This window comes from Gymnoscopelus braueri (assembly GCF_963280865.1).
Source record: "Gymnoscopelus braueri genome assembly, chromosome: 22".
Taxonomy (NCBI): domain Eukaryota; kingdom Metazoa; phylum Chordata; class Actinopteri; order Myctophiformes; family Myctophidae; genus Gymnoscopelus; species Gymnoscopelus braueri.
In genome coordinates this window covers 14,034,804-14,178,982 of record NC_137624.1, presented here as the reverse complement: position 1 = coordinate 14,178,982, position 144,179 = coordinate 14,034,804, and the positions used below count along the sequence as shown (strand labels likewise).

The 144,179-nt window shown below is 41.1% G+C and overlaps 6 protein-coding genes across 7 annotated transcripts; 4 read left to right on the top strand and 2 right to left on the bottom strand.

Moving 5' to 3' along the window:
• The first annotated feature begins 37 nt into the window (after window positions 1–37).
• Window positions 38–19,784, top strand: taf1c (TATA-box binding protein associated factor, RNA polymerase I subunit C). 2 transcript variants are annotated; one of them, XM_080418738.1, is made up of 15 exons: window positions 38–532; window positions 1,653–1,764; window positions 2,140–2,189; window positions 3,238–3,327; window positions 5,004–5,092; window positions 5,622–5,875; window positions 6,943–7,074; window positions 7,708–7,825; window positions 8,070–8,141; window positions 8,536–8,671; window positions 10,331–10,459; window positions 10,898–11,093; window positions 15,356–15,493; window positions 15,638–17,154; window positions 18,181–19,784. In XM_080418738.1, the coding sequence occupies exons 1-15, from the start codon at window positions 407–409 to the stop codon at window positions 18,691–18,693; spliced, it is 3,672 nt and encodes a 1,223-aa protein (XP_080274864.1). In that variant the 5' UTR covers window positions 38–406; the 3' UTR covers window positions 18,694–19,784. The 2 variants fall into 2 exon arrangements, with proteins under 2 accessions (XP_080274864.1, XP_080274865.1); XM_080418739.1 differs by lacking the exons at window positions 38–532; window positions 1,653–1,764; window positions 2,140–2,189 and adding an exon at window positions 2,534–2,611.
• A 1,112-nt stretch (window positions 19,785–20,896) lies between these two features.
• On the bottom strand, window positions 20,897–29,876 carry ccng2 (cyclin G2). The gene is made up of 8 exons (XM_080418740.1): window positions 29,763–29,876; window positions 27,203–27,377; window positions 26,694–26,837; window positions 26,183–26,433; window positions 25,287–25,365; window positions 24,740–24,838; window positions 23,437–23,639; window positions 20,897–21,377 (listed from the first exon to the last, which is right to left on the bottom strand). The coding sequence occupies exons 2-8, from the start codon at window positions 27,305–27,307 to the stop codon at window positions 21,248–21,250; spliced, it is 1,011 nt and encodes a 336-aa protein (XP_080274866.1). The 5' UTR covers window positions 27,308–27,377; window positions 29,763–29,876; the 3' UTR covers window positions 20,897–21,247.
• A 1,696-nt stretch (window positions 29,877–31,572) lies between these two features.
• Window positions 31,573–55,984, top strand: ccni (cyclin I). Its single transcript, XM_080418698.1, has 10 exons — window positions 31,573–31,795; window positions 36,017–36,176; window positions 38,746–38,880; window positions 42,326–42,400; window positions 42,929–43,069; window positions 44,571–44,699; window positions 46,369–46,470; window positions 49,889–50,075; window positions 51,326–51,570; window positions 53,243–55,984. The coding sequence occupies exons 2-10, from the start codon at window positions 36,063–36,065 to the stop codon at window positions 53,483–53,485; spliced, it is 1,371 nt and encodes a 456-aa protein (XP_080274824.1). The 5' UTR covers window positions 31,573–31,795; window positions 36,017–36,062; the 3' UTR covers window positions 53,486–55,984.
• Window positions 55,985–60,649: 4,665 nt separating this feature from the next.
• Window positions 60,650–67,847, top strand: sowahb (sosondowah ankyrin repeat domain family member B). Its single transcript, XM_080420464.1, has 6 exons — window positions 60,650–62,619; window positions 63,362–63,541; window positions 65,130–65,330; window positions 66,514–66,779; window positions 67,018–67,205; window positions 67,299–67,847. The coding sequence occupies exons 1-6, from the start codon at window positions 60,732–60,734 to the stop codon at window positions 67,765–67,767; spliced, it is 3,192 nt and encodes a 1,063-aa protein (XP_080276590.1). The 5' UTR covers window positions 60,650–60,731; the 3' UTR covers window positions 67,768–67,847.
• Window positions 67,848–73,977: 6,130 nt separating this feature from the next.
• Window positions 73,978–82,999, bottom strand: taf1a (TATA box binding protein (TBP)-associated factor, RNA polymerase I, A). The gene is made up of 11 exons (XM_080418967.1): window positions 82,782–82,999; window positions 82,121–82,272; window positions 81,825–81,991; window positions 81,217–81,330; window positions 79,776–79,968; window positions 78,485–78,615; window positions 77,960–78,118; window positions 77,580–77,646; window positions 77,147–77,270; window positions 76,053–76,213; window positions 73,978–75,313 (listed from the first exon to the last, which is right to left on the bottom strand). The coding sequence occupies exons 2-11, from the start codon at window positions 82,254–82,256 to the stop codon at window positions 75,216–75,218; spliced, it is 1,350 nt and encodes a 449-aa protein (XP_080275093.1). The 5' UTR covers window positions 82,257–82,272; window positions 82,782–82,999; the 3' UTR covers window positions 73,978–75,215.
• A 2,672-nt stretch (window positions 83,000–85,671) lies between these two features.
• On the top strand, window positions 85,672–126,825 carry atp8b1 (ATPase phospholipid transporting 8B1). Its single transcript, XM_080419778.1, has 31 exons — window positions 85,672–85,811; window positions 97,981–98,152; window positions 98,734–98,831; window positions 101,946–102,059; window positions 102,835–102,933; window positions 103,310–103,371; window positions 104,106–104,178; window positions 104,573–104,643; window positions 105,274–105,356; window positions 109,925–110,083; window positions 110,216–110,304; window positions 110,563–110,753; window positions 110,895–110,979; window positions 111,336–111,459; window positions 111,803–111,846; window positions 112,250–112,406; window positions 113,354–113,542; window positions 113,962–114,074; window positions 114,438–114,602; window positions 114,748–114,859; window positions 115,671–115,746; window positions 116,706–116,838; window positions 118,086–118,211; window positions 118,964–119,120; window positions 119,557–119,780; window positions 120,457–120,540; window positions 122,083–122,328; window positions 122,883–123,021; window positions 123,628–123,758; window positions 123,933–124,200; window positions 124,304–126,825. Exons 2-30 carry the CDS (start codon window positions 97,999–98,001, stop codon window positions 124,167–124,169), a joined length of 3,735 nt encoding a protein of 1,244 aa, XP_080275904.1. The 5' UTR covers window positions 85,672–85,811; window positions 97,981–97,998; the 3' UTR covers window positions 124,170–124,200; window positions 124,304–126,825.
• The last annotated feature ends 17,354 nt before the right edge of the window (window positions 126,826–144,179 follow it).

The window sequence follows — 144,179 nt, the reverse complement described above, 5'->3', positions numbered from 1 at the left end:
CAAGACGTCATACTCCTCTTCCGGCCCTTCATGGCGGGGCGCTGCATGATGTCCACACGTGTTGTCATCTGTGAGTGAGACGCAACGAGGATTTATATACCAAAACATTCTAAAGGAGTAACTTCGGGACTAACGGATATATACCTACAGTCAATGGATTATTGGAGCTTTTTATTTTTTTTTGTCACAAGCAAGCGTGTCAAAAATGAACTCGTATGAGAAACGTGTTCCTGTATGAAGCAGGACGGGGTGGGGGCATGTTGTTGTGACATGTCCTGACTAGAAGAAGTCCAGTGGAAGTTATAAGAGGATGTAATATGTCTCCGTAATTCAAATATAATATAACGTCATATCATGTCACCGTAATAAACCCGGTTTTTGGATACTTAAACATCAACTAATCAAGATGGATTGTACATTCCCACATCAACTTTTCCCGACCTACTGTAACTCCGGGCCGCCGAACGGAGTGTTCAGACACACCGTGGATGGATGGGGACGATACGACCAGGCTGCTGCTGTGTCCACTAAGGTAACTATAACGAATCACACTGAACAGAAACGCGCACACCGGCCAACAATAAACACACCATGCACCACTCACTCACTCACTCACTCACTCACTGTAAAGTAAATCAGTTGAACTCAAAGTCAGATCCGGGGACCCAAAGGCAAGCAATGGTTCCAACTTCCAGGGTTCCCTATCCTTGGATCACAAGACTGTCATCGTGACACTGAACACATGTCATGTATCAGGGCTAAGGGGTCCCAAGTTAACATTTTGGCAGTTGGGAACCAAACTTGTCTGCAAATATGTAGCCCTGAAACATGACTGTCATGACAGTCATGGCGGAACTTGAACCTGGTTTTGGCACTTTCTTCATTCTACAACCCGTACATCTACATAAACGTTCAGATTTCAAATATAAAGTGCTTACCCCATGGCCATTGATGTAACAAGTTGAAACGGGTGGGTCTTAAGGTACCCGTATCGTCCGTATTGTTCAATAAAAAGCATTTTAATCCGATCGTTGGCCATTTTCTCCGAATTTCCTTCATATGCTTTCATTTACGCGACCATATCGGTTGGAAGGTGTATTGCACTCTGATACATTATAACTACATGAGAAAATGGCCACCGGTCGGATTAAAATGCATTTTATTGAACAATACGGAAGATACGGCTACTTTGGGGGTCCCCAGCAAAATGAGAAATAGTTCCCCATTTTATTTTTTGTCTCTTCAAAAATAGCAGATCTGCCAAATTGTGACCGTACCGTTTCAACTTGAAATTAAAAGGTTTGAGAACTACTCCTGTAACCAGACACACTATTCATCCAGATAACAATAAACACCCTCAATCAGCCCATGTAATGACAATCACAACCTTTAACTGGGAGAGTAGACAATTTGATTCTACAAATATATACAGGTCCAGACAGTGGATACATGGTTACAAACTGTGTATCAAATATCAATGTGTTAATTTTATTTTAGACTTAAGGACCTAATGTTGAGACATTGAGATAAACGTTAATTCAATAGACCCTCACTTCATGTCGTTATGCAATATTTATTATTTTAGTACTGTAAAGAACAACAGGGTCTTTGGTGTATTGTCAGTATTTCAGGGTTTGCTCTTGTCTTTGCAGGATGGGTCCAGTCAACTTGCTGACTGGAAATTCACAACCAGCCATCAGTTCAGAGGAGAAACATGGCTCCCAACAGAGCCTGTACCAGTGCCTCTAATGTCTCCTAAAACCGGTAAGGTTTTTTTTGTTTTGTTTTTATGACAGGAATGTAGAAATGGGTTATGATATAGGGCAGGGCAATTAACCGAAAATATATCCGAACCGATATTTAGAACCAATAACTGACTTAATCTTGCGCATGTAGGTTAATTGATTAATCAAAGAGCAGATTTTTTGATATAAATGTTGTTTTTATTCCTTTATATATCAACAAATCGATACAACAAAATACAAATAGATTTTTCATAATAGACTTAATCGATTAGTCTGATTAACCACTTAACCCGATATTATACTTTGTTTTTTGTGGCAAGATTGTTATCTTAGAGGCCAGCACTATGGCTTCTTCTTGTTGCATGACTGCTCTCTCATATCTATTTTCCCACAGGTTTGACATGCCCTTCAGTTTCCCCAGGAGACATGGACTTCATACACCACGTGAGTTCATTCATTCATTCATTCAGTACTTGTGAAAGAAACGCAGGGCAGGGCAGGAAACCTCCTTTTTATCCATTTAATCCATTTTCCATCCATAACAAACATATTATGTCCGAATTCTACAGGCAAAGCACTTGAAGCTACATTCTGTGTTAGGAAGAAGCTGTTAAACTAGTAGACAAGTTTATTATTTATTAGAGGCTCTGCATAACCTGTATCAGCGCTGCTCTCCAAAAGTTGCATAGAATGTATCTTTGGTCCGTGACTTGCCCTGTATTGGTAGTGATCATATACTGTACATACAGTATGAGCGACTATATCTGATCAGATATAAATGCTTGTAGGTACAGACATACAGGGCAAGATGACCTACAAAACCAACTGGCTGCATTCCATCAGAAAAAGCATCATCAGCACTCTGCGTAAGTGAGCCACGACATAATGTTAACCCATTTAAACCGGGAAAGCATCTGTGTCCTTTTTAGATTTTTAGCAATATAGCAACAGATTTGTTTCAGATTTTTTTGGGGGGGAAATTTCTGAACAAGTTACTCTATTCAACTGACATTTTGTGAATTTGGTCACAGCAGCACCAGCGTGTTTGTGTTTGATAAAACAAGTGAGCACAATGTGTGCTTACCAGACGCAGATAATTCTCCCTCTCACTAGTTAATTCGCAAGTGTTGTATCATGCGCAGTAGCTCTGGATATCCACACACGGCAATAACATACTACTACTCCAACTGGGTCCTGCGTTGGATGTCACTCTGTTATGTAGGCTGTATATTGCTATGACAATAATATTGTGCTGCCAGCGTACAGTTGTCAAGTGACCGATGAGCTGGCGTCAAAGGGGGAACAAGCTAAGTCGGTTGACCGGTAGGTTAGGACAAAAGGGCTTTGGATGAATGGGTTTCTATTGGATGTACACATTTCTCACATGTTGAACCCCTTGGGTTTAATTTGAAATCAGAGATGTTGTGTGTCACCCTGGCTGATGTTTCTGACCTGTCAAGAGTTGTAAGTTTATTATTTCATTATTTTCTAGATGCAGAACTTTTACTTGGAAAACTATGAGGATGCTTTTTACTCCACAAGCCAATTGTTGGGAGAGCACTTATTCTTCCGTGACAAAGAGGTAAGAAACGGCAACAACATTTTTAGCTAAGAGAACATTAAAATAGTATTTGTGTAGTTGAGGGGGCAGGGAATCAGTACTACCCCCCGCCTCTCTGGAAGTTTTTCAAGACACACCAAAACCTGTTCTTAAGAGTACATAAAAAATGCATGTAACAGTCCCAGTAAACAACATATGATTATCAGAGAACTTATATTCAATGCTGTATGTTTAAAAGTGAGCATTTTAAAGGGCGACGTCCCCCATTTTCAACCTATATTCATGTAATTGGTCCTCACTAATGCTCACTAATATGGTACCATTTTTGTGTACTCAGTCTGTGTCTCAGAGGAGGGCTGTGGACAGTTCAGAAATAAAAACTGCAGGCTTTCTATTCCTGGAAAGGTAGCATGCTATAATGGAAGCCATTGTTCTCAATAAAAAAATAAAAAAGTGAAATCTTGTTTGAAAAAAAAATACGAAAAACCTGCTTAACTATGATGTCACTGGTAGGCGGGGTTATTAACGGTCCACATCCCCCCTCTGAGACACAGGCTGAGTGGAAACAAATTGTACCATATTATCATGAGCATTAGTGAGGATCAATTATATGAAGATAGGTTGAAAATGGGTGAAGTCGTCCTTTAACTAAAAGTATTTTTTCATTACTTGGCTGTTGACTCAATTCTGTGACAGTAGACAGATCGATGACAACCATTTGTCTCTCCCAGAGAATGAAAAGCCTGAGGAAAGCTGTTGTAGAACATTTAACCTCTCATTTCTTTCTTAAAGAAGCACTTCACCGATTTTCAAACTTATCTCTAACTGCGTTTGGGAAAACTGTGAAATTGTCTGAAAGATCAGTTTTTCTTCTATCCGCCAAACATATATTGACGATTGTGGTGGACAGGAAAACTGTAGGTTGTAGTTTAGCTTAAATCTCTATTCTCCACCTGTCTCAGTCTGTACTGTAGTAGTCAGTGGGCAGATTTTGTGCACACATATAAAGTAGTCAAGTCAACCATGGTTGGGAGTGCAGGCAGTATTGCCTTCGTGTTTGAAGGTGCTTATTCGAGTCAATTGCATGCACTCGGAACTAGGTACACTGGACTGCTGACATGCATTTGAACTCTGTACTGCACTTCTCACATACACTTGATCTGAGTGCACTGCACTGCAGGCAAGATGTGTGTGTATGGTGATATTGGAGACACAGATACAAGTTCAAAGGGAATACAAATAGTAAAAGAGCAAAAACATATGCAGTAGAATCTGTACAGACCATAAAACTGTGATTCTGTACAATGTGCCACCATTTTAAAGTCTTATGGCCTGAGGATAGAATGTGTCCGGTTCCATTTACCAGACAGTAACAAATTCTATTGACCAGAAATAGCTGCACTCCAGCATTAGAAACATACTAGACTACATTCATGTTGGCCAGCTAGTCTAACAGAAAACAGCTGACTGCAGTGTTGAGTTACTGCACAGTAAAATCCTCAGTGTTAACCACTTAAACCCTATATACTTGGTTGGATATACTTAGTGGAGCTTATTTGGCCAGTGTGCAGGCCTTACTTTTATTCTATTGGCCTATGGTGCCATGATGATTTTATACTGTATGATACCTAATGCAATGAGTGATGTCATTCTGGAGTGTGACCTGAATATTTCTATCTATATGTTTTCACTTTAAGGACACAAAACATGCTTCCAGACATGATGCAAAAAAGCAAGCAAACATGTGGAGGACCAACCGTTTCATGGAAAGACTGCCATATAAGATGTAATAAGCATTATTATCATTTTTAGATAGAATGAATGTCATTATGAATGAAAGAGTGTGCCATGTTAACAGATCTTTTATTATATGAATGTCTTCTCGTGATTATTGTATCCAAGAAAGGCGTGACTTTGTGGTCTGGATGCGCTGGGGGGGCCCATTGCTGAGGATATTGCAATGGGCCCCCAAATTATTGGCAAAACACCAAGATTTTAATAATTATAACATAAATATAATGAAAACAATTCATGTAAAAAAAAATGTCATGGTATTTTTTCTTTGAAATATTGAAAAACGAGTATTCATTGTGGTGCCGATAGATGGGAACTTAAAAGCATACTATGTTAGTTCCACTGATCGATCATTAAAATATGCTCTGGAAATGCACACGGCCCACTTAACATGTTAACTGGTCAGATGGGTGGGCCCTGATCCGGAAAAGGATTGGAAACACTGCTTTTGTAGCTCAACTTTCTATTTCTATTTCTGCATTTTAAACTTGTATTTGTCAATCCCTTGTCCCTCCTTCCAGATGTGAGTACAGTTACTTTAACGACTCTATGATCTCCTACGGCAACATGCTGTACGACGTCGTCCCCGACGTCCCCGTTGATCTGCTCGCCAACCTAGTTGAAGAGGAGCTCAATCAGCACAGGGACAAACTGCAGTTGAATGAGCAAACCATAGGGGGCGCCCTAGCGTACATCCCCTTCACACAGGGCAGCACAGGAGGCTCCCAACATGGCTGTCTCCTCTACCCCGGGAAAGAATCCTTCAGCCTGCTCAGTATCCTTTTGATTCATTTTTGACACTCAAGGAGCCACAAACAGATGCATGTTATATCTGTATTTATATTTCCTGGCTCCTAGAGCCGCTCCTCATACGTATCTATTAACACATTCCATGCCAGAGTTTAATCTCATAATGTACTCACCAGTGCCAGCGTTTTATTGTTGTTTTTTTGTTTTTATCATGTCGCCACAGACCTCGCTAAATAAGTTAAAAGTGCGCGTTCATTTGGTTCTAAACACACAGCGGATCCGTGAGAAACGTCCAGCGAAAACAGTTTCCAAATGCGAGCCGCCATCTTGAAGCTACAGCCGATACACGCTAAACAGTGATCAGCGAGGAGAAAAACAACAAACCGAGAAAATCGAGTTTTAAACAGGATCCCAGACAGGAAGCGGATACGATCGAAAAAACCGGAACCCGAATAATTCCGTTTCCGACCGAAAACCGGAAACGGAAATGGATCAAAAAAATTCGGAAAGTGCACCTTGGGCGATTAACATGGGAATCGGCGGTTCGCGTAGATCTACGCGACTGGCACGCTGCGGCTTTAAATAGGTTCGCGTAGATCTACGCGATTGGCATTCAATGTGTTAAAGCAGTGGTTCTCAAAATGATTTCATGTCGGGTACCCCCAAATGTATATGACGCGTCGCGTTGTGAGCTTGTAGATGGGCTGTTTTTGAATAGGGCTCAAATGGTTAAAACCTATGATCTGAATAGTGAATCTTAGACATTCTCTAAATTGTAATTGTGAAATGAAGCTCTTAAAATGTTCCTTATTTTGCTGGGGACCTCCCGTAACCTCCTCAAGGATCCCTGGGGGTCGCCGGACCCCAATTTCAGAGCCATCGTGTTAAATTGGTGCTTTTTAAATTTTGGTTCATACATCATCATGAAAATTATGAGCGCTACGAGCATACAAAACTATACTTAATAATGGCTAGTCGGATAAAAGTCACGCAACAAGTAGACATACTAATGTGTTGTCAGACTAGTGTCACTTTTGTGACTAGTGTCAGTTTGCACAATAGCTGGTCTAGCTCCTTGACGCAGTACCACAGAGTTCCACAAGGTGGTGATGGAGGTCCAGGAAGGGAAGCCTGCCCATCTGGACACAACCAGCAACAAACCACTCTGTTTCCAACTCAAAGGACCCATCAGACAGATCTCCTCTGCCTCCCTGCTGAACCAACGTGAGTGTAACCCGACTCATATCGCATTGGCACAGCCTCTTGGTTTAAACTCTCTCCTTAGTTATCTCATGTATCTCATATTGTCTCGGAAAGATGGCAGCATTTTCATTTCTTAAAAAAAAAAAAAGAAGATGTTTCCACAATCAATGAGTAATCGTGTTAAATTATCGTGATCTCAATATTGACTAAAATCCTCGTGATTATAATTTTTGCCATACACGAGCAGCTCAGAAGAGAAGATATGTTAAAATACTGTACATCCTCCGGGCCAACTTACTGTAAAATGTTTCTGTATTGAACTTTAAAAACATTCACAATCACATTCATTACCTGCCTCCACATCAACAGTTTAGAAATGAATGTGATGTTGCCTTACTAGCCTATAATTTTGATTATTGAAACAGATGAGAGGTTACTCAGTTCTAAGCTACTAGTTTTTTCACTAAATATTTTGTTAAACTTACTCTAGTACTAGTAAGTATTTGGATGACTTATTTTTACTTCTACTTGAGTCTTATTATTCTAAAGTAACAATACTACCTGAGTGTGGTTTTCGGCTACTTTACCTACCTCTGGTTGCGGTTCCTAGTTGAAATAACGGCATGCCTGGTTTGGGTTTTGTCTTTCATGCAGATTGTGTTGGTGTGCGGTCAGACTACCTGTGTGGGGTCTGGAGGCTGGATGAGACGATGACACCAAGTCTACTGAAGGTGGTGGAGACCAGAGAGCCAGCTTCCTGCATCAACGTCAGGTAGGACTGGTTGGACTGTATAGAGGTGGATTGATGGGTAGATATATGGATAGATTGATTGTTTTATGATAGATATATAGATTGATAGAAACACTGTAAAATAGATGGAAGTTTGGATTGATATAAAGATTAATCAATGAATGGATTGCTGATTGAATGAAGGCAGATGACACAGATCAGTTGATTGGTGTTAATGAATGAATATATCAGTTAATTAACCATTGTGGCGTGTTTATTTTGTCAGTCCCCATGTCCTGGGTGAGGTTCTGGTGGCAAGTTACAGTGGAGCAGCTCATCTCTGGACTGTTGGCAAAGGGTGAGGAGGGCTAATAACTTCATAGAAGTATTTATGGCTATAGTTTCCACATTTTGCATACATTACATCGTTGCTTAAAAAGCTTGCACAGTGCAGCTTTAAAATCTGTTCTCCATTGTGAAACTTTGTGTGAAGTTACAGGGATGAAAATGTGAATACGTGGGGTGATGCTAGTCTAGACATAAATTGTGATATGCATCAACAAATATGTAGACGAGACGTTGAGAAGTCAAAATTGATATTGGAATATATTAAAAAAACAGGCTAAAGGGTTCTTTTTTTTCATTTCCTGAAAAGTAATGGTGTTGGAAATACAAGGCTTCCTCCCGACAGCGACGTTATGCCATGGCTAACTTGCCCAAAGTGATCAAAAGACGATGCTCTCTCCTGTCAGGATGCAGAAAGTCAGAGAGGAGGACAGTAACCTGTACTTCAACGCCCAGTCAACGTGGCGATGGTGTGATTTCTCGGGCCACCCCAGAGTGATGGTGTACGCAGACAGGACAGGAGCGGAGCTCACAGACATCAGGGTAAGGCAACATGGGGGCAGCTGTGGAGTGCGCTTGTGGCCAGAAGGTTCCCGGGTCGATCCCCTGGAATTGGCAGGAGAAATTGTGGATGGGAAAATGAATGAGCAACACACACCCCTCCCTCAATTCCAATGTTTCGGTTAGCCGGCATTTAGTAGCCATTACAGTTTCAGGTACAGAATTTCAATTGGCTGAAAAAGTATTTAATTATTATTTGTATTATTATTAGGCTATTAATCACTGAAACCCTGTCATACTCATAACCCAGCCAAAACAATAATTAAAAATAATTACTGTGATTACAAACATAAGACACGTTACAGGGTTAAATGTTTTAGTCAAAAGTCAGGTTACTTGTTGTGGATATGATGGCTACATATTCAGACACGCACTAGACACACATTAGAAAAACTCAAAAAATGCTTTTCTTAACCTCATTAAGACCATACTCCTTTGGAAATCACAGAGAGAGCATTGGGTAAGTTCAGCATATTGCAAACTGGTTCTTTACTGATACTTGTAGTCCATACCCAGGGATGTGCGCACCCAATGTATTTGCAGACTTTGGGTTATGTGTACTCAGTATATGCTTAGTTGACACTTTGGGAGAGGAGGTGGCCACTGTCATGTGCATGGAATGCATTGCATTGTTATTGCTGACCATCCCTAAACAACGTCGTAGTAGTCATTCATTGTAGCCTACCTTTTCATATTGAAATTGAAAGAGAGATAGAGAGCAATGTGCACGGCAGTGCATGCCATTGACACGTTGCAACTCGTGTTTGTTCTCTCTCTATCCATGATCTGTTCACGTCATGTGACACTGCTGTGCGGTTTCCTTTATTTCCAAAATCCCTATTAAAAGGTTAAATGTTACAGCAAAATTCCATACCAACTTTGTTGCGGTCTTGCATGTTAATGGCATTGATTTAGCACAGCTGGTGACACACACACACACACACACACACACGGTGCAGCTCCACTCTTTGTCATGTCATAGAGAAGTTTTTGTCCGCATCCCGCTCGCCTCATTCTCAGCGTGAAATAGTTTAAATAATGTAGGTTCTGACCCGCGTATCTCGGCTCCTAAATGAAAGTCCTCGACTCCTTTACAACGTTGTAGCTGTGAGGCAGGTCTGCCTCAGCCTGTGCTACCGTTGTCACAGGCTACTGAGCCCAATCCCATCGCCTGCGGGTACACCGTAACCATGATAACACAGCCAATGAGCGTAACAGTGACAACAGATCCCATAGGCCGAACTGTGGGACCGTATCCGTGACAACAGACCCTGTGGCCACGCAAGGGCAGTAACGGCGAAAACTGAGGCCGTAGCGTTACACAGTTTCCAAAAAAGGCTAATAAACTGCTTGAATTTGGGAAAAGTGAAAAACAGGATTCGTCACGGTCTGCATAATGCTAATGGTCAATGCCCGTGTGCAAGTTTAGATCAATTGCTCAACCCACTGAGGAGAACCATGCAGGACAGAGAGTGTGACTGACTTTCCTTAATTATATGTAGGATAACAAGGCTAGTTGTTATTCGTTTTGTCTAGGACCCTGTGTGATTTATTTGGATTTTTTTTTTTTTCCAAGTTAGTTTAAATGAAAACACTCAGTGCACTTTCTCTGCTCATTTTCTCTCTCTGTCCTCCCTGCAGACTAGCCCCTGGTCCAGTCACACTCTGTTCCGTGTGGGTCAGGGTCCAGACTGTAAGAGTGGGGAGAGGGTCATCAACACCAAATACCTGGGAGACACGCATACCTTCCATCACCTCGTTACCACACAGGTACACACACACACACACACACACACACACACACACACACACACACACACACACACCTTCCACCACCATCTCTCTGCCACCACCTGTCTCGTGGTTTCTCCTCTACCACTGTCTTCTACTCACTCCAATTCACCTCCTACGACCCCCATCTTTCTCCTTCTCATATATCACTCCTCGTCTGCTCTCAACCTTCTTGCTCTCTCTCGCTCCGTCTTCCCCTCTCTTTTCCTTCTCCCTGTGTCCCCTCTCTGAATACCTCCCTCTTTCCATCTCCCTGCTTTCACACTCCCCTTTTACTCTCTGTACTATTTCACCCTTTTTGCCTCACTTCTCTCTTCCCTCTCTCTCCCGTCATTCCCCTCCTTCTCCTGTACGTATCTTCCCCCCTTCACCTTTCCTTTTTGACCCCCCGCTCTCTCTGTCTTTCTCTCTCTCTAGTTCTCAGCTTACATCCTGGATGAGCGTGTCCCTGGCGTGCCCATGTTGAAGTGGGAACACATGATGGAGTACCCGCCCGTGTTTGGTCATGTCCTCCCTGGCTCCTCCTCTTCCTCTGTGCTGGGAGGAGCCAGCACCACCAAGGTTGTGCTGGGTTCTCAGACCTCGCAGGACCTCACCCTGCTCCAGTATTCAGGTAGATGTTACTGTAGATGTGTTCAACATCTACCACGCCAGTGGCCCTAGTGAATTAATGAATACGTTTTTCAGAGGCGGAGTGACTGTCCGTGTGTGTGTGTGTGTGTATGTTTTGGAAATCACAAGTAGTCAGGGATATGCGTATTTTTAAAGGGACGTTGTGTAATTCTTGTTCAGATGGTGCTTGTTTTGACTTGTCAATTGACTGGAACCAATGCTATAATATTTCTACATGTTACTAGCATAAGATAACATGATGGAAATATCTAGAGCAAATGTTAGAAATGTGTGTTTAACCCATTTAGGGCAGGAACCCCTATTTGTAACTATACCTTTTAAGACGGGAACCCCTTTTGTGGTTGTTGTTGCTATGTACAGTATATAGCAACATAACGTTTTTGTAATTTCTGAATAAATATTTGACGTTTTTTCTGAAAACTTGGGTCAGGATTTAGAAGGTGTTATTAGAGTCGGCCTCAGGTCTAAATGGGTTAAGATAATTTCCTCAACACATTGTACCATGTACTAGACCTTTTGACATTTTTAAGATTCCAGAGATGTCAAGGGTGAATCCTGGGTAAGCAGTTAGCAATATTGTGGCCCAAAAATAACACTCTACTTAAAAAAGAAATGCAGTGAAATAAAACAAAATGCAAATGGGGAGGCCTGTTATTGGCAGTGGATGAAGTTGGATGCCAACTTGCCTGTAATCACAAGCAAGGATAGAAAGACATATTTCCCACATAAATACATGCATGTATATTGACCGTTTTTAAGAAGTCATTCCCCACATCGTTATTGAGGTATGTTGTTTGGGATGGGAATCACTTGGGTTTCCACAGGTTTAGAACAACCATCGGTTGTGTTTTTTTCAGTTTGTTTTCATATAATATAAAAAGAACACTTCCTATGCAAAGGAAGTGTGAAAATGGATTGCAAAAGTACGCACGGAAACTACTATGCAGCTTAAGAATGAATAAAATTCAATAGTGTCACACAAAAGTAGTGAAAATAGCAGATCTGCAAGCTCACAATGCGTCGCATCGAGCTTGTAGGTCAGCTACTTTCACTATTTTATATTCTTTTTTGGACATGCATGGTTTCTACCCAACAGCGACAATATATTATATAACAAAAAGCATAAATTATAATAGAGATGATGGTGCTTGCTCAAATGGTTCATCTCCTAACTAGTTAGACTGAATTCTCCTTTCCTTATGTAATTATCAATCGTTCAACGTGTGACCCTGAAAGTCACATATTGACATAATGTCACTAAGCTCAGACTGAAGCACAGAAATAGGTGTGACTGCATTCTTAACCCGATTTAAGAATATTGTGAAGTGACATTTATTTAAGATTATTTCTGTTTGCAATAGGGAAAGGGTGTGGGGAGGGAGGGATGGATGGATAGTCAGAGAGATGGATAGATACATGAAATTGAAATAAATAGATATAAGTGGATTGATTGACTAACTGGGGACACAGTCATCTTTATGTCCCCAGTATGTTCCCAAATTTCCCATTATAACCCAGTACGGCTCGTCTACCTCCCCAGTACTTTCCCATTATATCCACAGCATGTCCCCGTTATATCACCTAGTATACATTCTCATAACGTCCCCAGTGCTTCCAGCACTGTACAGACAAAATGACATGCAAGAAGAACATGTTCACACATTCGTGACACATTGACATATATCACGGCACTGGGTCGACTTCCCAGTCTGTTTCATAACCACTGAAACTGATCTGAGTTCAGGCCGTCTTTCATTGCCTGGGATTGTTAGTATGGTATTTAAACATGTTTTACATGCTTGAAATGCTAATGGGGAGAGGAGAGAACGAGTGGTGAAGAGACGAGTAGAAGGCATAGTGTATGTGCACGGTCTGGACAATTAACACACGCTGAATTTGGTGTTGTAAAAATGTATTCTACAATTCATTATTATTATTGGTATAAACCACTTGAATTGGGGGGAACACAAGCCAAACATAGCAGATTTTTACACGGTCGCTTGTAGATTGGCTATTTTGTGTAGATGGAAAAAGGTTGTACATTTGTAACTCAAGTCTGTTTTACTACGACTAGAGGCTTCAAGTGGTTAATAATAATTCACTTTTTAGACATAATACATCATAGTTATGTTGCCCCACCTCGTACCAGGTGTTTTGTATTAATTAATTCACTGTAAAAGAGTTAAAACCAGTCATTTTCTAACTTTTTGTACCCTAAGCACATCAAAGTGAAAGTCAAATTCATATCCATGCAACATAGCCCTAACACATGTTTTCACTCTGTAAATGTTTATTCGTTTATTTATTAATGATAAATAAAAGGTGAAATAATGTTCTTTTTTTAATTCTAGAAAAATAACCGGAGAGGGTACATTTCTGAGATGCTGGCACCACCATGTAAAACACGTTTCAAAACACGATTACAATTTGCTTTACAATTTACAACACAAGATAGAAATGACAGTAACATGATGTGGAATAAATAAAACATAGAAAATGTAAATATTTATTAAACAATACATCAAATAAAAACAAATAAATGGCATAAGAAGAAAAAACAATGGACAAATGTGAATCATGAGACCGTCAAAATTGCATAACCATTCTACCGTTTAATCAGGTCAGGTCAGGTTTTAAAACAGAAGTTGACCCCAAGTGCTTTGCATTCAAAACAACATTATGTAGACCTCAAAATTGGAGACCACAGTTTAGTCAATCAGTAACAGAACCTCTTGACCTTTGACCATAGACTGATTTGCTGACCAGGGCTACATAAGCCACTTGCCACAGAGTATATAATGCAGTGTACTAGTTCAAGTATATTAAGTAATAGCTCCTCAGAGCCCGACCGATATATCAGTGTTGCCAATATATTGGCCATTAGGTCACCTTTTTTTTCTCTTTGAATTGTTTTTTACAAGCTCTGCAAGATCTAAGCTCATAATATGACAAAATGTGACATGTGTGTTTGTAGATCGTTTGTTTGTATTTTATATTTACTTATTTGCTTGTTCATTGTATATTTAAAGTTATTTATTTTTCTTAAATTGAAGTTTAATACATACACTTTATTTTTAGCTATCAAAAGGTTATTGTGTTTTTCTTTCCTATTTATTTCTTCTCTTAAGTTCTCAAATAGAAACGTTTCCAAATAGATTTCAAGATATAGCTTCTTTTTTGTGTGTGCGCAAAATGTCGGTCAAAACGTCAGTAATCGGTCGTCTTGGACTCCAAAATCGTGATAGCCATCTGACCCAAATGTCTGGCATCGGTCGGGCCCTATAGCTCTTCCATAAGAAGAACAAGTAATAACCTCTTGGCACGCCAGAGCCTCAAGCCGCCTGAGGTGTACCATTAACAACCTATCAATCATCCATAAGTCTACCCCCTCCCTCCTCCCCTCCTCTTCTTTCTGATATAACTTATGATTATTTTAAGGTAAGGTGTTGTCTAGACAGGACAGTGGAGAGAGCGAATACTGATTTGTGACAGGCACCTACAGTAGGCCGGAATAAAAACCAGGACATCCTTCATATTTGGGTTTAGGTGGTTGGTGCACATCGACACTTTGGTAGAGGTTTGGGTTGTGTAGTTATGTTGCCGTGATGCAACTCCAAACATTGGTAAGATATCTCCGTTTCTCCATTGATCAGAAATTGATCATCCAAAATAGTCTTCTCATTGGCACTCTTTTAGCACATAAATAAATGCAAACAAAGCAGATTCTGCCATTATATAATATCACAAAACCTAGTACAGCATTTTGCCATTTGTATCAGGAAGAAGACCTGGATCCAGATATGGGTCTTCAAATGGTAGAAACGGAGCCATAGTACTGGGTTTTGTGATATTATATATTGCATTCGTTTAGGAGCTAAAACAGTGACTTTGAGAGTTGTTTCAGTGTGCAATGTAAGTCGGTGAGGAGGCTACTTTTGGTATATCAATTTCTAATCAATGGAGAAATGAAGCAAGATTATTTTGAGTTACATCATGGCAAGGTAATTACACAACCCAAACCTCTACCAAAGTGTCACTACGCTTAAACTGGGTGCCCATTTCTCTCTAACCCTTCTCCTAACCTAACCACTGTATATATAGTTAGTTTTCAAATATTGATAGGAATGTTGATGAATGTTTGTGTGTGCGTGAGAAAGACTATTTGTTATTTTCTGTATCTGTCTCTAAATTCTGAGGATTAAAACGCAATAAAATGAATGACAAAATGTGTGTGTGTTGTAGGTGGCAGAGCTGAGGCCTGTGTTAGTGTTGGTCCTCCCCAGACGTTACTCAGACCCCGGGACAGTCTAAAACATCTGCCTGTTCAAATCCCTCATCGCCTGCAGGCAGCCCGCACCAGACTATCCCAGCCTGCTGCAGGTATGGATAGTTGTTTGGTTATTGTTGTTTATGAATGCTGTCATTAAGCCATTAAGCCAAGACATCTGAGCAGGTGCATGAATGTCCATTGCTTTTTCCTCTGGTTGTAATGTATACTAACCCAGAAAGGTTATCTATTGCTAGGTCTGACATGTATCCAGAAGAATGGTGGTGGTGGAGGTGGTGGTGTGGATTGCATCTGGGTTCTTCAGCTGACCGAGGCGGGAGACATTTTCTACCAAATCCTTGAACAACAACATGAGAACGACATGCCACGGCCATTACAGGAAGAGTCAGTACAGCCTCAATCAGGAGGAATAAACCAGTCTCCAAAAAAGCAACACCCACAGCCAGCAGCTCAGACAGACACCTCCGCGTTTCAGAGAAAACAAACCGTCAAAGAAAGAACACTACTGTTGCAGGACGGGAAGCCTAATTCTGAAATGCAGCAGTTTGTAGCGGACACATCTAGCGATGAGGATATAATTGGGCCAACTCAGTTTGAGAGTTTTGTGCCTGAAACTCAAGAGTGGGAACACCCGCAGTTACCATCACTTGTAATGGACATGAGCAGACAAGTGAGGGGAATGAGGAGATTGTCGGGGTCTTCCTCTGAGGGTTCACAGGGTGACGGCCCTCGACGCCGCCTCCTGGCGAGCTGGGGCCTAGAGGTGGTCGTCAATGAAGAACGTGACGACTGCGACGAGAATCTTTTGCCAGCTTCGCAATCGACTGCTAAAGACATTGATGTCGGAACACAGGAAACTGTCCTTTCCGTTCACCCTGAGGAGGAAAACACAGATGGTTGCATTGATGTTGAACGCACCGACCCACCAAGTCCGTCGGTACAACTCAGCGAAGGTGCCCTTGCCGCGTGGAAACGGTGGCTACAAAAACTGATGATGAAGCCTCGCGTGAAAAGGCAGCTGAAAACGCAACCCCTGAACAAACGTCCCCAGACCTACCGCACGGTCCCAACCAGAAAACTTCCTCGGCACCTCCACGGCAACCAGAGCAGAGATGCCACTGAGGAGCAGCGTGTGGCGAGCGTGAGGCAAGACATGAGGGAGTGCATGGCGAAGGGGTCGGTCTTGGTTAACGGCAGCACTGCTGAGCTGGTACCCCTGCCCAACCCGGTGGACACAGACGTGTGGATGGATGATCTCAGCGAGCGACTGACCGTCTCCTGGAAGGGGGAGGAGGAGTATGACAAGTGGTGGCAAGAGAACCTGGGCATGAACAAGGAGGCAAAAATGGATACGCTGAGGAATAAAAGAAGGAGGCAGAAGGAGGAGAGGAGAAGGAGGAGGGCAGCCTCCGGTACATCGGAATTGTCCGCAAGCTTCTCAAGTGCTTCCGGCTGGTCCTCCTCCGCGACTGGGGTTGACGGGTGGTGCGACATTGACCTTGACAGCAGCACTGGTGGATTCTTGTCCGAGCAGGACTTTATATCCCAGCAGGAGTTTATGTCACAGTCCAGCACGTTGGCAACACATCTTGCCAACACATTGGCAGAAATGTCAGAAAGGCAGGAAGATGGAAAACAAGGTCGACAGCAGCAGCTGGATGCAAGGACTGTCCACGATCGCTCTCCTGACCGGCCCGTGGAACAGTCAAAGCTTTCGTATCAGGAGAATTTGGACTCTTTGGCTCCATCCCAGGTAAGATGGAACGCATAGACACACAAATTCTTATCCCACTTCATTGCCACAAGTAGTATACTCACCTGCTGGCTACTTGATATTGCTAATCCACGATCAATCGGTGATATACGATTCAATCAGCAGAAGCCTATCACCTGCGAGTGCTTCTTTTACCATGTACTATATACAGGACATATACATGTACACATACATGCACGTGATAATTATTGATTTACACTGGCACTGAAATATCTCAGGTGATCAGATGGATTGGTGATGAGCAATTCAGTCATCCTTATTTGAATGACAGTCCAGGTGTATATACTGTACATCCAAGATGCGCTGGGGACAGATTGAAATCTGATTGCTAAAACCACCTCAGGAAGTGGATACATTTGACCACATTGATAATAAAATGTAAAGTCAGTGCATCTCACATGCAATAAATACACTACAGCTACTACGTGAAAGGAAATAACACTGTAAATAAAGAGATGACTAAACCTGTCATTTAAACTAGCAGGGACTTTTTTTTTATTACTGGGATCAGTGACTCAACCTTTTCATCTTCAAGGACCCCAGGTTGATATGCATTAAGCCACGGAATCCCATTTAATACGATCTATCTCTGGAACCCCAATCTACACTTAACTATAACATCCTCAGTGCTCTTTTAAAGTTACAGACCTATAAATGTCCATTTGGTTCCTAACTATCAATCATTTAGCTGGGGACCCCCTGGAAACCCCTCAAGGACCCGACATTGAGAACCACTGACTTAGATGATAGTTGGTACTGTATGGAACACAATGTGGCTTACCTTCTTCCAAAAGGATGTAGAGTATGTACAGTTGAGTACAGACATCTACATTTTGAGTAGGAAACACATCTGATAGCAGTGCATTCACGTGTGTATGTACCCAGAATGCACTGCGTAAATGTGTAAATATAAACTGGCTAAATAATATCTGGACACTACTTAAATGAGATGCGTGTTATTGTCGGGTATAAATAGGGCTAATGTTCCATTTTGTTTGTACCCAGGAGGAATCCAGAGAGCCACAGAATGTTACTGTGGATAACGTTACGACTACTAACATCGATTCAGCGATCCCCGACCGTTCCGCCACCCCCGCCCTGCAGCCCTCCACTCCCTCCACCCCCGCCCTGCGACCCTCCACTCCCTCCACCCCCGCCCTGCGGCCCTCCACTCCCTCCACCCCCGCCCTGCGACCCTCCACTCCCTCCACCCCCGCCCTGCGGCCCTCCACCCCCGCCCTGCGGCCCTCCACCCCCGCCACCCCCGCCCTGCGGCCCTCCACCCCCGCCACCCCTACCCTGCGGCCCTCCACCCCCGCCACCCCTTCCCTGCGGCCCTCCTCTTCCCTTGACTCCAGAAACACACTGCCGTCGACGCTGCAGACTCCCATAGCCAGAATGGGATTCTCTCAGCCCTCTGTTCTCCCATCTTTTTCTTTGCAATCTCCCAAGGGGGTTAGGGTGAGTCTATCACAGTTACAGACACCCAAGAGGAAGAAGTCACGCATGGGATTTTGAATTTTCTCTCCTTTTTTTCCCCCACTTTTGGAGGGAGTTATTTTGTGGCATCAATCAATGGTTGCGGAATTACAAAAGGTGAAGGTGGGGTATAGACGGTGGGGTTGATGTGACATACTAGCATGGGACGACACCTCAGGACGGTGTGGGTGCACCTGACCGTGGTATTCAAATGGTAAGAACAGAACATGGGAATTAACCATTTGCATCCTGGAGTCCCTCTTTTGGGAAGATTTTCCACATCTTCCCAAACGTTCTAAAATGGTTCTTCTCGTCTTAACGGGTTACAAAGGGACTGTGTCCCTGTGAAGAACTTCAGACAAATTGGATTGATTGTGATTCTGAATGGATTTCTTCATAACATTTTGGACGCATTACTCTACTGGAAATGGACACAGAAAACAGTGGTGAGACAAATTGTTCTCATTGAATGAGAAGTGAGAAAAGGAATTACCTCAGGACAAATAACAGGAGCTATTTTTCCATTTTTTATGGGTTTTTTATTTGACTAATTCCAGAACTTTTCAAGACCTTGAAATTTCAAGACTCTTACAAACTTTACTATTTGTAATATTGACCTGCAATTCAGGATTTTTTTTTACAGCAGTTGGAATTGGAATTTTCCTGTGCCTTTGTCTCCCTAAGAGGACTTTTCTCAAATGTTAATGACTGAGGTTATACTGATTGGAGCTGCTTGGAAATCTTGGGCCATAATGTTATTCTGGACCCCCAATATGAAATGATAAGATGTGACGTCTATCAGGGCCTTTGTCAGCACGAGGGCTCCTGGATTCAACTCTTATCGTCACTCCTGATGCTAACCTACCAGGCGTGGGTCTTCCTCATCTCCCTTTGTGAAGCTTGTTCTTCTCCAGCCAAACTTGGTGTCTCGCCCTCATAAAAAGATGTGTTGTTGAAGAATGGTAAGAACACACTGTCTGATGGCGGCACATTTATTACCATGTTTGTTTTGCTGTTTACATTCTGTGTTTGTGTGAGTTAACTTATTTGTGTATGCATTTATGAAGTGTTGAATGTTCTGGCTTTTGTGACATTGGGTGTGGACTGAATTATCTTATGATCCATTGATCATAAGATGTATTTTTTCCTCCCATTGATTGATTTTGATTTGCTGGCCTAAATAGGAGTTTGTTGTCTCACACAAACTTAACAAGAAAAGGCATTCACCAAAATAACTCTTCCAGATACTAAATTGTTTAAAACAAAGACAGGGAAGCTGTTTAAAAATAGGTTTTTTTTATAAGATTTTTTTTTCATACAGTTGACAAAAATGAATAAATACGTTATCTACAAAGAGCTATTCACAGTATTTTTTTTACATTATGTACAGTTTTACATATTTTTATATAAACATTTTTTACATTTTGTAAAGTTTTTTAGCTTTTTTTGTGACTCACGGTCAACATGTTATTCCATACAACATTCCCGCTTAAGAGCTCTAAACACCAAAAGGTTAACGCTACATCCTAAATTGGCATTTTGTTAAACGTTTTTACAAGACTCATACATACATCCACACACTTAACTTTTCTGATCAGAACACCATGCAAACAATCAGAGATTTGCTCCTTAAGTTTTAATCATAGGGCTTAAGCCTCATTTATACTTTGTCATACAACAGTGTCGCTCACCGAAAATAGCCCATCTAGCAGGTTGCAACACTTGCGAGCTTGTAGATTGGCTATGTTTGGCGAGTGACTCCGTCATACAACGGGGTATAAATTAAACGCTATACTTGAAAGGGATACCTGGACGTTTAACATTTTAAATGTTTAGAAAATGTGCCTCCATGTTCCAGAATACATACTGAATATTCCAACAGGGCAGAGCTCATTATCAAACACAAATTTCAAATTACATTGAGGAAACAAGCAAAAATCAAAATACTGTAACGTCAAAGAAGCTCTTCTCTTAACAGGCACCAACTACCGTCCTTTCAGCCATCCAATGATATAACACTTAATATGAAACAAAACAAACCTGTGCAAATTACAGTCGGGAAGAAGAAAAACCCTGACATGATTTAAAAAAAAACAACAGTCTTGTTTTACAACAGTCAAAACGACAGCGTTCTGTTAAAGAAATTATATCGATCTTTTGTCAATAAAAGCACTATGATCAAAAGAACTTGGCAAAAACGTTGACATGTTCCTTTGTCTCCAGTGGCCTGGAATGTGACATATCCCAACATGCACCACCAGCTATCAAAATATTTAACTAAAATAAGTCCTAACACAACTACTAGAAAGTACAGGCTTTTTTTTTGTCGTTTTCAGCTGCCATCATTGTGCAATTTACTTTTTTTTTTCCCCCAACCACAGAACAATTCCTGAACTGGGTCCTTATGTTTGAAGACTACAGTATGATTGCTTTCAATATAGTTGTAGCCATGTGGGCCCAGCCAAACGGTGGCCCAGACTCTTAATAATAATATTAAATAATAAATAAAGATATTGGCTAAATAAGTATTTGTTGCGTTAGAAAGGTGGCGTTTTCTTCTTCAAAACGAGGCACTGTTGGTGGAGGTTGTGGTCTAGGGGGTGAGGTGTTTGCGGTGATTTTGGCTACGGAGGTGGAGAGGGAAGTAGAGTCCCTCTGCGTCACTGCCCGGAGAGCTGCTCAGACTTTCCTCCCCTGAACTCATTTCTTCACAGGAGTCCTCGCTGGAAGGAGAGAAAGATTATTATTTAGCATTTTAATATCACTGGAAGAACGCACAGTTCTCAGTACAGCTGCCGTTTTTTTTCAGAGAATCACTCACTAAAAGAGGAGGCTCAGAAGTGTTCTCTTCCCAGTGCAGTTAATAGTTCCTGCCTTTGCTTCTGTTGACTGATCAATGTAGGGCTACAACTACCAATTATTTACTTGCCGATTATTCTATCGATGAAACGAATAACCGAGGCGTGATTTTTTAAAATATATCAACGAATCAATTAACCACTTAACCCTTATTTTATACTGTACTTTATCGCACAAATGGTATTTGGTGGTGATGATTTCCACCCATACGACATAATACGACCAAAATATGGATGAATTATAACTTATTAACTTATCGATTTATCAATTTAATTGATTAGCTGTTGCATCCCTAGATCAATGGTAACTTTGTTCTGTAGTTCACGGTCAGTCTGTCACCTGTTCTTGCATCAGTGGGTGTGTCTGTGAGTCAGTCACATGTCACTCACCAGCCTTGTGACACATCCACTGACTACAACACTGCTACAAAACATAACTGCTGGAGGCCTTCCCTAACCCGGTCTCTGACGTCATGGAAACTAAGTTACAGTGGTTGCTAGGACGTTACCAACGACACGCACTCATTATCTCAGCCATGGCTGGAGGTACGAGAGAGTCCAGACAGCATAGCGTTGCTGTCAGTTTGGAAACCTCATATGTCCAAAACTGTTACTTTACAGGATTAAATTAGAAAATAGCAGATCCACAAGCTCAAAATGTGACGCAATGCTACTTTTGTGTGACACAAATGTAGAAGTATTGTCATACTATATTGTGTAGTATGACAAAGTAGGACACCCCCCCCCCCCCCCCTCCTCCAAAACAAAATGGACATGAGGGTTTTTCCCGACCGCAATGATATGAGAGTTCACAGGAGGTGCAGTCAGTGGGTATTATGAAACCAGGGGCAAAAGGGAGAGCGAGAGATAGATACTGTGTTGTCAGAATGTAGTGGGAAAGAGGAGACAGACAGACAGAGGGTTGTCTTGGGGGTAATACAACCAGCCGTGACGTGGAGTTACAATAGACAAGAAACTCCCTGTCTTGTTCCCCAGCTAGTTGCATAAGCAGAGCAGTACAGAGAGTCTGTGAAAACTGTCAGCAAGTAACTGACCTGGATATTATCCAGTAGCAAAAAAGTAAACAAAATGTTTTTTTTTCTTTTTTTTTGTGAAACAAAATTATTTGTTTAGTCCCATTTCATTGGGACAAGTTATCCCCCAATAAGCTATTGTTTTACCAAATTGTCTAGAAGTTGAATGTCTCGTTCAATTAGCAGATCAAGTTTCAAAGAATTAACACCCGATTTCATAACTGACAACTTTTTACAGTGCTGTCGTAAGAGTAGAGGAACTGTTATGATGTCAAGTCTAGTGACACATACAGAGGGCGTGTCTGGACGGTTCCTTTTAAATGGATGTTTGTTGTATTAGTGAACTGCTGGGTTATTTCCATTGAATTTCCCGTGCCAAGCACGCTCTGACGTAGGCCTAGTACCCCTTCTGCTATTTGTTGGATCCAGCTCATGATAGCTGGGTTGGTTTTAGTTTTGTTTTTAAAACTGAGCTGTGTGCGTGTGGAACTTACAAAACTTTCCCATGAACCCTCAGGCATTTTTAGTATGCCTAGAATCAGTAGGGAACTGAAACCTTAAACTCTGGTACTGTAGGTGCCTTGCTCTTGCCACCGAGTTACACAGAGAATGGAACCCTCAACTCTGGCCGTGTAAAGGCCTGAGGATTTATACTTGGTTGTATGACAGTGTCGGCAGCCAAATTTATCATCTTATAGATCAGCAATTTTCATCATGGGGCACCATCATACAACAGAGTATAAAGACATAAGTGCCTTGCTCTACATGTTATTCAACCTTTTATTCAATGATGAAAATCATTAGCTGCAACCCTAGAATGAAGTTGAGGGAAAGAAGGAAGAAACCAGGTAGAGAGGCAGAAAAGTGAATAATACATCAGTATGATTTACCTCTCGCTCTCGTCCCAGCCCCCCTCGGGGATGGTGGGCAGTTCCGGCACACTGCAGTAGCTGCTCTGCAGGTTCTGGGCAGTACGGCGGGACACAATCCACACCAGCTTCTTGTGGTTTGGCTTGCTGCACTCAGGAGAGGCGTAGTCCGAGAGACACTTCGCTACCAGGTCACACCAGTACAGCAGCTCACTGTCTGAGATCTGGAAAAACAACAACAACACACGTGTTCATGCTTTTATACAAAAAAGTGCTTTAAGGATTAGAATTCTCTCATTACAGTCGCAACAATTGGTAATAGTAACCTTTTAGGTTCCAGGTAGGGACCTTGCATGTTTAGCTGACCCCAACAATTTGGATGTTAATACTGTCCAAAAGTTATTAGTGTTTTAGTAATTATCATTGATGCTCTTGTAGAAAAAGTACTCAAAATGTGTCCAACAGAATAAAAACAACCAATGCTACCAAAACATGTGAACCACAAAGGCCTGAACCACAGTGGCATGGCAAGAGTAGATAACGGACTTCTCGATAACCGTTTTTTCCTATTTCTGTTTTGAGCACAGAAACCCTTGCCCCTTCCCTGGGGTTATGGAGAGAGGCTCAGGCGACACAACACCAGTTTACATAATGGTCTCCGTCAGCAGAAACAAGTTTTGGGCAGGATATCAAACTGCCAGTGGTCGGTAGTATCAACTAGACGGTGACTGCCAAGGCATTCTAAACCTCCAGACCTCTACAGACACGGCCATGGCCATGTCACTAAACTAAGAATAACCCCATGCTATTCTAAATACAGTACCGCTGTGCATGGCACAGGGTCAACTGGAATGTGAATTCAAACAACTCATAGGAAAGAGATGATTCTTAAAATGACATGCCCTGTCATTAATAATGACCTGCAGCTTTGTGTTAAATTACAGACCAAATGTAATTTGACTCCTGCATTCATGAACTATGACTGTTTCTCAACAAGTAGGTCAGGTCTCAAAAGTGGGTCATGATTTCTGATTCCATAACAACTTGAATACAGGGATATTTAACATGTTTGATGTTGTAGTCAGTGTACTTTGCAATGAAATCTAGTACCCAGTAAAGAAAAGAAAACATCTACAAAGATGCTATACTTATAAAATCACTCCGGAAAGTCACAATCTGTCGAAACCCTGTCTTTTCTGTTTGTTTTGTGGGTGTGTGTAAATGTGATAATGTCTGGCCCAGGGTGTCCTTGTACTGGAGATAAGGCCCTGGGGGGCGGATAAGGCCCTGGGGGCAGTTAAGGGACTTATTCAGTTGTGTTTACCTTGAGGTGTCTCTGGACGTGATGTGCTATTTCCAACGTGTCTGCCAGCTGACCAGCTTCTATCTCCTGCATCAGGAGAGACAGGGCCAGCACGGACGGCTGGAGAGGGAGAGAAACGGCAGGACAGACAGGAAAGCGGGAGAGACAAACCCAGAGAAAAGAGAGAAACACAGAAAGTTACCCAGATGGGATACAAATAAAAGTCAGAGGAGCAGAAGAAAGAGAAAATTGAGGTGGAAAGGAGAACAAACAAAAAGGAGAGATTAGATTTGCTTCAACACCAACTCAAAATGCACCACAAAAACATCAATAACCTAATTTACTACCATGCATGAGGCTTTTTACTGCCATAGGTCTAAACTGACCCGTAAGCTCCATTTATAGTTTGTCATACGACTGTGTCGCATGCCGGAAATAGCCAATCTATAAGATAACGTGTGGCATTCGTGACACATAGTGAGCTTGTAGATCTGAAATTTTCGGTCTGCAACACTGACGTACGATGGAGCATAAATTAAGCATTAGGCTTCATAAGACTAAAGCCTACCTTTGCTTTGGAGAATGAGATCCGACACAGGCAGGCTTTGAGCTGAGCCTCCAGTTTATCCAGACTCAGTGTCTCCTTCCTGCCAAAACATAAGGGAAAAATTAGATCAAAAGACACTTTTATATGAATTGCATTAGCATGCACTTGAGTCACACTTGTTATAATGCAAAGCCGGTCATTTTCTATGGTGTTCATGTCGCTGACAACGGCATTTTAAGCGTTTTTTATCAAGAATATTACAACCGAGTTGGTTATTTTAAGTTGCTGAAGCTGGACTTTCATCTTATTAACAGTAGATTAACATACTCTCACAAAATGTTCTCTTCTTGAAGTATGAGTCTATTTAACAAGTTGTTTCACCTTTGTCCTTTAGACATAGAACAAAAACAGCCAGCTCATTGTAATCTGTGATTACCAACCAAAATATTTGCACTTGAGAGCACTTTGAAAATAAGGCAAATCTATCAGGGTTATGTAAGTGTGAGGTGTTTGTTATTGCAGCAAATCTTATCAGTGCAGTTCAGTGTGACACTGGGGTTGATTGATAATAATTCACTGCTGCTCAACCTACAATGATAAAAAAAAATGTATACTGCCGAGATGTCATGTGGGAACCCCTTTTCACCTTTCAGTAGTTATCACCCATGCCTTTTTATTAGCATGCCAAAATTTGGCAGTTGGCACGTACGGTATAAAACATTTGCACTCCATATACATATTCTGGGTTTGTTCTGTACATTTTTGCATGCAGAACATGTAGAAACCCTCGCTCTACATCATGCACACAATGTTCCACAGGTCAGGGATTGAGAATATCTTTTTCCATTCTGTACCAATTTGTTTTGAATACCCCCCCCCCCCCTCCACACACACACTTCAACACACACACCACTCACCTGTCTGTGCAGTGTGAAAGTGCTATCTGGTGATACAAGTGCAGAAACGTTAAGGCAGTGATCGCTTTGGACTTGAAGTTGAGCTTCTCGGACACAATCTTTTCCATGCGGCTGAGGTCGGACACAGTGAATTTGCACTGGCCAATACGGATGAGCTCGTCCGTGGAGGAGAGGTCGCACTCTTCCTCCGTCACCTTGGCAGCCATATGGAGACAGCTGACGCTGACACAGGACAGGTGTTTGGGCTGAATCTGAGGAGAATGTACAAGTTGTATTAAAACATACAATTTGACAATAAAAAGGTCTAAAATGACAAACATAAAGACACATGGGGAGAGGCTATATACCAATGACTATATAAGTGGTTAATGTTGACATGTATCGGGTTCATTGTGTGCCTACTATTTACATGTTCAGAGTACACTGCCAGAATCAGACCCCAATTCATTGCAGCTGGACAGATCTATCTGTGAATTCATAATTTATAATAATGACAATAAACAGTCTTTACCCTTATCATGGATAGGAATCTGTCCAGTAGATTAACGGCCAGGACAAAAGTCTGGGTGCTGTAGCCAAAGAAACTGGTCAGACTCCACAGGTCTTCCACCTTGGCATCTCGACACTTAGCCGAAATCCGACATTTCATGTCAATCTGGAAAGCAGAGACACAGCCGTGATGAGTTTCAACATGATATGAGTTAAGTTGACTATGACAAAACAGGGACACTTGAGACATAAAAGTCACAAAAGTAGACAAACAAAAAAAAATATATATATATATATAAGTTGAATTACACTAAGCCACGTGTCTGGCTAATATATCAAACTGATGACAACGTAGGATTGCCTTCAAAACACCTAAACCATGACATAACATGCAGTAGGTACAGTCATTGTTCAGTAAAGTGGGTCACTGTGAGCACTCATTAACATAATTCCTCTCTACACCAGAAAAACAATATATATCATGTCCTAATTTTGTTGTATCAATGACATGAAATGAGCCTATCAGGTTACCTGTGTTGTGGATTCAATGTAGTCCAGCCCTGTCTCCTTGGGAAGGTAATAAACTTCTTGTTCATAATTCGCCCTCAGCTCTTTCATCAGTTTGAAGGCGTCCATCTCTCTTGACACTTGGCACTGGGATGCAGTAATCTCTTGTGGGTTATTTCTTTTTATCACAGTATTTTAACTGAAAAATAAGGAAATGTGTTGTTGTTATTAAAGGGTGACATAGGAACTGCTGTTATAGCCTGCATTTACCCAGCCAAACGACAGGGTTAAAGATTTGCACCAGGCAATTTTTGCCTCAAACACAATGTCTACAAGGCTGATCTTCCTGCTAGGCTCAGTGGTGGAAAGTAAAAAATCATTTTTGTCATAGTCAACCAAATCAGTTCAAAGACAAGATCAGAAGAAGGGGAATACAAATCTCTTCCATAATTAAATCATTGTAAATGTACTAGATGCCATTAAACTAACAATGTTAAGTCAGCACCTGAAAAGGTCTAGTGACTTCTGCCCTCAGTGCATCCTTTTCACAGACATGTCATAGCCAGGTAAAGACAGACAGCTGCAGCTAATGACATTTACCACTAATAATTTCATCAGCTGCAGCTGTGTTTTACCCTCTTATGACTGTGAAAAGCATCCATCTGTGTTTATCAAATAGCCCTAGATTATAAAACATTCCAAAACTATAATTTGCATTTAATCATCATTGTTCATTGTATTTTTTTTAAGTGTTCTGCAATATCCTTCCCCCAAAATATTGTGTACATGAGCTCTTAAGAGTGCGTGCGTGTGTGTGTGAGGGCTAAAGACCTTGAGGGGATAAAGCTTCACTCATGGCAACAAAGTACCTTACTAGTGAGAGAAATAAGCAACCAGGTCTAGGAAAACAAGCCCAAAAGAAGCAACTAGGGCACTAGGTCATTATGAGCACTTTAAAACCTATAGGCCTATACTGTATACATTGAAAATCTGGTATGTGGGTCTCCCTGGAACAAAACATTTTCAGATGTGGTGTTAGGGACACATCTCAGAGGTAGATAATTATTATACTTTACCTCCACTACAATTATTTGAAAACTTTATAGTTACTGGTTGATTGTAGATTTTGATTATTATTGCAAAACATACACATTAACCAACTTCAGCCCTATTATACATTTTGGCCATTTGAAAATAGCCGCTCTACAAGCTCATAATGCATTGTGAGCTTGTAGATCTGCTATTTTCAATTGATGTTTTTGAAAACTTGTAACAACTTGTGAATTGGGACATTCTGCATAATGAGTACTTTTACTTTTGGTACTTTAAGTACATTTAGATACCGATACGTTTACTCAAGTACATTTTTTATTTCCGGACTTTTACTTAATATTGATAGTTTTATTCAAATAAAAAAATGTGAGTACTTTTACCACCACTGGCTAAGAGCTTGAGAGGGGAGAAAGCTTCACTGACTCATGGCAACAAAAGTACCTTATACCACCACCGCTCTACCCAACCCCCCTCTACTCTGCTCTCTGGCTCTCAGCTGGGACTCAGTGTCAGATTTCGTCGGTTAACGCCTTCTTTATACTTCGACTCGAAAACAAAGATTTGTTTTTTCCACCCCAAGCATTCATCACTTTAATAAATAACCCCAAAGTCCACCAAAAAAACAAACCATGCCCGAGGGATGTGTGTATTTTGATGCATATATAGCATACAAAAAACCTGCCCATGTATCCAACTGTAATAACATGATAGTATTTTCAAAAGCTGGGGGAGGGGTCGGATTTTTTTCATTCTCCCCGATCAGCTGGTTTTACGTTCGGGGCCAAAACAACACATCTCCAACACAAATCACAAAGTATTTACATTATATTATCACACACACACCCCGAGTACAATAATACGACTGAGCTTAGATGCGTACATGAGCTATTAAGGGGTTATTATCGCAGTAAATACCGTGTTTACGTTTATAACAATGTCGTACACAATTATACGCACATAAACACATTTACACAAATATATGATATTCATTCGGATACGTAAAGCCTATTAATAGCACGATTCGGATTACATTTAAGATATAAGCAATGAATGTTGTATTGTTGTAATAGACTCCAGCCAGCGGTTCTGACAACATATTACGAAAAACATCGATGATGTATTCATGCAACTGCATATACATTTAATGCTGTAAACAGCCATGAAACAAAATGAACCCTAAATGCCATGAAATGATCTTGATTTCGTAGTGTTGTTGTTGCAGACTAAACCAGTGAAGAATAAGGGAAGGGGAAAATCCATTTCGATGTCCCTTTAATTCGAGCATTATGCACGGAAAAACACGCATATAGAACCACATAATCGACACAAACGATGTTAAATACATGTGAGATGTGATCAATAGTCTTAACACTGGCTTTAAGAGTGATAAATATCGAGATACTTTGAGGTTGTTGTGTTCACCTACATTTCCTTTCTCCTCATTACAGTCAACATTCCCCTTACTCAAAAACAAATAGAATGAAACTATGGGGTGTTTTGAATAAGATCTTGAGATATCTAGATTATTTACCTGTAATGTTTCGTTAAATCAACATCGTATAGTCTTTCTTTCTTTCTTCTACTGCTCCGTCCTTCCTTCCTTCCTTTCCTTCGTTCCTTTCTTTCTTTCTTCTCTCTAGACACTACTGTATCTCTCTCTCTCTCTCTCTCTTTCTCTTTTTTCTTCTTTTGTTGATGTTGAAAACGGCCACGCCTACTCGGTGACGCTGATTCGGTGGCAGCCAATCAGAGAGCGGAGCGAGCGTCAAGGACCGGCCCTCTTTGGCTATTTAAAAAATCTTTGTATTGTATTTGTATCGTGTGTTCTTCGAACGTTTTATCCTAACTGTGTTCCATTGTAGTTTAATACGGTTTTGTTTGGTGTGGTTGTGTATTTTGATAAGAGTGATTTACGACATCATTCAGGAATTGTTATCATTAGTATCATTCGAGACGAGCCCCTCCTCTAATATTTGATATATCCAGCAGCCAATCATTAGGCGGCATTTTGGTCCGTTCAAATAGTCCGCCCAAAATGAGAGATTTTAATTGGCTTTCTGCCATGTTCAGAGAAATCATATCATATTATAATCACCTAGTGCTTTTTCATTGTGTCGTTTGTGTTGTGTTGTGTTGTGTTGTGTTGTGTTGTGCTCGTGTGTTCATGTAATTGTATTGTGTTGTCTGTTGTGTTGACTAACTAGTGTTGTGTTGTGTTGTGTTGTGTTGATAGATAGATAGATAGATAGATAGATAGATAGATAGATAGATAGATAGATAGATAGATAGATAGATAGATAGATATTTCTGATTATATTATAATTAATAATAGCACATACATCCTATGTTGTCATGTTTTGTAAGGCTAGGAGGACTATTTCGTCATCCAGAAGAAGACGGATAAAAAGTGACACAACATTTTCTACTAAAGTGCTGTGTCACACGTCACTTCTTGTAATAAAATAATTTAAAAATCCTCCTTGAGAGAGACTATTGAAAGCCACAAGACGGTATTTCTCTCACGGTATTTCTCTTCACTTTAAATGAATGAATAAATAAATAATGTAAGTTTTCTTTCTTTTTTTTACTGAATAAAAAAATGAACAGGATTAAGGACGCCAAGTATGTATAGATCCCATTGCCTGGCGGGATAGTCACGGTGTGATTGGCTTGTTCGTTGTCAAGCAACTGCCGACTGCAGACGATAAACTAGTGTAGTACAGAAAATAATAATAATAATCTGAAATCCTAAATATGAATGACAGATATTTTTGTTTCATGGTTCAAGTTTCTTCTTCTTTAACTCTTCTCTGTTTCACACACACACACACACACACACACACACACACACACACACACACACACACACACACACACACACACACACACACACTCACAGCAGTCAATATACAAATTTACCACAACGTTCGTTTTATTCCAATGTAGCCTACATTACAGCAGTGGTTCTCAAACTTGTTCATGTCTAGGACCCCCAAAATGATTATGTATTTGGCAACGGACCCCCATCTCAAAAATATTTTGTGCCAGGGACCTCCAGAAGCAAAGATTTGAGTTAAAAAATCTACAAGCTCATAAGTGACGCGCTGTGGGCTTCTGTCTGCTATTTTTAAGTGGCCAAAGTATAAAATATGGTCAAAGTGGTTAAAATGATTGTGATGCTATTAACTAATTTAGCTGGGGACCCCCTGGTACCCGTCCCGTCCCGTCCCCGGACCCCACTTTGAGAACCAATGCACTACAGCGAATCGAGACCTAGATTGTCTACCTGGCAACCAGCTAGCCAATCACATCACTAACGCCGTCTCTTTGGGCCATGGGACCTTGTCTGTGTCACTCTTCCTTCCTGGTCCCTTCCTCGGAACTATAGACGGTATCTGTCTATATTCCGTTTTTATTTTTTATACCCCCTTTCCCCCAAAAAGGAGCAACATGGACGGCAAGATGGAGGAATAAATACAAAGGACGGGAGTGAGGATTTTGCCCCCTTTGTTTTTTTCCATGAATCTAGTGGACCGGATGAAATCCAACTGCTTCGCAGGGGAGGTGAGTGGCTCCGTCTACTGTCTGGAGCGAACCAGGGCCAGTGTTGCCAGGTTCTGCGAGAGAAACAAGCAACTAGGCCTTTGAAAACAAGCCCAAAAGAATCCACTAGGCTACGGCTATTTAGGTCTGCTATTTACAAAATAAGACAAAGATAATATTATTGTTATTATTATTATTTTTGACATTTTTAACAACACAAATCTTGTATGGGGATCCCTGGCTCAAAATATTTTCTGATGGGGGGGGGGTCTGTGGACAAATACATATTCATTTGGGGGTCTTTGATATGGAAATGTTTAAGATCCAACATTAAGCAACCCCAAATAAGCAACTACATTTAAGAAACGAGGCTAAAAAACCGCAACCACCAATATTTACGAGCGACTTTACAGAAAAACAAGCTTATTATAAGCGGACATGGCAACCCTGGCCAGGGCTATGTAAAGAAGGAGAGGTTAAAAACGTCAAGTTCAACCGGTATGGCCGAAAGTAAGATTGAAGAAGTCTGTGAGAGCATGAATGAACAGTGGTGGAAGAAGTGCTCACATATTTTACTTACGTAAAAGTACTACTTTTAAAGTAGCAATACTGCAATGTCGAAATACTCTGTTACAAGTAAGAGTCCGGAATTCAGAAAAAGTTCCAAAGTATTGGTATCAATACTTAAAGTAGTAAGTACTCATTATGCATAATGTCCCATTTCCCAAGTAAATGTATAAAATGTGTAAAAAATATTTTGGAAATAGCTGATACACAGTGAGCTTGTAGATTGGCTGAAACAAATGGCCGAAATGTATATAGGGCTGAAGTGGTAGCCATGGTTCACATGACGCTTGTATACAAGCGTCATGGTGTCGAGTCCCCCTGGTTTATAGCAGTGTTCGATTTTTGTTACATTGCCGACTCTCACATGTACATAAACGTTCAGATTTCAAATATAAAGTGCTTACCCCCAAGCCACGGATGTTACAAGGCGACCCGGTTCGCGATAAGTACCCGTATCTCCCGTATTGTTCAATAAAAAGCATTTTAATCCGATCGCCGGCCATTTTCTCCAAATTGTCTCCTATATTTTCAACCATGCGACACTAATGGTTGGGAGGTGTATTGCACTCTGATACATTACCCCCCAAAAAAAGTAAATGGCCGGCGATGGGATTAAAATGCTTTTTATTGAACAATACGGGAGATACGGGTACTTATCGTGGTCCGGATCGCCTTGTAACATCCGTGGCTCGGGGGTAAGTACTTTATATTTGAAATCTGAACGTTTATGTACATGTGAGAGTTGGCAATGTAAAAAAATTGAACACCGCTATAAACCGGGGGGACTCGGCACCATGACTGTCATGGTATGACACGGTATGACAGTCATGTTTCAGGGCTAGCTGAAGTGGGTAATGTATCAGTATCAATCATGTTTTGTAATAATAATCAAAATCTACAAAGTAACTAGTATCTAAAGTTTTCAAATAATTGTAGTGGTGGAGTAAAAGTGCAGTATTTACCACTGAGGTGTAATGCAGTAGAAGTAAAAGTATTGTAAATTGGAAAGACTCCAGTAAAGGAAAAATACCGCAAAATTGTACTTCAGTACAGTACTTGAGTAAATGTACGTAGTTACTTTACACCACTGGTTTAAATGTTGTGGAAGGGCTTATAACGCTTACAGTGACCTCTCCTTCTTTAATATACTCCTTGGAACGAACACCGACTAATTTCTGGAGAAAAAACGACGGCCCTTTAAATGTCCCCGCTGCTGTTGTAGCACAACTGACACACACATTATGAATCAACACTTTTTGTTGATATTATTTATGAATCAACACTTATGATTATTTATGACACGAACAGTAATGGCTATTGGATTTATGTTTATAAATGTAATTTATAAATGTTCCAAATGAACAAATCGATCAAGAATGGGACATTGCATGGTGTTTAGTAACTTTAGTTTGATGTTTCAACATCAAACGAATACCAGGGTGGCTACTGACACCGACAGAGTACAAATATAACCAAACCAGAGGAACCCACGGGTTAATTTGGTTACATGTGTACACCAGTGGTGGGAAAAGTACTCACATTTTTTACTTGAGTAAAAGTAGCAATACCACAATGCAGAAATACTCTGTTACAAGTAAAAGTACCAGTATTCAAAATCTACTTGAGTAAAAGTACACAAGTATTGGCATCACTATATACTTAAGTACTACAAGTAAAAGTACTCATTATGCACAAATGTCCCATTTCACAAGTTTCCAAATGTATAAAATCCCTTGAAAATAGCTGCTCTACATGCTCACAAGCGTTGCAGATCAACGATTTTCAAATAGCCAAAGTAGGTCTGAAGTGGTTAATGTATGTTTTACAAAATAACTTGTAACTAAAGTTTTCAAATAATTGTAGTGGAGTAAAAAGTACAATATTTGCCTCTGAGATGTAGTGGAATAGAAGTAAAAGTATTGAAAACTGGAAATACTCCAGTAAAGTAAAAAATACCGTACAGTACTTAATTACTTTCCACTACTGGATGAATGAAGACTGAACGATTTTACTGTGTCATGTTGAAGCAGCAACTGTAGCTGTTAATGTACCAGTGGATAGTCTGAGCCAGGCTGCTTCATTCAGCACCTGCTAGTTTGCTTAAATAAACCATGCATCTGCAGCTGTCCTGTTTGTTTGTAGGCTATGTCCAAATCCAAGGGCGTCTTTTTAATCATTTGTTTGCTGTGACGCATTATAAACACAGTGTCTATAGCTTATCTACATGTGTACGTGCTAAATGTCATGTCATGTAAGGGCAGGGATGTAGCGATGCAACAATGTTTTCCAATCGGGTCAAAACCCACACAGTGGCTGCAGGTGGTACACTGTGATATTAACTACTGAGTGTTCATTTAACTTGAATAATGTTAAACAAATGTATCCAAGTCGACCCATTTGGTTACTTTTGTAACACTCTGAGTTACAAATGGATTAATTAATCCTGATGATTTTACTGTATACATGCCAAAGGTGATGAAATAAATGACAGTAGCAAACCATTTTAGGTGGTTGTATCTACCAGTGCCTGTTTTCTTTTTTTTCTTTTCTTTTTTGCAGCCATGTTGTCAGGTAATCAACCATGATCTTTTCAACTCTGACTCCTTATCAGTTTGGTCAACTAACCTGACTGAGTTTAGGGATTTACTACTGCTATCTACATAGCTACATAGCTATGTACGCAGTCATAAAACAAACCAGGGTCAGTGTTACAATGCAGTAAAGGCAAGGCACGTTTATTTGTATAGCACATTTCAACAACAGGGCAATTAAAAGTTCTTCAGAGAGTGCAAAAGAAACGCATAATAAAGGGACATTTGAAGTCGGGTTAATGCTCTGCAGTTAGTTGCAGTGCACTGCTTTGTGCAGCTTGATTTAAATGTCAAATGTATATTTAGCTTGCAGTTAACCATAAGTCTTAAACCATAAATCTGCTCTGTACATCAAGCCATGCTGTGCTTGAATAATGTTTTGACACGAAATGTAATACCTTGGTGTCTGACTCTTTGTAAGTTGAGTCTTGTTAGGAAATCAACCGAAAGAAAGATGCATGCAGATCGCCTTTGAACTGAATTGAAAATGCGATATTATTGTCTACGTTTTGCATGCAAAAGGTAGACATGTTTTTGTTTTTTGCAATATATTACATCCAGGAAGGACACATTGAAATACAATACAAGCAAATTGAAACATTAGAGCAGGTGCACTTTATAGTGTCATACAGTAATATCGGTGCAACTTGACTGAACCTTCTGTTTTCTACCGATTGCTGTAACAATTGTGAATGTTGCAGTAGAACAGTGGTTCTCAACCTTTTCCGGCCGCGACCCCCCAAAATAATCACATTTGAACTGGGGACCCCCCACCCTGACAGGCACTTGGAATTGTAGGAGTTGACTCGCTTCCACAGATAAATATTGTGAAAATGGCCGATCTACAAGCTCACACAACGCGAAGCGTCGTACTGGCTATTTTCACAATTTCTGCCTCTTTCTTATATTATTTGACAATTTGGCCAAAGTTTGACCAGTTTTTATAGTATAGTATAGAAGTATTTTTCTTTTTATTAAAAAGGTCTTAAAGGTCCTTACATTGTCACTTTACTGTCATCTGGGGACCCCCCCCCCCCACTGCACTGGAGGTGATCGTGTTGATGTTGTAATGTGTCCTTTCCAGGTTGCTGTATCCAGTGGGGAGGTAGGCTCAACCAGGGGTGATCGTAATGAAGTACACCGAACCCTGGGAGCACCAGAGGCTGTCTTTTCTTCTGGAAAAGGCAGCCTCTAGGGAAGCCAAGATGTGGAAGGTCTATGTGCCAAAGAAGCCCTCCTCACAGGTCAGTATGTGTCCTTGTGACTGCCCTCTACAAATGAACTCTATTCTCTTCATATGGGATCTTACTTTCTTCAATCAAATATTCAATATGGCCCCGGTTGGTATTAATATTATGTGATATCTTAAGTAATGCCAGCTACCCTACCATCTAGTATTAGCTATTCATAATAGTCTCCTCATCTCAGTTCAAAACAAAACTTTCCGAGGGTGAGTTATGATTATTGCATTCCAGAACTTTGTCCTTCTGATGGAATTTTAATGGCTGTCAATGTTCAGTTAGAATCAGTGTTGCAATGCTGAATTGGAACGTGGTTGCAATGCACTCTATTTTAATGTTGTGATGCGCACGTTGCTTAACATCTACACTACAGGTCACACAATGGACAATTGATATGCATCTATAGGCTCATTCCTATGTTAATCCATCTGGTGTGAGTCGGGAGCCTTTGTAAACTTTGTTGAGGTGTGAATTTAATGTTGTTTTAAATCTATGTGTGTGACTGTACGTGCTCCTGGTCAAATAGGTTCCTGCACGGCGTGCAAGGCCGTCCCATGAGCAATGCAACCCTGGTTAGAATGATTTTTAAAACGACATATTTATAGTAATAGTTATCTTGCTCTGTGTGAACGGCACTTTAGTCCCTATAGGACCAGAGTTGAGAACTAATTATGGTTATGGTTTCGTGTTCCCACTTCCCTCTACTCATCATCCACGGTTGTGTCAATAGATCAATGGCCTGGCTTCTCTGTAATTGTATTGTGTTTTGTTTTGTTGTTCTGTTCTCTTCCCTTCTCTTTTGTCTTCTCTTCTGGTGCCACCAGTATGTTTTAATCTATACGGGTATACACCAATGTGTTATTTTCTAAATAGTAAATGGTACAATTATACAGCGCCTATCTCCAAAGCACTTTACAATTAGCACCAACCTGCTTATCGGGAGCAGTTGGAGGTTAAGTGTCTTAGTTAAGGACACTTTGACACCAAGCCAGGAGGAGATTGGGATCAAACGGGGAAACTTCAGATTCCAAGAGGAAGACGGCCACTCTACCTCCAGTGTTCACACACAAACACGCACACATATTCCCCCCCCCCTATTCTACTATGCTCAGTTCTACTCTGTTGGTCTATTTCTTTCTATTCTGGTATCTGACCTGGTTCCAACTCCACACATAGTGTTTCTCTACCCATGGGCTTAGCCGAGGTGTATCTAATGAAGTTAGAGGACTCAGCAGAAGGGAATCCCTGACAGTTAATCTGTAGGGCCTGCTGACTTGCTGAGTCATTGCAGCATACTCTTAGCTCTACTAGCCTAATATGGACACTTGGACAGTCAACTACTGTTGACTCTTGTTGTTGTTGTTGTTTATGAGCATATCACTTTAGTTTTATTTATTTACTTAACCTTTTATTTATACAGGTAATAAACTCATTGAGACCTGAAGTCTCATTCTCAAGAGAGAAATGGTTCGGAAAGTAGCACCAATTAATAAAGTTACATAGAGACAGTACATTCAATACAGAGGAAAGGATCATAAGAAGTATAAGCGCTAACAAAATTAAAACAGTTAAGTGCAAACCTCATTTGCAAAATAAGTTTATATTGTTCAAGAGGAATCAAGCTGGACAGCTTCGGTTCCTGCTGTAGCATGTGTAGCCTGTAAGGCTTTCGTTTGACCTAAATACATATAGCCTGCTTAAAGGGGCACTACCATGATTCACAACATTATCTCTATATCATTGTTGTCAGGCAGAAACCTTGCATGTCCAAAACCGTTACTTCATCACATCCCTACGTGTTGTGAGCTTGTAGAGCAGTTACTTCTGCTCAACACTCATACGATGAAGTATAAAATAGGCCAGGGCTTAAGTGGTTAAAGCATGACCAGATAATGCATTTAGGGTTGGGATACCAATTTAATCCAATTAGGAGAGAGTACTCACAGGATACAGGGTACAGTAAGGACACGTTAAATTGGAAGTGATACAACCAAAAAATTAGCAGGCAAAATTTTTATTGGATCACTATGAAATTGAAGCTGATAAATAGTTCCATCTCCCGATTGGATTAAATTGGTGACCCACCTGAAAATGCATTTTTTGTTTCTTAAAGAGATCGGGAAACCGCTGAACAAACACTCTATAATGCAGTGATTACTATCAGAATATCAGAAACTTGAAACAATAACACTTAAAGCACCCTCAGAGGCCATCTGAAACTCTTTGCAGGGGCATGTACACTGCAAATGACAAAGTACACTGTAAAGTGTACACTTTACAGTTTATACACAGTGTATAAGTGCTAGCATTCACTATATCGTTTTATTGGGCACTAAAAAGCTCTGGTGGATTTGAGCCTAGTTGTCAAATAGCCACTGTACCCTTGAAAAGGTGGCAAAAAAAAACATTCGGTTGAGGGTAATGGCGTCTGATATTGTTGTATGTTTAATCTGCGGTTGCCAAAACACAGAACCCCCCACTCACCCCACTCCATTAGTACCTCATTACATACAGCATGAATGTTGTTAGTAATTTGTTATTAAGCTGCCATGTTGTTTTTGATTGTTTTTAGGTTACAGACATCTCCCCAGCCGAGCGGGATGAGGTAGTGCGCTGGTTGACAGAGCTCCACAGTCGACTGCAGCTGTACCCAGAGACACTGGTGCTAGCTGTCAGTATACTGGACCGCTTCCTAGCTTCTATCAAGGTAAATAATACTAACAGCAACTACTACTACAAGGAGGCAGTATCATTTTTTGAAACCATTAAAAAGTTCCCAGATTTGACCACAGTACACCGCTTCACTGTTTGAAAACTAACGGCCGGAGGACACAACATCATCTGAGTAACGTTTGTATTGTGCTCTTTGTGTAGTAATTCGATGGCTTGGAGCACCGTAGCTTTGGTGGCTGCAGCTTCCCATTGGGGATTAGTTCCGCAGGAAAAACCGAGGCTTCAGTTGTGATTTGGGATTTCTTCCCCATTGGAGTTCTCTCCTGTAATGTAAGACGAATCTCTGGGTGAAAATGTCACGATACTGAAGACAGAAATAATCAGGAATGTATAAGGAATTGAATTAAATATTGCCATGGATCACTGAACCGGAGGTCCCCAATGTCAGTTATTTAACAACACTATTTATCTCCAAGTTCTGTTAAGCTAACATAAATAAAGCTGCGGTCCAGACAGACAGTCAACCTGCACATTCATGAGGCAGAGCTCATAGGCTCAGTAGGGAGACAGACAGTAGCAAAGCTCAGATTGAAGACGGGCATTAGAAAAGATGAGAGGGAGATGGGCAGTAGGACATCTCGAGGTGCATTCGATGCACCCTGAGATTTCCAACGCAATCCAAGTCAATATAATATTGTTCATCCGGTGTGAATACAACAGAGTGACACATTTACCCCGATTTGCGCGACATGATTATTATTGTGTCCGGTGTGAATGCACTTTTAGAGATGTTTAGGGATGCAGACCGTAGGAAAACTGAAAAGGAACCAATGTAGCAGAGTGACACAGTAGAGAAGATTGTTGTGGGGTTTGATTGTAGGCCAGAAAATGTGTATGTGGTTCTGGTGTCAATTGTCTCAGCCACTACAGCCTCAGTGGGCACGGGAACGTGGACATTACTGTTGGATTGTCCAGGCTCTTTTTTATTCTTAAGCATCAGGGCTGGATAGTCATTTGTTGGGGGCTATTGAGCCAGTGTTGCTGGATTAGTGGGAAGTTCCTGATAGCTTTGTTTGTGTGATCTACAATAGCTTTACAGCCTTTGCAGCAGACTGGCCCATTCTAGTGTTGTACGGTCATACGGCTTACGGGCAGCTCACCTCACAACTCTGAGGCTTTGTTTTGTGTTTATACAGGAACAGGAAATACATTTAACACAGCAGGGAAATAATGTTAGAATTTAAATTAAGACTGGGCAAGTACAAGTATACTGCATTGTGAGAATGCATGCTTTGTGCGTCTGTGTACATAACAGTACGAACTGGAAGCACTGTTGTGTTTTCCCTCTTTGTGGAAGCTTCCCGTCTCTTCTCATCTTGTCTCTTCTTGTCTCATCTCACCTATTTATTCTCTTTTCTGACATCTTGTCTTCTCATGTCATCTATTGTTGTCTACTTTTGTCTCTCCTCTCTTGGGTGAGGAATCTCCCTTCCTCCCTCCCTTCCTTCCCTTCTGATGAGAGTGTGTGTGTACGTTTCGGTCTCTGTTTGCGCATCATCTCTTCTCTCTCTCTCTCCATCAAGCCGGAAACGCATGCAGAGTGTGAAAACCGCTGTACCCTAGTGGTGTCATTGTTGTCCTATTGAGACCCCCACCTGAGCGCTGATGCTACCTTGGGCGATACGTAGCGTTTGGATTTCCCACATTGACCTTTTGCGTCCATCAGAGTACAGTTCACAATTGCCCTTTTTTAATCTTACCTGCTCGCTATGATGTCTGAACGAAGCCTAGAGACATGTTCGTATTAGATCAGTGTTTTTAATTTCCTGTAACGGTCCATTTAACTTCCCCAGGGAACCCTGAGGGTCCCTGAATCTCACTTTGAGAACCACTGTATTAGATTGTCAGTTTTCTCATATTCGTTTTTTTGTATTTGTGAAGGTAGGAACTGTAGACACACATCCAAAACAAAACATCTGTGAGGCGCAATTTAGGACTTCTTTTTCGATTAATCAAATCAAACCGAGAAGTAGTTTTTCTTACCCCGAAAATAAAACGTGTTGTTAGTCTGTGTGAACGGCAGATTTAGTTAATTTCATAATTTTTTTGGGCTCCTGCACACAGCCAAGCGGCGAGCCACTCATTGTGCCTGCTTCACCTTCTTATCAGCCACCCCCTCTCTCTCTACCTGCATGTACAGTATGTGAAACTAAACACTGTGTGTAACAGAAAGTAGGTCCCTATGTGTGGGAGTCCAGATAGTCTGTTTGTTTTGGATACAAGTAGTGTGTGTATTGTATTCTAAATTATATGATCAGTTCATTTATGCCATAGCGCCGCAGAGAAACCGCTGACTCATTTGAATCTCACCCCCTAGAGACTGACTGCTCAGTGTTGACAAAATGCTGATTTGTGTTTTGGAACTTCTGCAAAACTTATTGCATTTTAAGCATATATGAACTGTGCTATGGAAGCAAAAAAGTTTTCAGTTGGATTTCATGTGTTAAAAGCGGTTTGCAGACTGTTATTCTATACATCTAAATCCTAAAATAAAATTAAAAAAGCTATTTACTAATTACTACAATTTAATGACCACAATCCCCTGCATGGTGGAATCCTGCTTATTACACAGAAAGTGAATGACTGTTCCAGGATTTATTGCTGTGCAAAGGAGCACAAAGCCCCCATTGCTTCTCATTATGGTGGATTTTCCAGATGACTTCTAAACAGCCTTTTGACTTAACACTGCAGCCCAGAACAATCACTGTCCATGCATAAAGTAATAACCAATTTAATTGCTAGATGCATTTAATATAACTTGACTGTTCCCTTGACCATAATAACACAATTAAAACAGCTTGCCGGTAGTAGCTATGTTTGTCTAACTTTGAGAGCCTAGTGCTATATGGGAGGGGGAAGGCTGGCTTACATTTGTTTATCAGTAGGGGCTGAATATAGAACATTGCATCTTTAAGATAATGTCTTGGACATTTCTCCTTCATGTAGACAGTATATTCTAGACTAGAGAGACTGGAGACCAGGGTAGAGACCAGTAGCGTCCCCAGGAATTACATTTAGGGCAGGCGAGACTTTTTTGCCCCCCCCCCCCCCCCCCCCCCTTTTCGATCAGTGATCGAAAACCGGCGAAAGTGGCCGTTTTCAAGATGTTTTGGCCATTATCTCTGGAACGGAATGTTCAATCTGCTCAGATCAAAGCTTGTTGGATGCGTGACGTTGAGGACATTAAGCACGCAATGACACCTTTTCGGGTTATTTGGTTTTCTAGGGGAGGCGAGATGTTGGTTGGGCAGGCGACCGCCTGTCCTGCCTCTACAGTGGGTACGCCACTGGTAGAGACAGGAGGGATTATATGCAATACATGTCCTGTGGATTTGAATCCAGGATGTTTTCTTTTCTTCTCTCGACTCAATAACTGGTGGTTGAGCATTGATTGATTGATTGATTATCTGGTTCCACAGGCCCGCCCAAAGTACCTGCGCTGCATTGCCATTGCCTGCTTCTTCCTGGCTGCCAAAACCTGTGAGGAGGACGAGGTGAGCATATACAGTTAAACACACAAAGGAAAGCAGGCAGATATATAGGGCACCGGCAAGCACACACACAGGCACATACAGTAGGCTGACACCCACACACACAGATATGATTGTAGGTATGGGGAAATCATACAAGGAAGTCACTAGGGAAAGATGTTATTTGCAATAATAGTGTACCAGTTAAATTATATTAAACACAAACATGGGGAGTTGCTTTTGAGCAAGAGGTCTAGCTAATAGAGAGCATCATACACAGCTAAATCGATGTTAATTTAACTCATGAGAACATGAGTTCTCCATTATACTGTAGGTCAATTTTTTTTTTTGTAAGTTAAATTGACATTGACAGTCAACCCTGTGTGTGTGTGTGTGTGTGTGTGTGTGTGTGTGTGTGTGTGTGTGTGTGTGTGTGTGTGTGTGTGTGTGTGTGTGTGTGTGTGTGTGTGTGTGTGTGTGTGTGTGTGTGTGTGTGTGTGTGTGTGTGTGTGTGTGTGTGTGTGTGTGTGTGTGTGTGTGTGTGTGTTGCAGCATGTGCCGCCTCTGCGGGAGCTGGTCAGTACCAGTGACTGTGGCTGTTCGTCATCAGAGATCCTCCGCATGGAGAGAATCATCCTGGACAAACTCAACTGGGACCTGCACACTGCAACACCACTAGACTTCCTACACATAGTATGTACACACACACACACCTCTAGACTTTTAAATTTGTGTCTACATGACCAGGTGCATTAATAATAAACAATAGTAATATAATACACTTTGTACATTGGTTTTTGAAAACAAGATACCCAGTGATATTAATTCAATAAATAGGAAATGTTTAGAAACCCATACATTTTACACTTGTAAAATATCTATTGTATTCATGCACGTATGAGAACCCATACCTGCTTTGTGCAGAGCATTGATGGAACAACTAAGGAATTCCAGACAACCAAAAATTGTATGAACTGAGAAATCTACCATAATTTACTAAACGTATATCACGCCTGAGTAGACGATGTCTGACGAGTTACTGGACACTTGTGTACTAAAGGTCTCTGATTAAATAAAGATGGGAAGGAGACGGGTAAGAAACAAGCAGGTGCGCTTCCTCTGGATGTCTTTTTGTTTAGGCAGTGGGTGCTCAGCTAAAGATACAACTAAGTTTGCCCCGGATCGCTGGCCTTGCGGTCCGGGCACTCTCTCTCTCTCTCCCCATTTCCTGTCAGTCTACTATACTATCAATAAAGGTAGAAAAAGCCAAAACAATATATTTAAAAAAAAAGGATACAACTAAGTTCAAATACCACCAAAGTGGAAAAAGCGGCACTCCAAAATAAAGGATTCAAGACAGGCTCAGATGCACATTTCTTCTATTTATTGAGAACGCTAACGCATTTCGGACTCAGCCTTCCTCAGAGCAGATTAAGTGACAATGGGGGTGTACGCTCCTCGTCTTAAAGCATACATATCATCATCCCCACCTGTGTAGGTGGGAGGTCCTTGCTTGACAATCAGTTCACCATATCACAAACAATAAAGCAGTACACAATAACAATACACAAAATCACAGATCCTGAACATATCACAGACACTATTTTTCTCTGTTTAGACATCACAGAGTACATCATGATTGAAATAATCTAAAACGGCAATCTCAAGCAAGGACCTCCCCCCTACACAGGTGGCGCTTGCTTAGATTAGACATAGAACTAATGTTGTAAATTGTACTTCGTGAACATGCAGACTGGTCTGTCATCTTTGCTCAAAGTTCTCATTTCCTCAAGAAAACCTTCCAAATGTTCTGAGCAGGGATACAGGTGAAGTGACAGTGAATGAACTTGGTGTGGCAATGAGTAACAGAGACAAGTGGAAGCAGCTTGTTTCTCGGATCTCGAAGGCACTCGAAGGATGATTATGATTCACAAATAAAATAACATCATAATTTACACACTTAGAACAGATCTCTGCACCAAAAATAGCCGATCTACAAGCTCACAACACGTGTTCTGAGCTTGTAGATCTGCTATTTTCACCAAATGTGTGCCACAGAAAAGAGAGGGACTGTGTTTATGTGGTTAAAGCAACTACATACTTTTATTGGGGGTACTTTGCGTCCCTCTAGCCCTCCCTGAGATGTTCTGTTTGTCATCATGGTAACTGTTTTGTCCGTATTTGTGTCCTGTAGTTCCACGCCATGGTGTTGACGTGTCGATCATGGTTCCTGGAGTCTGTCCTGGGAATGAACCGCTCCCAGCATCTGTCACTGCTCACACAGAGACTGTACCACTGTCTGGCTGACCACACGCTCATACAGGTACACACACACACTCACACTCACACAGGAACAGAATTGGTACTGAGTGTGTGAGGTGTTGGAAAACTGTAAAACTTAACAGTTCTTGAGATGGATAGATAGACCTCCTCTATTTATTCCAGGAGGGAAATTCAGTTGTCATGGCAGTACCACAATTAAGCCCTTGTTCTCATATAAACACTGGAAAATGTCAGGGGAATCGGGTCGGGATATTGTCCTGTGTTGGCCTTTCACACATGTAGCATGCAACAGGAGAATGTCCGTTTCAGATGCGTTCACACATGAAGGTAAATAGCCCGTTTGATAAGGTGAGGGGCGGTGTCTGGGTTGTAGACACACACATTAGCTACTCCCACTTAAATATAACTGTGTGAGGGAGATGCGAGGATCAATTGCAATCTTTTTTTTTTACTTCCTTCCACAGAACATGACGGATGCATTGAATTGCTTGACATGCGGTCTCCCATTGATGCACCCATACAAAACACAAAAGAAACATCTTTCCTACCAAATAGTTGGCCTAATGTAGAGTAGACAATGAGCTACAACCTAATTTCATCGTCCTCCGAGCTGTGAAAATAACATTGGTCTCTATGTACAGGTGAGTGCACAGTGCACACTGCGCAGGGAAGCGCAGATGTAGCCTGTTGTCTACAATTACTGAAGAGACGTTTATTGTTTCGCTTATGAGCCAATGAGCCATTTATCATGGAAGTACGATCGGTGAATATTTCCAACTCAAACGCTAATAAAAAGCAGAATAAAACTAGATTTCAGTTAAAGGTAGGGTGAGTGATTTACTTTGGTTAAAATAAGTGTTAAATAGCTCTATGTTCTGATAGTACTCATTGCTATAGAGTGTTTGTTCAGTAAAAGGAGTCTCCCATGTCTCTCCAGCTCTTTATTAAACAGAAAATGCATTTTCAGGGCTCTCTCCTGATTGGCTTAAATGTTTTCACCTACTGTACCCGAAAATGTACTATATTCTGTTTACTAAAGAACTGGAGAGACCCCTGTGACCGAACAAACGCTCTCTAGAAATGAGTACTATAGTAGTCGATAGTAATAGATAGTATTTTAACCTTTTTAACAAAAAAAAACAAAAGAATATCACTTACCCTACCTTTAACTGTATCTCTCTCTCCAAACACCTTGGGAGGAGGGGAGGCTCCTCACTCGTCATCAATATTAGTGTCATCAACACGTCCACTCGCTGAATGTAAATTCACCGGACAATCACCGCATCCATTCACACACTCAGCCGTTTTGGGCTCAATTGGACATTACCCTGACTTAACTCAAGGGTCCTGCCAGCATAAAGTCTGTTGCATGTCCGATCCTACTGAGCCGGAATGTTGTTGTTCATACAGTACGTACTCTGTTTAAAGTCTAGAAAACGTCCATAATACTTCCATAATAGTGCATGTGTGAAAGTGACTTTAGAAACACAGGACAGATACAGGGGAAAGCAAGAGATACAACTAAGAATAAAACAAATAGTAAAAAATAAGAGGTGATTAACGGTGCCTAGAATTTGACTTCTGTCTGTACAGTTTACAGAAAGCAGTTGCATTTACAGAATTTTCTCTTAGGGATAATTATTTAATACATGCGTATATAAATGTATGTATGATGTATGTATGTTTTTTATCCTTTCATGTTCATGTAGGTACATGGATCCATGCTGGCTTTGGCTCTGATCACCTTAGAACTGGAAACCTGCTGCCCTGACTGGCTGGCTCTAACCATTGACCTGCTCAGGAAGGCACAGGTACAGTAGCCGTCTGTCGACACATTGACACCAATAGGCTATCTGACCAGACCGGTGGGTCTGACACAGCTTGGCTGTGGTATGAAAAGGGGGAACACAGGATACCCTCCTGTGTCTGCAAGTTTGAATTAAGAACACTTATTGGTTACAATCAGAGGCGCATTAGTATCTCTGTTTGGAAAATGTTTACTGCAATATTGTAATGATAATAATCTCATATTGACAAGTAAATCACTATTACCTGAGAAAAGCTATACATATATTAGTGAAGCATGGCATACAGTGTCATGGCTCGACCATTGTATATGCACAGCTGATGCACATGCTTCTGTTGATAACATAACTATCTGCTATGATCTGGCCACCACAGATCATATCCCGATTATAATGACCCTAAATGTTGAAAATATCCCAGCTATAGCTGTGGATAACAGTAAAACATACACAGGGAGGCTGGATTGGACTAAGCTAAGTGAGAAGGATATTAATCACTATACCTCACTCACAGACAAATCATTAGACTCTGTTAGACTTCCTAGAGAAGCCATGCAGTGCAGTGACATCAACTGTAAAAATGTGCATCATTGTAGAGATTATGTTCTACTTATGATGTTATCATTAGCATTTTAAATGCCTCAAGTAAGGGTCTTTACAAAGATAAGAAAAAGGAGTTCAGTATAAAACCAGGTTGGAATGAATATGTGACTGAGCTACACACTGCTGCTAGAGATGCTTTTAAAGTATGGTCAGAATCAGGTAGGCCAAGACAGGGGTCTGTGTTTGAACAGAAACAGGCCACTAACGCCAAATACAAGTATGCTGTCCGATTCATCAAAAAAAATGAGGACACAATGAGGGCTGACTCACTTGCCAAAAAGCTGCGCAACAACAGCTGTTTTGATTTCTGGCAAGAGGTGAAAACCTTAAACAGTAGTAAAACTCCCTTACCGTCATCCATTGAAGGTGTGTGTGGGTCTGGCAACATTGCAGAACTGTGGCGGCAACACTATTATGAGCTGTTCAACTGTGTTAAGAGTGACTCTTTTCTGGTGGAGAAGGTTGACCCCACTGAAAATGTGACAGTTAGAGCTGAGGAAGTCTATAACACTATAATGAAGCTAGAAAATAACAAAGCTTGTGGCCCGGATCACATCTCAGCTGAACACTTAAAAAATGCCAGTCTGAAGCTTGCTCCTATGCTTGCTCTATGTATTACTGGTTTCCTTAACCATGGTATCTTACCAGATTCCATGTTAGCGGTACTACTTGTGCCAGTTATTAAGGACAAAGCTGGGAAAATAAATAGCATTGATAATTACAGACCCATTGCTTTAGCTAGTATACTCTCCAAAGTATTGGAGAAAATCCTGTTGGACAGACTGGATAGGTATATTACCACAGCTGACAACCAGTTTGGATTTAAAAGGAAACATGGCACTGATATGTGTATTTTTGCTTTAAAGGACATTATTGCAAAATATAGAAGCCAGAATTCCACCATGTTTCTGTGTTTTATTGATGCTTCTAGGGCATTTGACCGGTTGAATCATTTCAAGTTATTTGACAAAATGTGCCAAAGAGGGGTACCCAAGTACATTATAAGGATACTAGCCTTTTGGTATGCACATCAGACTATGCAGGTGAAGTGGGGAAATACTGTGTCCGAACATTTCTATGTTGGTAATGGTGTTAAGCAAGGGGGGATTTTATCTCCTCTATTATTTAATTTATACATGGATGGGCTGTCTAGGAAACTGAACCAGTGTAAAACTGGATGTGTCATAGGTGACTCTGTAGTCAACCACCTTATGTATGCAGATGATTTGATTATCTTTTCCCCGTACAGTGCAGGCTTACAACAGCTTCTCAGGGTTTGCTCCCAGTATGGCATTGATTTTAATATTAAATATAATGCCAAGAAGAGTAGCATCATGATTGTGCGAAGTAAAGATGATAAAAAGGCAGTATTTCCTAATTTTATTCTCAGTAGCAACATACTACTTGAGTGCAGTGAGATTAAGTACCTAGGACACTGTATATCCGATGATCTCTCTGATGACAAAGACATCCATAGACAAAGATGCAAATTGTATGCCCAGGCAAACATACTAATGCGGAAATTTCACAAATGCTCTGTACATGTCAAGGTATCACTCTTTAAAGCATTCTGTACACCATTGTATACGGCTCACTTATGGAGTAACTACAAAGCTAGCAGCATGCGAAAACTAAAAGTAGCATATAATGATGCTCTACGGTTGCTGGTGAGGGTACCAAGATGGCACAGTGCCAGCCAGCTGTTTGTAAACCTGGGGGTACCTACCTGTCAAGCCCTGTTAAGAAATTTAATGTACAAATTCATATGTCGTCTTGAAAAGTCTGACAATCATGTTATTAAGATTTTAATTAACCCTGTCAAAAGTTCTACTCGGTACTCTTCCACGATATGGAGACATTGGCGTAACAGCCTCTACGGACTTTGAAAAGCTGTAGTTGGACTGTTTTTTTAAATTTCTTTTTATTATTTTATTGCTTTTACTGTGTGATTGTCATGTTTTGCTATATGGACCCTGAGTCTGAAATAAAGATTGAATTGAATATGACCATGCAAGTAATTGTGCGCTATCGTCCACCACAACACAACAGCTGGTATCTGACACAGCTCGATAGGTGTTCGATAGTTTGTTGTGTATTTTAATCGAGATTGGGGTGATGAGTTAAACCAAACCAAACTGCCATGTTTATGCAAACAGACTTATAAAGTCTGTTTGCACAAACTTTTGCAAACATACTTTGAAAAATACACGTTTAAAGCTACATTGTGCACTGCAATATCTTTCATAGTTACAACAAGGCCTGAAAATAATATGTGTTTAGCTGAGACATAATGTTACCGACCAATATGTGCTTATGGTGGCTGTCCATGTCTTCATCCTCCTTTCTATGTGGTTTATCAGAAGGGGCCTCGTTTTCACACAATGCAGATTTAATGACATTGAAACAGCGTGTGTGTGTGTGTGTGTGTGTGTGTGTGTGTGTGTGTGTGTGTGTGTGTGTGTGTGTGTGTGTGTGTGTGTGTGTGTGTGTGTGTGTGTGTGTGTGTGTGTGTGTGTGTGTGTGTGTGTGTGTGTGTGTGTGTGTGTGTGTGTGTGTGTGTCTTGACTGTCTGTCTGTCTGAATGTCTCATTCTTACTTTTTAGTGTTTCTGTTTAAAGATGTATAAATGTTTCTGTTTCCTCTCCTGTCCTCTGCTTTTCACTCCTCCTTTCTCAATCTTCTCTCTTCTCCTCCCCGCTGCTCTCCTCACTGCTCCACCCTTCTCCCCTCTTCTCCTTTCCTCACCTCTGCTCCTCTCTCCACTCGTCTCCTCTGCTTTTCTACCTCTCTGCTCTTTGCTCCTCTCTTACCCTCCTCCCAGATTGACAGCTCTGAGTTGATTCGATGTAGAGAGCTTGTGGCTCGTAGCCTATCCACACAGAGAGCTTCCCTGCCTCCCAACACTGTTTACATCTACCAGCCTCCTCTCCTGCCTGGTCAACTAGCCTCCTCCACCACTCAGCCCCATGGCACACGGGACCGCCCAGGACCCTGCAACAACACACAAGGTACCGGTGGAGACCTTTTAAAATTTTTAACGTTTTGTGTGCATATACAAAGCATCCGTCCCTTTTAGGCATGTAACGATTCACTCAACTCAACTCAACGATTCGAATCACGATACTAGGTTCACGATACGATTTTTTTAACACAAATTAATGTGAATGTAATGTAATGATCTACAAGCTCATAATGTGTTGATTGCATGAACTAATTTGTATAGAAATTCAGCATTAATAGTGTGAACTACTGAAGTATAACAGTGTAGTCTAAGTAGCGAGTACCTCAATGTCAGAGTCCAGTGTAACTGGAGTAGGCATGATAAATGATCAATAATATACAGGTAGCAGTCACAAGATAGACTAACTACAGACAGGATATTGAGTGACAGTGCTTAGGTGTGCTACAGCTGCAGTACGCAGAGCTGTATAGGTATACCATTTGACAGACAGGTTTAGGGGTGTGACGATTCACAGTCAAACTGATGCATTAGGCTTAGTGTTTAATAAACGAGAGCTAGTGTCAGGCAGATTTCACTGAATATGAGCATCTATTAATTGCGTAAATTTTATCAAATCATGTTGATCTATTGGCAGCTTAAAATGTATCTAGATGTATGTTGAATCTTGATACATCTAGATACATCTAGAAAAATTATCTAGAAAAATAATCTAGAAAAAGAAAGTTGCATCATTTTTAAGATGAAAAAGTTGAGTTAATTTGTACAGGAAGGGTAGATACATTTATGTATTGATTGTGATGTTGATCTGGCTTATGGTATTACAGTGCCACCATGTGGCCATTCAGGGTTATGTTCCTTGTGACGCTGATGCACATGAATATTACCAAAATGCCATTTCTCTTACCAAATTGCTGTGCCTAATGAGGAAAGTAATGACACATGAGATTTGAGCTTTAACTTGTATACATGGGAACAACAACTAAGATAGGCGTCATATTATCTGGTACAAAATTAACAATTTAAGAGTGAAATTATTGGTAATGATGAGTAAAAAATAAAAAAAAAACACATTCAGCCATTGGGGTCAGGTTAATTCAAGATATCAGTATCAGAGATGAAAAATGTGCTTTGTGTTTGTCTTTACGTTGGTAAATACAGACAGGTCCAACTAGAGTGACTAGACGTACACCAATCATATATATTACAGACCCTAATCTCAGCATTCTGTATGTATGAGTATAGGTGCCTGTAGCAGATAAAATAACTGTTTGATCTTTATTCTCTTGAACTACACAGGGACCACCAATGCTGCCGTCATCACTGAGTCCTCCAGAGACCAGGGTGTCTATGCCGCAGCCTCTGCCCAGCCTCAGGCACCTGTGACTGGGGAGGGAAGCCAGCAGCCCTGGGACCCAACCTCTCCCACCTCCAACCCCAGCCCTGCACTTCTGTCTCCACCCAAACGCTACCAACAACACCATCATCCACTCAACCACCTGCAGAACGTCATAGTGCGATGCAAGGCCTCTGCCAAGCGCAAGGTAGTAACCATTATCTATAGATGGGCAGTCAGAGAGATAGACAGATGGACAAAGAGATGGGTAGGCAGACAAATAAATAGAAATCAGAAGCACTTTGCTTAGAATTCATATAAATAACTACTTGTTATAAGTACTTACTGTACTCGCTCCATAAAAAATACAAAAACGTATTACACAAACTCATGGCATTGGGGCCAAGTGGGCCGAAACAAGTTTGCAAGATGTTTTTATAAATGTATTTGTGTGGTGCCGAAGGGGCCAGGCGTCTAGAACAGGGTAGGTCTGTACAGTATCTCTGTCCCTATCTGTGTCCCCACAAACGTAGACCACACCACCAGGTGCTTACAGCACCAATGACAGCGCACAGTTGATAATATGGTGCTTTGCGCCACATTATCAAAGACAGACATGTCAGCCTGCCTGTCGTTACCGGGGTTATTGTGTTGACAAAGTGTCGTAAATGTCCAGTCCATGTATGGGCATATGTGCGCTCGTGCCCCAGCCAAACGCCGGCTGCCCGCCTGCCACAACTTGAACTTTATATAGTAGATTTACACACACACATTTTAACCATTTATTTATGTCCACATAAAGGAGAATACATACAGGGACACAAATATTATAGGTGCAGTAGGGTTACATTCACAAAATCATGGCATATGTTTTCATGATACAATAGGCATGTCACTCAGTACTCTGAGTGACATATAGATGACTGCCAATTATAGCAGAGACAGCACAATACTTTGCCAGCCTTTTTGCCTCCTTTTTGGGCATCTTAAGTTGTTGAAGCCCTCTAACAACTATTCTGTGGGTATGTCCCAGGCTGCCGAATATAAAAACAAATAGTCTGCACCTATAACCCAGCTCTGAGATGGTATGTAGGAGTAACCTGACTCAGCCAGATGGGGGCGGTATTGAGTTTCACAATATACCCTGCATCTGGGATCGCTCAGGGACTAAAGCTACCCGGTCGCTGCGTTTACGAACCAATCAGCGGCTTCTAGGGGCGGGATCATCCAATCACCTGCGAAGTAGCTTGAAAAAATGAAACGGCGTCTTGCATCGATTCTGCTACCGGAGTCTCGGATGGAAGTAGGCTGTGAAACAAAATGTGTGTCGCAAGCTTCTTCCATTTGGCGGAGTCAGGTTAATGTAGGAGTGGTTGGTATTTAATGACCTTGGTCATAAAGGCCTCCTCTAGGTTAAGGTCAAAGGTGCGCACACACACACACACACACGCACACGCGCGCGCGCACGCACGCACGCACGCACGCGCGCGCGCACACACACACACACACACACACACACACACACACACACACATTTGGGAACAAACAGCTGACCGGTTTCCACCAAAAGAGGGCTTCCTCAGGGCGTAGCTGGAAAGACTGACATCTTCCTGTTAAAGTAGTGGTTAATAAAGGCTGTGTAATTGATCTAAATTATAATTAACTAACTTACTGGATAGACAGGTAGCCAACACCAACCACTCATCTTAATTGTGTGTGTGTGTGTGTGTGTGTGTGTGTGTGTGTGTGTGTGTGTGTGTGTGTGTGTGTGTGTGTGTGTGTGTGTGTGTGTGTGTGTGTGTGTGTGTGTGTGTGTGTGTGTGTGTGTGTGTGTGTGTGTGTGTGTGTGTGTGTGTGTGTGTGTGTGTGACTGTCCATAGGTGGAAGAGATGGAAGTAGATGACTTCTTTGATGGGATCAAACGCCTCTACAACGAAGACCCTGCCAACACTACCGCCCCTGTCCAGCAGGGGGGGACACCAGCTCTGGTGGCGGGTTCTCTAATGGGAGGTGGTGGCGGAGAAGGTGCTGGAGGTGGTGCAAGCTTCCTGTTGCCCCGGCAACAGGAAGGTAGCTCCTCCCCCTGCCCGCCTCTGCAGCCCGTCAACGATGCCACGATGTAGAAGCAACGAAGGAAGAAACCCATGGCCTTTTCTGTCTTTGTTGGCGAACCCCCGTTTTCACTGAAAGCCATGTTTCAGCACTGAAGCCGCCTTTACCTGTTCGGCTGACGAATTAACAGGGAGTTATTTGTAAAGTAGTAATTTCACACAAAATCAGTGGGTGACAACGAGACAACTAGTCCAGTTACGGGTGACTGACATACCAGGTAGTTTATTTGTCACTGAAGATTGGGGAAGAATCACTAGCAGCAAGCTTACTTTAGTGTTTATGTTTAATTTACACCAGCTCATCAGCCAAATCTGATGTACTCCTCCAACAGCCCCTTTGTCAGATAACCGGCCAAGTGCTCTTCTATTCTTTGGTGTGGTTGGTGCAGTGGCTCAGGAGGTACTGTAGAGCGGCCGCTTGGGAATCATAAGGTTCCGGCCGGGTTTGATCTCCGGCTCCTCCTGGCTAAGTGTCCTTGAGCAAGACACTTAACCCCAACTGCTCCATGGGCGCTGTTCAGTAGTTTGCCCACTGCTCCATGCCGAGGTTGAATTCCAGGTATGTGCAAAAGTTCTTGGCAAATACCCCAACAATCCCTGTGGGATTAGAGCAAAGATTTTCTGGCAGGTAGCGTTGTTCATTACACTGCCAAAATGTTGACCTGTTTACCACTATATTCATAAAATACAATGGTACAATATTAACATATTATGTCCTACACATTAAATCTATATGGGACCATACACTGTGGTTACAACCAGGCAAACATAACTGCAGTGTGCTGGGTTTGACAAGTCACCCCTCCTCTCTGCTGTCAGACTTTCCTATCATTCCTCCCTGTCTGTTGTTTAAATCAATTGAAGATGCCACTAAATATAAGCTATGCCTTTGCAAAACACTTTGACGTACAGTACAACAGTTCAGTCAAAACTAAGATGATTTCAGTGCTGAATACATGTTTTTTAGAAAAAGTGGGGAAACAGCCCCAGAGCAGGGAAACAACCTCAGAAATGTTCCAAGTGTTCATCGTTCTAGAAGCCAGTTATTTTGACCTCACAGCTTCAAAAACGGAGCCCCCAAAAAAAATCATACATAAAAAAAATACCTGCTGCTATATGATCTCATTATTAATATGTGTTGAACACAAATACAAAAGTTAAAAAAAAAATAAGATAACTATAAAAGGGCAAAAATGTACCTTCAAAAAAAGTAGAACTTTCTTCTCCATGTGTCTCGCTCACTCTTTTCTCTCCTCTCTCTTTCTCTCTTTGTGGATTATTCTCTCTTTTTTTGGTCATTAATGTAACTTAACATGGTGTTTGTCAAATTATATATGTTGTTCACACTGTAACCATGCTGTCCTCCTGTGTTTCATTTATTTATGTTTGGTTTTTGAACACTATCAGTTTTTCCCTCTTTCACTCTATTCCTTTAATTTCCCCTCCTTTTTGTTACACACACACACCTGTCATTCTCTATACAATCTCCCTTCAAAATAAGCTAACAATAGTATTTGTATTATTTGTAGTATTTATACTCCGTTGTATGATGGGGTTGAGTCGCGTGCCGAAAACAGCCGATCTACAAGCTCACAACGTGTGAATGAGTCTGTACTGTATACATCATACAGGATACAGAGAGTGTAATGTTTCTCTCTTTTCTTCTCTTCTGTCTAATTTCAACATCAATCATGTTTCCATCTGAGAATAAGAGTTAAGAAATTGAATGTACAGTAAGACTGTTTTGTTTGTAGAGGATTATAAATGTACTAACTCGCCCAAGTAGAAGAAAACGGTGATTTCCTTGTGCAATTTGATTGTTAGTAGAAGATGCTTATATAAAGAAATGAATCCCCTACACAGTCAAATCTGGATTCTCAGTTTAACCCTTTGACGTCCCATAAGGATCAATTTTTACACTCAAGACTTTACTGTGAATTTACAATGAATACATTTCGCTCTCCTCTCCCTCTCTCTTTTCATCACACCAGTCCCTTTTCTTTCAGCTTGTTTGTACTAGCAGAAGAATAAATTAAATAATCCCGTTTCTGAGACCGTATCTACACGGGAATATTATGATTTAATTTTAACTGTTGTGTAAGTCAGACCGTGTCAAGCCCTGACCTGACCTGACCTGGCTCATGTCTAAAGTGCAAGATTTTAAGAACCTATGTTAACAGTCTTGAGACAAATGCATTAACAGGTATGCCAAAAAAAAACATTTTTAATATATTTGCTTATTGAACTTGCCCAAACCAGTTTGTGCAATGATGTTTGACTGGGGTTCACTGTATTGAGCTCCTAAAAGTAGTATTGACTACCTTAACTCTTCAGTTCAAAAGACACTATAATTAAAACAACTGTGTTTTATCTTTTTAATTTTTTTTTGTTTTTGTTTTCTATATTTCTACTTCAAAAAGGCACTGTTTTTCCTGTCTGGCAGGGTTTTTTAACTGGCTCTGGATGGGTGAACTCCTTGTGGCACCAATAAAGAAAAAGTGTCCAAACTGACACTGTTGTTTGGTCTTCATTTTAAACCAATATACAGTTTTCACTACTTATGATTGTGCTCACTTCTGCAATACGTTTTACAAAAGTTACTTTGTAATGATACATATCCATTGAAGAGGCAAGCAAAACAGCCTTGTTTTGGCCAATAATGGATGTTTTGAGTAATAGAATTAAACCACATTAAAATGTACACATTTTGCCATTACACATTAACTGACCAAACTATCTCCTATTATGTGTTTTTTTTACAGTCAGACAAATTCTAATAGGAAAATAACTGTGTGCAAACTTACCAAATGTCTCAAACACTAGGGTGGTTGCCAAGTTACAATAGTCACACAAACTACTGTTTACCAGTATTACATGATCAGGTTATTTCTAACACTGACAATGACACAAATGATACGATATACCATCCCATAAGTGCTGTCAAACAAGTCTGAGCACATACATAGAAACCGGGCTTGGATGGTAGGGGAAAGAGCGGTTGGTGAGAGTGGAATGTCATTCAAGTCACCCACAGTAGACAGATGCTGTCATGTTCAGGCATGTGCACAGCTACAGAGCCCAAGTGGGACTTGAGCACATGTCCTTTTACCCTCAGAGTCAAAAAGTGCCCTTTTTTGGGTGGTGTTAATTTAATTCACTTAGAGTGTGAGTGTGTGTGTGTGTGTGTGTGTGTGTGTTCCCCTCACTGTAGCCTCGATCTCCAAGCTTTTATTTCCCTTCGCGCTTTGCTCAACTCTCACTGTCATGCTCAACATTTTCTTACTCAGTTGTCCCAATTATAAACTGAATGCAGTGTAATGAAATAATACTGAACATGAAAACAATTTTGAAACCCCAAATTCAGAGTACTTGTGTATCAGGCATGTTAGAGAACTGCTAGAATCTTATAATTACTTGTACTATATATGTAAGCATTTTGTGAGGGGAAAAAGGGAATGAAACTTAACTCACACAAATTGCAACAGAACATAAGACAAATGTTTTTTTATTAATCATAAAAGTCTCCAATAGGTTATAATAAGTCCTAAGAGACCCACGTGGTGGGAAATATGTTTCCAAGGTCTTTCCTAACCATACCCTGGTACTGTACAGTACCACTTTTTTGCTTCCTAAAATATTTGAAAGCAACATCACTATTATTATATTTACAGTATACAAGGCAACATACATGGGCACTAATACATTATAAATGTTGCCATTGATTAACATAAATTTAAAACATGATTTAAAGATAACTTGTGAAAGTGCAAGTGTATGTGTGTGAGTGGATTTGTGTAATGTGTAATTGTATGCTAAGAGAAAAATCACAATACAATTATTGGGATTTTCTTTTTTTTACATTGCTCGTCATCCTCAATGTAAATTGTCTGGTTGATCTTCCTCATCATCACATGCAACCTGAGATTCATTTGCACACCCTGATCTTTCACAGTTGCAAAAGAACACTATGCTTATTGCATGTGCATGTGCAGTGCAGGCTGCTGCAGTGTTTCTTGCAGGTGCAGCTGATGACCTGTAAGAGTCGCTGTGGAGCTGGTGGTCAGTCAGATTGGACAGGGACAGTCCAATCTGTCTTGTGGCAGTAGATAATCTACGGTTCCCTTACAGATGTCATAGACATTTGAGTCCTATGGACCGAGGCATCCTGCATCAAGCATCCTTAATAAAATATTGAGAGCTTATTTTTCCAGCGTTTGGATATTTCTTAATTTCTCTACCCTGCACCTAAATCCATTTTGGTTGGATGAGCACACCAGCACTATTTTATATCAGCCATTCCTCTGTACCAATGAAGATTGGCTAATACATGCTCTGTGCTCATCGACAGTGGCCAAGGAAAGAGGAAAGAGGAACCTCGATATTATGTTGTTTGCACGAAGTACAGATGATTGTGTGCGCTGCATATTCACACAGTTACAGTTTATTTACTGTGAAATCGATGTGACATTTTCTCAATAATTTATGTAATTATGATTTCGTAATTTTCATAATTTTGTCTTTTTATATTTCAACAAACACTCTTCAGATTAAATAAGCCAGAAATATTGACAGTCTGTTCTTCACACTCAAACACACAATTCCCATTCAGGGCCGCATCCTGAGTCCATGGGCCCCTGGGCCTTGCCCTTGACTCAATCCTGAAGGGCTTTTTGGTCAAACAGAGCTATTTAAAAACCCAGACAAAAACATCCATTCATATCAACCACCGTCCAATCATGCTCAGGTTTGCTGGTTTGAATGTGAACCCCAACAAATCAGTGTGGGCCGTGCAGGTGAAAGCAATCCAGCCTAACTGCACAAAGGTGTTTTAAATGGAACTTGTTTTATTTTCCCACCACTTCCTTCTTCACCTGTGCCTTCACCATCTGCATTTGAAAAGGCCACTGTCCATTGCACCAGTTTGTTTCAATCCTGCATTTACAAGCGATAAGAGTGATGAAGGCCCCTGCCAGAGGAACAAGGGAAATGAAACAATCAAAGAAGCTGAGAACAAGGGCTCACTCCACCTTCATCTACAGAGCTCAAAAAGAGGTACAGCCGAGTGCAACAAAGATTTGAAAGTTGTTTCAAATCTATTGCATTGCATTGTAGATGGGCTGTTTTAGAATTATAGCTGAAAATGTTTGAAAATTGGGTATTTTTCTGTGTTGTGTAGTACATGAAAATGATATAATTTGAATCCCACTATAAAACAAGTGTATTTATCACTGTACATTTACATTGTGAAATGTCTCTTCTACAGGGCGGTTCTGTTGGGACTGGAAGAGTCTCCCTGGCAGGCCAACGTGGCTGTCCAAAAAGGTTTCTGCTTCAACTAGTGAGTCTGGAAGCTTCCCGGCTGTCTAAGACCAACAGGCATGGAATCATCACTCCACAAGAGCTCCATATGGCTGTGACACTGGTAAAACGGAGGCTAACATCTAGGCCTGCAGCATGAAGAATCCAAAACCTGAACATTTTAACATTTTATATTATTAAAGATGTATATTTATGTAAATGCTATGTGTATTAAAAACATATTTTAATTAACAATCCATTTACTCATTACTCCATTCATGGCTAACTAGGGCTCTTAAAACACTGAAGGTATGTAGTTTGTTTGGCAGGTGCCAAAGTTGACAATATACTGTAGAACCATGTACTGTACGCACTAGTGTTTTTTAAAGATATATATTTTTGGGGCTTTTTCTGCCTTTATTGATAGGTATACAGTAGTAGACTGACAGGAAATGGGGAGAGAGATTTGGGGGTGAGGTGACACGCAGCAATGGTCGTCGGGACTGGATTACCAGCCTAGGTGCCCAGACGCCTGGGCCAACACTAGTGTTTTTAGTTGTTCCTCAAGAGTCTCCCTTTAAGGGTGGTGAGTGATGGTTCAGTTGAGTGATGAGTTCTGAGAACGAGATGACAACCTGCAGTATCACACGACAAGTTCTGAAGTTTATTATACACAAATGGAGAATATATATACATGCAGTGCTGGACACATGATGTGACCAGAATATATGAGACATGGAAAAGAACAGACTGAGTAGGAAACCTGTATCATTCTGCACACAGATGTCAGTATCTGATAAAGTAGTAGTTGATGGTCATGGTATCAAGCGTCAGTGTGCTTACACAGATGAGCGATTCAACACATGTATGTACTGGGTCAAGCAGATGAATGTCAGTCCTATACTCATAACGCACAGAAATAGTGGATGGGGATGCTTGAGGTGCAGCATGGCATCGCTGCTGCACAAAGATGTTGGAGGATCCATCAGTTTCAATGGGCACCTCTAATGGCTCTGTAGAGCACCATTGACAAGGGTGCTAAACTGCACCAAAATGGCAACACATTTGTATTTTATATCCAGGTGAGAACCTGACTTGCCACCCCAGTGGTTCTCAACGTGGGATCATGTCTTGAGAATAGTATCAAATGGGGTCCATAGTGTGGCCTAATGTCAAATTAATTCATGTATTAATTAATAGCTGGAGAGACAGGGAGACCCCTGTTACTAAATACACACTCTATAGCAATAAATTGCTATCATAATGGGGTTATTTAATACCAAAAAGTATCACTTTACACCAGTACAGAAGTACTCACATGTGTTGCTTAAGTACAAGTATCAATACTGCAATGTAGATATACTCTGTTACAATTAGAAGTCCAGTCCCGTATTTAAAATGTACTTGAGTAAAAGTACAAAAGTATTGGTATCAAAAGATACTTAAAGTACTCATTATGCAGAATGTCCCATTTCAAGTTTTCAAATAGCCTAAGTATATAGGGATAAAGTGGTTAATGCATGTTTTGTAATAATACAAATCTACAAAGTAAATAAGTTTTCAAATAATTGTAGTGGAGTAAAAGTATAACCTTTGCCTCTGAGATGTAGTGGAGTAGAAGTAAAAGTACTGAAATTGGAAATACTCCAGTAAAGTAAAGAAATACCTGAAAACTGTACTTGAGTAACTTACTTGAGTTACTTTTCCCACCACTGTCTGTGAGTCAGACAGTAATGGCATGCAGGCACTCCAGGTATGCAGCCTGCAGGTGCAACCATGCAGTATTAAATCTCTTGCTGAGGTGGGAGGTGGAGTATCTGTCAGTGTGGGTGGAGTTATATTTCCACACACACACTGACGGACATAATGAAACCCACAACAACGACCTTTGCCTTGAAACTTTGAGCGTAAAGAAGTGCAGCAGAACTCCCACTGTCTCCCAGCCCAGGAGAAAGAAAGAATGGCCACAGAGTTCACGCAGGACGCGGTCCTGTTCTTTCTCCAGAGCAACGGCGGCAAGGTGAGGAACGCCGAGCTGCTGGCTCACTTCACCGCCTTCCTGCGGGAGGGGGACAACCAGAAGAGCCACAGGGAACTGTTCAAACAGTTCGTCAACTCCGTGGCCGCCGTCGTCCGACAGGAGGACGGGGTGAGTTATGTGGCGCTGAGGAGGAAGTTTAGAGGCGCCACCACCACCACCGGCGGCGTCCCCCCCGGGTATCTCCCCCACGGGTGTCGCCTCCCCCCCGGTGTCTCCTCCGGTCACCCTGAGCCTTCCAAGAAGCACCACCACCCCGGGGGGAGACAGAGCGACCGGACGCAGAGCGCCGGGCGGAGGGACCGCTCCCCGCGCGACGTGAACCGAAACCCGGCGGAGAGGAGGCCGTCGTCGCGGGAGAAACAACCGCCCCCGGCGCCGAGGGAGACGACTGGAGGAGTCCTGAGGCTCCTCCTGACCGAAACCAACGGGGGAACCATCCTTCCGTCGGCCGGGATCGTCGTGAACAACAACAATAACGCGGGGGAGACCGATCTTAATTTGGGAATATCTCCTCTGAGAGGAGATGTACCCAAATTAAGATTGGTGGAGCCCTCCTACCCATATGACAGCAGTGAGGACGCACCACCACAGCTACAAGTGCCCCTGGTCAGCAGCAGCACAGAGCAGCTGGTCCCATGTTATAGCACCAAGCCCACCTCGCCACCAGGTAACAATAATAGTCATGGTTTTGACAGAACAGAACATGTTACTCTTGGTTTACTTGACCAGTCTGCTGAATTGGGACAGCCTAGAGAACAAATTGACACCCAGAGAGATCAGGCTTCCTGCACTCCTCCTCCTCCTCACCTACTACCTCCCACAAAAGCTCAGGAAAAGCATGAAGAAACCCCCCAACAGAACACAGAGAAAAGGAGAGAAGCATGTCTCAAGTTTATTGAAGCTGAACGACAACAAACGGCAGGTGTGCCTCTTCTTCTTCATCATCACAGCGACCAGCTCCCAATAATTCGCCTTGCCAGGCACAGAAAAAGCTACAAAACAGCTGTTTCTTATGATGATGAACAGGAGGAAGAAGAATTGGAGATCCCAAGGAGGAGGCCATGTTCAGAAGCAGTTGAAAGGGGTGCGTGGCCGCTGAACGTTCCGCTTGAACAGATGAACAGAGCCATCTCCTCGTCCTCGCCATGCATATCTACCTCCCCTGCTCCTTCGTCATCGCTGGACTCCTCTTCCTCGCTGACCTCCGGTTTTGTGTCTCTGACTGCCTCAGGACTGAGTTCTGAGAGAAACGGGAGCACCCTGGGCTCCCAGCTGCAGGACATTCCAGCCATTCACGTCGAGGGCTCAGAAAGGGAATGGGCGCCCTCCCAAACCCCAGGATGGAGCTCGGGGTCTGGGCAGGTTGCTGGCCCGGGGACGCGGCTGGCATCGGCTCCAGTGGGCTCGAACCCACCCAGACGCAGCCTGCCCTTAGAAGCAGAAAACTACATGCTCTCATCACTGGATAGAGCTCATTGCATCGGACCTCCTGGTCATCGCCATCTAAGCACCCACCTTAACCACCCCGACTCCCAGTGTGACCCTGCAAACTCGACACAATTTGGGCCTAATCCAGAAGAACAGTTAAAGCCAGGAGCAAGGCCAGGCCTGAGGCTTGATCCAGACCCAGGAATATCAGGGCCAAGCGGGCTCGAACCAGGAGAGAGTCCGCCTTCCAGCCACAGCAGTCCCATATTCGCCTCTCCAGCCGAGTACCCCAGTAGTGATTGGCCCCAGTCTGGCTCCGCTAGAGCATCGGATTGGAGCAACAGTGATGATTCACTAAACGATACACTAATCGAAGAAGGTAGCTACTTCATGGTATTGGAGAATGGACAGTTCACCTCCATTTGTCATGTATTTATTCATTTATGCCATTTATTTATGTATGTATTTTACATTTATTATTTATTTAGTTGGCATGCAATACTATCTTATCAAGTGTGTTTTTAATACTACACATCCCAGAGTTCCCTTAGAAGAAAAGCACCCAAACAAGCCAGAACAGGAGCACACTGAGGAAAAGTAAAATAAATTAAATCAAACAAAAGCAAAAATAGAAGGGAATAAGGGGCTCAGCTGCATGCAGAGATGTGACATGAGCATTGGGGGTCTTCGTCACCACATCTTTGGACTCAATCACTCTTATTTTGACGTTTGGGATGGCTCAGGGTAGAAGACATGGTTAAGCAAATAAAGACGGAGGGACAGTGCCCTTATACCTGAGTGACACCCACAGCCAGAACACCAGAGGGATCATCTATGATCTTGTATCCCACAAATTTAGCACAAACATGGGAAAATATTCATTCTACTACTCTTTTTTTCGCCCCTTTTCTCCTCTGTAAATATAGCTATATTTGTTGATAATATGTATGAATGTGTTAATATTCTATGCTCTGTTGATGAATTAAATACATAGGTCCACAACGGAAACAAGTCCCCAGGGCTTTTTTGTGCTATGCTTTCAGAGCAAGTGTTTTACCGTACCTCTGTGCTGTTTACAATTTTTTGACTAATAAAGTATTCAATCAATCAACCAATCCTAGGTGAGGCTCCAGCTGGGACCAAAGTCCAGCAAGTGCTACAGCGAGCTGAAGAGACCAGACTTCTGTCTCTGATGCACCGCTCTGAGAGGAAAATAACAGCGCCGTGGCATCATTCCACTGGCCATCTCCTGGACAACGAAGATGCTCCTGCCAGCGTAGCGTCATGGCAGCACTCCACAGGTATGGAATTAATTGGAACTGGTCCCTGCCCGAATCACTGGTTTGGCTTGGTTGGACATTTAAGTAACTCATTGGTTAAGTGATTTATTAAGACTGTGGTTCCCCCCCCCCCCCCCCAGGGGGTCCCAGACGCATCCCTCCTTTTGCTCGTACAGTTTCCCTTCCCACCCCCCGCCCTCTTTCCCAGACATTGAAAAACATCAACATCCCCACATGGAGTTGTGCTCTCTGAAATGGTGCTGTGAAGACAGACGAGAGACACTTCTAAAAAGTTACATTTAACAGAAAAGTGTCGCTGTCTCCCATTTGTTAAAGAGAGACATATTCTCATAAGGCTGAACTATAGAGCTTCAGCTGAAGTACATTTAACTAAAGAGATTGCACATAGTCATATAGCGTACATGTGAAAGGACCGCAAACAAAAGCCGCTGGCTTTATTGCGTTGCATGATATAAACATAATAAACATAATACAATATATGGCCTTATATAGCCTACATTGGATACCACCAATGTTGTGTTTATTATCAATAAAGAGGTCAAAGTGAAAGCTTGCTGTCAGAGTTTTGTTTATATAATGCTGAGTTACACAGCTTCAGCTAAAGAGGGATGGGAACGGGAACTGCAAAAGGAGGGACACGTCCCAGACGGTCCCCAGCTAAATGATTAATGGGTAATCTTCATAATTATTAAAGGCACAAGTAAATGCAACTAGAGGACGCACAATAATGGCTACTTTGATCATTTTCACAGTTTATTAAGTTTCTCTCTATGCCTACAGTATACAGTAAAGGAATTTTGGACTGAATGACAAACCATGTCACACCAAATCAAATCAAACCAAATCATGTCAACAATAAAAATGTTCTTAGATTGTGGTCCGAAAGATTTAAAGTAGTAATTAGCGATTTCTGCTCTCTTTCTCTCTGTCTCTCTTCTTTGTTTCTCTTCCTTTGTCTTTTCTTTCACTATGTTTTGAGTTCTCTTTCTATGTAACTATTGCTCTATCAGTCTTCATCTTACCTCTCCCTCGCTCTCATTCTTCTTCTCTCCCTCTCTCCGCCTCCGTCTACCTCTTCCTCTCTCTCTGTACCCATCTTTCACTCTTTTTCACTCTCCCCTGGATTAAAGGTTCAAGGTGGTCTTTATTGTTGCATCTCCTCATTGAGTCTCAGACATGTAGCAGCATTAAGTAATGGTAATTTATTAAGTGAGAGAGAGAGAGAAAAAAAACAGTAATAATAATAAATAAATCATTTATATAACATATATACTGCACAAAACATATTAAGGTTAAGGTGCTTGAAGATCCTAGTGCGCCTAGTTCCTACTCCTAGGTTATCAACATCTAATGTAAACATAATTAATGAGCATGCAGAAGCATGCCAAAGCTGTTAAGTGACCTGTGCCACATACTGCCAGGATGCCAACATCTAATGTAAACATACTGTGAGCAGCATGTGCCACATTGTGCCAGGGTCCTTGGCTCGATGGAAACCTACAAACGAGGCTGCACACACACAACCCCTGCCCGCTCCTTTTGGTGGTACATTTCAGCCCACTCGTAACCCATTGCCACATTCCCACAGGTCATCTCCGTGACAGCCAGGAGGAGGCGGAGTCCAGTGAGGGTTCCACCTCCTCGCTGACGGTGCGAAAGCGTCCGGCGGTCGCCAGGCGCATCAGCAGCAGGTTGAGGAGCAGGCTGTGTCGCAGTCTCGGCGCCGGCCTCGACGACTCCTTGTCCGGAGCAGAGGAAGAAGAGAGAAGAGAGAGGCGGGGAAGGAAAGGTGAAGGAGCTTTCACCTTTTAAGTCGCATGTGGAAAACACCTTTACAAAACTTTAAAAAATATACCGTCTCTGTCGGGTGGAAACCTCATATGTCCAAAACTGTTACCTTTCAAGTTTAAAATTTCTAAAATGGCTAATGCAGCAGATCTACAAGCTAAAAACGGGTCGCTTCGCGCCGCGTTTCGAGCTTGCAGATCTGCTACGTTTGATGCTTTTGTGTGACACTGTAGTATGATTAAGTAGGGCATTAATTTATGAATTTGGCGATAAGAGGTTTCTGCCAGACGGCAGCGATATATTTGCCAGACTCTGAGGTCCTCCTAGAATAGTCAACGTTCTTTACTGACTGACTGAAAACCCGCTGTTGAAACACACACTGTAAATTTAGGCCAGTCCAGACCAAAGATTCGCAACGCAACGACTTGCAACCTCTTGCAACAGAATCCTAAAACTGTGGTTTGCAATTGGATAGTCCACACACACACACACACAGGCACAGAGCTGCCACCGACTGCCGTTTCCACAGCAATAATTCCTTTGTACAAACAACAGACTTCCCTAAACTAGACAGTGACAGACGGGACAGACACATCAAGGCAGAGAGTTTACCATTTCCATAGCACTAACCTGTTATATCATCTTGTATACATTACAAATATGAACTAGCTTTCCTTTCTCCCATTCACTCCCTCTATTTTTCTCTCTCGACAGAAAAAAAAAGGCAGACTCGCGCTTGTGTGTGTCGCACACACACAAACACACAATATTGATTTAGGTATTTATTACCGCCTGCATCCATAGCCAATGTAAACAGAGGCAGAATATCGGTCCATTATTCAGAAATGGCAGACCGCATAATAATTCAGTGGTTCTCAAACATTTTCACGTCAAAGACCCCCACATTGTTATGTATTTGGCTGCGGACCCCCAAAGGAAAAGATTTGTCAAGATTTGTCTACATTTTCCAAAAATCGCCTACAAGCTCACACCGCATACAGCTGATAAAATAGGGTTTAAGTGTTTAAACTGTTCCTCATTCTGGTGACGATGGACCCCCTGGAACCCCCTCAAGGACTGCTGGGGGTCCGAGTACGGCACTTTGAGAACCACTGCCTTAACTGACCAATCAGAACTGAATACTATCAAATAATATATCAAAGGTCAACACTGTATATTTTCAGGAGTGAAATCGTCCCGTCAGGATCGTCTCTGCCTCCTCTCCTCCTCCCTCAGCATGAACTACCATTTCTCCAACTCGTCCCTGTCCTCCTGCTCCACTCCCCCTCGCTGCCACAGCTACATGGACCTGGCAGAGGCCGAGGAAGAGGAGGGCGAATGTGATGGGAGTGGAACGGTAGTAGGAGGAAAGCAGGGACTCCCCGCTACCGCCATCACCTCCTCCTCTGCTCGTTCCACTGCTCACGACACCTCAGACTTCGATCGAGAGGTTAGTCCAGTCACAATTATCATATAATCACTATTACTATAACATAGTAGCTAAAATAGCCCATCTACAAGCTCACGACGCGTCGCATCGAGCTTGTAAAATGTTATTTTTTGCTATTTTTGCGATAGGGCATTCATTTATGAAAAAACAACAAATTAAAACGGTGATGATATTTCGGCACAGATGCCTGACCTAAATTACTGCATTCGTTCATTCATTCATGCATGTGTGTTTCCAGTCGTCGGTTCCTCTGGATCGTAAGGAACATGACTGGCTGGTGAAAAGTGCGACGGGGTCTTGGACAGACATCTACTCTCTGTTCAGAGAAGACCCTTCCCTTCTCAACAGACGAGACTTCATCTCAGGAAACACTGTCCTGCACTGGATCGCCAAACACGGAGACCACCGTGTCCTCAATACCTTATGGTAATACTGTACACACATACACACGCTGCTGAATGAATAATTAATAACAAAAGACCAAAAATCAATCCTCTCTTCCCTGCTCTCTTGCTCTAGGTACGGCGTCAGTAAAGCTGGTTTGACGCTGGATGTCGACGCCCGGTCTGCATGTGGGTACACACCCCTCCATCTCTCTGCCATCCATGGACACAAGAAAATGATGCGCCTTCTGGTCCAAAAGTTTAACGCCAACGTGGGACTGAGGGACACCTCCGGGAAGAGGCCGTGGCAGTATCTGGAACAGCCCCGTCCCATTGACATGCTCCAGCTCCTGAATGCTCCTGAGGGGGTCGGTGAAGGACGAGGAGGACGAAGAGGAGGAGGAGGTGGCAGGAGGAGTGAGGGAGGAGGAAGTGGAGGGGAGGGTCACCACCCGTCACGCTTGTGGGACAAGGACCATCGCAACGGGGTGCCAAGCGTTTCAAGTCCTGCGTCGAGAGTCAAGAGGTCGTCATCTATCGCCGCGTTTCTGAAACATAAAACGCTGCTTCTGTTCCCTGGACAACAGTCAGACACCTTTGTCTGAATAGGCATAAAGCCTGATTTATATTTATAGCTAATCTACAAGCTGACAACGCGTTGCAGCGCAATCATGGTGACTGTAAAGTTTCCATATACAAGATAATGAGACAGAGAACAGAGAAACTAATTGTTTCTTTTATTTTTTTTTATTATTTCTCAGATAATGTGGTTTCTATGCTTTAGTATCTGTGATTTGTCATTGTGATCCTGAATTAGAATTAATGATCATTGTGAGCTCGTGAGATCGGCCCTTTTTGATACAGTATGTGACGCCATGCAAACCCAAGTACATGTGTAGCTCACTGACTCAATGGCCGACTGACTTGCTCACTGGCTGATCAGCTGATTTGTTTCATTTAGTTGGCTAGCTGGCTGACGGCTTGACTTTAGAGACTTGACTGGCTGGCTGGTGAGCTGGATTGCTGACTGACATCTGATGGGACTCACTGACTGGCGGATTGGTTTCCTGACCAACTGGCTGACTGAACGACTGGATGGCTGACTGGCTGTCAAACCTGTGTTGCATGATGCCTGTGTGACCGAATGACAAACCGCTGTAGGGCAGCCAGTGTGGGAATTGGGCTGTTCTTCTGCATTACTGAAAGTCTGTTTTGAGGACACAGCTTGTTGTACGGCGTGTTTGGATGGCAGCAGTGTAATTAGTTGTGTTTTGCTGTGATCTACAGTACAGAGACGCATCCTCTTATCTGGCACCCAGATTATTGTTCAAACCTTGTTTGACTCAGGCCTGAGTATGTGTACTCTGTGTGTTTGCACAGGCATCCACGCTGACAGGAACTCTTGACATCTGACTCTCACATTCATGCACTCTCAGAGTTAAATTAACACTCAGGACTTTACTTTGTATGTCTGACGTAATCTCTCAATCTTTTTTACCGAATGGGTTCCCAGATTGTCAGACGTTGAATCAACATTTAATAACAAAGGATCTTTTCTCGGCTGAAAACTGAACTTTACACACACGCACGCGCACACACGCACTCACGCACGCACTCACGCACTCACTCACGCACTCACTCACTCACTCACTCACTCACGCACTCACTCACTCACTCACTCACTCACTCACTCACTCACTCACTCACTCACTCACTCACTCACTCACTCACTCACTCACTCACTCTGAATGGAGGGATACTAATTCTGTGACTGAGCTTTGGATTTCACTGGATAATGATCTGCAAAAAAAGAACACTAGTTTTATTAAAAGGCATTGTTGTACAAAGTCCGTTTTCTCACCTGAAGCATTATAGTCGGAATAAAAAGAAGAAACTGTTTGCAAGCACTTACCTGCAGAGTGGGTTGGGTTTCATTGACATTGCTGGTGGCTTTTGTTGTTCAGCCTAGCTTTAACAGCCCTCGGGCGGCCTACATTGTATGTTAGTGTGCATGCCTGGACCTGTGCGTGTTTTCTTTCATTCCTTTTATTTTTCTTTCTTCTAAGAAGATAAGCAGTCCACTCCCCGTTGAGACGGTGTATGACAGTAAAGTAGAGACAGACGGTATAGGAGAGACCGACGGTAGGAAAGCTAAGAGACTATACAACAAAGTGCAATGGTGGAAGCTAACGTCTTGATTATGTCTGATCAATTGTTATGTATTTAAACCCTAAATACATCATTGACTGTGGTCCCCCAGGGCTCTATACTTGATCCCTGTGCTTTGTGAGCTTGTAGATCAGCTATTTTCACTGAATGTTTGCCTATTTCTGCTGAATGTTCTTCTATTACGACATGCCTAGAATAGGGATACTTGTGTTCGAGTGATTAAACTCTTATCTTCTCATGCAATTCAAATGGATTGCAATTAATCAGGCTCTATTTCATGTGCCTTCAGCTCTGATGCATTGAGGTAGGACCTGTTTGGAACAGCCTCACGTGTATATAGTTGTGAAATAGTGAAAATAGCGGAGCTACAAGCTCACAATGCTTCTCAATTTAGTGTTGAGCTTGTAGATTGGCTTATAAATAGGGCTTAAGTTATTAATTCATAATGTATTTTTGTACTTTTGGGTCCCGAGGAGACACCAAGTGGATCTTTTGGGTCTTGATCTTAAGTTTGGGAGTCACTAATTACCAACTGTCACCAATTATTTGTTTACCAACATTGAGACTGGACGCACAGATGATTGTTTCATGCAATCAATTCCCAACAAATAGTTTCGGGGTGCGCTGGTTTCAGTACATTCAACCTCGTCTTGTGTGTTGGCTAGTGAGGCGCGTCCTAGCGAGACATGACAGAATGGGTTTCTTTTGATGCCGGCCTGTGCACGCATACTGGTTCTTATCAGTGTGGCGTCGTCTGTTAAGGGGTCTATTGGAAGATGCTACCAGAAACTTCCATCTCGGAAAGTTAAACACCTTTTCAGTGCCTGCAGCCATTCCATCGTCATCTGTCTCCTACTGATGTTCTCAGTGGTATTTGTGTGTGTAGTGACGTATCCTGTCTGGAATGTTGACACGCTGTAGAATTTAACTACTTAATTGACCCGAGTCCCTCATGGGTCTATAAATAGGCCCCCTCCTAGTTTGAGTATTTCCCCTCTACACCAAATATCGCTAATGGAAATAGACGAGCAACAAGTTCACAAAGCGTTGTGAAGCAATATGAGCTTGTAGTTTGGCTATATTCAATTAATGTTCACCACTTTACCTATTACTTTTATGACATTCCCAGAAAAGGGATTCTAGGGTTCATGTGGTTAAAGGAGTAGTTCACCAACTTCAACCACAAAATGACTTATTTTCTATCAAATACCACCTGATTCATGAAGCCTTGAATTCATGGAGATTTTTTTTATTTTTATCGCATTCCTAAGCCAATAATTTGATGACCGGGTCATCGGGCAATAGGAGATTCTTGGAGTCTCCGCCGGTCATCAAATGATTGGCTTAGGAATGCGACAAACTATAAAATATCCATGAATTCAAGACTTCATGGGGTGTGTAATTGATAGAACATTTTGGGGGGTGAACTACTCCTTTAAGTGACATTCAAGAGTATATAAGAGGATAAATTAACACTTATTTTACTGTGCATTTAGTTTATTGTATGGTAATCTCTTATTTAGTAAAATGGTATGGTACCTTGACAATTACCATGGAAATAACAAACAAGGACTGTTTGTATCATAACATTGGAATGTTCCACTGAAATGTCCAACTCCATGCCAGTATCTTTCAGAGCAATGTGCCAAATGTTACAATGTTTAGTTTTTACAGTAGGCCTGTGGAAGCCATGTTGATACACCAGGCAACCTTTAATGTACTGTACTTTGTGCTCATCCAAGTTCTATGGAGCCATGTGTCTACTCTCTAGACTAGCATACCTGCCAACTCTGCTGTTTTCACAAGGAGACTCCATTCACAGTTCAAAAATTCCACCTTACTGTGGACATGCAACCTTGAGATGTTTTACTTTGAAATGATTTGTAGTTTTTGAAATATTTAACTTTAAGCGCCCAATGCATTGGCAATGGATATTTAGAGGGGGAAAAGTACAAGGTTTATGAGGCTAAGTCAATAGAGTAAGTAAGAACCTCTGTGGTGCAGTGGTTTAGATACAGGACTTGGATCCCGAAGGTTACCAGTTCAAATCCAACCAGGACAGTTTTCCAACTTTTACCTGACTCTTGCACCTTTATCTGATCTTTCAATGAAGAGCGTGCAAGAGACCAGAGAAAGCATGAACAATGGTGGAGCAGTGGTTACAATTCAGGCCTTGGATACAGAAGGTCCTGAGTTCAAATCTCGCAAGGACATCTTTCTAACTTTTACCTGGGGCTTTTACCTTTATCTAATCTTTCAGAGAATACCACGTAAATTAACAGATTAAGTAAGAACCTCTGTGGTACAGTGGGTTAGATGCAGGACTTGCAACCAGAAGCTTCCCGGTTCTAATCCAACCAGGGGCCTATGACACGAAAGGAGAATTAAATAAGCTTGGATTTAAGTCAAATCTAGGTTTGACAAAGTCTGGTCTGTACAGCCTGGTTTATTCCGTTCCATGAACGCCAAGCCAGGCTGAAAAGGAGCGACTTTGTCGAACTAGACCTTGTAAAGCCAGGCTGTGTCGAGCCAGGATGGTAAAGCCAGATGTATTCCTATGAAAGTCGATAGCAGAATCATTGAACTCGACCAATAATGGAGCCCAAAACCAGAGCGGCGTTCTTCTCTGTGGCTGAACAGCAGCACTGCAGCAGCTCATGGAACAGTGGCGTTCCATGAGCTCAAGGCTCAAGCTGCTCTCAGAGCCCCTTTTATGCCAGGTGAGTACAGGTGATGGCCCAGACCCCCACCCCTGGCACTCCTGGTACCCCATGAATAAAGCGTCATGTCTCTCATTTTCTACAATGTATTTGATATTACCTTTATATTATTTAATAAATTATGCATTTCATCCTCTATATATTGTCCAGCAACCTTTATGATAAAGGCGAAAAAAGATAGTAGTCCCGGAGGAGCCAGATTGCTCAGATGCCAAGGATCCTGTGCTGGGATTTGATCCCATGACCTTGTGGTCTGAAGTCAAGAGCTCTTCCAACAGAGCTAACCAAGCACATTGACCATTGTACATTGACATTACATGAACGTGATGGGTCATTCCACCAAATTAATTAAAGGCATTTGGCTCATGCACTTTACAAGTGGGCTTATTGTCAGCAACAGCCAAGAACATATTACAGCACTAGACCCCAGGGAGACAGACACATGCTGATTTGCCATTTCCAGGATTTGAGTCTTGAGTCCCAAGACTCAAGACCCTTGACCCTTGAAACAGAGTCTTGAGTCGAACCAATAGACCGCCGAAGTCTGACGTCATTTACACATCCTTTGTTTGTCTACCTGGTTCGCAGTTTTCCACCCCCGTTCTGAATCCCATAGACGTATTTAATATCGCGTCAAATAAGAACTGTGTTCCAAAAATAAACAAATGACCCCGGCGGGTTGACTCTTATGGATATGAAGCATCAACTGACGGTGAGAAAACGCTAATGTTACTTCCGCCGAATTAGTTACATTTTCGCCAGAAACAGACTGTATCAAATATAAGTGACTGACTATGATAAACGATACAGAACCTCCTCCCTGACAATAACGCCGACACGCAGTGTTTATTTTTGGACCACAATGCTTATATGAGACGATTCTAAGATGACCCAATGTTATTCTCCATAGAGAAATTACTTCCGCAAACCTGGGGATGAACGAGTGACGTCAGGACTTCGGTGCTCTATTACTCCCGCGGAGACATAAAATGTCTCTTTTGGGCCTTGAGTGGGACTCAAGGCCCAAAAGAGAAATTTGATGTCTCCGCGGGAGTAATTGGTTCGACTCAAGACCTTGAGTCTTGGGACTCAAGGCCCAAAAGAGAAATTTGATGTCTCCCCGGAATCATACGAGGAAGTAAAATGTATAATAAGCAAGAAAGGAAACATGGCCGCAATAAATGGATCCAGGGAGAAAGCGTGGCAAAGTATTGCCGACAAATTAAATGCACAAGTCGTCCAAAAATATATACAATTTATATGCAAGTTCATAAATATATAATTCAGTTAGGCTTAAACATGAGGAATGTATAGTGAATATTGGAATTATCGCCTACTAATCTACAATGCGATAGCCTATTATATGCGCCATGCATCCAACTAATATGTCTGAGTCTGTGCTCAGGAATGTGTCAAAAACAAAAAAATCTCCATGAATTGAAGGCTTCATGGAGTGTGTTATTGATAGAAAATAAGTATTTTTTGGGTGTACAATTATTTTAAGTGTTTTGTTCAGGGACACTGACACATTGCTGAGGCCTAGGATCGAACATGGGATTTATGGCTTGCCAGGCAGGCTCTCTAACCATTCAGCTATGGCCACAGCATCAGCAGAGATTCCAAGGCAGTTCTACTCTGTAACAGTAAAGGGGTTTCAGGGGAAACCAGCAAAATGAGGAATAATATAATAAAAGACTGTCTTGCTAATAAAGCGTCATGTCTCTCATTTTTTACAATGTATTTGATATTACCTTTATATGATTTAATAAATTATGCATTTCATCCTCTATATATTGTCCAGCAACCTTTATGATAAAGGCGATAAAAGATAGTAGACCCGTGGGAGCCAGATTGCTTAGATGCCGAGTCCTTGTGATGTCAGTGACATTTTATTACAAATGAAAAAAAAAGAAAGAAACAGTGCAGTAACAATACGTTTTCGTATAGCAGAAATTTAGCATGTACAATATAAATGTTAATATATTGTCTGTCGGGCGGAAACCTCATTATGGCCAAAACTGTTACTTTTCAGCATAAACATTCTAAAATAGCCAACCTGCTTCCGGTCCCCTAAAAAGGCGTCCGCCCACTTCACACAGATAGCTACGCGAGACTATGCAGATACGGGAAGTAAACCGGAGATGGTGTGTCTTGCCGTTTTTTGTTGCGCGAGTCTTGTTTTTTTTTTCCAGGACTTTCAAAAAGCATTGGTTCTCAAAGTGGGGTCCAGGGACCCCCAGGGGTCCTTGGGGGGTTCCAGGGGGTCCCCAGCAAAATGTTATTAAATATGGCTCTTTTATTGCTACTTTTAACTTTTTTAATGGATCCTATGTAAGTAAAGCCTGATAAAAGTGTGAAACTCCCAAAATCCACCAGAATACTGGAAATCACATCTACTCTGTTAAAAATTTCCTGAGGGGGGGACCCCCAGCATGGTCAAGAGACGGTCTGAGGTTGGCAGGTATGCTCTAGAGAATGAAAACAGTTCCAGGGAATGCTCAGCAACCACCATAGAATGTGAAAGAAAAGAAAAACAAAACCATCTCCATTGTATAGTTGTAATCCACTTTTGCTGTTGTGACATGGCCAGAAAAGAGGCGCTAGGGTTCATACATGTGATCAATATGATCTTAATAGTTGTAAACAATGTGGGCAAAAAGGGAAGAACTACCTGTCATTTTAGTCATTCTTCTCATGTCCACATATCACAAAGTCAGTACTCATTTCTCAAAACACTTGGCTCTGTGATAGTTTCACACTACCACTGTACCATACAGTTGCATTAACCATAAAGATTGAACAGAATACATTAATATAACACTATATTCCCCCAAATAAAGTTCTTTGGCAGAACGTCTGGAGACAGATTTTTGTGTTGAGTTGAGAGTGCAACCCATTGACACACTTTGTTTCCCAATTATGATGAGAAATCTCAGATGTAAATATAGACATGCTTATGCATAACAGTGTGTGTCTAACTGGTTGGACAAGTTTAGTAGCTCCAATACTGGGTTTGATATTGGTGTTTAAACAGAAAAGGCAATCCAGGTACAAACAGTCAAGGAGAGAAACTCCCCTCTTATTTTTTGCCAAAGGTAAACATGTCCACCTGACCACCTGGTCAGCTTTGTGGGTACAGGGTAAGGGTTTGGGTTTCTTTGAGGTCACTCCTTGGGGTCATTCTTTAATCTTTTCTGTTTTTTCTTTTGAGGTGAAACATCTATGTCGATTTTCCTTGCAGCGGCAACATAGCTAGAATGACCTGTAACAAGAAAACACACAATGATCACTTGGTCTATACATATACATATATATATACATACATATAGGGGCGGCCATAGCTGAGTGGTTAGTGAGCCAGAGGCCCTGGTTGCCCCAGGTACGATTCCAGGCCAGGCCAGCAAATGTGTCGATGAAATGAAATATGTCCCTGAGCAAGACTCTTAACCCCTAATTGCTCACAGGCCCTCATTGGAAACAAGACCGCAAGGACTTTCAGGAACGGACCTGTTAAAGGAATTATCGTTTATACGACGAGCTAGTAGTACACAAACTGTAAAATGTAAAGAAAATAAAATTGTTTGACTGCTGCTGACAACAGTCATGTTTGTAATAGTTAAAAGCTAAAGAAAGGGATAAAGTCAAATTTTATCCAATCAAGAGAGAGAACCCTACAAAGATTAATTCATCAGCTTCAAATTTATAGTGTCCCGGTTCCAATTTTGTCTACATATTTTCCCCTTGTTTACCCTGCATCGTATCCGAGTTGTCTCTCCTGACTGGGTACAATTGGTATTCAGACCTGAAAATGTATTTTTTGTTTACTTAAGAGCTGGTGAGATCTGGAGACCCATGTTACTGAACAAACACAATGGAATATAGACCTACAAGCAAGTGTATTTAACACCTTTCTTTTACAAATAGAAAATACCACTTTATTTTGTAGAATTAACCCACAATCTGCTCCAGAGGGATACAGGTACAGTATCTCAGGTATTTACCTGGGCAAAGCTTTCTTTCCAGTAATGACTTCACTTTCATCAACTCTAAGTTCTCTGCATAATCTTTCTGGGCATGAAAGCTTGTGAAGTGGTATGAGGGCCACCAATCTTTCCTTGTCGCCATCGTTTCAGAAACGACGCTCCCAAAGTCTGTTCCATTTCTATAAGGAAATAAAATACACAAGAGTAAGCTTTAACCACATGAAACCTATCATCGAACATTGTACGAAAACGGCAGATCTACAAGCTTGCAACACGTTGCAACACATCGGTTATTTTCGGCAAAGAGATTTGATATAGAGCTTATTATAGCGCCCTTGGGAAGCCCAGTTAACTAAGTGTATAGAGTTTAAGTGGTTAAAAGGGTATTTACAACAATCACTATCATTGCAATATTTTAAATAAAAATTGATTAATAGAACTTCCGAAAGACTATGATTGCCATATTGTCAGGGGTGACTGCGCCTTTGCTGTCGCAGCCCCTAGACAGTGGAACAGCTTTCCCCTACCTATCCCTCCATCGAATCTTTAAGACTAGGCTCAAGACTCTTTTATGCACTAGCATTTGAATCTCACCGATATGGTGTTTTTTTATTGTTTTTCGTAATTTTACTATTGACTGTCTAATTGTGCATCTGAGCTGTATGTCTCGTGCATTTTGTTCTGCCCAGCACTTTGGCCAATGAGAGTTGTTTTTAACTGTGCTTAATGAATCAATTTGATTTGATGTTCTGAAAATGGAAAATATCGCTCAGTATATCTGGTTTAGAGACGCGCAGCAGGACTGTCCAAACTTGCCTAGGGCTGCAACTATCAATTATTTTCTTATCAATTAATTATTTTAAAAATATAAATGGTTTATATATCAACAAATCGATTAACGCCTTAAGCATTAAGGCTTTAACCTTAATGCTAATACTTTTTTTAAGCTTTTCACCTATAATGACATGCCCAAAATAGGGATTGATTATCAATCGAATATTTTATTAAATTATCAATATTTTTTTATAATCAATTAAATTGATTAGTTTGATTAACTGTTGCACAACTTGATGTTTTTTGGAATGTGGAAGTGGTTAATGTCTCATACATACTGGTGCTTTAATCTACTGATGGTGGTCTTCAAATGGCTCCATACATCCAGCCTGCTCTTCCAACAGGCATAGTCCAGCATATCCAGAACAACCTCTAATGCCGTCTGGATACAACCTTCTTTGTCTGGGAAAGAAGGGATGGATGTTATTATGGAACAATGGGACAACAGATGAAAAAAAGGTACAAATATTAGGTGTACATAGAAAAAATGTTATCCAGCAAATAATGATCACTAATGTATCCATTTCCTGGGAGGAGATATTTGCCTGAATTTCTCTAAAATACAAATAATCAAATGTATTTGTTAATCTTAGTGTACTTAAAATAAAACAATATCATATTTAGAATTTTGCAATAATGTGGCATTCGAAAGGGTGGTGACTTTTATGACATCCAATTTTTAATACAAGTATCGAAATACACTTTGTTTACCTGACTGAAGCAGCAGAGTGCTGTATTCCAGCATCAGCTCATGGCTGGGGACTCGTGTGTGGAGAGTCTGAGACAAAGGGAAGTAAATGAAAATGTCTACTTAGACCCTATTCCATTTTGTACTTAACTTCATAGTTATTACCAGGGAGTCAATATTTATAGCACTAACATGAAAGCAATACACACATGACACAAAATACCAAATTGTATTACTAATAGATAGATATACCATCTTAAATGTTATGATATTGCTTTTTTTTTATCTGTCACTTATCTCATAGCCATATACACGCCATATGAGCTTGTAGATTGGCAATTTTCTGCAAGCGACACCGCCATGCAACGAAGTATAAATCAACTTTATGTCTGAATGGTTATACCTTCAACACATTCATCTGATTCTCCTCTGGACGGTCATGCCGCTTCAAGTACTGGTACAGGTAGACACATGCGTTGGGATTGGGTGGAAACGTGCTGTCATACGCATAGTCAGTCAAGACCTTCTCAGCCCCCTCCACATCACTGTAGAATTCCAGCATCTGCCAAACATATCAAACAGAGGTTTTATAGCAGCCATCTTAATATTTCAAGCTCATTTTGAAATAAGGTGCAGAAAAGTATTACTTCTTGGAAATTGGTAGAAGACATTTTGAGAAGACAATCAAAGATGTGGCTTATTTATTCAGTATCGTAATAGAATATTGGTGTAAAGGGAGGTTCCACCGCACCTCGAGCCTAAATCAGACTGGTCCGGTGCATCTCAGACACATACAGCTGAATAAAGAAGGCACTGGAGCAACTCGGATGATTGGAGCCTTTTGCTTTCATATGGAACAATCAATTCTACTTTTAGCAAATCCCTTTGGTACTGACACGAGAGACTGGATAAGGTGATGAGAACTTACATCAATGTAACAAAGTATGAAGGGATCCCAAATGCCTGGAGATGCGAGGATTCCCTTGAGGCCCACGGAGGCTTTTCTGAAGTAGTTATGCATCTCTGGGTCAGATTCCAGATCATCAGATTCTTCTGAAACTGTTTAGGGGTGTAACAGTTAGTCAATCTAATCTCTCTGACTAAATCATTTCTGGTTGAGGTTGAGCCATTTAGTAAAACTCACCCTTTGTTGAAAACTAATACACCGACCAACATCCATGCCCCTAAACATAGCTTTTTTCTACAATTATCTTCTATATTTCAATTAAACATTTTCATCTGTAGGTGACAGTACAACATAATACTGGAGCTTGCAATGGATAGTAACAAATAACAGACTCTTAAGGCCCGTTCATAGTCCCTAGATGGGTCTAAAACGTGCGTCAGGGGGTGAGGGATTCCGTCCGTTCTTTACAGACGCATGCATAGTCGCTGACGTTAAATCCGTAGGAATTATAACGTTGGGCGTCGTACACCTATTAATCCACTAGATGGCAGCTGCGAGGTTTTAAATGTTGTGAAAAGTGTTGCCATGTCCGCTTATTATAAGCGACTTTGGGCTTATTTTTCTGTAAAGTTACTTGTAAACAAACATTGGTGGTTGCGGTTTTATTTGGGCTTGTTTCTAAAGTGTAGTTGCTTATTTGGGCCAATTATTATTTAAACCAGTGATTCTCAAATAGATATTGTAGATCTGCTATTTTCATGTGATGTGGCCTAGTCGATTATTTTGGGCTTGTTTTCATAGACCTGGTTGCTTATTTCTCTCACAAAACCTGGCAACAGCGCTAAAATGGACGCCAAAACAACGCAATAAAAGACACAAACTAGACAAAAACAATGGTTGTCTACAAAACGTGAGTTTCGACCCATACTGCACTGTGCTATATTATTTGTGTGTGTGTGTGTGTTTAGGGAATGGCTGGCTGGGTTCATTTTGTCACAGTAATTAAGTACATTTACTCAAGTACTTCCACCACCAACGTGGGTCTTTTTGTGGAGAAAGAGTGCCCAAGGAAAACTTTTTTTCCCTGATATACTGCCAACGGTTTCCACTGGTACTACAGCCAACGTACAAACGAACGTACGTCGGCCTGACGGTGAATGTTGATCGCACGGACGGAAATCCTGGAGCCGTAAGTGACGGAGGGGGAGACAAAAACGACGACGCAAGGAGCGCTGGCGCTGGTTACGTATCCTTACGTCCGACTATGAATGATACTTTAGGGGTTGTGGTGTAGTGCTACATATTCCGTTACCTGTAAATTTGGATTTTCTGTCGCACCAGATGATATAATCCAGCATGGCCTTGTAGGCCTGGATCAGCTGAATCCTCTGACTCTGTGCCTGTGATACCTTGCCATGTCTCCAGCACTCAGCAATGGACAGCTGTTGATGTGCCTCCATGATCTGGCCATTCACCAATAGGTGGAATGCATGTTCCAGAGAAATCTGAAAGATGGGAAACTAGAGATGCAAATGCAGCACAAAAACTAGGCCTCTGTGTAGAGTTCGGTCGATTTACAGGTTTTCACTGTCTGGTCCGGGGTACGAACTTAAACCGGTTTGATTTTATGTGGGCCGACTGTACTGGTATACATCATTATGAGACATGCTGGCAAGTTAAAAGTACTACCAGCAACCTGTGCCGACAGTGTCACGGTGGATTATGTTGGTTTATAAACAGAGCCAGTAGCGTGTCATGCACAATTTAGTGCCGATTTCAAGCTGGCTGAACAATAAGGCATGATGTGTTGTATACAAAGTTCATGTGTATTTTTGGGGTGTCGAAAGAAGACAAGGCAGCGACTAACAAGGATAATTGTGCCAAAATGGCAACAATTTGGTATGGAAGCCGACTAAAGAAGTGAGCTGTAAAAACTGCCTGAAAATATGGATATTTTTTCAAGTTGCAATAGATCAATGTCTTATTTTATTTACATACAGTAAAGGTTGAAGTGTTCAATTCGTGAGAAATAAAAACACATTGTGTGACTGTGACTGTCACTCTGTTGTCCTGATTATAGAGTGCCGAAGTCTGACGTCACTGCCACTAGAGAGCGCTGTTTCACGGGTTTGTGGCTTTATTTTGTGTGTTGAAATCCCCATTTGGGAATCTTAGATGACGTCATATAAGAACTGTGTTCCGAACATAAACACACCACCCTGGCGTTTTTGTCAGGGGGGTGGCTCTGCATCGTTTATGGCATTCATTCATATTTGATACAGCCTGTTTCTGGCGAAATGGAATTAATTCTGCCTTAAAAGTCTTAAGAACTACTACTTCCGGTTCTGAAATCACTGTCCCTACAGCAGCCGCGTTCATGGGAAATGTAGTCTTTGGGTTGTTTGACTTGTTTCTAGTGTTTATATTGTGTTACTCTTTGGGTAAATGTGTACATTTACACCTTCAGTCGATGCTTCATATCCATATGAGTATTAGTTTATTTTTGGAACACAGTTCTTATATGAGGCGATCTAAGATTCCCCAATGAGGATATCAACACAAAAAGTAAAGCCACGAACCTGCGGAAAAGGGCCCTCTACTGGCAGTGACGTCAGGACTTCGGTGCTCTATTATTTCTTACACTCTCGTTCATGGGCTCTCATGGAGAGATTATAACCAGTAGCCTATTTCCGGTTCGGTCTGGTATCTTTTTAGAACCAGTGCTCTAGACACTGCAAGTAAGTCATACATACCAAAAGATAACCCTTAACTCCCACGTTTTTCATTTGAGCATAGAACCTGCTCTGGTCATCCCTCATTGAGTTGGGATGTTGGTTCAGAATCTCGGTGCCAACTCTCCAATAGACCTGGGATACATACAGGAAGTAAAGAGAACATCCTGTGTTGTGAAGAGGGTAAAGAAGCCAGCCTTGCAAGTTGCACTTTAATTTACTATATCGTTGCTGTCGGGTGGAAACCTTCTATGTCCAAAACCATTGCTCTACGGGAAATGGGATTCGTCTGTGTTCTAATGGATCCAACAGAGTTCATTGGTTGAATTTGTATAAAACCCACAGACAGACTTAGCCCCTTTCAACCTGGTGGCCCTAATTTTGGGAATGTAACTTATTACTGACTACGATTTGTGCGCAAAAATAGCCGATCTACAAGCTCACAACGTGTCGCATCGTGCGACACGTTGTGTTGCACGATGTGTTAGCTTGTAGATTGGCAATTTTTGTGCAGCACTTTCATATGACTAAGTATAAAAAAGGGCAGGATGAAAATACATAAAAAGAAGAAATATGGAGATACAAGGTTTCTGATGATATGCATGAGCATGGTAAGGAGACACACCAACCTCATTCATCATTGGAGGCACGTTTCCTGCTGCTACGTCTTCTATCGCTTGGGCATAACTGGACATGTACTCTGAGGCCTCTTTCCATCGCTGATGCAACATGGCTTCTCTGATATACTGCAGACATGTCCTGGTGGACTTGTGGTACCCGGTCTCATTAGGTGTTTCTAAGGATGCAAAAAGGACAAAACATTCTAAACACAAGAAATAAAGAACACTTGGAGGGAAGAAAAGACTTTGCACAATCCACACAACAAACACAGAATTTCTAGGTCAAATAAATATGTATATCTGACCTGTGAATAAGGAATTTGCCTCGGGTAGTTTAATGGTCTCGGTACGGGTGTCATCTAAAGGTTCATCTTCTTCATTGGGAGACATCTGCTCTGGTTCCATGTCCGAAATGGGTGCCATGTCAGTGTCACCCATCATCAGTACCTATTCAGACCTAAAAATCGGATCAACTTGTTATGATTGACAATCAACTTACGACTATATGACTATCCTGTATGTGTTACAGGTGGCCAGTGGTGGAAGAACTACTCAAATATTTTACTTAAGTAAAAGTAGCAATACCACAATATAAAAAAATACTCTTTTGGAAAATAGCCTATGTATAAAATAGGGCTAAAGTGGTTAATGTATGTTTTATAATATAATAATTTATATCTGCAAAGAAACTAATAACTTAAGTTTTCAAATAATTATAGTGGAGTAAAAGTATAATATTTGTCTCTGAGATGTAGTGGAGTAGAAGTAAAGGTACTAAAAACTGGAAATTAAGTACAGTACTTGAGTAAATGTACTTAGTTACTTTCCACCACTGCAGGTGGCATCTTATCTGATTATCATATATAAGACGGTCACGTTTCTTTCAGGCGTTACGACTCCATAAACTGCAGGCAGTTAATGACACAGAAGAACTTGTTTGCATCAATTGAAAGTAATCAAACTTACAGTTATCCTGTTGTTGTCCTGTTCCTACAGAAGGAGCTGACTAGCCATGGAGGATCAGAACATGTTTACCTTTGGTTTCTACCTCTTACTTAACATCTACCTTCAGGAGGCCAGAAATATCTAATTAAAGTAATTGTAACATAGTAGTAGTAGTGCGATTGATAAAGACAGCGATGGGAGGGAAACTACAGTACAGTTACAGAACCCACGTTGTACTGTGGCGTCGCTCTTCTTCTACTTTGTTTTTGGATCCTTCCTTAGTCAGTGTTGCCAGATTTTCTGAGAGAAACAAGGAACCATTTCTATGAAAACAAGCCAAAAAGAAGCAACTACAGGCCACACGAGTACTTTCTTTAAACCCCTATACATTGTCGATCTACAAGCTTGCGAGCTTGTAGATCTGCTATTTTCAAAATAAATCTTGAATACATTTTGGAAAATGTGGGATATTTTTTTTAACATTTTAACAACACTATTTTCACAAATTGGACAAATACCTATTAGTTCGGGGGTCGTTGACATGAAAATGTTTGAGAAACACTGTTTTAAACAACATTAGGAAACACGCCCAAATAAGCAACTTACACTTTAGAAACAAGCCCCAAAAAAAACTTCTTTTTTTTTCCTGTAAACAAGCAACTTTACAGAAAAAGAAGCCCAAATTCGCTTATAATAAGCGGACATGGCAACGCTGGTCCGTATTCCTTTTTCTTCTTCTACATTCTTCTGTCTGGGTGTCGGTTTTGACCTCCAACATGTTGCATTACCGCCCCCTGTCGTATTTTCATTGAGATGAGAGGCAAATGTTGCTCTGGATTGAAGAGTTTAAAGGGGTTTAAAAGTCAAAGCCTAGCCCCCCGTGTAAATAAAGTAAAGTAGGCTATACAAGATTTGAACATGCATGGCACATCATTATCAGACCTACATTTTACACTCCAACTTCTTGTTTATGCCTGGCTATCCACAGGTAGCAAAATGCAGTAATTGTAGAAATATTAGGCCTTAAATGTAATTTAAAATATATCTATTTAAAAAAAATAAAAAAAACATACATATTTGGCCCCCTACAAAAATAGAATAAAATGGTGCTCAGAGTTCTCAGGTGAGGTGCCCACTCTTCGGGTTCCCTTGAAGATTCACTATAACAGTGTGTTAATGTTGATGAGCCCGTGTGCCGTAATTACATGCAATAGCGCCATCTTGTGGGCATAAGCCGGTTGTGTTTACACGCATTTACGCTCGCGCACGCGACCTGCCTTTTTACCCCCGGTCTCAGTAGCGGGGGGCGGGGCGGGTGCGGGGAGAGACAGGCGAGTTGAGTGAAACGAGTTGGGGAAAACGCAGTCCCCACAACATCATTTACGATTCTGTGCCTATCGGTACATAACTCGGACGGCGCTTAGTCGACTAGCAGACCATCGGCCGGTCGTCGCGGGCACTCGCGCCTGGAGGCGCTCGGGCGCGACTCCTCGGCCTCAAGGTCTGCTAAGTCGGCGCGCCTGGCGTCATGGTCCAAAACTATACTTTATCGGCGAAAAAAAGTAGTCTGCTGTGTTTGAAAAAGAATTGTCCCATGCGGGAGTCGAACCCAGACTCCCAATGCTAATGGATTGGGAGTCTGATGACTAGCGAGGTGCGCCACTGAGGCCGGTGCTGAAATTGGGTATTTGGGCTGTATTAGAATGTGACAACCCCCAACGTTCCCAACTCTTCTAATGTAGAGTGAAAGAAGCACCGCCCAGTAGGCCCCTACGGGGCCTACAGGGCGGGGCTACTCAGACCGGGGGTAAAAAGACTGTTCGCCTCGCGCACGGACGCGCGCGCGCATGCACACAGACAGACACAGCTTACGCCCACAAGATGGCGCTATGGTATCTAATTACACATCAATATTGGCTGAAGCCACTTTAGTGTGTAACCATACAATAACTAGCCTAACGATAATTGTCCTATAATAAAGGCCTTTACTCTTTGGCTGAAACAGACTAGCGTGATTAAACTTAACTAACCCTAAACCTAACACACCTGTAGCCCACCCATGCGGGGAAAAAAAGAAAAAAGGAAGGTAAAAAGGAAGGAGGAAAAGAAAAAAAAACTTGACGTTGCAAAAATACAACCTCACCTCCGAAGCTGTCACACTTAAAGTAGTATTAAATCATTGATAATTATGCATTAATACTTAAAGTAGTATTGATGGTGTGTACAGTGGTGGGAAAAGTACTGCCACATGTTTTAATTAATTAAAAGTATCAATACTTGAGTGTAGAAATACTCTGTTAACTCTGCCAAAGTTCGAACTACTCATTATGCAGGATATCCCATTTCACAAGTTTTCAAATGTATAAAAATCGTTTGAAAATAGCAGATCTACAAGCTCACAACGCCTGGCATGACTCACCCATTGTGAGCTTGTAGATCTGCTTTTTTTTTCCTCAAATGGCTGAAGTGGGTAATGCATGTTTTGTAATACTAATCAAAGTAACTAGTAACTAAAGTTTTCAAATAATTGTAGTGGAGTAAAAGCACAATATTTTGCCTCTGAGATGTAGTGGAGTAGAAGTAAAAAGTACTGAAATTTGGAAATACTCCAGTTAAGTAAAAGTACCTCAAATGTGTTAAGGCTTAAGAACATGTACTTAGTTACTTTCCACCACTGAATACAACCACACCTCCAAACCTGTTACACTTAAAAAGTAGTATTGGTGTGTATGTGTGTGCGTCTGTGTGTGTGTGTGTGTGTGTGTGTGTGTGTGTGCGCGCGGGCGTGTGTGTGTGTGTGTGTGTGTGTGTGTGTGTGTGTGTGTGTGTGTAGTTAGTACATGGGCCCATGCAGTCAGACCGGTTTGTCAGGTGAGCGGAAGGAGAGAGAAGGAGGTACAAACAGACTCCAGGTGAAGTGAAGGGAGTGGAACAGAGAGAAAAGGTAAAGAGAAAACAGAGAGGAGAACATGGTGTCGGTCATGAAACTATAGTACTGGTGCTGGGACTGCTTCAAACCTACACGATCAACCAATTCAACCAGCATTAAAGGTACGTTTTGTGCATTTTATTTCGTTTGTTTCTTGTTGAATTCTTTCTTTTCACCCCCTTTTATTTATTATTTCATTGTTTTACTATCTTAAGCTATCAAATGGAGGCTAACGAACCCCATTCACCACGTAGACATCAGTGCTGCTGTAGTGGTCACTTATCGGAAACCCTTTTTTTTGTATTTGGGGATGACGGTTTGCAATTTGAAACCGAACCGTGCGTTCAAAACAACCACGCTGCTGCTGCTGCTGCTGCTGCTGCTTGTGTTTAGTTTAGTAGATGGAGATCTGTTAGCCTTGGATCAAGACTATCATAGATGTATTTTATCGAGTCTGACTTTTAGTTTCGTATCTGCAAATGTCATTAATCGATAGAGAGGCTAGAAAGCTGCCTGATTTATTATTATTATTATTTTTGTTACTATAACTGCCTCTTATGTGTAGTCTGACTGTTACCCATCTTATGATGCAACATATTGATTTCTTATGAATAAGGATGAAGGAGGGCAAGACAAGGGTTCGCCAGTGTTTACAAAATTAACCTAGTTTCCACGCTGATGCCATCCAGTCTCTTCCTCCATCTCTCCATCTCTCCCTCTCTCTCTCTCTCTCTCTCTCTCTCTATTAGCATGACAAATAAACTTGTTGCCAAAGCAGTGTTCAGAATGTAGGCCTACCTGTAGATCGGCACACAGACTATGGACATTTTACTAACCCTCCATTAATGTAACCTAGGCTGATCATTAAGAAATAGTTGTGCACTTACTGTGTGCCCTTTGCCTTTGAGCAACACACAAGAAAACTCCAGGAGGGCTGCCCTGCTTCTTCAGTCCATTTCATGCTTATGTCAGTGTGTACAGATGTCAACAAGTTATGACTACTAAAGATGAACTTTACTCATTTCCAGGATTAAAAAAACAAAACAAATTGCCATAAAGAATAAAACACCAAAAATATGATTAACTAATTATCTCTGGCATGTTGGGCAGCATCCCAGATGTTTGCAGGGCAGATCTCAGACTTACAATAGGCTACCATGCCTTAACATTTATGTTTATTGGTAAAACGTATCAACTGTATTCTATTTTTACTGTGTGTGAGAGAGTGTGTGTGAGAGAGAGAGAGAGTGTGTCACTGTCCGGGGCTAATCCCACAAAACTGCCGGACTGATAAGCACCATATTTCTCGTGCATGCTGCTACTAGGGCAACACAGTATATCCATGCCCCCCCCCCCCCCCACAACAATTTATATATTTTAAATATAATATATATTGTCAGCCCAAACTTCCATTATAAAATGTAAGATATTATTATCTTAAATTTTATAATGGAAGTTCGGGCTGACATATGACTCCAAATTTGGAGTCTTATGTCACAAATACGTCATGCATAGATGACCTAGGTTCTTGACTATTCACATGAAATATGAGATCCACATGGGAGTCTCGCCGTTATTACACCCTGTCTTGTAATTCTCCATAAATTGGTTGGCGTTGTTCCAGACTAGGCACTCTTCGTTCAGACATTTGAATATGGCCAACTTGTGCACGTCATGTATATACTGTAATAATAATCAAATGCATCATTGCACTGGCCTTATATCTCTGATATTATGGGACATACTAAAACCAAGTCGGTACATCTCCTTTGAGTAAGTAAATCTTATTTTCCTTAAGGAAATGTACAACCTTGGACGAAGTGACTAAGAATTTGAATAGTGACATGAGAGGCAAATGGGTTAAAAGTCTGGAAAACTCTCAAGAAGAGCTGGGCTGTATTGACCTTCCCTTGATTTCAAACACATTGGCTGTCATTATTGTATATTGTGAATCTAATTAGAATCTCTATTATATTGTTTTACATATTTAGCTGACTTTTATCCAGAGTCTCAGATGTGCAACTTTAGATTCAGAATTTTAGTTCAATTTTGTGTTTTTGAACCAGCTTCACCGTAGCAATGTTGAGAAATTGCCCCCAGATAAAGAAAATAGTTTGTTGGTATAGCATTGCTTCTTTTTTTGTTAATTCTATTTAATTCTTTTACCTTCAAAGTCATTTTGAGACTTGACTTAGACTTGCCATGTGGACTCGAAGACGTGATCTGACTTGCATACTTTTTGTATTAATTTTGTGGCACAGCTTTATTTAGGGAGTAGAGAGACAGGATTTAGGTGCCAGAGAGATGGGAGATGTGAGACATGATGAGTCAGACTTGAACTCTGATCGTCGCAACTCATAAGGAGCGTATTGGTTAGGGGCTGAGCCACTTGACTGGTCAGACTTAATCCGTTTTAAAAAACGGATGTAATGCTAACTTCAAGGCCACATTTTCTGACGTGTCGTGAATGGACAGCGTCAGCAATAATCAATACTGTGAAGCAGTGACACTGGAAGAACTTTTAGAAGAAGAAACTGTCATCCTTCAGTGTGTGTGCAGAGACAGGCCTGCCCTATAGCATAGAGTTCAGCGGACATTCCAGAAAGGACATTCCAAAGAAGAGTCCTCTCTGAGATAGCTGAGCCTGTGTTGATGATGTTGGCCTTTTGCGAACAGGACATCTGAACGTAGTTATTTCAGCTCAAACTAACAGCTGAAACTAAAAAAATAATAATACCAGACAGGGTCGCTTGTAATTAACATTCTTGGCTTTGATGATATCTTAGATAAGGTGTAGTTCAAGAAATTTGGTGGTAGGTCCAGTGGTTAGCGAGATTAGACACACACACACACACACACACACACACACACACACACACATACACTCTACTAGACTGCTCGCCCCATGCAATAACAAGCAAAAGACCACAATGAATGCAACCCCTAATGCTGGCAGTTCCCCTATCTACTGTATTATGAGATCTAGCTTTTCCACCACTAGGGAATGGCAAAGTCACTGTTCGCTCTTGGGAATGAGCCCATTGTGTGGCTGTGTGGGAGATAATTGACCTCATTGAGTGGCACCCTGTAAAGCTAAGCACTGTTGGTGTTCATTCAATTTAACATTTAAGACTGTTTAAACACGCATCGGCTCTCAATTATAAAATATGCTTTTCTGGCACGCACACGCACATACAGGGATGGATGGATGGTAAGATAGATATGGAATATAGGTATGTATTACAGTGGAGTATTGTAATCGCTGGGTTTGTTCATCACAGAAATAACATGGACAGTTTTAATCCACTTTGGGTCAAACTTGGCAGATCAGCTAAGGTTGCTCTTATTTATTATATTTTTTATTAGTCGGTCACAGAGCAATGTAAACTTATAGCGCTTACATAGCTGTGACACAGGTGTAGCATCTCTCTGATCCTAGAATTTAGAAAGACTTGGAATTAAAACACAGCAGTTATATCTGGTGGCTGAACCAAAAACAACCAAGTGACCCGTTCTTTATCTGTGGCCAAACTTGGAGAAACAATGGATTGAAATGAATATGCGCCCCCCCCCCCCCACCAGGTGTTTTAGAAATCTAAAATCAATTGTTCACTTCTTAATGAGCCTGTTATTTACTGTAAATAAATGCTAGAAAGATGTCTGATTAGAGCTAACCCCACCCTGTATGTCTCTGTCCTTTGTTAAGACCCTAAAAGCCAGGTTGGATGAGATTGAACTGGTGAACTCCTGTAAAAGACGCAAAAGATGTGTGGCTGTAATAAATCATCTAAAAGTAATGTCCAGGTGTCGACTGTGCTGTTTGTTCATTGGTATCTACGTGGCTACGCCCCTGGTGTAGTTTGCATTGTGATTTGACGTGATTAATCTCTGGAGTTGTTCTGAGATGGGCTGTTTTCATTTCCTATTCTCTTTTTTTGGCCTCGTGGCAAATATTGCTTCTGAACTGACCTAAAACATCTGTATATTTTTTCTTCAATATTTACTCATCAACCCCACACATGCAAAGAATGTGTCTTCATAAGTTGCTCACTGTATGAGGGGGGGGGATAAATTAATAAATAGTATTAAAATATAAAGTAAAAAGGAAGAACAAATATAAATCTTTTTGATATGCAACTGGTAAGCCATTTTTAGCCAGCTGATATATCTATAAATTACAATTGTGTAGCTAATCAAATAAAAGCATGATTTAAATCTAAAACAATTACAATGTAGGCATTTTAACAGAGCGCAAAATTAAGTCAGCTTTGGCATTGTAACTGAGTCTGACCCCACCCCACACCATTGTTTTCATGTGAGTGCTGCTGTCATTAAAGCCATATTAAATATTGATTGGTGATGGCACCCAGGTCCTGAGGTGGGAGGCATGCCCTGGTGGGTTCATGAGCTCCAGTTACAAGACATAGACTCATGCATTTAAAGTGTTGAGTGTTCATTTAACCCTGAGACTTAATGTAACCAAATGGACCCGTAAGGGTCAAAGTTCTTCCGAAAGGAATAAGTAATAATGAATGACAGCAAGTTAGAAAAAAAATCTTTAGATTTAGGTTTATTCTACAATTTCTTAACATTGGGTTGTACCTCTGAGCCGGTGAGGCCCCCATCCTCCATCCCCCTCCCTCCCTCCCTCTTCTTCTCAGATTACAGCTCAGGCAGTCAGGTATGCTATTGTCAGTCTCTGTTGACTCCTTCTTTTGTTTTACCTTTTTGGGAGCTCTTGTCTTTTTAATTGAAGATTTCATTGGAGGCAATTATACACCCACCTACAAGCAAGTCATTGTGATTCAAATAGAATAGGACAAATGGAAATGACCGCAGTCAGATTCCTGTTGTAGATCTGACTGCGGTCTCTCCCCTGTGTCCCTCCCTGCTTCTCTTTCCGTGTTGCTGTGGTGTCAGCCCAGGCCAGCCACCCAAACCTGTTTTTCGGACCATCTTCATTCAGTTCTACCTAAAAAACTATTCAAGTGCATGCACACTAAACTGTGTGTGTGTGTGTGTGTGTGTGTGGAGACACAAACACTGTTACTGATATCAATCTGTTTTTTTTGGTTCCAGTGGTTTATTTTGAGGATTTCATCTACATCTTGATTAGTTAATGCGTGTTTCATGTGTGCATGCAAGAAAGATGAATCCTGCAGTGCAGATTTGCACCAAGTAAATCTGTGTAACTGTCAAAAAATATATAAGAATTATATACTTTGTCATACGATAAATAGCGCAAATTATTTTGGAACTTTTTGTAAATTAATGATATGCCCAAAATAGGGATGTCGGGTTGAAAGTTGTTAGACTTGTTGTTGTTGTTAGATAAATATATAATAGTTTGGCTGGTTTGTTGCTATGGCTGTCTGGCTGGCTGATCGTCAACACAGAAGTTTTTTAATTTTTGTCTTTGACAAGGAACAAGGAAATGAGAGATATGAGATTTCAATGGCTTAACCGCAAGCACAGTAGAAGGCCACGCATACCTCGGCAGTGACAACACGTAATGAATTTACAACTATGCAGGCTTGTCCGTTGGCTAGTACTTTAGGTGTGTGTATTTCCTGGTGTGACACACTTATTTGGTCTTTGTCTTTCTGTTTGCTTCAATGATCCCAAACATGTCACAGCAGGGTGGATACCATGACTGCATTTTATTTTTAGCCCACATGACTTGGGTGACCAGACTTCCCGGTTTGGCTGGAATTGTCCTGTTTGCAAGCTGCGTGTCCGACAAATATCTCTAAAACACTAATATGTCCCGGTTTTCAACATTCACTACACATTTGTCTACACATGTTTTTTTGCCATAATTACAATAATAATAGTTGTTTTCAGTGGTTGCATAAGCGTTTATCATATTCTTTTCATGTAAACATGCTCAGAAAACATGAACAAATGCATTGCGTGTCTGAATTCAACGCTGAGTCCTATGGTGCGTATACATGGGCGTGCGCGTGCACGATGAACGTGCGTATTGAATTAAGGGTCAAGGTGGTAATTGAACTTGTACCCGTACTGTGTAAGATTATAGAAAGTTGAAACAGATTGTTCCACAGTGTTGTCATGGGTATGAGCATTGTAGTTGCTGAATGGGACTGTGTTTGTAGTGGTACAGATGCTCACCACTTAAACCACAGTGTACCCCTCCTGGCCTAGGTTCAAACTTCAAATCCCAACAGAGCGTTACGTCCTGCATCTACTTTACTCTGTCTTGGACGGTAGGAAAGCTGGGATGGAGATTCAAGATTCTTTACATCCCAATAATCTCTTAATATGCAGCTTGTATAATGGGATGTAACAAAAGAACAAAAGAATCTTGAATCTTTTCTTTAATCTTCCTCTTCAGCTTTCCTACTGCCTGTCTCAAAATGATGAGTGTCTTAACCATTGTGCCATTGACGGGCGTGGGCATTGTTTCAGTGTGAATTCATGCTTGAGCGTCTGAAAGTCAGCTGGGTTTAGTGTTTGTTTTTAGTTTTTAGTTTTTTTTAAGAATGTGGTCAAAAGTTCCCAAGTATTTTCCTTTGCTTTCCTTTTCCTTGCCCAATTGATGATCTAAGACAGCAGTTGCAAAATAGTGTACCGAGGAACACTGTTGTGCCGTGAGATTTTTGTGATAACCACACTTTTTATTTTGCAATATCTGCAAGCAAGCATACAAAAAAGACCAGTAGGCTAGTACTTTGTTTGTGCACACTCATTTCCCAATACAGAGGTGAATTCTGTACCCCTAACAAAATAATTTAACCAAACCTGGCGTCCCTAATTTTTTCTTTTTTAAATGTCCCTTCCCCCCCCCCCCAAAAAAAAAGTATGAAATAAACATCTAAACATCTACAGAGTGATAAGTAACACAGGGCTATTTGCATGGATTTGAATGCAGGTGTGCTTTGAGGTTTTGACTTTCCCTTTGGTGTGCCTTGGGAACAAAAAGTTTGAAAACCACTGGACTAAGGAGCTTTATACAACGGGGGTCATTCACTGGACGACACTCACTGTCCATGTATTCAGTTCAGTCTAGGCGCACCAAAGAGACTGTGATCAGCACCGAGACTAAACGTTTAAAATAAGAGCATAATAATTGCCCTTTATGCTGTTTCTCGATGAATGTTTAGTTCACTGTTCTGTTGCTACACTTAAAATATGAAATAAGTGTGAACCCACAGTCATATATACAATAGTGTATGTATCGCTATTGAGTTTTTTTCCCCTGTAGTAAACCCTGCGGTCATCATTTGCTCAGTGAATATCACCTAAACACAACTGCTGACAAAGCAGTTTATTTGACAAATCGAAGGAAACGTCATAAAAGGAATTACATCAAGTTACTCCATAAAGATAAAAATAACCGTGCATTATCATGGTTTCGGTCTGATACATTGTGTAACACAAGAAGGATGTCATATTGATTGGTGTGTGTGAATCAGTGAATCATTGCTCTGGTCTTGGGAAACACTTTTGTGTCAGTCTCGCTGTGATGTGTAGCTCATGGGAACAGGGAAAACTGCCTTGAGGAAGAGCATGTGATTTTGAAGCGTGTGGGATATTTGCTTCTTGCATCACTTCAGGCATTGCATAGGTAACAGGGTGTGGAAACACATACACACACACACACAGCTTGTAAAAGACACCTAAAGTATACATACTGTACATGCATACATTACATTCCTATACTATGACACACACATGTAGACAATATACAGACACTTTCTGTATACATGCACGCGGGCACACACACAAACACATTATCCCATCTCTCTCACACACTTACGTACGTACCGAACTGTACATAAAGTAGGCTACTACTCTGTACTGTATGTATATACACAAATGAAATCGGGAGGTTCCCGGTTCAATCCCCGCCCTCCTGGATTCGTGTTGAAGTGTCCTTGAGCAAGATGCAAGATGCCTCCACTGTCGGTGTGCGAATGTAAAGCACATCTTAAAGCGCTTTGGAGAAAAGCATTACATAAAATGCACCATTTACCCAGTTATTCCACATGTTACCCAGCTCTAAATAATATCATCACTGAACTGGAAAAGGATCCACATAGGATGTTTAGATCCACATAGGATGTTTAAAGTGTCAACTTGGCTCTAAACATCCTATGTGGATGGAATTACATCTGCAGTACCCCTGAATGACTTAATATACCTTGTTGTGCAAGGTGTCAGGCACTGACAATTAGCCGATCTGCAATCCCACAACACGTCGTGCTGTGATGCGTTGTGAGCTTGTAGGTCGGCTATTTTAGTGCGGGACATCAGCGTGCAACTAAGTATAAATCCGCCTTAAAGGCAATTATATATTTGAATTGGGGCTCTAGTGAATCTGTTTGTTATGGAAGTGTTCCTTGACAAAACAAAGCGCTGCATTATCTTCTTAGCTAACAACACTGTAGAGCTCAAGACCCTGATGTCAGATAGGACTGTGGAGGGCAGAAAAAAACTAAATATGATACAAACTTTCTTTTGTTAACGTTTTTTTTTAATGGCTGCTTTGACCAGCAGTGAGGAAGCATCTCTAATGAGTTGCTTCCTTCTATTCCAGTTTTACTATATTTTGTTTCACCCAATTTCTGAATGAACATAACAGTTTGTTTATGATTTCTGTTGTGATTGTTGTTGGCAAAAGTTTTTCTTAGTTTGTCTGAAAACCGAGTTTTCTCTCACAACTGAAGCCTTGATGGAGGTTTGTCTGACAACTGATGGGTGTCTTAATGTGGACACTGTATTGCTACCATTGATGTTGAGATGGTTAAGGCTATAGGGCCCTATGGCTTATGGTCAACCTGGTCTTATGTTGCCTTGTCTGGTGGTGGTATTTTTAGAAACCAGTCTAAGGAAACTAACCAGACCTGCTAATTGCCTCTAGCGTGTTAAACATTTACACGTCCAGACCTCACCTGGCCCAGTTTGGCAAGCTGCCATTGCCAAACGTGTGTGTGTGTGTGTGTGTGTGTGTGTGTGTGTGTGTGTGTGTGTGTGTGTGTGTGTGTGTGTGTGTGTGTGTGTGTGTGTGTGTGTGTGTGTGTGTGTGTGTGTGTGTGTGTGTGTGTGTGTGTGTGTGTGTGTGTGTGTGTGTGTGTGTGTGTGTGTTATTCTGTCTCTAGTTCTGTGTGTGTGTGTTAGCACTGAAACAACATCTCAAGTATTCTCAGTCCTTGACCTTAGAATTAACAATATTAGTATTTCACTAAAGTCAGTGATGCTAGCATAACAAACAACCATGAGCAGGCTAACTTAGTTTAGAGTGAATATAAACTCCAACATATAAGACGTATACTCTAATTATGCACAGTTGCAGAGTAGAGAAGATGCAGTCTGTCCAGCTGCTGGGGTCTGAGTCCTCTCTCGTGATTTTATAAAATTGGTATCACAACCTGAAAATGTGTTTTCTGTTTACTAACGAGTTGGAGAGTTGTTACTGAACAAACACTATGATTGTTATCAGAATATAGAGCTATTTAAAATTTGAACCTAAAATATCGCACTTTTAAGAGCGGCACTAGTGAGCTCCATGGAGTATTGCGCAGTTGCTACTTTCTCTTTGGGATCACTGTCTTGGGCTATTTAAACGAGTATCAAATCTAGTCCTAAAGTATTGTATAAATTGACTAATGGCTGGTAATGATTAGCTAGCTCATTGTGCTCTGGTTCTGGCAAGGCTCGACATAATTTGCCTAGTTGTGGGTGTTGTCAGGGGGTGTGCACAAAATGACTCTGCAGACAGCGGGAGCTCAGCAGACGTTCAATGGTGGTGTTGAGACGTTGTGTTGTGTGGGAAACTGATGAGCCAGGCAAAGGGAATCTAGTGTTGTCACACAGGATCAACCATTAAGCACAGGAATCAATACGTATCAAGAGTTGTGCAGAAGTCATGTGAAGAGATTTGATGTAGAGGGGGAAAAAAGGAGTCAGCCTAGTATAGACCCCTGGGGATTCCTGTCCACGAAGTAGACGGGGAAGTAGGGTTGTTTAAGTGGTTAAAATAAAATCAGGAATATAGAGAGCTGTTTTTAAATATACTAGCTTTACAGTATATTCGGTTAATTTCAGTAAAGTAGCTGCCTGAGAACTGCATCCTGTACAGTGAAACTAAGTAATTAGCCTAAATGCACTTCATACCCAGTAACAACAACTAGAATCGAGTTTCTCTGCACTGGTCGTAAACCTAAAAACAGACTACTGCTTGTTCTCAAATTTCTACCTTCTTTCTTTTTATATTTCTATTACTTCGGCCCACCCTGTTGTGGAAATTATGAACACCATGCATCGTAGATCTGTTGAGGATCTACAAATTACAGCATGTTCTAGCACTGTTGTAATAAATTAATTAGATAAGCACACTAGCTACGTATATGCCTAAATTGTAGAATAGGAGGACAATTTACTGATGATGATGATATGGGAGATTTTAAAAAGGTGTGGCACATTCCTCTCATTCTTTATGACATGGCACTGTAGGGGCCAAGCCGTCTAGAAAAGGGTCTGTCTATCTGTGGGTGTGTCCGTCTGGGGCTAACTTCACAATCCGCTGGGCCAATCAGCACCAAGTGTCTTGTGCACGCTGGCAGTAGGCCAAGGAAGAATATCGCCGGGCTTACATATATTTTATATGTAACATTTTATAAGCCAAGCAAAAATGTACACGACAAGTGTATGCACACAGTATACATGCTATCTCTGACATGTACTGTAATGATTTTATAATAATAGTAATTAGAGTGGGAAGTCACATGTTGAATCCTAATCATAATAAGCCTGTGTTACAGCATTCTATTATGTTGAGTGTCTATACTGACTGACTATACCGGTCATTTACATTTGAAGTGCTCCAGTGGAGCTGGTTAGTGTACAACAGTGGAAGACTGGTATTTTTTAAATAAGATAATCAATTTTGACATTTGTTTTTCCTTTTTAATACAGTTAGTAAAAATACCCAAAATAATCTACAGTTGCAGCCCTACTGGGAACTGGCATGGGACTCTGATTGTCCTGGGCAGCTCCTGGTCAACAGTCAAATACTGTGGTTGTATTGAACCGGGCAGCTCCCTCCCTGGTGTGAATATGTGTAATAAAATGCAAATCAGGAAAATGGCCTCTGTGACCAGACAGAATTAAGTAGTTAAGTCAACCTTAGACTAGGTCAAATAAATTTGTCCCACATGCACAACAGTCTCACACACACACACACACACACACACACACACACACACACACACACACACACACACACACACACACACACACACACACACACACACACACACACACACACACACACACACACACACACTTTCTCAATGGCACTTTAGATGCATTGCTAGGGGTACTGCAGATGTAATTCCAGTCACTGACACAGCTGGGGATCAAACAGCTTCACTTTCAGTTACTGGTTGCCACCCCAGTACCGTGAGCCTCAGTCCAGGTACCAAAGTGTGTAGATACATTTATGCTGGTCAGACTGCATTCTTTTTTGGCTGTACTTGGAGTGTTCTGCTGATGGGCAGACTAAAGATTTTTTCATGTAAAATACAGTGAGGCAATTTCCTCTTAGAAGTACACTGCAGTGGTGTGTGACTGCTGAAGAGTCCCGTCACTCATGCTGACTTCATTGCTGCTGGTGGATGACTAAGCGTTTTTTTAAACTGATGCTCCATCCTCATCGTTTCTAATATTTCCTCTTCCTTCCACCTTCCTTCCATCTTTTCTTTCGCATTCATGCTCCTCGGAGGATGAACCCTACTCATTTTGGTGACCTCATGCCTTTCCTATAGAACCACACGCAAATATTTTTTTAATGCACTTTGTAGATTTTGCTGTTTCTTTCAGTGCTTTAGCCATAATTAATAAAATACCCCCTCCCCCTTCTAAAATGTGCCCTTAAAAAATTTACAAGTGAGAGCCCATGGCTCTGAAATGACAATTTCATTCAAAAGAAGCAATTCTTGTAGAGCTCCGGCTCTTGGATGCGGCAATAAAACTCACCATGTTCTCTTATAGAATAGTGCATTTTATTTCGTTGATGAGAAAAAAAGGAACATGGCTGCTGACTGAAATTGACTTTTATATCCGTGGCATGAAGAGGAAATGTCATAGAACATTTAAATGGTTCAATTCGGTAATGGTTTCAAATTATGAACACCAACTTCCACCATCTTTGCAACAGCTTTTAGCCTGCATTTATTGAACAAGTAGTCCATATTATATTATGATTACAATATGAAGAATTGACGATCACCTCATTAACATATTAATTGTCCTCTGTCCTTGCTGCAGGTGACTTCGGGTCTCACCATGAGTCGAGGGCGCGCGGATTCCCAGGCACTCAACGATGAGGTCATGCCGTACAGTGACGATGAGACGGATGACGAGTTGGATGCCAGCTCTGAAGGAGAGATGGAGGGGCCTCCAGGGGCCCCACTACAAGATGCAGAGACCAGGCCCAGTGGTCAGTTGATAACATATATTATTAAAATGTTGGTGTTGGTAGGGCAGTACTAGAGAGTAGAGACTGTACTGTAGTAGTTGTGGTGGTCATATATCCCAAACAGTAAAATTGAGAATGGTCTTTGTATTAATAGCAGTGGTGATGGTGGTAGAAGTTAGTAGGTGGTGATGAAACCCAAACCCAAACGGTCACAGAATCATCAAAGATCGTAGCCATCCCAACCACAGACTGTTTCAGGTGCTGCCACCTGGAAAGTGGTTCCGCAGCCACAAGGCCCCTGGCAGTAGATTGCTAAAGAACTTCTTCCTCCGCACAATTGGACACACAAACAATCTGGCCAGAGATAGAAAAATAGACCTGGGAAACGCTGATAACCCACCAATGACGGTTGCATAAGTGGAACTTCAATGCAGTTGCAGTAGTACTTTGTTGTGTAACTGAATGAAAGTGAAGCAGGAAGTAATCGACATTGGACACTTAGTTTTACTGGTGGTTGTAGCAAATATTTTCTTAATTATTGATCCATTTTTAGATGGAATAATAACTAAGCCAGAGCCAATTCTCTCCTTTGTGTGTTTCAGAGATGGGCTGGAAAGTGAAGGCCAATGACCGCGCTTTTCACCAGCTACCTGAGTTCCAGATGAAAACCTTTCTTTGTCTCAAGAAGAGCAAGTACTCTGTAAGTGCATCATTTAAAAGTATAGTGAATTGATTCAACTTGACCTGTTCAAATACCCGTTCTATGCCAAGAGTACCCATTGTAACCGCCTCTCTGTCTGTCTGTGTCGCTTTTGTGCCCATATATGGAGATCTCTGTATCTGTCTGTCTGTCTGGACATGCCCACATATGGGCATATCGGGGGGGATGTGCGGTTCTGGGAGGTCCTTGTGCAGTGGTAAACATCTGTGGAGAATGTCTGTCTGAAGTGTGGAAAGTGGACTGACTAAAAGTAATCAAATGGCAGGTGTGGGGAATTCAACAGTTGTGGGGAATTTGCCAAATCAAGCTTCTGGTGTTGTCATGGCAATCAATTGGTTCATTTTGGCCAGAGCCTTTTCTGGCGGTTCTGGACAACCGCCTATCCGACTGAGTCGACACCGGGCACAGGGCACTACACTCCCTTCGCGTCGTCTGCGATGTGTGTGCCGAATTTGAAGTCGGGCGGTCGAACGGATCTCGAGATATGTGGATTACAGACATACATGCAAAGATTGGGTGCATTTATTGCACAAGATGGGTGCCGTCTACTCCTGATTTCCTGATTGGCAGGTTTAGTAGAAAATAGTCCCTGAAGAAAAGTTTGATTTGCGAACAAAATTTAAACACCCATGACTTATTATACACACAATTATGTTGAGCCAATATTAAGTTTGGTAACGTTGTAAAGCACATACACGCAAAATCTAAAAATAAAGCCATTAACAGCATAATGGTCTATGTTTTAAGTACAATATCTGGCCATATCTGTGAATGGTCTGATGACATGTACTGACAGCGGCAATGCATTCTGGGTGTGCTCAAACATTGCTGTAGGCCTATAGTCTCTAGTCTAGGGGTGTCAAACTCGTTTTAGGTCACAGGCTGGACTGGGCAAAAAAAACTTTATGCAGACTTTAATTTTGTTTCTTATGAAGAAGATTACCTAGCAAGGATTAATGATTGATATCTGTAATTTTTTCACACAAAAATCTTTTAAACAAATTCTGTGTTAATGTTTTTATTTCTTTCATAAACCATACTGTAGGTCAGGTCAAAACCAGTATATATACATTGTCATCACAGGTGGTAGAACCTGTTCTGAGGCTTTAGACAGAATGGAGTCACCAAGTTACCAAATATTTACTGATAACACGGCGAGCATTGTCCCCTTTTTAGTAGTGCTTTAAATGTTGGTGTCCATTGTAATGGTCAAATTCTGCTTAGTACCCCAGCCCTGCAGGAAATCGTCTTGTCATCTATGCATGTAGACAGCAATTTTTTGCAGCCAATGCCTTCATTTCTTGGGCCTTTTTTTCAATTGATACCACATCTGAGTTATCAGTTATATGATTGATACCATATTTGAGTTTAGACCTGTTACCTGTAGAATATAAAGGAATAGATGAGTGGGTGGGGAGTCTATTGTGGGGCTGGTGCGTGGGGTAGTCGGGTGAATAGCAGGGATACACATACAGTATGTACACATCAATTATCTGTACCTTTATTCTTTGTGTAAATAACTCTGACAAAGAAAGGAAATATTTGGTGCATAAATGAGTAGCTAATGGAGATTGCAAATAATGCCAGTGACAGATGGAGGAAGAGAAGAAGATAAATCATTAACCATTATTCTCCTAAGCTTTGCCTTTACAGGTCAGTGGTGAGCGCACACACAATACTGAATGGATGTACTCATATGCACATCATGAGTAGTAGATTAGGTTAGTAGTAGGCAAACATGAGCCACCATAAAGTCTTTATTATAGATAGTATTTTTTATGTTGTGGTGTGATCAGCAACACACGCACAAAAACAGGTAAATGGTAGACACATCCCCCCCCCCCCCTATCACTGTGTGAATTTCTACAAATCTCTGCTGATTACAAACAAAACATTTCATTCAGTGATTTGGTATTATTCAAAGATGGGCACTTCTAACTTTGCCTTGAACAGACATGTGTTGTAAGGGTTTTTGTTTAGTGGTGTTCTGATGAGAGTTCAGCCAGGGTTGTAAGGAGATAGCTCTGTTGAACTGACCTGTTTCTAGGTGTTTGACACACTAGACAATTCTAAAAGCCAAGGGCGACACACACACACACACACACACACACACACACACACACACACACACACACACACACACACACAGATTCTCAATCACACATTCCGTGATTAACACTCTCAGACACTTTCTCTCTCTCTCACTCGCATGCGCACACATATAAACGCTATGTGCCTCTGCAATAAATAAAAAAACATTTATAATACTGAGAATCAAATTATGTAATAGAAAAATAAGAAACATACACTGCCATTGTGATATATTTATACTAAATAACTTTAGCACCATGATGCTATACGATGATATATCATGTAATGTTGCATATAATGATACTCCCAAATAGTACTACTGTTTGAGCTTTCTGTCTGTGTGTGTGTGTGTGTGTGTGTGTGTGTGTGTGTGTGTGTGTGTGTGCACGCGCATGCTCACGATTGTGGGTGTGTGTTTGCGTGTACACACACACACGTTTGTGGACACCTTTATGTGTGTGTGTGTGTACTGTATGCTGGTGTTAACGTTTTGTGGATGAGAGTACAGCAACATCTTGCTCTTCTCAGATTAAAAAGGAAGTAAACTTGCATGTGCAATCTGCTCAGATGGCACAGGGATAAAGTTCCTGTCCACCACAGAGTCTAGGGGTTCAAATCTACCGCGGCGCCACTGGCTTGGCCGAGCGTCTATAAACACAACTGGCCTTCTTCGGGGGAGGGCGATTTTTGTCACTCTGCTAGCGACGCCTACGTACGAGTTGGGGCGTCGCCTGTGAACGGGAGGAGTAGGACTGAGGGCGGCGCTACGTCCTCTCAGTGGGGGCTCCTCACTGGCAGGTGTGCCGGTAGGGTACAAGAGCAGTGGCAACACAGAAATGTGACGGGAGGGTTAATTGGCTAATCATTATTTCAATGTATCTAACATTCTTATTATTTTCTCCACCAAGAGATCATGCGTTTGCCTGTGTGTGTGTGTGTGTGTCAACACAGTAGACTTGTGTTGTTCATCATCATCATGTATGTTCTGTGTTTTCTTTGTAGGGAAATGGCATCAAAACATACAAATACAACGCTCTGACCTTCCTCCCGTACAACCTGTATGAGCAGTTCAAGAGAGTAGCCAATCTCTACTTCCTGGCCTTGCTCGTCTTACAGGTACAGAGTACAGACACAGTCGTTTGCAAACACAAGTACATGCAGTATGCAGAGACGGGGACAGATGCAGTCACATGGGGTACATCTGCAGAGTTTGCCCTATAAAATACAGTAAAACCTCTACCATTTGGAAGTTGGCATTTGAAAGAGACCAACTATTCCTACAAAACATTTTCTCCCATGAAAGTATTTTGGATCCGAACCAAGAAGCAGGAGGGGCACGTAGTGCTGACTGTAGATTGAACACATTTGCATTGTATTTACCTGCAGCATGGCTGTGATGTAAAGTGGTGATACATAGTTGTGACTGTGAGTCACCTATAGATGATTTAAAACTGACAACAATTAGCCTACAACAGTGAACAACATCCAACCTGTACTGTATGTGCTTCTGTTTTACTTAATTAGACAAAAAAAGACCTTGTTTGTTGTTTAGCTGTTAGTTTAGCTAGCTACCTAGGTATAATGTATTGTAGTTATTATACCTGTTTTTGTGATGTGACAAACTGAACTGAAGTTGAAGTCCAACCACTCCTAATATGTTTGGATGGAACTGCTTACATTAAGTCTGTGTCCCAATAGTGTATCACTATTTCTGTCTGTTTAGTGACTTTTTCACAATTTCTGTCTATTAACTAATATTTATTGACTAAAAACAATTAATTCATAATTAATAAAACACAAGGACATTCACAAATGAATGTTTTTCTAATGATTACAACAATGTAACACAATTAGACATGTACTGATATCTCTACCCTTTCGGATGTGTCAGATCATACCAGAGATCACTACACTGCCCTGGTACACTACACTGGTTCCACTTGTACTGGTCCTGGGAATCACAGCCATTAAAGATCTAGTAGATGACCTGGTAAGTGTGTGTGTGTGTGTGTGTGTGTGTGTGTGTGTGTGTGTGTGTGTGTGTGTGTGTGTGTGTGTGTGTGTGTGTGTGTGTGTGTGTGTGTGTGTGTGTGTGTGTGTGTGTGTGTGTGTGTGTGTGTGTGTGTGTGTGTGTGTGTGTGTGTGTGTGTGTGTGTGTGTGTGTGTGTGTGTGTGTGTGTATCAAATTTGAGTTTAACCACAAGCAGTGGTTTGAAAGCACTTTGAAATGTGTTATTTAAACGTCTCCTTGGCTGTGTGTCTTTTTGCTCATCTCTTAACAAAATCCAAAAGGCAGTACGTGCAATATTTGAAATGCATCTCTCTCTCTGTGTGCTTCCTTGTTTATTTCTCTCTCTGTCACTCAGGCACGTCACAGGATGGACAAGGAGATAAACAATCGGAAATGTGAGGTCCTTCTAGATGGCAGGTAGAAGATACATTCGTTTTTTTTTGTTTTGTTTATAAAACTGTGCTTCGTTAATTGAGGTAATGGCAGATTCTGAACACTACTTAAGTTTCTTGCTAAAGCTTTTATTATCAGTTTTTCTTCTGCCTTTGTTTTTCTCATTGTCAGGTAAAACCTTAAATACTTACATTCCGCATTCATACTGTCTAGAGTAGACTCTACACCATGTTTCATCTTTGAAGATTTCAGTAAAAGGTTCAACCAGGGCTGGGCGATAATATCACTATATCCAAAATCCCAGAGGACATCTAGTCACATGTCACAATATCGATATAGTATTTATATATTGCCCAGCCCTATGTATAACTGCCTACTGTGCCCTTCTCACTAGAGCAGTATAGTTGAGTTATAGGAGGTATCTGCAGACCTGGAGCAGGCAGATCTATACGTCTCATGCAATTTCATGAACCAGACAGGAAATAAACAAATTTGAACATTAGTAATCCAATCCAAAGTTGGTGCTCCCCCGGTCTCGACATTCTGGACATTTAGTGAAACAAAAAGAGCACTCCCTGCTGGCTGCTGCTGGCTCATTCATACAGTATATCGGCAGGTTCGTGGATTTGCCTTGGGCATAGATTTGCCTGTGTTTCCGGTCTGCAGATGCCCCCTTCTCTAGTCGTAACATATACTGTATTATATCACAACCTGTATTGTATATGGTAACTTAACATGCATATTGTTCTCCTTGTCAGGTTTCAAGAGTGTAAATGGAGGGACATGCAGGTTGGGGATGTGGTTCGTCTAAAGAAAAATGATCATGTCCCGGTAAGTTTATACTCGGCAGTATACAGCATCTCATTTAGCTAGCTTACTAACTGAGAAGTCTCTTATCATAGCTATATGTGGGTCAGTCCGTAGTCAACAATTAAGCCTTATTTTATACTTTGTAACGCCTGGTGAAAATGGCCGATCTGCTCGCTCACAACATGTACAGTATCTAGACATGATGCATCATTTCAACCCGTGTGTGTGTGTGTGTGTGTGTGTGTGTGTGTGTGTGTGTGTGTGTGTGTGTGTGTGTGTGTGTGTGTGTGTGTGTGTGTGTGTGTGTGTGTGTGTGTGTGTGTGTGTGTGTGTGTGTGTGTGTGTGTGTGTGTGTGTGTGTGTGTGTGTGTGTGTGTGTGTGTGTGTGTGTGTGTGTGTGTGTGTCCTCCTCTAGGCTGATATCCTCATGTTATCCAGCACCAACCCCAACAGTCTGACCTACGTAGAGACAGCTGAGCTTGACGGGTAAGATGTTTTTTCTAACTTGCACTTGCTCTCCTTACTCGCATGAAACCTAGTGTTTGTACTCTGGAGCGAACAAGCCCCGTTTATTCTGTTGTAGGACAAATAATGATCTGTTACAGATCTGCAAGCTCACAAGATCATATCACTGCAGCGTTCTCCTTTTTCCACTTATTAGGAATCATGAGCTATTTGAGCATTTTCTAAAGTATTGGGTCAATACTTACTCCTCGATAAGCCGTGTGTGTGTTATGGTAAGATGGTTCCAGTAAGCCATTACCTAACCCAGCCCTGTAGCCAGTCCGGCCAAATTCTCTGATGAAATGGGAAACGCCTGTAAATCAAACAAGACTTAATCCCGGTGGTGTCACTAATGGACCAGTTACTGCAAAGGAAGGGGCTGAGACAAAGCATCATTTTGTATTTGTTGTTCAAATGTTCTTATTTTCAACAAAAGGCCTGGGAAGGATCTCAGGAAAGTTACCATAAAAGTGAATCTAAAGTTACTACATGTTACTACATGTCACTTTCCATCAGTCATTTTTTTAAATTTAATTTTCATTGATGTCTTGATTGCTAATGTACTGTATTTGTTGTCCCAATAAAATTCCTCTGTATTGTATGTTTTACCAGAGAGACTAATTTGAAGTTTAAGATGGGTCTGAGAGTGACAGACGAGCGACTACAAGAGGAGAGTCAACTAGCACGCTATGACGGTAAACACATCTGGAGATTCTTCACTGCTTAATAACCACCCATATATCATTTTGTGTTCCAGTTATTCTAAGATCTCTGTCGCTTTTTGATCATATTTAACATCACAGTAGCCTACATACAGTGTTGTTGTGGGCATTGTCGTCAGTGGATGTGGTCAAAGTGTGGTCCAGGGACCCTCAGGGTTCCTCGAGGAGGGGTTACAGGTCTGTAACTCTGAGAGTTATAGCCATAGAGCAATGGGGGTCCTTGAAATGAAAAAGTTTGAGAACCACTGCTGTAGGATACCAGTGCTGTAGAGATTGATAAATATAGTACAACTGACTGAAGACATCTGGGATAGCAGTATGGAATACATACATACCTGTTCGATTAATGCACAACATTGTTTAATACAATTCAAAATATTACACAGGTTACATTACTCAAAAGTAAAATTACACAAAATATTCCCAGACATCTCCCCCCAGTGTGATAAGTGTAAATCAGCAGATGCAACTCTACTGCACAGTTATGCCCTGTGTCCCAACCTACAGAATTGCTGGATAGAGATATTCAGACTATTTTCCAATATACTAGAGGTAGAGATAGATCCAGACCCAGTGTTAGTCATCCTGGGAGTATCAGAAGGGATGAAGAAATTACAACTATCTCAACAGCGCCTTCTCTCATACGGCCTTATCGCTGGAAAAAAAATTGATACTATTATTTTGGAAGAAGAAAGAGGCCCCCACAATCGAACTCTGGCTCAACGAGATGACAGAATCCTTACATTTAGAAAGAATCAGATTTATACTCAAAGACAAACTGAAAGATTTTGAAAAGATTTGGAAGCCTTTAGTCTCCTTTCTTAAAGGTTGATAGGCTAATCCTTGTGGATGACCCGTGTCGCACGTAATCTGGGGCAGCACTTCTGGGGAGGGGGAAGGGAGGCGGGAGGGTCCCTTTGTTTTTTGCTTAAGTTTGAGTGTATTCTTTTCATGTTACTCGTCTATTTTGTGTATATGTCTGTTGGTTTTTGTTAAAAAAAGAAAGAAAAAGGAAGCAATCCATATGTATGAACAGAAATGTATAATATTACCCTGTGCTTCACAATAAAAAAGATTTGAAACAGAGATTGATAAATATCAATTGATGAACATCAGGGCTGATATAACTTCATGCAGGTCGGAGTGTTTTGATTAATGTGGCTGAATCACCTTTCACACTTTGCATTGCCACGTGGAATAACATTTAAACCCTATACTTAGTTGACCGTATTCCCAGGGGCTCTAGTACTAGGTCCCCTCCTGTTTTTGCTCTATACTAAATATCTTTGCCGATCGGCAAAGTGCCGATCTACAAGCAAGGTTTTGAGGGCAGTTTTAAATGTGGAGAGGGTGGGGGCAGCTTTGATTGATTGATTGAATACTTTATTAGTCAAAAATGTAAACAGCACGGAAGTACAGTAAAACACTAAAAGCATAACACAATAAAGCAGTGGCGGCTGGTGGATTTTTGCCCAGGTATTGCTACACCAAAAATGAAGCCAACGATAACATGAACTACGTTATCACACTAGTTTATTTTGATAGGCCCTGCCCTAGGCTAGTAGTCATTCAGAATCATTTGTGAAAGACAGACATAACTAATGGCATGAGAAAAAAATATGATTATTGTACTTATAGGCTAATAATAAAATACTGCTGTATTATATGATCCATATTCATTCACTGCAATAACAGACAAAAAGTTGTTTTTTTTTATTATTTTTTTTACAATCAGTCCGTGCAGTTCTATGTGTATATCTATACGCTGGGCGCTCCAAACCTGCACCCACAGCTATTGAAGAGTGAACTGTGCATGTGCAAAACTTTTGCGCGCCCACAGCATTAAGTTTAGACAACGTAGAACGTTTTTTATCTACATTTTATGGCAGATTATGCATTTCACTCACTAGTCATTAATTACATAATATTTACCTTGATGGTTTGATCATTTAAAAAACAAATATATATATTAAGTAATATTTATTCAACACTCTATTCAACACTCTATTGACGTGCTGCGTCTGGAATAAAGTCTTGGGGGACTTATTTCATGTGAGTTTCAGAGGGAGGGGTTGGGAACTGAAAAGGCCCTGCCACCCCAGGTTCGGCTCTTTGTCCTGGGGACCACCAGGGCGTTGTCAACACCAGACCTGAGGGAATGGTGGAGGAGGTCAGAGAGGCAGCTGGGGGCTATAGGTTATCTAGGGCCTTGTAGGTGGTGAGCAGTATCTTGAAATCTATTCTGTAGTTGACGGGAAGCGGCCAGTGAAGGTCATGGAGGACTGGCCTGATGCAGTCTCTAGAGTGGGTTCTGGCGAGTAGCCGGCCGGCAAAGTCTTGTACATACTGCAGTTTCTTGAGGAACTTGGTAGTGGCGCAGTAAAGGAGGCTATTGCAGTTATGGAGTTTGGATGTGATGAAGGCGTGAATGAGTGTCTCTGCAGCAGTGTGAGACAGTGTGGGATGAAAAGGAAGTGCTGGAGCAGAGCGCCGTTGCATAGCACTAGACCCCTCCCTACAGTACATATTACATTCACAACTATGATATTTAGCAGAAATATCACATGATTCTGTTCTGTATGGATTAATTACAGTCACCATCTACTGCATAATTGTACACACTCGCTGCTACTGTAGTATCAGATAACTTGAGATAAGGTGTATTTGTGTTGAGATATACAATGTGTACTTTACATACAGTAATGGCGATATAATACAGTTAAGTAAATTGTTGAAGGAATTGTGATGTACTTAGCCTACTTAGGAGGGGGCCTAGTATAGACCCCAGGGGGACTCCGGTCAACTAAGTATAGGGGTTAAATGTAAAAAAGTGCTACTTAGTTCCGTTTTTTGTGTTGCTCTCTCATATTTATGTATGTATTGCATCCTATTTATCACGTCCCTTCTGTTCATGTTCACATATTGAGTGAACATACTACTGTGGCTCCTCTACTTTATGTATGTAGATATTTGTCAGTGATTTTGCGGCTACTAGTTTTGCTATATGTTGTATGACAAAGTGTCTACTGTCCAAGGCTTAAGTCTTTAATCTATACTTACGTGACGATTTCTTGCTCGGGACTCTGGAGTTTGACTAGTGTCTGTTGTTGCAAAGATTCTCCCATTTGATCTTCGAGGCCTATTAATAAGTCTCCTTGCTACAATACTGTTGCCATCCCACCACCACAACCTACTTTTGATATGTGCTAACTTGCACCTTAAACTTTACACAGCCTGGGTGCCCCGGTGACTCACCCGAGAAAGAATGCATAACACATAAATAAGGCTATAGTCCCTTCCTGCATCTGCCCGGATTCAAATCCACCCAGAGGCACTTTATTGCATGCGTCATCCCCCCCGTTCTCTCCCGCCTTTCCTGTCTATCTGTTGACTGTCATATCGATTACATCCATTACACCACGTTTGCAAGTAGTCCATTTCATTGTATGTTTTTGGGCGGTGAAACCGCCCCTATAAGTGAGATTTGGAAAAATGTACATTTTCCTGCGCTGTGATCTGGGCCCAGGAAATTAGTAGAATTATCCTGCGCTGTGATTGGCCAATCACAGCCTATTCAGGACTGTGATTGGCCAGTGTCACATGACACATGTGCATAGCCCTATATAAGCAACCATAACTTGAAAAAAACCAAAATTTGGTTTTTTTCAAGTTATGGTTTTGTCCATCATAAAGAGTGTTTCAATAAATGTATTTATCCTTTGTACATGATTGATCGACTCCATTCAGTATTGTGATTAGCTAGCAAGACACCGCCCACTTCACACAGGGTGTGATTTTTTTTTATTGTTTGTTATTTAACAAATGAAAACAAGGGTAGTCTCATCCCATGATGAGTCACCTTTCAACTTGTTGGAACAACTAAGTGGAATGTAAAGCTGTCTTCAAAGAGAACAAATACTGACTGAAATATTCCATGTTCTAGTCATTCTGTTATAAGTAATCCACCCTGATACACACATCCGTGTCTGTGAACCGTGTGGCAACTCTCCAGAATGGATTTATGATATAATAAAAGCCACATTGTGTGGACAAAATGCACAATCAGAGCTACAGATTATTCTCTTGAAAACCTGTAATTCTATACTACAGTGAAGTTAGATTGCGTGATACATATTCATTTTCATTTGATTGTAGGCCTATATGTATCTATATTATAGTGAGTAGTTCTACAACAATAGGAAAGCTGAGGAAGGCTATTGTGCTGAAGCACGTACCTTTATAATCATGCATAACAACTAACAAAGGCACTTTATTTAAATTAAGGTAGTTATAGTAGATTGTTATAATGTGCTGTTCCAATGAGCTTATAATGCATTATGATCAGCACTTACAATACGTTATAAACGTTGTTATAAGTTGGTGTACATACATGATTATAAACATTTATAACTAGTGCTGTATAATGCATTATAAATGTGATTTAAGTGATTGTCTTTTGTAATCAATTAAATGTATTGGTCTAACTGTAACACCTCTGCTCCTGTGCTCTCATGTAACACTGTGACTCCTCATTGCTGTAGGTCTGATCGAGTGTGAAGAGCCCAACAACCGTCTGGATAAGTTCATTGGAACCATGCGCTGGAGGAAGGAGCGCTACCCTCTAGATCTGGACAATATGCTGCTCCGAGGCTGTAAGATCAGAAACACAGACGAATGTCGAGGATTGGTCATCTTTGCAGGTTCGTTCAGATTAATTGATCTTATTTTGTGTGGAGATAAAGTCTAATGCAAAATAAAATAGTTAACATATTTTCTCTATCTTGTTTCATATATGTTTATTTTCTTATAATTATTCTTAACGTGCTATCTAGGCGCTGACACGAAAATCATGAGGAACGGAGGGAAGACCAGGTTTAAGAGGACAAAGATTGATGAATTGATGAACTACATGGTGTACACAGTAAGTTTTGTCATGCTTACCTATACCTATAAACAACATTATGTGTATATGCTGAATTTAACCTATTTGCCCTTGGTGGTCAATATACTGTAGCTGTCACGCATATTTTTTGTCTCCTCCCCTCTGTTTCTCTCTTTTTCTTCCCTCCATCATTATCTCTCTACCTCTCAATTGATAATGCTTGTATTGATATAACTGTTAATTAAAAATGTTGCCAATTATAAATGTATTCATGTATATGTGTGTCCTCTCCTGTAGATCTTTGTTCTGTTGATCTTGGTGGCAGCTGGCCTGGCTATTGGCCATACATTCTGGTATGAGGAGATAGGATCCAAAGCCTGGTATCTGTTTGACGGGAAGGACCAGGCCGCCTCCTACAGAGGATTCCTTAGTTTCTGGGGCTATATCATAGTCCTGAACACCATGGTGCCTATATCGCTATACGTCAGGTGATTGAAACTAATACATCATTATTACTGTATTAACGGTTTGTTTTTTTAAATACAATATTATTTTGTCTTTCTAATCTTTACTTCTATTATTTACTTCTTATTGGTATAATGAATGATTTGAGTCCTGTATGTTTTCAGTGTGGAGGTCATTCGACTGGGGCAGAGTAAGTTCATCAACTGGGACCTCCAGATGTATTACGCAGAGAAAGACACTGCAGCCAAGGCATGTAATGTTTAATTTTACATTTACACTTCAGTCATTTACCACGGTGTTCTTATTCAGAAACTTAAAATGCCCAAAAGTCTTTACTAAAACAAGGCAAACGGCAACATGTTTCAACCACAACAGCTCTTCATCAGGGTGAAATAATGAAGACCTGTTGTGGTCGAAACATGTTGGTATTTGCCTTGTTTTGATAAAGGCTTTTTCTTCCTTTCACTATTGAATGCCCGGATCCTCTGCTTTTGCTTGTTTTATCCCGTTTGATCCAGCAGCACCTTGGATACTTTTAACTACTTTTAACGTTTAACTTGTTTTCTCTGTTAAATTAATTATTGTTGAAACTCGGACCACCACAGGCTCGGACCACCACACTGAATGAGCAGCTGGGCCAGATAGAGTACATCTTCTCAGACAAGACGGGGACCCTCACACAGAACATCATGGCCTTCAAAAAGTGCACCATCGCGGGACGCACCTATGGTTAGAAAATGCTTACAGTTATACTGATACTAATGAATTATTTTCCAAATTCATTTAGTTGTGTGTACTGAAATTATGTGGAATGTTTAAAAAATATGTTTTCATTAGAAATGAGTTAAGGGGATGGGTCGTTATTGAATTTTGTCAATACCATTAATTACTGTGGTAGAACTTTGTTCATTTCAAGTTTGTCCTTTATAGAGTTTTGTCACTCCGAATATGTCCTGCTCGCTTTATTATTATTCTAGAATGCTGTACTTCCATCTTCATTGTCCAAATTGTATTCATTCATTTAAATATTATCCTTCTAGAATTTTCTCACTCTAAGTTTGCTTTCTAACAGGTAACCCTACAACTGCAGAAGGAGTGTCCCTGGACAGAGGAAGGGTAAAGCTGATATTATTTTGATATTATTTTGATATTATTTCCCATGTATCATCTGTTAAAATGAACACAGACACAGATCCATAGTCCACAAAGAATTGTACTTATGTTAAAATAACGTCCAAAATGTCTAACAGTACCTAGACTGCATTTATTTGTAGAATAACCTGTATGCCTTGACAAGGTGCGTTGGAGGGCAGTAGAGGTCAACACTCTCTCTTCACTTATAATATGGTCAGCTTTATTAAATGCAGAAACTACATTTCTGTCATTCAACCTTCACCAGGTATCTGTCCGAAACATGCAATATGCTATTGTGTGCTTTGAGCCGCACAGGGACCATGTTACTCAAACAGTGTTCCATTTCCTTTGACTAATGATGTCTTTTTTTTTTCTTTCCTGCTAGCCGGTGGACTTCAGCTGGAACGACTTGGCTGACAAGAAGTTCGAGTTCTCGGACCATTCCCTTGTTGCCTGCATCCGATCCAGGAAGGATAAAGATGCCCTGGAGTTCTTCAAACTGCTCTCGCTCTGCCACACGGTGATGGTGGAACAGAAAGAGGGTGAGGAAGTGAAGGAAGGATGAGAAAGAAGGACCAATGGATGAGGGGGGAGAAGGGATGGTGGGAGAGAAGGGGAGAGCCTCTTTTCCCGGTGTTTCGCACAGGTGGACAGGGTTTTGAGGTTAGGTTTAGGCATCATTTCTGTGAGGTTGTTCTTAGGCATAGTGTTTGTGAGGTTAACTCATTTAGTGCCACTGGACGTAAAATACGTCCAATGTAATAAGCCCTGTGCCACAGGACGTCAAAAAAATGTTCAGAACCCAAAATATGATGATTTGAAAATGTTCTGCTCCATTCACTTCTTGTTTAACTTCTTACTGAAAAAGGCTGTATCTCGGCTCCTAAGCACTTTTTTTTTGCAATGAATTTTGGCTGTGGCACTGAATGTTTTTTTTTTACAATGAATTTTGGCCAGTGGCACTGAATGAGTTAAGAAGAGGGAGGGAACGAAATGGAGGAGGAGGAGGAAACATTAGGTTGGTAAAGGCAGGGGGAGAGGAGAGAGCAGAGGTCACGGTGGGATGAATAGGGAGAAATTGAGTGGAAAATAGATTTTCCCTGGGGAGGAGGGGGGGGGGGGGCGGTAGGCTCAACTGCAGTCCCTAATATAACATAAAATCATTTCAAATTACTTTTCAGTTAGCATCCAGAATATTTTGTTAAGGGCCTGTCACACCTATTGAAATAACATTGGCATATTCAAGTACTCAGTATACTCTAAAAGAAGCACTCATGTTGTATTTTTCAAATAATTGCTGATGAGGGTGGATTAAATGGGGCCTAGTGTAGCATTGCTTATTTTGTCCACAGATATGTAAAGAAAAAAAACTTTTGTATATTGTCACTCTCCATTTGTGTTCTTTGTTGTCTTTCCCCCAGAGGATTGTCACAAATATAAAGAACAATTTGGACATTATTGACCTCTGTTTGTGATGTCATACACACAGATGAATTGATATACCAGGCTGCATCTCCAGATGAGGGCGCTCTTGTCACTGCAGCCAGGAACTTTGGCTTCGTCTTCCTGTCTCGTACCCAGGACACCATCACCATCAGAGAGTTGGACAAGGAGCAGACGTATGAGATGTTGGCCCTCCTCGACTTCAACTCCGACCGCAAACGCATGTCTATAATCTGTGAGTTGGCCTTTGTATATAGACAGTAGTAGTAGACACACATAACTGATGGACAAGCACAGACAAATTCATATTTGTCTAAAACTGCAAAAAACGTACCTTTTTTTTATATCCTTATCTGGGATTTTATGGCATGATACTTTGTTGTGCTTTGAATTCCTAATAACAATCAAATCAAAGTTTATGAACAGACCCATAGTCTGATGCACAGTACACATGCACACAGATCATTAACATGGTGTTGTCTGCAGTGAACAGTGTACGGTAGTGTCCCCTATGGGCTCATTAGTGATGATACCAATTAAAATGTCCTATTAAAAAAAGATTTGAGGAAGAATTGGATTGTTTTACATTCTGTCATGCAACTCATCGTTCTGTTCTGTGTGTGTGTGTGTTTTCTCTCTGCTCCTCTTCCTCAGTGCGGTTCCCTGATGGTCGCATACGTCTCTACTGTAAAGGAGCAGATACCGTCATTTATGAGCGTCTGTCCCCTGAGTCCAGGCACAAAGAGTCATCACAGACGGCCTTGGATGTGCGTTGGTTGGTTAAAAGTTACCGGGTTGTTGACAGATCCTGCTATTTTCTGTCTCCAATCTGCTAACTGATTGATTAAAATAATAAGAACAGCACACATTGTATTTTCTATTTTTGACATAATACGTTGATTGTTTGTAAAAACAAAAACAAACTGTATATATATATATTTTTTTTTAATTGTTCCAGTTTATTCCGCATATTTTAGCAGATTCCTTAACATATCTTCATAAACAACTTCACGTAATTTTTGCTTTTCTTTACTGTACTATTCCTGATTTTAAAAACCCTGTTGAATAAGTGTTCTTTTGTTGCGTGAAAAATACGAAAATTGCATCTCTGTTTTTTGTTTGTGTTACAGATCTTTGCCAACGAGACGTTGCGGACACTGTGTCTCTGCTACAAGGACATCAGCAAAGCGGAGTTTGACATCTGGGCCAAGAAACATAAGGCTGCCGCTGTCTCAATGGGCGACCGGGATGCTGCGCTGGACCAGGTGTATGAACAGATCGAGAGCAACCTGATGGTGAGTACATCACTATGTAAGCTGGATCATGTTGGGTGTATTAGAAAAAAGTACAAAATGTGGAGCTGAAATATCAAATGCCAGAGATTTCCAGACCTAAATTCATATGAATTCATATATTTATGTAATACTCTATTATATCCAGCTGATTGGAGCCACTGCCATAGAGGATAAACTCCAGGATGGAGTTCCAGAGACGATCGCCGCGTTGGCCAAAGCTGACATCAAGATCTGGGTCCTGACTGGAGACAAGAAAGGTATGGTCCCTTCCTTTTAATTGGTTGATAAATGGATTACAAAAACACTGGTAGATGGTAGAGGTTTAAAGATGGTAACAACTTAATAAGTAACTTTGCAGTAGCAATAGTGTTATTCATGTACAGTTGGTATAGAGTGGGATTCATGCATAGTAGGTATGATGAAGTGATATTCATGCTTTCAGCAAAACCAGAAGGAATAAAAGAGGGAGAGGTTTCTTTTTTTTGCCCGACAACAGCGATATATCGTGTTATGGCAATATTTGCATTTCTCCTGACATCTGTCACCAAGTTGCTTTCATACTAAACATAACAATTTATGTTTTTTTGAAGTTCCTTGTATTGAGACAGAAGTAATAATGGAAACTGGCATCAGAACTATAATTCTTTATATTGCAAAGTGTTTTTGCACATGCACAGAATTTGGCTTGGTGAGACTGGTGCATTTTAATAAAAAGACGGCGGGGCAGCGACAATAAAGTAGCCTGCTGATGTACCGGCCTTCGGTTGGGTAACCTCAGACAATGTCGAAAGCCTCCACGATAATTAATTCATCACACAACCATAGCCTTTTTTAATCACAAAGACAATGAGGAAATAGCATTTGATTGACGCGGCCGTGTTTGCTCCTTCAAAAGTTTCTTTGTAAACACACAATACATGATGTGAGCTTGTAGATTGCCTATTTATAGTAGAATAGATCAGGCTCAAGTGTTTTTTAACTAGGTATTTACAGGATCTTACTGTGTATGTGTCTACTGTATGTGTGTGCGCACACACAGAATCTGATACATTGTGTATATTGTTTCAGAAACGGCCGAGAACATAGGCTACTCCTGTGAACTACTGACGGATAACATGCAGATCCACTACGGAGAGGACGTTAAGTAAGTTTAAGCGCAGTATACTCCTTCCGATGTCCGAACTTTTCTTTGGAAAAGGAGGTGATATATTACAACTAATTGACGTCATTCCGAGCTTCGGAATTGCAGTCTCAGAACTTTTCTTAGGAATCTGTGCACCTCCAGATGTTCCGGGGGTGTTGGGTCACTGCTCTATATGTAGGTCTATAAGTGTCTTGTGAATTGAATTGAATTGAGTTTACTGTCTACTGCAGTATTAAACAATATACCCAGTATATCTCCTTAAACTAGGTTTTCACATACGTAGGTGCTCATCATAACACAAGAGATAGCGTCATCTTGGTGAATGTAAAAGCTCATGGGTTTTCTTGAAAACCATTTGATTTCACCAAGCAGTATTTTATTAGTATTAATGTTGTAGGGGCAGAGTAGAAAGACAATAACCCACGACTCTTTCTACCCCGCCTGATTCTTATACAATTTTGCACAATTCTCAGTGGTGGAAAAAGTACTAAAATGTTTTACTTAGGTAAAAGTATCAATACTGCAATGTAGACATACATGTACTCTTTGAAAAGAGCAGATCTACAAGCTCACAACAATGTGGCGTGGTGAGATTGTAGATTGGCTATTTTCAAATAGCTAAAGTTTAAATAGGGCTGAAGTGGGCAATATATGTTTTGTAATAACAATCAAAATCTACAAAGTAACTAGTATAGTAACTAAATGTTACAATTACAATAATTGTAGTGGAGTAAAAGTACAATATTTGTCTCTGAGATGTAGTGGAGTAGAAGTAAAAGTATTGATAGTTGGAAATGCTCCAGTAAAGTTTTAAAAGCAAAATTTTACTTAAGTACAGTACTTGAGTACATGTACTTAGCTACTTTCCACCACTGAGTCAATTCTTCATAATGTTTGAGTGAATGTACTTGAGTGAATGGTGTGTACTCTTCAGTGAATGCTCTTCTGTGTGTCTCCAGTGAGAAGTTGACGCTCCGACAGGCCAACAGGAGAAATGCACCGCCTGCCTTTGCAACCAGGAAGAAGGAACCTCCGCAACCATTCTTCACACAGCCAGGAAAGAACGCCCTCATCATCACTGGAGGATGGCTGGTGAGTTACATTGAATTAAAAAGTGAAAGTTACTTTAAAGGTGTTTATTAGAATAGTTTTTAATATGATTTGTAAAGTTTTTTTTTTTTTTATATATATATATATATATATATATATATATATATATATATATATATATATATATATATATATATATATATATATATATATATATATATATATATATATATATATATATATATATATATATATATATATATATATATATATAATGTTACAATGTCGGATGTTCATTTTAAACATGGCTTAAGTTTCAAATAATAAGGTAAAGTAATTCATGTGAGCCTCAAAGACATGGGAGCTAATATGGTTTGTTTCAGACAGAGGCTGAAATAAAGGGCTGCATAAAGAGCCAGCATAAGATAAATAAGTAGGTTTTTGATCTGTGAATCATGCAGAATTACTCTAGTGGAGTCCCAGAATAGCTGGTGTAGCTGGAAATAAGTATAATATGCCCCCTTTAATCATCATGTGGCCAGTATTATGTTGAATGAAAATGTTATGATTCCATACTAAATTCAATGGAGTAATTCTAGTTCTTTCATTGTCCTTGGACACAGGCAGGTCACTTATATTACATATTTGTTAATTAGCGTTAGTTTGAATGTTTGTTAAAGTTAATTATATTATTTACAGTTACTGGTCATTACTTAAGAATGGCTGGTACTAAAGACTTTAGTATTTAGGTTGAACAGTTTTAAGCAGACTTCTGCTACTCTAGCTCCCTCTAGTGGCTGACATTATGAAATTCCCAGTCAATCTGGATTAGTATTTTACCCAGATATTTCTCAGATTTGCTCAGATTTGGTAATAGAATGGAACCATATTGTCCTGTGACAGTAATGTTTGATTTATTCCGAAAATTATTATAATCATATGACATATTATGCATAATGAAAAACACCATTTCTAAAAGACAGTGAGGTATACAGTTAGATTATGTAAATGCATGTTGTATTCATGGAGTCCTACATAAAGAACTGCAACTTCAGCTTTCCTACTGTCTGTCTCTCTTATACTATCTCCCTCTCAGCTTTGCTACTGTCTGTCTCTCCCATACTGTCTCCCTCTCCGTCTCCCTCCCTGTCTTCGTCTCTCTCTCTCTGCTTTGCTACTGTCTCAATAAAGACAACATTCTAAGTGGTGTGCATTGTCCTCACTTTCTCCATTCTTGGCTGGGAAATGAATACAACCAATCAGCTCTGATCGTTTTCTCTTTTCGTCAGAACGAGATCCTGTACGAGAAGAAGAAGAAACGACGGCGCCTGCGCCTGCGTCGCTTGGGGAAGAGGCAGCCCGGCGGCCCGCCAGACGGACAGCCCATAGACGAATGGGAGAAGGAGATGAGACAGGTGTGTTGAACATTAACATCACACATAGGGCCGTCATCATGACATCATGACATTTTTGTTGACGATTAATTGTCATGCAAATAATTGTGATTAATGATTTCATTGAGTTTTAATGATTTATTTTTATCGCATCCGATGTGAATGCACCTTAAGAATAGCGTACAATCAGTGCGGCGTTTGACAACATGCTTTAGAAAGGATGGAACAAAAACAAAACAGTGTTCACATTGCTCAATGCAGCTTTAAACTAACAGGAAGAGAAATATAGTGTATATCAACATCAAGTTCACATATATACTGTACACTTAGTATAAACATAGTTCCACCGTGGTGCATGCGGCTTTGTCGGGCGTCTATGCGAACACAATTGGCTCGTGTTTTGGGGGGAGGGAAGCCAAGCGGGGAGGGTGATATTGGTCGTTGCACGTACTCCTACGGGCTGGGGCGGCACCTGTCAGCAGGGAGTGTTGGGCGGGAGGAGTAGGACGAAGGCCCTACGTCCTCCCGGTGGGGGCTCCTCACTGGCAGGTGAGTCAGTAGGATACAACAGCAGTGGCAACATTGAAATGTGTGTGGGGAGGAATTTTTTGGAATAACGACTAAATTGGGGAGAAAAGGGGGGTCAAAAATAATTGGCTACTTTAAATTTTAGCGGAAAATAAATATATAAACATAGTATGTGCACTGCATAACATGGCTGTAAGTATTGGTTGTGGAACATCCTGTAATGTTCTTTTTTTACTCTTGGCCAGGTGGATTTTGTGGACATGGCGTGTGAGTGTGAGGCGGTGATCTGCTGCCGTGTGACGCCCAAACAGAAAGCCAACGTTGTCAGCCTGGTGAAGAAGTACAAGAAGGCCATCACGCTTTCCATTGGAGACGGAGCAAATGATGTCAACATGATCAAGAGTAATTCATAATAATCATAACAATAATCATAATGATGATAATAATAACAGTGATAATGATTATTGTGTATACTACTTTAAATTAATCTTAGCAATTATTCTATTCATTAATTAGATCAATTGAGAAGCACTTTAACAAATATATATATATTGTATATGAACAAATCGATTAACCAGTGTTATTTTATACTTTGTTACACAACGGTGTGGTGCAAGCATTGTGAAAATAGTTGATCTACAAGCTCACAACGCCTCGTATCGTGACGTGTTGTCAGCCATTTTCATTTCATAATTAGTTTTTCCACAAAATTGGGAATGATTATTAATCGATTCTTATATTCAATTATATATTTTTTATAAGATCATTTTTCAAATAATCACGTAAATTGATTCCAATTCCATTTCCAACTGCTGCTTCTCTACCCCCCCCCCTACAGCTGCAGACATCGGAGTAGGTATCAGCGGTCAGGAGGGGATGCAGGCTGTGATGAGCAGTGACTACGCCTTCGCCCAGTTCCGCTTCCTGGAGCGCCTCCTGCTGGTGCACGGCCGCTGGTCTTACATCAGGATGTGCAAGTTCCTGCGCTTCTTCTTCTTCAAGAACTTTGCCTTCACCTTGGTCCACTTCTGGTACTCTTTCTTCAGCGGATTCTCCGCCCAGGTGAGCGGTCACGCGCTGACGTGTTGCACGTCATGCTGTTTATATTCTGTATACATAATGCTTAAGGCTATTTTATACTTCATGTGAAAATAATTGAGTCACTCCCAGTCAAAACTGACTGGGAACAAGTCACTTTCCATTCTTTTTACCTGTTATTTGACCAGTTTGTCCTGCACCCGCTTTTCCCCCCCCCCCTTTTTTTCCTAGTGGACACCTCTATTATACGCTTTACAAATAAATGTATTTTGTCTGAAAAAGTTAAATATACATAATTTATTTTACTTTGTTTGCTCCCCTCATTACCACTGGTCAGCTCGGAAGAAAATGGATTAGTAGACAACATTGCCCCTTATATTGTCTTGCATTATGAAAACTAAACTAAACAAAAAACATGCATTGATAGTTTTTTTGTATACACTTTATTGTCTGTATTGTCCTCAGTATTGTATAAATACTTTGAGCTGTCTATTAGAGGGTGTGCAATTATTAGCAACACTCATTCTTTGAAAGTAGTTGACATACATCTTGTGCAGTGACGGTACATAATCCATGATGATCTGGTGTGACTAGCTCTCCGTTTGCTCTTGATAATTGTAGAATTGTAAAAGAATATCCCAAAAATCACCTCGACACCAATTTTGGCATAATTAAACTCCTGTGTTTTTCCTCCACCTAGGTGGCATATGAAGACTGGTTCATTACGCTGTACAACGTGTGTTACAGCAGCTTACCTGTTCTACTGGTTGGACTGCTGGATCAGGTCAGAATAACTCATTCATCTTTAGCTATATGCCATTTACATTTTAATAATTTAGCTGATGTGTAAACTATACAATAAGTTTCAGTTCTGTAATTCACAAAGTTATACTTAAAGGGTGTAAGTGATTATTGTTTTGTTAAATTGCTCTGTATTCCCATAGCAATCATTGCTATAGAGAGCAGGGGTCTTCAACAGGGGGTCTGTTTCTTTTTTACATGAACCACTTGAACCCTAGCTTCCTTATTCTGGGGGGAACATTCGCCAAAAATAGCAGATCTACAAGCTTGTAGATTGGCTATTTTCGGCAAAGATGTTGGGTGAGGGGTGAAAAAAAGAGCAGACCACATACATGACCTTGATAAAGGTCAAGTTTTCAAAGTACAGAGGCTTTTAAGTGGTTAGATGTCTGAAAATACACTTTTAACATGATTCCAACCAATTAATATAAAAGATAATGTGTAAACAAAGAAACAAAGTGCTGTCAAACAAGTCTATGAAGCTATCTATGAAAGTTAGGAAGAAAAAGTTTAATCTCCAACACAAAGTGCTGTCAAACAAGTCTATGAAGCTATCTATGAAAGTTAGGAAGAAAAAGTTTAATCTCCAACACAATATTTACAATAGTGGGGGTCCCTGCTTCATCTGTCTTTAAGCTAAGGGGTCCTTGGCCTGGAAAACGTTGAAGAACCCTGCTATAGTGGGTTTGTTCAGTAACAGAGATTCCCCTGTCTCTCCAGCTCTTTAGTAAACAGAAAATGTCATCCAATTGATTGATTGAAAAATTTATTAGGCAAAAGAATGTAAAACATCTAAAAGGTCCGACCAAAAAAGTCCTTGCGGACTTGTTTCCGTTGGGGTCCTTGAATTAATTTCATAGACATATATAGTAGCAACCAAACAGTTCAAATCAACATAAAAATACAGAGAAAAATACTATGTACAAAAAAAAAGCATGAAAAATAAAAAAATATATACAAATCCAATCAATAGACAGACCCTGTTGATCAGCTTCAATTTTATAGTGTTCCCATTCAATTCTTGTATGCACATTTTCTTTTTCATCACTTCCAATTTCCCCTGGGTATTATGTATCCTGTCTCCAATCTCTCCTGATTGGATGAAATTGGTATCCTGACCTGATAATGAATGTTGGAGAGATAGGGAGACCCCTGTTACTGAGCAGACACTCTACAGCAATGATTACTATGAGAACACAGAACTATTTAACACTTATCTTAACAAAACAAGGGAACCAGGGGACCTGGTACTGCCAGACCCCTAGTGGTTGAAATCTGAATGGCCGGAAATCTGAATGGCCGACAGAGCACTACGTCACGCTAAGCTTGGCCAATCAAAAAGAGGGACAGCACCATATATGGACAAAAACGTTGAACCGGGAGGAAAAACATTGACCGGGAGGAAAAGAGGGACCGACAAAGCCTCATGTAGGCCTGACCCCCTGGGTCTGGCAAACATATAATGACTTACACCCCCTTTAATATTCATGTAAATCCTCCTCTCCCCTCTCTCAACAAACAACAGGATGTGAACGACAAACTGAGTCTGAAGTTCCCGAAGCTATATCTGCCGGGCCAGCAGGGGTCGCTGTTCAACTACAAGAACTTCTTCATCAGCCTGTTCCATGGCATCTACACCTCTCTCATCATCTTCTTCATCCCATACGGAGCGTTCCTCCAGACCATGGGACAGGACGGAGAGGCTCCGTCAGACTACCAGTCCTTGGCTGTGGTTACCGCGTCCTCGCTCATCATCACCGTCAACCTGCAGGTGATGATACTCAACTGCTTACTTACTACTATACTTAATACTCTAGAACCGGTTAATAGAGCTACTATTACGACTAATACTACTACTGCTGTAATAGACGGACCAGACACTGCTACTTTTAGTAATACTACTACTAATGCTGGTACTACTAATACATTTCATCAATTGTATTTGTAACACACTTTATATTTGAACCAAATCTCAAAGTGCTACATGTTAAAAAACAAAAACAAAAGAAACAATAATAATAAAACCGTGAAATGAATACAATTCAGATCAAAGGTCAGCTAAACACAGTTAAGAAGAAGTTTAAAACACTCATGGCAACACACATGGCATCACTGCAGTGATTACTACAGCTGCTGCTGCTGCTACTACTACTACTACTATACCCGATGGTACTACTTGACTACTACTACTACTGCTGTTATTGCTGATACTACTAAAGTACCACTACTACCTCGGCTACTACAACATTACTACCACCACTACAAGTGCTTCTGCCACTACTGTTATTACTATCACTACTAAAGATAATAACTTTCTCTCCTCAGATCTCTCTTGACACCTCCTACTGGACATTCGTGAACTGTTTTGCAGTGCTGGGCAGTATAGCCATCTACTTCGGCATCATGTTTGACATCCACAGCGCAGGGATCCATGTCATTTTCCCCACCGCCTTCACCTTCACAGGTTAGTTAAAAGAACTAGAACGTTGTGGTCCGGGTAGCTCAGTCGAGGGAGCGTGCCCTTGCCTTTGAATCTCACGGTCCTGGTTTTGATCCCGGGAACCGCCAACTGAGTGTAAGTAGTGGTCTAGTGCCTCGTAAAACGGTATAGACACCCCCGTTGCTCAGCTGATACCGACCGGAAGCCACTCCGACAGGAAGCCACTCACTTAATTACTTATTTAAAAGAACTAAAGCCCCTGACACACTGAAAGCGCCAGACGCCCGCGTCATCAAACTCACCCATTGTTTATAACTGCCTTAGCCCACACTGGAGGCACCAAGTGAGCGCGTCAAAACCTGTTGACGCGTCTTTCAGAGCTCGGTTCTATTTTGGGGCATCCATGCATAGCACAGACCATCCAAAACGAGTTGGAGCGATGCAGAAAGGCAACCTCTTTTTATTCCAAACTTGTATTGCGAAGTATGTATGTTTGTTTCCACTTGTTTGACCGTTCTAGAAACACAAGTCTGTTTTAAATGAAGCAGACGATGTGAACAGGCGGACTTGTGTCAGTCTCGTGACATGCATCAGTGACGCTCATATAAATACTTTTGATGTGTTTTACAGGGGCAGCGTCCAACGCCCTCCGACAGCCCTACCTGTGGCTGACCATCATACTGACTGTAGGGATCAGCCTGCTGCCTGTCATCTGTATCCAGTTCTTACATAAAGCCATCTGGCCTTCTGTAGGAGACAAGGTATGACCTTGTTTCAACTGTATTTTATAGCAGTGATTCTCAACCCTTTTAATGTCAAGGACCCCCTGTTTGATAATACGATTTCTATCCCTGAGACCCCAAACTACACTGTAAAATCCTCAAGTGACGATGTCTAACATTGAATCATTATCATTACCTCTCACGCACACCCAGGTCCAGCGGAACAGGAAGAAGTACGAGATGGAAGAGGAGAAGAAAAAGCCTGCGGCTCTGCCTGCGTTCCAGCGAGGCAGACGTTCCCGGCGCTCCGCCTACGCCTTCTCCCACTCCCGGGGCTACGCCGACCTCATCGCGTCCGGGCGGAGCATCCGTCGGCGGCCGGCGGCGCGGGGCGAGCCACCTCAGGACAACATCTCAGAGACTCCCCATAGAGAGGCAGAGAACATCTGACCAGGGGTTGTTGTGGGGCTGCAGGTCTGAGGTAGCCTGGTAAACCCCTCCCTCCGGAAATCTCAATTCCATTTCATCTGAAATGAAATGGAATTGAGATTTCCGGAGGGAGGGTTTACCAGGCTAGGTCTGAGGAACGGAGCAAAAACTGTCACTGGATCATTTCTGAACGACTGGTCAAAGCTACTTAAGGAGGTTCATAGCAATCATGTTGTAAATATACGGGAGGTGGAACTATGCATTGGAGCGCTTGCGTTTTAGCTTTTGGTTTGTGTGTGAGTTGGGTGGATCATTGACCTCAAGGGTGCTAGGGGATGGGAGAAACATGAGGATTTGAGTTGGTTCTCATTTGCCAGTGATTTCTCTGATTTTCAACCCTTGTAAATATAGTCAGTAGACAGTAATTTGTCTATTACACAGGGTGCACTGGAAGGCGACTCCACAGGTGCAAATCCACAGATGTTCAATACTTTTTTTTTCTTTTTTGCGTTTAATTCAAGTCCTCCTTAAGTAGGTTGAACTGGTGGTTCTGCTCTGGTCTTGTGGCCTCATAGACTCTGCAGACGGCACCATTTTCTCTATGCACAGACTCTTTTAAAATGCGAAACAAAGCTCACCGAAGACAAAACCGCCATCACTGGGGTTTGGTGTCATGCAATATGATGTTGTGTGACATAACAATGTTGTTAAACTCAGGATTTTTAAATGAAAAGCCTTATTTGTAGTCTTGGTACCATAGGTTGACAGGGGTTACGTACATAGTTCCGACAGTAAAAGGAACTAATGGGTTGGATGGAACTGAGTCTACGTTTAAAGGGATACTTTGATATATGGGGTTTTAGCCTATTGTTCTCTAAGCACTTGTAACAGCAGGGAGAAAATGAGACGAGGTAAATTGATCACTTTGAAACATGACATACATACTGCTTAATTGCTGGCATGAGAGTGAAGCATAATATCCTGTTTGTTTTTATCAGTTATAACTGAAAAAGTTATCAGTCTGTTTCACACCTTTGCTTAACAGAATTTAGATAATCTTAATGGTAGGAGCAAAAATCCTATTGAGAATAGAATTCAGCATTTTGGGGTGAAATGTTTTAAATATTTCTGGGCTTTTCCATTCAGCCACTGCTAATGGAAGTTAACCAAACCTTTGGTTTGCTTAACGAATGTGAAATAATTTGTGTTTTGTTGTTACTATTACACAAAGTGTCCCAAGAGTTGGATAAACAGGCTAAAATGTGCAACATCAAGGTATCACTTTATCCTTTTTAAATCTGAATGTGGTTTGGTATGCAAGCGAAGACCGACGTTATACAAGTACCTTTAATTTAATATTATTGTGAATAGTTAATGGTTTTGTCTCTACTGCCTTAAGCTCTCTGTCCAAAGTGTACTTACAGATGGGTGTCGCAATCATTCATTTTTTGAGGGGATTTCACCTTTCTTTCAACAGCTTAGTGTTGTCATACCTGCCTTCAGTGCTGGATCTTACTATGAAATGTTCCTATACCTCACTTGTTCTTTTGGTGGTTATGATGCTGTCACCTCTGTAAAGTCATTGATATGTTTTCCCTTGAGAAAGCACATATTTTTATTTAAGTTTCCGGTTTATCAATGTTTTCAAGCTGGATCATTTTACGACAACATACGACCAAGCCTCTTTTGGCAGGTAAAACTTTATATAATAACGGCAATGTGGTAAACTGTATATTAACATGTGGGGAAAGTGTTAGTATATAATGAATCTCCTAAATCCTTAATGCACGTAAAGTGATGCAACACGGTATGTTTAAACGGTTATATTGTACACTTTGTACATCCATTGCGGTGAAACACTTATGTAACTACATGAGCCTACTGTATGTTTAGGTACATTTTCATTGTGCACCAACTCATTGTGTTTATATGTGCTTACACTACTTCCATAGGTTACAACACAGGCTGAAGGGGGAAGTTTACCCAAAATACAAAAATAAATGCAGTATTTTGGGTTAACAACCCCTTTAAAGGACCATACTGGTGGTCTGGCATGTTTAGCACATTTACCAAGAGTCATGCTGTACCCTGTATGCGTTTCCAACGCATACTGTACTGTGGTGCGTTTGATTTTCGGGGAAGCCATTGGTTTCTGTTCATTTCTAAATCAACTTAGAGAGACTTGAAATCTCACACGTTAAATATCATTGCTTGGATACTTTTTGTTGTAGGCTACATGTATTAATTATGTTTGGCCAACATCAACACCATTTATTCAGCAACGTTTTAATAACTTTTTATGGTCTATGTTCTGGCCGAAGCTGTGAATAGACAATTACATTTATTGATGCCGGTATGGTCCTTTTAGGAAACGCACTAGTTCTACAAAACAGCATTTCTGGTTTCAAACCGCTCAAAGCCAAACGATACTTCAAATGTCTTGACTGTTACTGTTTCATGTTATACTTCTAGTGTTACTGCACGCAGAAGACGGCCTTTTATTGTTGTTTGAATCAAGCCAGTAGACAGAAGTGCTGCTGTTACCAGGAAAGAAACTGCACCCCAGATTGTCATGTGATGGTATTTTATTTTTTTATTTTGATTACTTCTACTACTGTTATTAGGATTGCTATTACTGTTATTATAAAGTGGTTGTTAATAAAAAGCCATGAGCACATTTATTTCTCTGACGTGGAATAATTGAATGCACTGTGAAATAAGAGTAAGTAAGAGTGAATGAGGTGTCAATATATGGCCAAGAACATGTTTGTCTGTCCGGTCTACAGATGCCCTGCTAGAAGCAGAACTGGTCGAGCCCATACTGTGTGAATGTGACTGTCAACCGGCCCTGAGTGCCCACATTGGAGTAAGACAAGCAGACTGGGTTTAAGATGAAAAGATATGTGAGGAGATGTCTCCAGTCTTCCCCCACCAGTCCCTAGAGAAGCCAATGAGGCAGAGGAGTCGGTATGTCTTCTATCAATTCGGAGAACCAGGACACATCACTGCCCAACCACGATGCCCTTGAATACAGACTCCAGGGCATGTTTCAATGGAATGTTTCCCATTCTCACTCTGGGAAAATAGACTCTTGTCGGCTAATCCATGCTGAAGGGCTATACCTGGCCTGAGAGCTGAATAACTCAAAGTGCAAGGGCCTTTATTGACATAGTTCTCTTGGTCCGCCTAGGAACCCTACTTTTCACTTTGAATCTAAAACTAGAGAGATGGTAATGCGTTTTAAAAAGGCTCAAATTATGGTTGAAATCAAACTGCTCACATGAATAGTTTGACTGGTTATTGGATGATTATATCTACTTTTGTTTCACAGGTTAATGTATTGGGTCTGATTAATTATTACTATTATGGTTGGGTTTTAGCTTAGCAGTTATTCTACTTGGAAAAGCCTCCTGTGGACAGGTGTTAAACGATCACTCGTGCTGGTTCATCCAATGTGATTGTGATGTCCATGTCAAATAAACATGCCGTAACAATGATTGCTATGGGAATACAAAGCTATTTAACCAAGAAAATATCACACTGCTTTGAACTTTCAAATATAATTTGGTACAACCGGTTATACAATCATGACATTCCATTTCCTGATCCAACTCCAGACTGAATTTAAACTAGGGTCCAAGTGCCTGCCTTGTGTTCAACATAGAAAAGGCTTGCCTCACTGCCCACAGGGCTCAAGCCCACTCCTGGTGGTCTGAGTTGTATACAGATTGGACTGAATACTTGATTGAATACTTTATTAAACACAATCTTTCTGAAGAATATTAAGTATTAATATTAAGTATTAAGAGTTTTGGTCCTATTATTGCTCATGCTGTCCGAATATGGAAACATACAGAAAAAATATTGAAATGGGAGAACCCATGGCACAAGAACCAATATTCAGAAATAATCTTTCACTTATAGGTCATAAACCCATTACATTTCATCAATGGCAAAAATTTGGCATTAACATCCTTCCTGACATTATGAGCAATGATGGACTTATGTCATTTCAAGAACTCAAGTTTAATTTTCCTGGTTCGTAATTTTTCTTTCATTTACAGTTATGCACTGCAATGCGTACATATGGAGTGTCCTGGAAGGATAACCTTGCTAAACATCCAGTAGTCGAAATGGTTAGTTACTTCCAATATTCACCAATGGTTTTGTCTCTCATGTTTATGGAGAGCTACAACAAGTGTTGAATACTTACATGGGGATACAACCATATGGAATATAGATTTGAAAGACCATGGTCCATGGACATATAGATTGGAAGAGTGTGGATCAACATTGCCATAACTTCCCGCAATTACGATCATCAGATGGTTCACTATAAATTGATACACAGATTTTATTTAACTCCAAGAAAATATTGTCAACTTCAAATACCCCTTATGCACTTTGTGTTCATTTAAAACCTTGGGCACATATATGCACATGTTCTGGGAATGTCCCAGAGTCAAAATGTTCTGGTCTCAGGTGGCCAGTGCATCAGATTTGCTTGAGGTTGAGTTTCCATGTTTGCTATTTTTTTTGTGCAGATTTTGTTATCAAAGGGCAAGACCACTTTGGTAGAGGTTTGGGTTGTGTAGTTACCTTGCCACGATGTAACACCAAAGGTGGACAAGAAATAAAAAATAATTGCTCCATTGATTAGAAACTAATATGCTGCCTGCACAGAGTCAAAATATGCTCCTTATTGACTTACATTGTACGCTGAACGAAGTTGATTCACTATACTACTACAATTATTAACAGTACAGGTAGTATAGTGAATCTACAATGTAGATTGGGGTCCCAAAATTGTATCAAATGGTGGTCCGTGGCCTAAGCTCACAGGGATTCTTGAAAGAACAGTAGAAGTTTGTTCTCCCACACGGGAGACCTGGGTTCAAATCCCAGTTAGGACATGAACCTTACTCCTTACAGCTTTAATGATGTATATATTGATTTTGAAAAAAGCTTGTAATTTTCACTTTGAATGGATGACAATTTGTCATTTGTTCATGCTCTGTCTGAGATGTCTGGAAAATGTGCATCATGCAGTGCTTCCCATTAAAGCAGTATATGAATAAACGATGTATTAATCATGTGTGTTTTTGAATGATGTTTTACTGTGAGTGTTGCATGTTTTATTGTGGCAACAGTTTAACCCCAGCATCCCTAGTATTCTGGGGGGGAACGTTCGCCAAAAATAGCCGATCTACAAGATCACAACATGTCATGTTGTGAGATGATAAATTGACTATTTTGGCGAAGAGATTTGGTGTAAAGTGAAAAAAGCATATACAGTTGCAACTCAGGTCCATTTTACTAAGTAAGCAAGGGGTTTAAGTGATATTTTGTTAGAAAACTGAAAATAACAAAGGCCCTTAGACTATTTTTTTTTGTTCCATCACTTCCACTTTTTTATCCTGTATGAGTTCTCTCTCCTGAATGGATTGGTGTCCCAACCTGTATTTTAACTAAAGAGCTGAAGAGTCGGGGAGACCCCTGTTACTGAAAAGACAATCTATAGCAATGATCTGAATGAATTGATTGATTGATGTACTTTTATTTAGTAAGACATGAGAATAGCAGTACATGGAAGTACAAATTCACAATACAAGGTCTACTAAACTGGAAGACTCATTAAGCACTGAGCTTGTTTAAGATGAGAACCCCATGCACACAAATTATGATGTGATGAATGATGATGGATCTAGACTAGAGCAACTACACAAGCTTCAACAGATGGTGATTGTATTGTTCCCATGTGCAAAAACTCAGTCTGCCTTCTCAGTAAAGGGGGTCAAACTTTGGAACTCTTTGCCTATGGATCTAAAACTAGAGAGAGATGGTAATGTGTTTAAAAGGGCTCAAATTATGGTTGAAAGCAAATCAACTGCTCACATGAATAGTTTGACTGGTTATTGGAATGATTATATCTACTTTGTTTCACAGGTTAATATATTGGGTCTGATTGATTAACGGTTAATTATTACCATTATGATTGGGTTTTAGATTAGTAGTGTTATTCTACTTAGAAAAGCCTCCTGTGGACAGGTGTTAAATTGTCACTCGTGCTATAACACTGGTTGTGATGTCCATGTCCAATCAAATAAACATACCGTAACATAATGATTTCTATGGGAATACAGAGCTACTTAACACTTGTTTAACCAATAAATTATCACACTGCTTTGAACTTTAAAATGTAATTTGGTACAATATGACATTCCATTTCCTGGTTCAACTCTGAATCAAGTGCCTGCCTTGTGTTCAACATAGAAAAGGCTATACAGATTGAACTGAATACTTGATTGAATACTTTATTAACACAATTAACAGTACAGGTAGTATAGTGAAAGGTTATGCTAAAGGATAACAAGGGGCTTGTTTACATTGTACTCATTCATCAGAAATACATCCTTTAAAAGTGCTTGAGCAAACACGGTTTAACATACGTCTCATGCTGTTATACATCTATAGAAACGGTCAAATGTTTGTATGCTACCAATAGTGTAGGCTAGGCTAATATACAGCAATGTCAGAATTGAAAGGAGACAATGACAGGTCTTTATTCCTGAGGTGGGAAAACATGTTTTCTGGGAAGTTTCAAGTGTTTTAAGTGGTGCAATATCTAATAGGTTTCTTTATTTAACAAATAACATTGAATCCAACTTATGGAATGAAAGTATTGGAGGCGGCCATAGCTGAGTGGTTAGTGAGCCCGCCTAGGGAGCCAGAGGCCCTGGTTGCCCCAGGTACGATTCCAGGCCACGCCAGCATATGTGTCGATGAAATGAAATTTGTCCCTGAGCAAGACTCTTAACCCCTAATTGTTCACAGGCCCTCATTGGAAACAAGCCCGCAAGGACTTTCATGAACGTCCTGTTTAGAGAAAAAGAAATTCAACTCCATTCAGTGCCTTAGAATCAATGCAATTTGCCCAACACCATTAGGCGTAATGTGTGCAACACCGCCACCTCCTGTCCATAATAATTTACTACAATAATTAACTACCTGTTGTATATGGATTGGATTGGTGCTTCTTTAAAAGTGCATGAGTTTAAATTGCTTCAATGTTACAACGACTATTTAGGCATTTAGCAGACGCTGTCATCCAGAGAAACTTACAATAGGCAAGGTAAACGCATACAAATGCAGAAACAGTAGTGCCTCAGTAAACTAGGATCACAGGTAAACCAAGATCCTAGCATCAGTCTAAACAATATAGTAACAAAAATAATCTGTACAATGAAACTATGTGATACCAGGTAAAAAGGTAAACAATGAACCTAGCATCTGTTTAAATAACCTGCCATCTAAATTACATTCTTAAAATTGTCAAGAAAAACAAGCCTAAGTAACAAAAACATGAGAACAAATAACCAAGATATATCTGCAAGGTAGCCATGTCTTGGTCAGTGGCTAGCATCAAGGGAGGCAAAAGGTGGCAGGAAGGGGTACAGGGAGAGTAAAGTGCTAGGGACCCCCTAGCCTAGGGAGTGAGGTGGAGTCTGAAGACACCACCTCACTCCCACTTTTGGGAGTGAATCTACAGTTCTGACTGCAATGGTGAGTTTGTTCCACAGTTTGGGAGCCAGAGGGAGAAGAGTCTGGGATGTGTGGAGCGTCGTCCCGGGGGTTTTAGGAAAGGTTCAGACAGCTTTCCTGCGTTAGCTGATCTGAGTGAGCAAGAGGGGTTGTATGTTTGGATCAGGCTTTGAAGGTATAGGGGTGCCATGCCGTTGGTTGCCTTGTAGGCCAACATCAGTGTTTTGTACTCTGTGCAGGCAGCAACTGGGAGCCAGCAACTGGGAGCCAATGGAGTGAGTGGAAAAGGGGCGAGACGTGAACATCTTGGCTGGTTGAAGCCCGGGCGTGCTGCGGCATTCTGGATCATGTCGGGAGGCCAGTAAGGAGGGAGTTACAGTAGTCAACTTTTGAGATGACGCCTGGATAAGGAGCTCTGGCTGACTATTCTGGTGCTCCACCTGGAGTTAAAAGAAATATGAAAATAGATTACTGGATTGTATTACTGCAACCTAAATGAAATCAGCTAGAATGTCACTCTAGAATCACTCTGATGTTCAATCCACAGAAACAAAATATGAAGAAATCCATCTGAAAACAAAGAATTGAGTATCACCTCTTTCTCCCTGTCCAGCTTAGCGTGAAGTCCTGACATATCACTGGTACTGACATGGGCTGTATGTATTCAGCAGCTGGAGAGGACAAACACACAACATCACATTAAGGTGGTGGAGAGGAGGACTGAGGTGATGTGACTAGTTCAGCTTCCTCACAGGGCAGGATGCATCATGCATACAGCAGAATAATTACTACAGTGAATGATTGCTATAATAAATCTACTTTGTGATTGGTCTGATGAGAGAAAAGTGTTGCTCCTGGTAAAGTCAGACTGGGATAATCTCTCTAGTTGCTGCTGTGTCGAGGCGCATAAAGTCAGAAACATTTACATAACTGCATCTTTTAACTTTTTTGTCTTTACTTTTTTGTGCAACACAACATGTCGCAGTAGTAAAAAAAAAAAGTTTATAGTGATTGTGTAGGGCAGGCTATACGTGAACAAACCATCACATGGAGGATGGTAGTTTTCCAGCATGTCTTTTCTACATGCTTGAAAATGTAATGAGATTAATGAGAACGCCTACCACTGCGAGGTGTTGTGCTTGTAGATCGGCTATAGATCGGCTATTTTCACAATGTTTGCCTCCTTCTTACATAGTATTTGACAATTTGGTATTAAAAAAGGTCTTAAAAGTCCCAAATTGTCACTTTAGAAATATGCAGATACCCTGTACAGTGTACACACTTATACTGCAATGTTGCGCATTAAGCTAATCATCTAGGGACCCCCCAAAATATTTTGGGGACCCCCCTGCTATAATCGATGGTCGTCATCAAGGGAAAACAAGAGGTTTGTAGAAAGAAATGAGCGGTAATAGGCCTGCTGTTCCATTCCAAGACCAAGCTTTTTAGGCCCAGAGGACAGAGAGAATTTCTGTAGTGTTCATAACATTCTGCAACTCCTACTAATCTTTAGGATCATTTTACACTGGTTGACTGACCCTGTCTCCTCTGCAACCCCGTCAGTTAAATCTACTGTATTAAAAGCGATGGGCGGCTGCACCACTCCTCACCTGGTCAGCGGTGCTGTAGGCTACAGCTTCTCCTGGGTGGAGGTCAGCTCAGAGCAGACAAACTGCTCCTCAGTGAGATGTTTCTTTTTGTCTCCTCCAGGGCCTTGTTGGTCTCCTCTAGCCTGTAGTGTGAACAGAAAACCAGGACATTTACTCAATTTAGTTTACAATGCAAGTCCTGCATTGTCCCTCCCACCACCAGTGGTAGAAAAAGTACTCAAAATGTAAAGTACAAAAGTATTGGTATCAAAATGTTGCAGAACATGTTGCAGAACACAGACGGCATCATCTGTCCGTCTGTCCTGTAGACGGACACCCTCCACTGGCGCCGGAGCACCCGTCCGCCAGTCTCCCATGTGGTCTCCACACAGGAGATGACTCTGGGCAGCTGCTGACCGTAACTGGTTGCGGGCGTGCCTCCTCCCATTGAAGGGTGATGTTAGGGTGTCGGGATGGGGCGGAGTCACCAGGGACCCAGAGAAAACCTGGTAGAGAGCAGTATCTGCTGTGGACATCACTGCCGGCGGCTTCACGGGAGGGGGCGTGGCCAGATCTTGAGGGGGTCCCCACAGCAGCGACAGCATGGAACAGGGGGCACCACTGTGAAGTCCTCTGGAGGCCTGAGCAGCTGCTTGTCGACCAGTGTGAGTGAGGAAAGGTCCCTCGTCTGGTCGATGCGAGTGTACAGCTCACAGATGCACTCTGTGATGACCTCCATGTCGTCATCGGACAGGGGACGGTTCCTAAGGTTGTCCACGTGAACGTTGACAATCCTGGTCGCCCTTCTGCAACGCTCTGCAATGGAAAACGCAACATCAGTTTCCTATTATCGTTAAGCTTAACTGAAATGTTTCTTTTTGTCTCCACCAGGGCCTTGTTGGTCTCCTCTAGCCTGCAGTGTGAACAGAAAACCAGGACATTTACTCAATTTAGTTTACAATGCAAGTCCTGCATTGTCCCTCCCACCACCAGTGGTAGAAAAAGTACAACATTTAAAGTACAAAAGTATTGGTATCAAAATGTACTTAAAGTACCAAAAGTAGAAAGTACTCATTATGCAGAATGTCCCATTTTGCAAGTTTTCAAATGTATAAACATCTTTTGAAAATAGCAGATCTACAAGCTCACAATGTGTCGCGATAAGACGCATTGTGAGCTTGTAGATCGGCTATTTTCAAATGGCCGAAATGTATATAGGGCTGAAGTGGGTACATGTTTTGTAATAATAATCAAAATCAAAAATAAAAGTAACTAAAGTTTTCAAATAATTGTAGTAGAGTAAAAAGCACAATATTTGCCTCTGAGATGTAGTGGAGTAGAAGTAAAAGTACTGACATTTTTAAATAATAGTTAAATTTGTACTTAGTTACTTTACACCACTCTTCTGGTTTCATTATCATTATTATTATCTTTTCCTTTTGGACTGTAAGGTGGTGCAGAAACTAAACCATGACAACTCAAGCAAAGACTCTGCCTTAGTGGTTCCCTAAGCCAGTGGTTCTCAAATTGTGGTCCGGGGACCCCCAGGGATCTTTGAAGGGGTTCCGGGGGGGGTCCCCAGCTAAATTAGTTAATATAGCGTCACAAACATTGGCTATTTGAAAATAACCGATCTACAAGCTCACAAGGCATCACGTTGCGAGCTTATAGATCTGCCTGATCTGATTTTTGACACATAAATCTTGTATGGGGGTCCTTGGCACAATAGCTTTTCAGATGGGGGTCTGCTGCCAAATATATCAATTTGGGTGTCATAATGAATTATGACCAGCACTTATAATACTTCATTAACCTTGTTATAAGTTGTTATAAATATTTATAACGAGTGTTATGAAGCCTTATAAGTGCATTAAGAATGCATTATAGACCCAGCCTTTAAGTAAAGTGTTAACCCAGTTTCCTTCACAGCAGAGCTCTGTTCTGAACACATCCTAAACAATACTAAAGGAATGAGTCATACCACAGTTTATATAATAGTTCTTACATACCAGGCTCCATCACTGATGGTTTCTTTTGGGTCCAAGAGATTCCATTTCATGCCCAAACCTTACCAGGAGGGGCTTCTACCTTGCACAGGTGTTGTCGTGGATAGCATCTCCTTGGAAGTCTGCCTGGAATGCTTTGGTTTTGAGCGGTGATTTCTGTAACATGTTTGTTTTAACTATGGATTGTCCTTAGTCTGACCCCTTACCCTTTGAGCTGCCTGGCATGGTGGCATCTGCCAGGAGCTTAGCTCTCTGGGTCACTGGGATAACGCAAGCTCCTCCACCAACGTCAAGGTGTCAATCCATGAGAGGAGATCCCAATTTAGTCATCGCCAATTCCCAATTGTCCCCAAGTGTCCTTAAGTCCCTGTTGCTGGCACCACAACCACCTCCACAGCTGGAGAGAGGTATAAGCTACTGTGTGCATCCTCCCATACACACTTCCCAGTAACTTATGCCGTGCAGCAAAAAGGACGGTCACTTGATCCATAGCCAGATTAAGTTCCCACCCGTAAACACGGCCAATTGTGTTTGATGGAGCGCCCGGCCAAGGTGGAGGCACCGCCGTTACTGCTGGGTGTTGAACCCAGCTTTCTGCTGCGGTGGTGGGAGAGTGCGTTTACCTCTACCACACCCAGGCGCCCCATAGATAGACAGACAGACACACAGACAGACAGACAGACAGACGCTAAAGGCTCAGGTGCAAGACGCTACCTAAAGCCTGACCCCGCAAGACGCCAAGGCTACATAGATCACATAGACAGACAATTTTTTTTGGGGGGGGGGGTGCATTTCCTTAACAACAACACGTATTTCTAATACGACAATTACTACTTGATGTTAAAAGTCAAAACCCTAGAAAGTTGTTAGTCAACAGAAAAGCTCAGGTGCAAGACGCTACCTAAAGCCTGACCCCACAAGACGCCAGGGCTAGAGAACATCACATGGATAGACAGACAAATGTTTTTTTTTGTTTTTTGTTTTTTTTGGGGGGTGGGGGGGTTGATTTCCTGAACAACAACACGCATTTCTAATACGACTATTACCACTTGATATTAAAAGTTAGAACCTTATCAAGTCGTCAGCCAACAGAATTTCTAATACGACTATTACTACCCGATATTAAAAGTCAGAACCCTATCAAGTCGTCAACCACCCCTTAATTTAACCTCAACTTAACATTAAACGACCTATCAATATCACAACATTATAACAAACAACATACAATCGGAGCAACAGTGTGCCCCAGAGGCAAGGACACACCCTGGCATCAGCCAACCTGATCCTATCACGACACCATTGTTGGAACACTATGAATAACAATTATATTTCTGGTTGGCTTTTAGCCTCCGTAAACAAAAGTTGCACAGGGCAGATATGACAAACATAACACATAAAATAAAACATTAATAGTGGAAATAGCTGGTGTACAAGCTCAAAACGCGTCACGATGCGATGCGTTTTGAGCTTGTAGATCTGCCATTTCCACTATTTTTGTCATTTTTTAAAAACATATGAACATTTTTAACATGGAAATGATTATTACGATTATGATGATTATGCAAAAAACAACTGCGATTATCTCAAATAGTTGCGATTAGGCAATTATGTAATAATTGTGACAGGCATACTCACAAACTGCGCCTTTCCTTCAAGTGGTGCCTCCCCGACAGGGTTTCCACCAGCATCTACTCCAGTCCCGGCGCGGTGATGTCCACTGAGGATACTGTTCTCTACCAGCATCTACTCCAGTCCCGGCTCCTCCTGCCCCTCCGCTCCTTCAGGTGGTGCCAGCAGCCCCTTTCAGGGATTCCAGGTGCCCCATGCGCCTCCACTTCTAAGTGGTTTTCCCTCCAGCTTTGATTGGGTGTTTCAACAATCCCACGTCTGTCTGCGTTACAGTCTTAGACGTGGCTTGCTTCGAGGGGGGCTTCTGACGATGGTCTCATCGACATCAGCCTCCCTCTTCCCCTGCGTAGAAGGGGAAGGCGCCCCGTCGCTGAAGACAAAACGCCTCCGTACCTTATCGCCGGGGAAGCTACAGAACACAGACAGCATCATCTGTCCGTCTGTCCTATACACGGTCACCCTAAACTGGCGATGGAGCACCCGTCCCCCCTTCTCCCATGTCGTCTCCACACAGGAGATGACTCTGGGCAGCTGCTGACCAGAGACCTCCACGAGGTCGTACTGGTTGCGGGCGTGCCTCCACCCATTGAAGGGTGATGTTAGGGTGGTGGGGTGGGGCGGAGTCACCAGGGACCCGGAGAAGACCTGGTAGAGAGCCGTATCTGCAGTGGGCATCACCCCCGGTGGCTTCACGGTGGGCTGCTTCCAGGTGTGGCTGAAACGACAGTAATACCATGTACTTACCTTACCATACCACAGGGGCTCTGGCTTACGAAGCGGCACCGCCACTGTGAAGTCCTTTGGAGGCCTGAGCAGCTCCTTGTCGACCAGTGTGAGCGAGGAGAGGGCCCTCGTCTGGTCGATGCGAGTGTACAGCTCAGGGATGCACGCAGTGATGACCTCCATGTCGTCATCGGACAGGGGGCGGTTCCTAAGGTTGTCCACGTGAACGTTGATCAACCTGTTCGCCCTTCTGCCACGCTCTGCAACCGACTTGTTGATCAACTGGATGCGATACAGCTCCATCCTGCTCTGTGGAGAGAGAGAGGGGGGGAGAGAGAGAAATAGAGAGAGGGAGCGAGCGAGAGAGAGGCTGAGCACTGAGAGGGAGAGAGTTGAGAAAGAGAGAGTTGAGAGCTGAGAAAGAGAGAGCTGAGACAGCTGTGAAAGGGAGAGAGAAACAGAAAGATATGTCAGTTTGTTATGTTAGTGGTGGAAAGTAACTAAACATTTACACATACAAATTTGAGGTTGGCTACTATAGTAATATGGAAGTAAAAATGGAAATACTGTACATAGAGTATTCCCATTTTTCAATATTGTATACATCTCATTACAAACATTAGTTACAGTGTAGATTTAGATCATTACAAAACATACATTAACCAATTAAGCCCTATTTGTTACTGCATCTATTCAAAAATACAAATCTACAAGCTTGCAATGCGACACATTGTGAGCTTGTAGATCTGCTATTTGTGACATATCCCCAACAATTGTGAAATGCCCTTTCATAATGAGTACTGTTACTTTGGTATGCTACTTCAAGTAATTTTACTTGCAACAGAATACTTCTGCATTTTGAGATTACTACTTTTACTTGAGTAAATAAAATAATCCGAGTAGGCTTGCTTCTACCACCATTGAATTAAATATCATTGTGTGGAGGGAGCCTATAACTGCTCTCCTCCTGTGAATTACTTAAGTAAAAGTATCAATACTGCAATCTAGAAATAATCTGTTACAAGTAAAAGTCCGGAATTCAAAATGTACGAGTAAAAGTACAACAGTATTGGCATCAAATTGTACTTAAAGTACCAAAAGTAAAAGTACTCGTTATAAAGAATGTTTTAAAAAAACCGCATTGTGAGCTTGTAGATCGGCTATTTTCAATAGGGCTGAAGTGGTTACTGTACGTTTTGTAATAATACATCTACAAAGTAACTACAGTTTTCAAATAACTGTAGTGGAGTAAAAAATACAATATTTGCCTCTGAGGTGTAGTGGAGTAGAAATAAAAGTACAGAACATTGGAAATACTCCAGTAAAGTAAAAAATACCTCAAAACTGTACTTAAGTTACTTGAGTAAGAGTACTTTACACCACTGTACACAGGACCCCAATGGAAACAAGCCATTGGCTTTCTTGGGTTATCCTTTTAGCATCCTTTTGTATGAATCTGTACCTTTTTTTTTTCAAACCGTTAATAAAGTATTCAATCAATCAATCCCGTCCATAGCGTTAGAAGGAGTTCTCCTTAACCTTCTAACGCTGTATAGACCAGAGCTACAACGGCCCCACAAATCCATTCAGGTTGTTAGCTTAACGTCTTTTGAACGACAGCGCCAATCCCTTGTTTGATTTCAAATGTAAACAAGCTACAATGAGACGTTTTGAATGTATGCAACTCATTTCCACCCAGTACAACCAATTAAAATGACATTTCCACCTTAATCACAAGAGCGTTTTGAAACGTTTTTTGAAAATCAACACCACAACATACATAAAAGACAGACGTTACACAGCTATAAACAAGCTAGCTGTTATTTCGAAAACGATCGTGCAACGACGACAGCACGACCGTTAACGGTAAACAGTAAGCAGATCTACAAGCTCACAACGCATCACGATGCATCTGGCGTCGCGTTAGTTGACGTGATAGCATCGACCGTTGAAATAGCAGATCTACAAGCTCACAATGCATCGCGATGCATCTGGCGGCGTCGTGTTAAGTTACATGACAGCAACGCCCGTTGACGTGTCGCGCGACGCGTTGTGAGCTTGTAGATCTGCCATTTCAACGACAGCACGATCGTTAACGGTAAACAGTAAGAAGATCTACAAGCTCACAACGCATCACGATGCATCTGGCGTAGCGTTAGTTAACTGCTATTTCAACAGCCGTTGCTGCCTGTTTCCCGGCAGTAACCGAAAAGTCATCCACTAACAGCCTCTAAACTTTTGACAGATCATGCTACAATCAAACATAATCAATAAAATAGCATTAAAATGACAGTTTCCCCCTGACCCCCCGGCCTGAGCATTATGAAAATAAATCAAACTCACCAGTTGTAGAGGAAAAAGCTGGAAAAAAGTCGATAAAACAATCTGTAGAAGTTCCTCTGGTTGGTGGTTCCGTCCGTTAGTGGCTGTTAAAGCTGGTAAAGTGGCTGTTAAGCTCTGGGTAAATGCGACTGAAACTATGAAAATCTCAGACACATCTGACGCTGCTTGTCTTGCTTAACGATTTTATACCTGAAGCATCCCGCATGAGCCCGCCTCTCGCTCGTCGCTGATTGGTCAGCTGTCGGTAAACAATTTCAAACGCTAGCGTAGTCGTGATGATGACATCATCGCGTAACGTAACAAATCGGTTACGTACGTGTGTTTTTTTTTTTTTTTTTTTTTTTCGAATAAGAAAAGAAAAGACTCTTTCTGGTCATTATGTGACACATATACGTTTAGAGGAGAAAATATTAATCATTGAACTAAAACAACATTATCACGTATTTCCATCACCTGTGTGCAGTGATGGAAAAAGTACTCGCATTTCATACCTAAGTAAAAGTATCAATACTGCAATGTAGAAATACTCTGTTGCACGTAAAAGTCCGGAATAACAAATGTACTTGAGTAAAAGTACCAAAAGTAGAAAGTACTCATTATGCAGAATGTTTTCAAATGTCTAAAATGTATAAAATCTTTTGAAAATAGCTGATCTACATGTAAGCTTGTGAGCTTGTAGATCTGCTATTTTCAAATGACCAAAATGTATATAGGGCTGAAGTGGTTAGTGTATGTTTTGTAATAATAATAAAAATCTACAAAGTAACAAGTAGCCTAAACAAGTTTTCAAATAATTGTAGTGAGTAAAAAGTACAATATTTGCCTCTGATATGTAGTGGAGTAGAAGTAAAAGTACTGACAATTGGAAATACTCCAGTAAAGTAAGAAATACCTCAGAATTGTACTTAAGTACGTACTTGAGTAAAGTACTTAGTTACTTTACTCCACTGACAGTTTACGTGACATCACGTGTCAGAGGACATTCAAGACAGCCATTAAGCAACCGTTCTGATCTGCTGTCAAGCTACTTAATTAATGGGGATGTTGTGTATTGGTTTAGATCATAGAGTTATAATCTATCGATTTAGATCACATGACGAGAAAGTGAACAGTCAGCATGGGGAAGTTGTGTGTGAAGTTCAGTTGTGTTAAGTAACTAAGTACATTTACTCAAGTACTGTACTTATAAGTACAATTTTGAGGTATTTTTGTTTTACTTTACTGAAGTATTTCCAATTTTCAGTACTTTTACTTTTACTCCACCTCATCTCAGAGGCAAATATCGTACTTTTTACTCCACTACAATTATTTGAAAACTTTAGTTACTCTGTAGATTTTGATTATTATTACAAAACTTCTGCCCTATATATACATTTCGGCCATTTGAAAATAGCCGATCTACAAGCTCACTGAGCTTGTAGATCGGCTATTTTATAAAGATTTTTATACATTTGAAAAATGGGACATTCTGCATGATGAGTAGCCTACTTCTACTTTTGGTACTTGATGTCAATTTTGATGTCAATACTTTTGTAGGCCTACTTTTACTCAAGTAAATGTTTTATTCCGGACTTTTAGTTTTTCTACATTTCAGTATTGATACTTTTACTTAAGTAAAAAATGTGAGTACTTTTTCCACCACTGGTGAAGTTCAAGGCCTTCTGTCTTGAACGGTAAAATGTGTTATCAGTTTCACCACTTTAACCCTACACACACGGCTAATTGAAAATAACAGATATACAACTTCACAATCCATCACAATGTGACAAGTTGTCTGCTATTTAAAAAAATATATATATTTGGAATATTATTATTATTGTGTGTGTGTGTGTGTGTGTGTGTGTGAGAGAGTGTGAGTGTGAGTGTGAGTGTGAGTGTGTGAGTGTGTGTGTGTGTGTGTGTGTGTGTGTGTGCGCGTGTGCGTGCGTGCGTATATATATATATACATACATACATACATACATACATACATACATACATATAAATCATGATTCATATACTGTAAATATTTCATATTGTGTTACTTTTAGACAATTCAATTATGAATATATAAGCATGTGTTCTTGGTCAAATTTAGTTTAGTCCATGTGGTGCACTAAACCCTATGACCAGCAGAGGGCAATGCTCCGTAGCAGCAAACAGTGGTCATACCTGAAAATAGCTGCTACATCCCCATTTGGTGCATGAGCTGACACTGCACATTCCTCTATTTCAGTGGTTTTCAACCCTTTTCATATCAAGGTCCATTATTTAGTCGGTATTTGAGCCACGGACCACCATTTGATGAGATTTAGCCTCTCAGACCCAAAATGTAGCATATTTCGTTGAATAAGAATACGATTTTGTCCACAATTCCTGTATTGATGTGGTACCATAGGAGAGATGACAGGCAAACGTTGATCAAAATAACAATTCTTCTACATCCTACAATTGTGTAGACTTATTGTTGATTAAGTAATGCAGATGTTTAACCATAATTGAACTCTTGAGAGCGTAAAATGCAACCAAATGGACCCCCATAAGGCCCTCAAGAGTTAAAGATCTACCTAATGAGGGTCCATTTGGTTACCAACTCTCCATCATTTAGCTGGGGACCACCTGGATTCTGGAACCCCCTCAAGGACCGCTTGAGTTATCCACAGTGTTTTCCAATCAGGTGTCTATTGTGGTCAGGTATCTTTTTATGAATGGATAATAACAGTGATTTTCAAACCTTTTCCATCTCTGAATCCAAACTAAGTAAACGGTGGTTTTAGAAGTTTAGACTAAATTAAATTCTGCATTCCTGTTCAATAAGTCTTACTCTACTGTAGTAACACTACACTGATTTCAGTGCATTGATTCCCAAGCCCCTGAACTGGAGTTGAATACTTAATTAACTATTTCATATGTCATTCCATGAGATGATGCAATTATGTTATTTCTGTTTTAAATAATATTACCTCTTAAAACTCCCCAAGAAAACATGTTTTCCCACCTCAGGAATAAAAGCCTTTCATTGTCAATTCTGACAGGAGACATCTAATCTGCCCAACATCAAAATTGCTGTATATTAGCTTAGCCTACACTATTGGTAGCATACAAACATTTGACAGTTTCTATAAATATATAGCAGCATGAAACATTGTAGAAAATGTATAGGCAGTCTTTGTGACTCCTACCATGGAAATCTCCCACAGCCGCTATAATGTTATGATGCTTTAACACTATAGGGAATGAAGAAGAGTTCTATCCACATATGCATTATGTCATGCTTTGTAAACGTCAAGTCCACTACTTTCCAAGTCCATCACAGTAGATTTTCCACAAGGCTGAGTTTATTTCTTATGGATAACATGCTTTTTCATACTCTTCCCAAACAATTTCTCCAATTGAATCTTTCATGTAGCCATCTTTCACATTTCAAAACATACATAAATTGCCCCTGAAATCTCCTTTTTTCCCCCCCCTTCAGAAATATACCCACATTTGAAAACATTTGCAATTCAGAAATTAATCATAATATAGTAACATCTACAGCTAGAAGACCCTCAGTCTTTGTTCCAATGGAATATATAAAACCAGTATTTCCTCACAGGATTGGTATACAGTCACACTACAAGGGGGCTTACATTGTGTATTCAAAGGAGGTGCTAGAGCAGTGGTTCTAAAAGCCTCAGGGTTCCTTGAGGGGGTCCAAACGGACCCTTACAGGACTGTAACTCAGAGTGTACAAATGGAACTAAATAATAAAGGTTCCATTTGTACACTCTCAGAGTTATGGGGTCCTTGACATTTTTAAGTTTGAGAACCACTGCTAGAGGAAAGGCCATGGGGTCACTATAATCAGTAGGGTTCATCCTGCATTCCACACATTTGAATTTAGAGATATATTCTGGACAACTGGAACTTTGGCCCAACAGTGTCATCATATGCGTTCTCTCTCCTGATTGGAAAACAATTGGTATCCTTCAAAATGTATTTTCAATTTTCTAAAGAACTGGAGATATGGGGGGAGACCCCTGTTATTGAACAGACATATATAACAAAATACAGAGTATTTAACACTTATTTTAACTAAGAAAATATTTCAACTTCAAATATAATCTGGCACAATCAGTTGCACAATGACGACATTCCATTTCGGCCGAATTGACCTGAATTATTAGGGGTCCAAGCACCCGTCTTGTTTTTTCAACATACCTCACTCAGGTACACCC

Bases quoted from the DNA above. Each gene is read 5' to 3' on its own strand.
- taf1a (XM_080418967.1), bottom strand. From the start codon at position 82,256: ATGATGGGTGACACTGACATGGCACCCATTTCGGACATGGAACCAGAG. The intron at 78,616-79,775 runs GTAACGGAATAT...ACCCCTAAACAG, and splicing joins CAGAAAATCCAAATTTACAG to TTTCAGAAGAATCTGATGAT. The intron at 75,314-76,052 runs GTAAATACCTGA...TTCTTGTTACAG, and splicing joins GGAAAGAAAGCTTTGCCCAG to GTCATTCTAGCTATGTTGCC.
- ccni (XM_080418698.1), top strand. From the start codon at position 36,063: ATGAAGTACACCGAACCCTGGGAGCACCAGAGGCTGTCTTTTCTTCTG. The intron at 36,177-38,745 runs GTCAGTATGTGT...GATTGTTTTTAG, and splicing joins CAAAGAAGCCCTCCTCACAG to GTTACAGACATCTCCCCAGC. The intron at 51,571-53,242 runs GTAGTAACCATT...GACTGTCCATAG, and splicing joins AGGCCTCTGCCAAGCGCAAG to GTGGAAGAGATGGAAGTAGA.
- ccng2 (XM_080418740.1), bottom strand. From the start codon at position 27,307: ATGGACGCCTTCAAACTGATGAAAGAGCTGAGGGCGAATTATGAACAA. The intron at 26,434-26,693 runs GTAAAGACTGTT...CATTCTCCTCAG, and splicing joins GATTCCTATCCATGATAAGG to ATTCAGCCCAAACACCTGTC. The intron at 24,839-25,286 runs GTAGGCTTTAGT...CTCCCTCTCCAG, and splicing joins TCTCATTCTCCAAAGCAAAG to CCGTCCGTGCTGGCCCTGTC.
- taf1c (XM_080418738.1), top strand. From the start codon at position 407: ATGGATTGTACATTCCCACATCAACTTTTCCCGACCTACTGTAACTCC. The intron at 5,093-5,621 runs GTAATAAGCATT...CCCTCCTTCCAG, and splicing joins GAAAGACTGCCATATAAGAT to ATGTGAGTACAGTTACTTTA. The intron at 11,094-15,355 runs GTAGATGTTACT...TGTGTGTTGTAG, and splicing joins CACCCTGCTCCAGTATTCAG to GTGGCAGAGCTGAGGCCTGT.
- sowahb (XM_080420464.1), top strand. From the start codon at position 60,732: ATGGCCACAGAGTTCACGCAGGACGCGGTCCTGTTCTTTCTCCAGAGC. The intron at 63,542-65,129 runs GTATGGAATTAA...ACATTCCCACAG, and splicing joins GTCATGGCAGCACTCCACAG to GTCATCTCCGTGACAGCCAG. The intron at 66,780-67,017 runs GTTAGTCCAGTC...GTGTGTTTCCAG, and splicing joins CCTCAGACTTCGATCGAGAG to TCGTCGGTTCCTCTGGATCG.
- atp8b1 (XM_080419778.1), top strand. From the start codon at position 97,999: ATGAGTCGAGGGCGCGCGGATTCCCAGGCACTCAACGATGAGGTCATG. The intron at 110,084-110,215 runs GTTCGTTCAGAT...CGTGCTATCTAG, and splicing joins AGGATTGGTCATCTTTGCAG to GCGCTGACACGAAAATCATG. The intron at 111,847-112,249 runs GTAAAGCTGATA...CTTTCCTGCTAG, and splicing joins TGTCCCTGGACAGAGGAAGG to CCGGTGGACTTCAGCTGGAA.